The 133,946-nt window shown below is 44.2% G+C and overlaps 2 protein-coding genes and 1 long non-coding RNA gene across 5 annotated transcripts; 2 read left to right on the forward strand and 1 right to left on the reverse strand.

Moving 5' to 3' along the window:
- The first annotated feature begins 8,606 nt into the window (after positions 1-8,606).
- MYL2 (myosin light chain 2) lies at positions 8,607-42,842 on the forward strand. The gene is made up of 7 exons (XM_083151424.1): positions 8,607-8,718; positions 26,110-26,199; positions 27,070-27,145; positions 31,319-31,423; positions 34,838-34,916; positions 34,998-35,046; positions 42,478-42,842. The coding sequence occupies exons 2-7, from the start codon at positions 26,164-26,166 to the stop codon at positions 42,577-42,579; spliced, it is 447 nt and encodes a 148-aa protein (XP_083007550.1). The 5' UTR covers positions 8,607-8,718; positions 26,110-26,163; the 3' UTR covers positions 42,580-42,842.
- LOC146012186 (uncharacterized) lies at positions 40,745-54,227 on the reverse strand. The gene is made up of 3 exons (XR_014445363.1): positions 53,330-54,227; positions 42,969-43,100; positions 40,745-41,080 (listed from the first exon to the last, which is right to left on the reverse strand). It is a non-coding gene; the product is annotated as an uncharacterized LOC146012186 (long non-coding RNA).
- On the forward strand, positions 53,660-112,796 carry MAPKAPK5 (MAPK activated protein kinase 5). Of its 3 annotated transcripts, XR_014445337.1 has the most exons (15): positions 53,660-54,001; positions 58,623-58,696; positions 59,937-60,012; positions 65,439-65,536; positions 66,928-67,036; positions 67,791-67,880; positions 68,465-68,560; positions 74,353-74,433; positions 77,743-77,930; positions 86,260-86,380; positions 87,365-87,495; positions 90,008-90,123; positions 91,500-91,543; positions 92,379-92,483; positions 107,064-112,796. XR_014445337.1 is itself a non-coding variant. In XM_083151423.1 (14 exons), exons 1-14 carry the CDS (start codon positions 53,963-53,965, stop codon positions 107,159-107,161), a joined length of 1,419 nt encoding a protein of 472 aa, XP_083007549.1. In that variant the 5' UTR covers positions 53,668-53,962; the 3' UTR covers positions 107,162-112,796. The 3 variants fall into 3 exon arrangements, 2 of the variants coding, with proteins under 2 accessions (XP_083007549.1, XP_083007547.1); XM_083151423.1 differs by lacking the exon at positions 91,500-91,543 and having other exon boundaries at positions 53,668-54,001; positions 58,626-58,696; XM_083151421.1 differs by lacking the exon at positions 91,500-91,543 and having other exon boundaries at positions 53,670-54,001.
- Positions 112,797-133,946: the final 21,150 nt, after the last annotated feature.

The raw sequence follows: 133,946 nt of genomic DNA on the forward strand, positions 1-133,946 counted from the left end.
GTAATACGCAATACGGGTGTAACAATACACAGGGATGTAATAAGCAATACTAAAAACGTCAATAATGAAATAGCGGGTGAATCCCCAATTTATCTGCGAGATGGAATACAGCAGAGAAATGGCGGGACACCGCAGCACTGACAGGTGGGACACGATCCCAGAATGGGAGTACAGGAGGGCTGGGATGACACCGCTGAGTACAGGAAGAAAGGACTGGCTGGGCAGCAGGAGTAAACACCAGGAACCGGGAACACTCTGGACACGCTGGACACAGAACCATAACAGGCATCTGACCAGCCGGCCCGATTAGTTTAAAAAGGGCAGTTAACCAATCAGTGGGGTGCCTGGCTAATCAGAGAGGCGGCACAGCTGAGCGCTGAACGTCTTCCTGCCCGCGGCAGCCTGGCGTCCCCCTCCGCCTAGGCAAACACTGCGCCAGGGGCGGAAGAGGCAGCACGCTGCATCCTGGGCGCTTAGCAACACCCGCCAGAAGTTCGGGCGTGATGTCGCTGTGACGTCCCGGCTGCTTAGCAACAGCAGGGACACATTGTCTAGAGGCCGCAGGGCGAAGGCGGAAGCCGCTCGTACGGCCTCTAACAGTACCCCCCTTGAGGAGGGGTCACCGAACCCTTGGACCCAGGCATCCCCGAGAACTGTTTGAAGAATGCAGCTTTTAACCTGGGAGCATGTAAAGACTACTCAGGCACCCAGGACCTCTCTTCATCCCCAAAGTCTTTCCAATGAACTAAAAACTTGAGCTGCCCCCGAACAAACTTGGAATCCAGAATACGCTCAACCAGAAATTCCTTGCGGCCCTGGACAATAATTGGTTTAGTGGTCTGGTCGGAAAAAGGCTGGGCAGCTATAGAGATAGGCTTTAAAAGAGAGCAATGGAAGACATTATTGACCCTTAATGACCTGGCTAGATGCAACCTGAAGGCTACAAGGTTGATTTGTTCGGTGATCAGGAATGGTCCAATGAATTTAGGTCCCAGTTTAGCACATCTCTGGCGAATTTTGATATGACGAGTGGATAACCACACCTTTTGGCCAACCCTAAAAAGACATGGGGTGACATTTAATGGAATGAGAGTTTTTCGCACTTTTTAAAATCACACCATATCGCTGCAAATCGCACTTTTTTCGCATTTTTTATGTGTTAATCGCATATTTAATGGGATGCGAATAAGCGGCTAAAAAGTGCGATATGGTGTGATTTGTGGCGAATTTAAGTAATTGAAATTACGCATTTTCAGTCATGAAAATGTGCATATTTCAACACTTGCGATTTCTGGTAAAAAAAAAAAAAAACACGTAAAAAAAAAACGGTGTGGGGTCCCCCCTCCTGAGCATATCCAGCCCCGGGCTCAAAGAGCCGGTCCTGGTTTCATAAAATCACGGGGCAAAACAAATAGAGTTCCCCTGGATTTTATAAAACAAGCACCAGGCTCAAGGGCCGGTCCTGGTTCCCAAAATACGGGGGACAAAATGAGTAGGGGTCCCCCGTATTTCAAGAACCAGCACCGGGCCCAACCAGCCAGCAGGGTAATGCCACAGCCGGGGGGAGACTTTTTATACAAGTCCCCTCCGGCCAAAGCATTCATCCCCCTGACTGGTCAGCATGGGCAGGGGTCCTGGGGGAGTGGGGACCCCCCCAAATAAGGGATCCCCCCCTCCAGAACTTACTTGCCCATGCTGAAGCCCGGGGCTGTCCTCGATGCCACTGGGTGGTGGGCATCGAGCTGATATTTTGTGTAAAAAATAGATGATAAACTATTGTCTTATACCGTGGAACTATGAGTCCCAGCAAGCCTCCCCCGCATGCTGGGACTTGGAGAACCACAAGTCCCAGCATGCAGGGCATTAAAGGGCCCGCTGGCACTTGTAGTTCCACAGTAAAAGAAATAGTTAAATAAACTCACACTGACACCCATTAAAAATAAAACTTTAATACATCCAAAGCCCATACATACTGATACTTACCTATCTTGAGCCCGTCGGTAGGTCCCAGGGTCCGGTTCCGGTGCCTTGGTTCCGGGGCTGGTCCGGGGCTCCAGGGCTGAAGAGTCCGGGGTCCTGGATCCGAAGAAATCCATGGGGGACCTGTGGAAGGAAATCCTACTCACCCAGGTCCTCTGGCGAAGATCCCCTCATCTACTCCGTCTTCTCCATCTCCGCCGTAGTCAGCCGCCGGTACCCATCAGACTTTGAGAGGCGCAGAGATGTTTCATCTTTGGCGCCTCTCATCCGAATGATTCTATTGGCCACATAGCGGGCAATCAGGAGCCGAGAAAGTCGTATAATGGGCAGACTGAGGCAAGTCTACGATGAAATCCATCGAGACATGGGACCATGGCCTCTCGGGGATGGATAAAGGAAGGAGCTGACCCACTGGCAACCGTCTGAAAGATTTATGCCGTACACAAATGATACAGGAGGAAACAAAGCGAGAAACATCTTGCTTCATGGTAGGCCACCATACAGCTCTGGACAAGTGCTCAAGAGTCTTGGTGATCCCTGGGTGTCCCAAGGTCCTACTGGAGTGGAAGTCCTTGAGAACTGATTCCCGCAGCTTCTCTTTGGGAGCTAATGGCTGCGAGGCCAGGACGCCTTGCAGAGACTCTTTGGGAGCTAATGGCTGCGAGGCCAGGACGCGAGTTGCCAAATCCTGAGTCCAACCTGCCATGATGACAGGCACTGGGACAATAGGCGTTTCTTGAACCCTGGTACTCTCTCCCAGCTGAAAACTACAAGAAAGTGCGTCAGCCTTGGTGTTCTTGGGGCCTGGTCGAAATATAATGACAAAATTGAATCGCGCGAAGAATCAGGCCCACCGAGCTTGCCGAGGATTGGTGTCTGGCAGACTCGATGTAGGCCACATTTTTATGGTCCGTAACCACAGTGACTACATGTTTAGCCCCTTCCAGCCAATGCCGTCACTCTTCTAAGGCCCATTTTATGGCCAGGAGTTCACGATTGCCTACATCGTAATTACTCTCAGCCGAGGAAAATTTACGAGAGAAGTAAGCGCATGGGTGAAGTTTCTGATCCTGACAGTCTTTCTGTGAAAGGACTGCCCCAGCTCCAACATCCGAAGCATCAACCTCCACTAAAAAAGGAACTCTGGGATCCGGAGGATGCAAGATAGGAGCCGAACAGAAGGCCTTCTTGAGTTTGTCAAAGGCCTCGATGGCCTGCGGGGACCATTCTTGGGGATCTGCCCCTTTCCGAGTCAATTCCACAATCTGTATTTCGTTCGTCCACCCACCTATTTTTAGTATGTTAACTCTTATGAGTAGGGTCCTCCTTCCTCACGTACTCACCCTACCTCATTACCTCACCTGTGCTCCTGTCCTGTTCTTCCCTTCCTCTACTTCATCTTCAGTCTCCTCGACAATTTTGACACCTACTTCTGAACTGATGCTGATTTTAGTTCTACCAGCTATACCCCTATTTATACTGTATTTTTCAACACACCCTGTACGTTACCTTGTAATTTGTTTTTTTTGTTTGCTATGTATGGCGCTGTGGACACTTTGCGGCGCCTTATAAATAAACGTACTACTACTACTACTAATGGGGGCGACGATATCCGAGAATGAACGGATAAACTTGCGATAATAATTAGAAAATCCCAAGAATCTTTGGACTGCCTTCAGACTAGAGGGACGGACCCATGAAAGAATGGCCTGGGCCTTGCAAGGATCCATAGAAAACCTTTGGGAGAAATGACTTAGCCGAGGATTGAGATCTGATTAACCTCGAACTCGCACTTTTCCAACTTGGCATATAACTGATTCTCACTGAGCTTTTAAAGGACCATCCAGACATGCTGTCGGCGCTCAGGAAAGACTCTTGGAAAAAAATTAAATATCATCCAAACACACCACTGCGAATATCCCAAGGAACGGCCGGAGGACCTCGTTGATTAGATCCTGAAAGACAGCGGGGGCATTGGCCAATCCAAACGGCATCACAAGGTATTCATAGTGACCGGTATGCGTGTTAAACGCCGTCTTCCACTCGTCACCCTGTCGTATTCTGATCAAATTGTATGCCCCCCTCAAGTCGATCTTGGAGAACACCATGGCTTCTCGGATCTGATCAAACAAGACCGAAATAAGGGGTAATGGATAAGAGTTTTTGATGGTGATCTTGTTCAATGCCCAAAAATCGATGCAAGGGCGCAGGGTTCCATCCTTCTTCTCCACAAAGAAAAAACCTGCTCCTACTGGATACTTGGAGTGACAAATAAAACCTCTTCTCAAGGTTTTCTTTAATATACTGGTCCATGGCCTGAGACTCAGGGACAGAAAGAGCGTACAACCGCCCCTTGGGAAGAGTAGCGTTAGGGACCAGATCTATGGTATAGTCAAATGGGTGATGAGGGGCAAAGAATCTGCTTCCCTCTTAGAAAAGACATCTAAAAAATCTCTGTAAGGAAGAGGTAAGGACGCGAGGATGGGTTGAGAGATCCGAAGAGGCAAAGACAAACAATTACTGGAACAGATGGACCCCCAATGAGTGATCTCCCCCGAAGCCCAATTGATACCGGGGTTATGTTTTTTTAACCAGGGCAATCCCAGGACTAGTGGGGCCAAAGGACAATGAAAAAGAAAAAATTAGATTTCTTCAGAATGCAATGCCCCCACGGACAACCTGAGCATAGGAGTGCGTGAGAAAATACTGCCTTTGGAAAGCGGGAGACCATCCAACCCACAAACAGACAAGGGACTGTTGAGTGGTATGGGAAGGATGTTTAACGTGTCAGCCAGGGTAATATCCATGAAGTTGCCGGCAGCGCCGCTATCCAAAAAGGCAGGAACTGCCATACTCCTATTGGCAAAAGAGACAATGGTCAGAGACCAAGGGAGATAAGCTGGATAGACCTAAGTGGATCTCCTTATCATCACTTAGTCCCTGTCTTTTACTGATTTCAGCGGGCAAACCAGGGCACGGTGACCCTGGCCTCCACAATAGAGACACAGGCCTTTTGGCCCTTCTGCGGTTCTTTTCGGAAGTTGACAGGCGTGTGGTCCCTACTTGAATGGGTTCTTCACCTGAATCTTCCAAATTATCCCCAGAAGGATAAGAGGACAGCCCCCCAGCATCTCTCTCTCTGGCGTTCTCGAAAGCACCAATCTACCCTGATGGCTAAGTGTATGAGGTCGTCAAGGGAGTCCAGGGTAGGATACTGGATCAGGGCGTCCTTAACCCGCTCCAACAGACCCAGTCGGAACTGGCTGCGCAACGCCGGGTCATTCCAGCCAGAATCAACGGCCCACCTTCTGAACTGGGTACAGTAAACCTCTGCGGAACCTCGGCCTTGCCGTAGGGAACGGAGGTTGGACTCGGCAGATGTGGCTCGATCTGGGTCATCATACAATAAGCCCATGGCTGAGAAAAAGGAACTGACTGAAGATAGAGCCTCGGCCCCTGCCGCCCAGGTCTGGGGGTCCCCCTGAAGAAGGGAAATAATAATACCCACACGATGAGACTCAACGCCAGAAGAAGCGGGCTAGAGTCGGAAATAGAGCTTACAAGCGACCCAGAAATGAACAAACTGAGACCGGTCTTCAGAAAAACGGTCCGGGAGATTTACCTTAGGCTCCGGGTTTCTAGATGCGGATAAGGTCCCGTGGACCCTGTACCTGTCCCGGCTGTAAGGGCGAGTTAGGCCTGCCCAGACTCTGTTACAGGCAGGTCTTATGGTGGGACAACGTATCCGTGGAGATGGACCAGGAGCAAGAGGACAGACTAACTAAAACAAGGACAATAGCGGGCCACTGATCCCCCAACTGACAGGAGAGCCTAACGTGGCCCCCGGAGGTGATGGTACCTTGGGCAGTACAGATGTTATAATACACAAGGATGAAACGAGCAGTACAGGTGTGACAATACACAAGGATGTAATAAGAAAATGCGGGTGTAACCATACACAGGGATGGAGTAAGCAATACAGGTGTAACAATACACAGGGATGTAATATGCAATACGGGTGTAACAATACACAGGGATTTATTAAGCAATACTGAAAATGCCAATAATGAAATAGCCGGTGAATCCCCAACTTATCTGTGAGATGGAATACAGCAGAGAAATGGCGGGACACCGCAGCACTGACAGGCAGGACACGATCCCAGAATGGGAGTACAGGAGGGCTGGGATGACACCGTTGAGTACAGGAAGCAAGGACTGGCTGGGCAGCAGGAGTAATCACCAGGAACCGGGAACACTCTGGACACGCTGGACATAGAACTATTACCGGCATCTGACCAGCCTGCCCGATTAGTTTAAAGCTAACCAATCAGTGGGGCACCTGGCTAATCAGAGAGACGGCGCAGCTGAGCACTGAACGTCTTCCTGCCCGCGGCCGCCTGGCGTCCCCTGCCGCCTAGGCAACCACTGCGGCAGGGGCGGAAGAGGTAGCACGCTGCGTCCTGGGCACTTAGGAACGCCCGCCGGAAGTTCGGGCGTGATGTCGCTGTGACGTTTCTTCTGCTTAGCAACAGCCGGGACGCATTGTATAGAGGCCGCAGGGTGAAGGCGGAAGCCGCTCATGCGGCCTCTAACAATTGAGCCAAAATTCACATAATGATACATGGATTGAGCCAAAATTCACATAACGCCACACGGATTGAGCCAAAATTCACATAACGCCACACGGATTGAGCCAAAATTCACATAATGCCACACGGATTGAGCCAAAATTCACATAATGCCACACAGATTAAGCCAAAATTCACAATACGCTTCATAAATAGGGACATTGTCCACCAAAGGCGCGCATTAAATATTTACACTATAATGTCCATTACACGTTAAGTTACACACCATTATGTCCATTATGTATTATGCCAAACACCATAATGTCTATTAAAAATTATGCTACATAAGTGCTGCTTATCTACATGCTCTTTTCCAAGGGTTCCATGCTCATTGCCAAGGGTTCCATGCTCATTGCCAGAGATTCCATGCTCGTTGCCATGTGGGATTAGATGCTCGCAACCAGGCAGAAGTGATAGCCACTGACAGTGGCAGAGCCTGGCTGTCTTCAGAGCACTACAGGTCCCGGCTATTTGAAATAATACCCCTTTCACACCAGAAAATGCATTCCCAGCATGGCCCCTTTTACACCAGCCTAGTCCCTGCATTTTCTGGTGTGAGGGGGAGAAAAAAACAACCCCTCCCCCCTTTAACCTGTTATCTCATTTAACCGGCTATATCTTCGTAACCAACTGACCCATTTACATGAGACAAGTATCATATTGAAGAACTTTTGAGTGGGCTTTGAATGATTTTGGTCCAGTGAAACTGGAACGTTTGGTTCCAGAGTAATCTGCCCTCAAAGAACATGAACAGCGATGAAATTACATTTCAAAATTAAAAAAATCGGTTTACATGCAATATCTCTGGAAGCGATTAACCGATATGGACCAGCCTGGTATCATATTGAAGGCCCAGCGATTTGGAATTGAATGAGATCAACCACAAGCTTCTGTGATGCCAGGGGGGGGAACTGGCAGCTACGCGCTTGCTGATGGTATTCAGCGCTGATCCACAGATCAAATTTTAAATAATTAAATAGACATGCGTATATATTACAGGGGGGGGGGGGGGGGCGCAGTAGGCATATTTTTGGCCTAGGGTGTCAAAAACTCTTGCACCAGCCCTGTTGCCAGGCAATATCTCCCGGGGGGATAGAGACATGGTGCTGGGCTCGTTGGAAAGCCCTGGTACTCAGCTACAAAATTAAATGACAGGGGGGGGCACGTGCCCGGGTGCCCCCTCCCTGAATCCGCCACTGCAGACAGTGCATATCTTACATAAAACTTTACGGGCCAAATGTAATAGGGTGAGAGTTTCAGAAAGTGAGAGATTTTGGGAGAGTTTTCCCATGTTTTTGAAAGCAGCAATGAATTACATGGCAAAATCAACCTGGTTTTGCAGTGTAATTGATTGCTGCTTTCAAAAACATGGGAAAACTCTCCCAAAATCTCTCACTTTCTGAAATTCTCACCCTATTACATTTGGCCCCACATATATGTGCTGAATTCACCCTGCAGTCTTTGTGTGGTACTGCAGCTTTCCCCTGGCAATTTGCTATGTTGTGACAGCACTTTATTGCATATTTTTACACTTGCACTTTATTGCACTATTAACACTGTATACTTTTAGTATTACTATAATACTACATTATTATTATTATTATTATTATTATACATTTTTTCCCCACATTTTTAACCCTAAAAAGAAGCGATGCAAGCACAAAGAAAATAAGGGCCAGATGTACCAAGCATCGAAAAGTGATAAAATGGAGAGTGATAAACAGCTGACTGCTGATCATTCTTCACTTTATCACTTTTTGAAGCTTGATACATCTGGCCCTAAGTCCCCTAATAAAAAACAAAGACAGACAAGCTGTTCATTTTTATCATCCTGGTACACATGCATTTTGTTACCCTCCTCCATTGTAAACACTTGAATGTAATTTCTTGAATGCAGCACTAGATGGTGCTGTCTGCTCATCTATGGGCCTGATTCACACTTGTACGTTATGCCAATTTTTTCACAATTGAGCGGATATTGGTAAACTGCACATGTCACTTCCCCAATGCACATCAATTACACCCCAGTGGGCATTCATTAGTACAGTAATTGGGAGTGGCAGCAAAAACATAAGCGTATCAGATCTTTTTTTTTGGACCAAGTATCAAGGTATTTATCAGTCGCCAACTGTGACCCTTTACACAGGAATCGAGTTTATAGACACTCAACTTTTTCTTTCTGAGAGATGTTGTGACAGCCTGTGTCAGTGTCTACCCTAAATAAATAGTAGCCCACTCCTAGAATAATACAGCCCAAGATGGAAGTTCCAGACAAAACTGTAAAGTGCCATCATTAGAAACAATCAGCATTGTAATTGAGCAGGTTTATTATTGTGCAGCCAATGAGTAGTGTGTCACGCTGCAGTGCTACAGGTGGTATGTTTGAGTCCTGGGTTTGTCAGCATCCTGAAATGTTATAAGGGGCAGTGTGACTGGGTGGCAAACAGCACTCAAGTTGGTTTCATGAATGTTAAATATGTACTAGTAAAGGAACAGGATGGGTGAAGAAGACAGGGGAGATCAAGAGATGTCAGGCTGTGCCCAATACTCAAATCTCTTTCTGGCACAGGGCACCAAAAAGTCCACTTACAGCTCTGTTTTACAGAATTTGCTGGAGTTCCATAACACCTTCTAAAGCTCTTCATCAGGAATTATCTTCAATTAGAAGCCAATTACAGAAATTGTTAATGGTCTGATGACGGATTGCACTTAATAGAAGTTACACTGTTAGCATGTAATTTGAGAAATAGAAATAAACTCAAAATAGTATTAAGCATATCATGTAAGATAGTATTGTTCATTGTAGAACCCTGCTCCTAATCAGTAAGGGCAAATTAACCTTTTTAAGGACAACATATTTTATACAATATAGCTTTACAGCCCTTCAAATGTTAAAATATGACTGATCAGGTGCAGGGTGCTAAAATGAACACTAGGTAGGATGTGCAGTATATGTCCATGGGTCGGAGGAAGGGTGGTAATGGTGTGGCGGGTAGTGTATGTCCATGGGTGGCCTGTAGAGTGTGTTTTGGTTACCAGGAAGTAGGATGACTTATGGGTATATTTCAGTGGTAGGGATGGTGATTGGGAGAACTAGTAGTGGAAAATTAGGTGAAAAACAGGAATTAGAAAGAGTGAGATATGTGTAGAGAGATTGACACAGAGAGAAAGAAGCGGGGGAGGCATGGCATGAGACGTAGGAGCAGGGCCGGCTCTACCATTAGGCAGCTGCCTAGGGCGACAGGATCTGGGTGGGGGGGGGGGGGGGGGGCACCAAGTCTGCCTATAAAAAAAATCATAGCTGTCTATGAGGAATGTGTTACTTCTAAGACTTCGCAATACTTCCCTACTTTACTGCCCCCTCCTCCTTGTACTCTGTTGTGGGTGTCAAAGGGAGGCCTCCAGGGAAAGCAGGGGACTTGTCCATCTTCCTGGGAGGGGCTGGGAGGACCAACAGATTTTTGGGAGCCTCCTTGCCATTCCGGAAAATTAGGCAATTATGCCTTAAGAGATATGGGGCCATATGCATTTAGTTTAAAAAGTCAGCTTCTAACTGTTACAGGCTGGTGGGTAGATGTATTAAGCCTGGTGAAGTGATAAAATGGATGCTAAAGCACCAGCCAATAACCTTCTAACTGCCATGTTACAAGCTGGGTTTGTAAAATGACAAATAGGAGCTGATTGGTTGGTTATCTATCACTCACCACATTATCTGAAGCTTGGTTACATCCATCGCACATGATCACAGAAGCAGTACCGTGCAATCGCCAGGTGATGGAACTCCTTTCCCCTAACACCTATACCCCCCCACCACCACCACCACCACCACCACCACCGGCACCACCTCATTAGGCAGAGCCTAGACCAATGCCAGGGAATTTGTGCCTTACCTCCCAATGACATCCATTGCGGTATTGTGCAATTGTCAGCCAAATATGCTGAGATATACATCCATTGCACATGATTACAGAAGTGACACTGTGCAATTGTCAGTAACATATATATCCCCCACCACCACCACCACCGGCACCAACTCATTAGGCAGAGCCTAGACCAGTGCCAGGGAATTTGTGCCCTACCTCCCATAAAGGGATAATGGTCATACAAGGAAGGGGTGTGGTCACACAATAGTAACTCCAATTGAAATGACAACACACAATAGCACAATCATATACACATTACACTGCATGCAGTGCCATTGATTCATATTATATCACACAGTAGTGCCCCTTATACACATAGTGTCCACAGTAGTGCTGCTTATATACATCTGTCTCTGTCACTCCAGCAGCTCACTGTCCATGTCCCTCAGCAGCTCTATGCCCTGTGTCCCTCCAGCAGCTTCCCCACCTCTCTATGTCCCTCCAGCCCCCTCTCACCCTGTCATCAGCAAACAAAAAGCCTGCTCCTCTTAGTGGCTCTTCTTCACTTCAGTGGCAGTGATTGCAAGACATCACATTCGGTGCCAGAAGAAGACAGGTGTTTCTGTTGGAACCACTGTTCAGGGCTGTGGTACAGGTGGAACTCAGTTCCCCCTACCGTTAGAGGTGGTGGAATTCAATTCCACCCCGTTCCCCCTCATTTTAACCCCTGAATGCACATGATTACAGAAGTGGTACTGTGCATTTGTCACTGATATATACTTGGAATTACACCCATTGCACATAAGTATATAAGCAGTACTGTGCAATTGTCACCGACATATACTGAGAATGACAGCCATTGTGGTACTGTGCAATTGTCAGCCAAATATGCTGACAATTACATCCATTTCACATGATTACAGAAGTGGCACTGTGCAATTGTCAGTGACATATATACTGAGAATTACATCCATTGCACTTGATTACAGAAGTTGCACTGTTTGATTACCAGGGAAGATACTCAGAATTACATCCATTGCACATGATTACAGAAGTGGTACTGTACAATTGTCAGTGACAAAAATTTGGGGAACAAAAGAGTATGGGTCCCCCGTATTTTTGCATCCAGCACCGGGGCTTTAATAAACATCAGGGTAATGCCACAGCTGGGGGACACTTTAGGGGAAATTTACTAAAGTACTAATGGCTACGAATGGCCGGATTCGTGGCCATTCATACCCGTATATGGCCGTAAATTCATATTTCAGAATTTACTAAGGCCAGCAAACGGAGATTCATATTCCAGAATACGAATGCCATCTAATTCGAATGGTGATTCCAAATTTACTAAATGGGCACTGGGATGATTTGTGGTGTAAAATAGATTAAACTATTGTGTTGTGTTGTACAACTACAAGTCCCAGCAAGCCTGCCCCGCATGAAGGGACTTGGACAACCACAAGTTCCAGCATGCGGGACATTAAAGGGTGTGTGTATGTTAGGGTTATAAACTACGGGGTGTGTGTGTGTGTGTGCGTGTGGTTAGGGTTATAGGCTGCGGGGTGTGTGTATGGTTAGGGTTATAGGCTACGGGGTGTGTGTATGGTTAGGGTTATAGGCTGCAGGATGTGTGTGCGTGTGGTTAGGGTTATAGGCTGCGGGGTGTGTGTATGGTTAGGGTTATAGGCTGCGGTGTGTGTGTGCGTGTGGTTAGGGTTATAGGCTGCAGGGTGTGTGTATGATTAGGGTTGTAGACTGCGGTGTGTGTGTGTATGGTTAGGGTTATAGGCTGCAGGGTGTGTGTATGGTTAGGGTTATAGGCTGCAGGGTGTGTGTATGGTTAGGGTTATAGACTGCGGGGTGTGTGTGTATGGTTAGGGTTATAGGCAGGGCAGCCGAGAGGTATGCCAGGCCCGGTAAAACATTTGGGGCGTGGGGGGGGGGGGGGCGATGAAAAAAAGCCATGCCCCCTCAGCAGCAACAGCACACACGTACAGTGTTGCTGTGAGAGATCCTCAAAATATCCATAACAAATGTCAGTGCCGCTCACAGCAACTGTTCATTTTTTGGGTGCAATATATAAATTAACTTCAATTCATTGACTTGGTTTTATTTATATTTATTTGTAATAAAAGATCAGTCGCTGTGAGCGATGCTGGCATTTTTAGCAGATATTTTGAGGCATTAATCATGTCGGAAAGACACACATTTGCTCCACTTAACAATTCTCAAATTTAAAAGTATTTTAGGAGTAAGCCATAACAAAAGGGATTGTGTCCACTTGTCAACATAACATGCTAAAGTGTGACTAGAAAGGTTTTTAGCTTTATATAGCCTGTAGGTGTGAGAGGAAGAAACAGGTTCAGCTCTGACAATACCATGATAACTGAGGGGCTCCCGGCAACCACAACAGCTGCTGTCCATGTCCAGCATTCAGCAACAGCTGAGGCTGCAGAGCATTGTTACAGCAAGTGCTGATTACAGGAGGACAATGCTATTGGAAATTGCACTTTGGCGGGGTAGCGGGTGGCGTTTAGCCATTCATTAAGCAGCGAAAGAACACTGCTTAGCAAGCGATCCTGAATCAGGCCCTTACTTATCACGTTTTCCTTTCACTAAAACTACTAAAATGGTAATGTTTTAGCCACTATGGGATAGGATTAGTGAAACCATAGTGGCGCTTCTGGTGGTTTGACTAATCATATACCATAGTGCGTGCCTAAACCTAACCACCTCTCTTGTAGTTTAATTCTAATCCTCCACAGAGTAGATTACCCCAAACTTTATACTTATAGCCTAATGCTACCCCTCCTTATGTTTAATGTCCCCTCCCATAGACTAAAACCAACCATCCCACTAGTACCTAACCCCTAAACCTCCCCATAACCCACTTCATTAAAAAAAATATACATCAAATCCTGAGGTATTTCTTCTTTAATTTATATAATTTCACTTATACTAATGCAGATATCGAAAACTAACATGAATGTTAGTTGAATGTTAGATGTTTGGATAATAAAGACCGATAGATCGATACAGAGGCGGAAATACCATTTGTGCAGCAGGTGCAGTGCACACGGGTGTCACAAATCCACGTGCGCAACCCCCTTTGTGGATGCGCCCCTTACCATCACGCTGGTGCGCACTGCCTGTGTCATCTCTGGCTATGGCGCGTGGCATGATGTCCCTTGTGCCCCCTGCATCCCCCGGGTCCTTGGCGGCATCCCTGGTCAGTTCCCTGCCGGGCCCATGCTGCATGGGCGCCGCCATGACACCTGGGGTCAGCTAACAGTATGGGCCAATCGCGCTGTCTGCTGGCCTGAACCTTGACCTGATTACATGTGTCAGGTCAAGGTTCAGGCCAGCAGACAGCATGTTACAGCCCTCAGAGACTATTACCATCTCAAGTCCTGACGGTCAACAGTACCGTCAACACCTGAGTCGATGGTTCACTACTATAATCTTCAGTGATCATTATCATCAGTATCCTGACTGTCGACACCCTACATCGATTACCAGCTATCGTGTGCACCAGAGACTTTTACCATTCCTGTCCTGGCTGTCGACATCTCCAGGCCATTGGCACTACTACCGGCTCCCAGGCCATCTCCAAGTTTCTCCGGCTCCCAGGCTGTTGACACTACTACCAGCTCCCAGGCCGTCTCCAAGTATCTCCAACTCCCAGGCCGTTGATACTTCTACCGACTCCCAGGTCGTCTCCAAGTATCTCCGGCTCCCAGGCTGTTGACCCTTCTACCGATTCCCAGGTCATCTCCAAGTATTTATGGCTCCCAGGCCATCGACACATCTACCAACTCCTAGGTCATCTCCAAGTATCTCCAGCTTCCAAGCCGTCAACAATCTCTAATGGCTTCAAGGCAACCAACTGTCATCACCAGCTACCTGAGCATATATACTTATCTCCGGCTCCCAGGCCACAAGCTCAGGTCATCTCAAGACTCCAGAAAATGAATTCCTGCTCCCTCTGTACCAGTCAGCTTGTACTAGAGGACAATGGGCAGGGGACTGCGACCTGCTTGTTGGGCGCAGCTAAGCCCAAAGCCCCTAGCGGGGTTCCCTGGAGAAAACCACCGGCGAGTTAGACTCCGCATCCCTGTTCCTGGACTCCGCCAACACTCTGGTCCGGCTGTTCTCTGGTTTTCCACTGTATGATCTCACCATACATCAAACCTTTATACTTCTGGTTCCCAGCGCCCTCCATTGGCCCACCACAGTCAGCGGGGAACACAACAAACCCTGGTGCTGACAAGGGGCCCCTGAGGACTAAAGGCCCCCATACAAAGGTCTGGCTTGTCTGAGAGACAAGTTGGACCTGTTTTCCCTTCAGCGCCCTCAGCAGCTCCCCGGGAGAGCTCCTTCCAACTTGGCACTTGATTTGACATTTTGCATGCAATTTATCAAACTCCTGGGGAGCTGCCAGGGAAGTTCAAGGGAAATCGGATGCGATACATTGCGGGTGCTAAAAAGCACCCTCATTGTGCCAGTGATGGTCCGATTCCAATTGATCTTATGCGCTGCACATAAGATCAATAGGATCCGATCCGATGGGCACGGGAACGCCAATCAGATCCGATCACATGTCAAACACCTCTGATTTGGGCTGATTTCACCTGATATATCGGCCCAAATCAGACCCATGCCAAATTAAAAAAAAACACGGTACTCTTTACCTAGAACGGCGCCCACGATTGAAATCGCGGGCATCGCGGGTAAAATCGCGGTAATCGCGGGCATCGCGGGTAAATCGCGGGTACATCAAAATCGGGTACCCGCGATTACCGCGATTTTCCCATAGGGAACAATGTTAAAAAGGCAGATTGACCGCGATTTTAGCGTTAAATGCCTCAATGCCCGCGATTTTTACATAGGAAACAATGTTAAATGGGCCACAGAGCCCTAATAGTCCCCCTGAAGTCTTAAATGGCCCCCAAAATTTTTAACGCCACCCCACGATCAACGCGAACCCGAAGCGTGGCGAGCGCAGCGAGCCCGCGAGGGGCGGCGGTACGCGTCCTACGACCTTTTCATGCCCTACTATCCACGTCGGCGTGGAGTTGAGAATAGAATAGTGTGGCGAGCGCAGCGAGCCACCGAGCCCGAAGCGTGGCGAGCGCAGCGAGCCCCGCGAGGGGACGCGGATACCTTCACAGTTATACGCGTCCCCTCGCGGGCTTCACAGGTGTCCGCGTGGCCACGGACACCTGTGAAGCCCGCGAGGGGACGCGTTTACCTGTGAAGGTATCCGCGTCCCCTCGCGGGGCTCGCTGCGCTCGCCACGCTTCGGGCTCGGTGGCTCGCTGCGCTCGCCACACTATTCTATTCTCAACTCCACGCCGACGTGGATAGTAGGGCATGAAAAGGTCGGAGGACGCGTACCGCCGCCCCTCGCGGGCTCGCTGCGCTCGCCACGCTTCGGGTTGGCGTGGATGGTGTGGTGGCGTAAAAAATTTTGGGGGACATTTAAGGGTTAATGGGCTCTGTGGCCCATTTAACATTGATTTCTCTGGCCAAATCGGTTGGATTGAGGCATTTAACACTAAAATCGGGTCCATCGCGGCTTTTAACATTGCTTCCTATGGGAAATCGGGAGCATCGCGTCGCGGGCATCGCGGGTACATTTATGGCCGGCCGCGACGCGACCGACGCGATTTTTCAGGTTTAACATGGTTTTCAATGGGAAAATCGCGGGCATCGCGTCGGTCGCGTCGCGGGCAGGCATAAATGTACCCGCGATGCCCGCGACGGGCGCCGTTCTAGGTAAATAGTACCAAAAACACCCTCCAAGATTTTTTTCAACCCGGCACTGAAGGGGTTAAGGCGAGTGAGTTTACTATGGTCAGTGCTGGGTTCTCTGTCTAGGATAGATGTGTGGTCAGGAATCGGGTCAATCTGTGTATTGTCTCCGGGGTTCCCGCTAACGCCTGTAGGATTAATGGTGCTGTTTCCTCCACTCATGTCAGGTGGGGCAGATGAAGTTTGATATCCCAGTGGATTGCTGGTTGGGCAAAAGCATGAGGAGACACTGATGACGCTGCTTACGGAAAAGGAAGAGCCACAACATGGTAATGGGAGACTTTTTTCACCATTGGGGGACCTCTTCCGCCATTACCAATATTATTTTCAAGTACCCGCAACCAGTCTGCAGTCTACCCTCAGGTTGGGAACCACAGCACTATACTGTATCATAAACAAAGCACACTCTCACAGGTCGTTAACTACCCATGTGTCATCTGAACATGCAGTCAAGTTTGAAAATATTGTCAATGACTTAATCTTCAATCGAGGATGGGCGTACCGGCATACTGGGGCTTGCAGTTTCCCGCCAAAAGGCCGGCACTGTCCCGCGGTGGGGGGGGGGGGGTTGGGAGTCCCCCCTGTCAGTTGCTGAGCAGCGCTAAATAGACGCCAGAGGCTAAATGTTCAGCGGCATAGACCCTGCTACTCAGTGAGGACTTTAGTTAGGCCCAATCTACCAAACTCTAAAAAAAGTTTTGTTTTCCAGAGCTGGTCCCCAAAAGCTGACAAGATCTTCAGGTGGCATTAGCAATTCTAACTCTATGGAGGAAGCATTATCATGCCCATGCAGGGTCAAAACCCATTCATAAAGTCATAGTGACTGCTGTTACCTTACCGCCATTCTATAATGTGTCCTTCATCCTGGAGACCCTCATTTTGTAGGACATGGACAAGACCCCCGGAACGCCAGACCGGACATCAAACTCTGCATTCCAGAATTTGTAGTGTCCGGTCCAGGGGGTTCCCCGTGTAGTCCGGACCATTCTGGTTTTATTTACACTCCCAGACCATGCAAGGAGGCTGTATTCTCCCCCTTCTCCCCTCCCTGGTGACAGGTGTCAGAGCAGCCCCACCGGATGGGACACTACAAGCTCCAGAATGACATGTATAGATGAATGTAGCCTATCCGGTCCGGCGTTCCGGGTCCTGTCCAGTCTGTTTTTTACCTATACCCCTATTTTGCTGTATTACACCATGTTGATATTATGAGTATATGAAAATACGGTACTCTTTACCTAGCACGGCGCCCACGATCTTGATCGTGGGCATCGTGAGGTAAAAAATCGTGTCGGTCGCGTCGTATGCGGGCTAAAGATGCCCGCACGCGACGTGATGTCCACGATTTCCCATTGAAAACCATGTTAAACATGGACATCGTGTCGGTCGCGTCGCGGCCGGCCATAAATGTGCACACGATGGCCGCGACGCGATGCCCACGATTTGCCATAGGAATCAATGTTAAAAGTCCCGATGGACACGATTTTCATGTTAAATGGCTGAATGGACCCGATTTGACCATAGGAAACAATGTTAAATGGGCCTTAGAGCCCAAATACTTACCCTGAACTCTGAAATGGCCCCCCCAATTGTTTACGCCACCCCACGATCAACGTGAACCCGAAGCGTGGCGAGCGCAGCGAGCCCGCGAGGGGCGGCGGTACGCGTCCTCCGACCTTTTCATACCCCCACTATCCACGTCGGCGTGGAGTTGAGAATAGAATAGTGTGGCAAGCGTAGCGAGCCACCGAGCCCGAAGCGTGGCGAGCGCAGGGAGCCCCGCGAGGGGACGCGGATACCTTCACAGCTATACGCGTCCCCTCGCGGGCTTCACAGGTGTCCGTGGCGACGCGGACACCTGTGAAGCTCGCGAGGGGACGCGTTTACCTGTGAAGGTATCCGCGTGCGCTCGCCGCGCTTCGGGCTCGGTGGCTCGCTACGCTCGCCACACTATTCTATTCTCAACTCCACGCCGACGTGGATAGTGGGGGTATGAAAAGGTCGGAGGACGCGTACCGCCGCCCCTCGCGGGCTCGCTGCGCTCGCCACGCTTCGGGTTGACGTTGATCGTGGGGTGGCGTAAACAATTGGGGGGGCCATTTCAGAGTTCAGGGTAAGTATTTGGGCTCTAAGGCCCATTTAACATTGTTTGCTATGGTAAAATCGGGTCCATTCAGCCATTTAACATGAAAATCGTGTCCATCGGGCCTTTTAACATAGATTCCTATGGCAAATCGTGGGCATCGCGTCGCGGCCATCGTGTGCACATTTATGGCCGGCCGCGACGCGACCGACGCGATTTCCATGTTTAACATGGGTTTCAATGGGAAACCGCGATGGGCGCCGTGCTAGGTAAAGAGTACCGAAAATACTCCTATATGTTATATGTCAGAAGACACTGAGCAATTATTCCCATTTATCTAATAATAAAAAAAAAAAAACTGAATCCGCAAGTAAAAATAAAAAGAACTGTCCGTTAGTAAAACACTGCTGACACAAAAATAAAAAATTTGGCCTTCTGCCATCAGCGTGACATCAGCAGCGATTGTTATAAGAAGTGCTCTCAGCCATCTGCTGTTGCATTGTTACTTTAAATAAGATCACACATGGGATGTAGCTGCATTGAGTTTCTGTAACCTTCAGATCTTCTTTTGTCTCACATATCATCAACCCGCTCAACTATGTGTCTAGATTGGAGACAAAGTAAAGGCTTGGATGAGGATGGGGCTACCCTACCTCACACTGCCAAAAGTGGTCATGAGTTTATTTATAACTAATTCGGGGGGATATTTATTGTCTGGCTGGACAGAGATCTATGATCTGGTCCTGGAGGTTCACTGGCAGTAACATCCCCCCTAGCAGCACAACAATGGTAAGTAAACGCTGTACCATCAGTACTCACAGGCAAAGAACGGGAGAGGACATCAGGGACCATGGGGTACACAGCTGTGGGTGCATAATAAAATAACAATTATAAAGATTGGATCTATACATAAGCTGCAAGTTTTGACTATTATCTATACTTATATTTTGGGGTAAGTTTAAGGGGTTTTAGTGCCCAAATAGTCTCTACCCGCTTTCTTTTTCATATCAGTTCCACCTGGGGACAGGATCGGACAGAGGTACTCCCTGTATGCCTGTTGCATCATGGGATTCCACCATTTCACTTTTTTTGCATAATAAGATCTCCTGACAGCGATGGCTGTGACAATGTAACAATAAGTATATGTCTAGCCGTTTTAGAGCATCATCAGCCATATTAGGATGGTTACATTTCTAATTAGCGATCGAAAGCAATACTGTATTTACATAATAGGTGGACTCTGATCACTGTGTACCAACCAGCAGTATAGTGTAAGTGGATGTTACTCATCAGCCTATGGTCTTTCAACCATATGCAGCTTTTTCCTACCTTGTGTCCTTCTTAATAAGACATACCCTGTCCTGCAATGGACTTTGTCATTAAATATTGTTGTTTCACCATATTTAATAAACCCATAACTTTCTATATATGACAGCACATCTCCTGTACTTATCTTATATTACTGATACAGCTCTTATGAATAAGGTGTGGGTGGTGTGACAAAGGTTTTTGGACTAATGAGGAACCGTACAATGTTCTCCATTATTTGCCACGGTACATGATGCTGAGTGTTCTGGTTCCCCATATTGTTTTTATACTGTACATACATTCATTACAGATGTAGCACAATTTACAGTACATGGGTTTAGTGGATTTCTGATAAAAAGAGTAATTTACACAACTGTGTGGTTGGTGTTATTATCTGAATACATATTATTTCTATTCGTTCACCCATTTCTTTTTTTTTTTTTATAATTCAATCTTTATTAAGGGCTGTATTAGTATACGTTTGTTTCTTAGTTGCAAGAACCTGTAATTCTTTGTTTAGTTCTTAAATATTGTTTCAAAATTCAAGAAAAACTTACTTTATTATGCCCCTGGATGCCATTTTAAAAAGTGTTTGAGATACTCCACTCATCCACAGACCAAATGAATATTACCACATAAGTTACATACATAGTGTACAGTATGGTCTGATTGTCACCCAATGCAAATTAAGTGTAGAAACTGTTGTATTTCTTATTGATGTTAATGTATTAGAGCAGTAGTAAGCATCCTGTAAATTGGAATCCCAAGTTAGGACCCAGAATCTGGGATAGGGTGCCCTGGTTGTTGTATGACATGTGTGTGTGTGTGTGTGTGTGTGTGGGGGGGGGGGGGGGGGGACGGACGACTTAAGTACGAGGACATTCAAAACCTATTTTGCATGATGCTCATCGTGGGACTAATAATTGATTTTGGAGGTATTCAATCTCCCGCCGCTATTCCCAGAGGGGGGAATAGCGTCAGGGGCCCTATTCAATGCTGTCTTTCCCAACAGCTTTGAACAGTGATCTTGGCAGAACGGACTCGACTTTAATAGCAGTCGGGCACGGTCTGCCGAGAACGGTCGTGGATTGACGAGCTCCCAGCCATAGCTCGCAGCCACGCTGTATCTAGCAGCCATGCCCCCATTTCGGCATCCGGCTGGCAGGACATTCTTCGTCGAGTGCAACGAGAACGGGACAAAGTCATGGCTGTCGGGCCTACTCAACAGTCGTGACCCAGGATTGAATATCCTCCTTGGTCTTAGATATTTAGCCAGGGGAACACAATGTGCAGGGCAGCTTGTAGTGAAGTAATTGAGTCTACTGTACAAAGCAGGCATGTCCGGACCCTTAGCGGGGTGGGCCGCAGCAGCTGCATGATATCATATGCAGCTGCTGCAACCCAAAACATGGTGGCCTGGCACATGCCTCCACAGCTAGGCTGCTCAGGGCAGGGGCTACCCTAATGGTGCCCACACATGGTGTGATGGTTGGATGGGTTTTGAACTTTTGGGTTTAAAACACATTAAATGCAGTCCACATTGCATATCGCAAGTCAAAAATGTATGTGCATGAAGTACTTTTTGTACTCCATCTCATCGCATCTAGTTAAATTGCACAGTTTTAGCATATTGCATGCAGTTTAACTAGATGCGATGTTATCTTGTACAAAATGCATGAAGCACAAAAAGGGACCTGGCATATGGGGCAGCCTTGTTCTGTGCTGGGCACCCCCCCCCCCCAACACACGCGGTAGTGTCAGCAGTTGCAGTTTTGCAAGTCTTCGTGAAACTCATAGATGTGCGCACATTGGGGTAAATTTACTAAGATGTGTATTATACTTTACATGTGATGTTGCTATGGGCAACCAATCAGAATTTACTTCTTAGTTATTTAGCACCCTCTAAAAGATAGTAGACAGGATCTGATTGTTGCCCATGGCAACATCACATGTGATAGTAGAATACACATCTTAGTAAATTTACCCCATTGAGTGTTATGGGTGCACAGGCACACCCTAATGCTGTGCACCCCATCCTGCCGCTAGCAATACTAGCAATACATTTTACCAAACACTTTTCCATTTTAGAACTGTATTCTATTAAAAGAAGCGCCCATCAATCAATTATGTGTGTTTTGCTTTGTTAATTGTGCTAGACCATCGTCATATCACTACATACCTGCGTCATCCATATGTTTTTGAATTTATTTGATTGTACTGTTAAACAGAATTATTAGAAGATTAAAACTGAAATAGGCAGGAGATAATGGCGTGGCTGAGAGATGTTTTATATTGTACTGAGTGCCAATAGACGATGGTAGACACGCCCAATAGGTGGTGTTAGACACACCCCTTCGACGCTGCGCCACCTAATAAAATGTGGTGAAACTACAACTGATACTGAATTAGGCCCACTGTCATCTTTTATATTCAGAAGCATGAAAGACATCTGTGGCTCATTTACTAATTTAGTAGTTAAATATAAAACAATATGGTGTACATTTGGTAATCATCAGTTAAGGTCAAGGGCGTATCTACCATAGGTGCAAGGGGTGCAGCTGCAATGGGGCCCAGAGCTGAAAGGGACCCATCTTTACTGCCTAAGTAATATGTTTTACATACATTTGCTATGAGGCCTACGAATATCTAGTAACGCCCCTGGTTAAGGTTCTAAACCAAAACCAACTAACTGGGTTTAGCTGCCTGAAAAGAACCATCATCATCTATTGGGTTTCAGCTTCAAATAAAACCTGACATCAGTATCATTCCCCTTTCACATTGCCAAAATAACCCAGGTCAGACCAGCAGGGCCGCCGACAGGGGTACTTGAGTCCCGGGCCCTGTCGCTCTGACAGAGGGTAGGGGCCCGGGCAACTAGGGAGAGTTGCCCGGGCTCTGTCTCTGTCTGGCTTGAGCCCCCATGCCTCGCCCGCCCGCTGCCCGGCTCTGAGGTGATTAGCCCGGCGGCACATTGTGACTGCGCACTCACTGCGCAGTCACATCATGCATCCTACAGTCGCCGGGGCTTGGCCGCAAAACGTGACTGGCAACCCAAGAGCAGCGCAGCAGCACATTCACGAGACTGCTGCATGCTGCGTGTCCCAGTGTCGGTAATATTGAGAGAGAGGAGCTGCCAGACCCGGTCCCCAGTCTTAAGGACAGGTACCAAAAGTTAACTAAAAGAGCCCGGGGGGCGCGCGGGGGGGGGGGGGGGGCATATGCGTGCCCAGTGTGTGCATGTGAAAATACTCTATTTATGTATGCGAAATGTGTGTCTGGGGGGCAGCACAGGTGGCAGCGGTAACTGAAGGGGGGGGGGGGGAGCCCGGACTAGAAATCCGTCCCGGGCCCCGTAATTTCTAGTGGCAGCCCTGCAGACCAGGATTGTGCAGGGTTGACCTGGGTCGACATGTGGGGTGAAATGTAGTAAGATGCAATTTTTTTAGCCAACAAAAAAAATTGCACCTTATCGCACATTTCTCAGGCAAAATTTGCAAATGTAATAGGATGTGATTTTTTAGATTTTTTTTTGTTTTCATTATTTACTTGTAAACACTGTTTTGGACAGAACCATGCATATATCTCACTGCTCTGTGCATGGTTCTGTTGTACTCACTGGCCTGGACAAGGTCTATTTTGTTTACAATTTTTTGTAATGTTTACCAAAAATCACATCCTATTAGATTTACGACTTTTGATGTTTTCTCTGGATGCGATTTGTAATATGCGATTTTTAGAAATGTCAAAACGTGACATTTTTACTGCGAAATGTGTGATATTTACAGCAAAACACACCGGTCAGACCCGGGTTTCCTATGCGAAAGGGGTATCAGGTGGTTTCTACAGATGTAAATGCCTTTGGTTTTGTACATTGTACAGATTACTATGACCTGTTTCAGAATTCATTAGGTTAAAGGCTTCATTTTTTTTCTTCTTCTTAAATGTGTGGGGTTCCCCACCCAAATCAATAACTAGCCTTGGACCTACCGACTAGGAGCAGATACAGCATGGGGTCTGCCTGCTGTAACCGCAACCAGACCCAAATTGGTCAGCTCAGCCTTTTAATTCTTGGGATACACCCCAAAATTTACTCTTAAGTACCTTGTCCAAAATCACCTGGCTATTCCCTGGCTATTCCCTGCACCACTGACGGTGATATATGTGAGGTTAATGTGTAAAGAACAGATCATAATATTGGGCCTTATTTTGGTTCATTCTTTCTGACAAAATCCTTCTTAGATGGGCAAAACCATGTGCACTGCAGGTGGGGCAGATGTAACATGTGCAGAGAGAATTAGATTTGGGTGGGGTTTTACAGTACTTCAAAGTGAGATCTATATTGCAGTGTAAAAATAAAGCAGCCAGTATTTTCCCTGCACAGAAACAAAATTACTCACCCAAATCTAATTCTCTCTGCACATGTTACATCTGCCCCCCCTGCAGTGCATATGGTTTTGCCCATCTAAGAAGGATTTTGTCAGAAAGAATGAACCAAAATAAGGCCCATTGTTCTTTACAGGCAGACTACAAGTGCCAGCAGGACTGGACATTAAGGGCCTGCTGACACCTTTAGTCCACTTAAAAAAAAAAGCCATGAAAGGAACCACAACACATGTACACCAAAGGCTTTAACCCACAGCGATTTGCAGGCACCTGCTTAGCAATTTGACTAGATGTTGACTGCATGCACTGACATAGTTATCAGGAGATGCAGGACTGCGCATTGTAATCACTCGGGGTACACACACACAGATATCTGTGCTTACTCTTTTATATTCTTCCTGTATGCCTACTGGTTTCCAATTAGTTGGGCGGCTTGTATACTGTCTGTATTTATGTTTCCCCATGTATGGTTCTACAGAACCCTGTGGCCCCTTATAACTAAATATAATAATAATAATAATAATAATAATAAGAGGAAGAAGTATAATTGTAGATTCATATGTGGAAAGGGTCATCGGGTTGACTGTACGAGGGTCGACATATATTAGGGCAACCACTAAAGAACGACAGGGCTTAGGGTGACACATGAATTAGGTCGACATGGCTAAGGTTGACAGGGTCAGGTCGACACAAACGTTAGGTTGACAAAGGGAAGGTCGATAGTCAAAAGGTCGATATGGGTTTTTCACGCTTTTTTTGTCCTGAATTTCGATGTAAGTCGTCATAGACACCATATCAGGTTACCGCTGCATTCATCATGCTTCGGGCAGGGTGCCTCGCTGCACTCGGCGCACTGTTATATTCTCCCTCCACACCCTAGTGGATGGTAGAGTATGAAATACCGCCTATCGGCTCAAATAAAGTGAAAAACTGATGTCGACCTTTTGACTGGGGGGGGGGGGGGCAAGTGTCCCCCCGTCCTTTCTGACATCTTTTTAAAATTGTAGTGGCCAGCCTGGACACAGTATTGCCCCTGTGCTATGAGTGTCCTCATCTGAGAGTTTACACTCAGCCCGGCACAGAGAGAGAAGCTAGCAGCCACACAGGGCCCTTCACGGGGCGGGACACATACGAACAGTGTGGCTCTGCTCTTCCTGATGCTGAGTCCTGATGCTGATCCCTGCAGCCGGAACTCCAGTAAGCTGTGTCCTCCCATATAGTGACCGTGTATGGGCCTGACAGATTGTGCTGTTTGTGTGTGACTGCTACTGGTATCCTGCTGCTTCCAGCCTGCACCCAGATCTCCATCTTGGATCTCCATTAAATGTCTGCTCCCCTTTCTACCCCTAGATTCCTTCTGCCCACCCATCTGATGGAGGGTACCACTGAATAGTTCCCATGACAGGGCAACCTTATTGCAGGACAGCAGCTGGGAAATAGGCAATCACGAGTGTAGTGTGGGGTTACAGGGGTCATGGGTGGTATATCAGTGGGTAGTAGTAATTTCATGTGTGCCCCACTAGCCTACTGCACCCATTCCATTGTCCCCAACTAGAACCCCCATCCTGCCCAGTGCCCCCCATTCACAGTGTCCCTGACTATCTCACTGACACCCCCTCCCCCCCCCCCCCATCCCAGTGTCTCCCACCCTACCAGCCCAGGTTATCCCCCCTTCCTTACTCCAACCAGCTAACTGCCGTCTCAGCTGTCTAGTCACAGCGTCCACCCTAATTAAGTCCAGTGTACCCCAGTCTCCTGCCTAGTGACTTCCTTCCCATGTTATTGCCTCCTTCCGAGCCAGACCATTACCTACCTATATATCACCCACTGTTTTTCCCGGTCACCCCTTCCCTGGAGACAACATTCCCTTTGAGGCCACGGCCATTGTTACGATGCCACACCCACTTTTGCAGGAGCGCCGCCCAAACTCATGGTGCCCCCCCTGTAATTTTATTTCTGGATCCACCCCTGGTAAGGAGTTTTGTTCCCCCATAGAGTTTCACCTGCCAACTTGCACTGTTTTATAACTATTAACCTTTCTCATTCCAAGTCTCCAAAGAAAGCGAAGAAGCGATCAGAAGGGGCCAACTCCAACGTATTCTCCATGTTTGAGCAAACCCAGATTCAGGAGTTTAAGGAGGTGAGTTACACATTAGTATGTGTTACAAATTATATGAAGACTGCACTATTATTTTGTATTGGAATCCATGTATTGGAATTACATGTGATTCCATGTAACTTCTACAGTATTTGACATAATTTCCAGTATTTATTTAGCTTGTGTTTTATTATTTTGTAATTTCCTGCTTGGCTTGATTCCAAAAATCCTACACAGTAATGTAATCATTGGACTTGATTTATCAAACAATACACACACACACAAATCAGATTATATAATAATGGCTGATTTGGTTGGTTCAGATTTCATTCTTATGATCTTTAGTAACCCAGAAGTGCAACAGCAAATTGGGCCTTATTCTAGTTCACTCGTTCTGACAAAATCCTTCTTAGATGGACAAAACCATGTGCACTGCAGGTGGGGTAGATGTAAAATGTGCAGAGAGAATTAGATTTGGGTGGGGTTTTACTTCAAAGTGAGATCTATATTGCAGTGTAAGAATAAAGCAGCCAGTAATTACCCTGCACAGAAACAATATAACTCACCCAAATCTAATTCTCTCTGCAAATTTTACATCTGCCCCCCTGCAGTGCACATGGTTTTGTCCATCTAAGAAAGATTTTGTCAGAAAGAGTGAACTAGAATAAGGCCCATTGTGTCCTGTTGAAGAAAGAGCGCTTTATAAATACATTTTTATTATTAATAATAATAATAATAATAATAATAATAATAAAATAATTGCATTCCTTGACCAGAGTTGCATGTGGGGTAAAACTAAGTCTTCTGTATATTGGGCACTAGATCCAGCTCAGCAAAGATATATTCAAGACAAAAAAAAAATGATGCCAACTATAAAATGCTAACATAGCTTTTGTATTCTTCTTGATTAAGGCATTTACTATTATGGATCAAAATCGAGATGGTTTCATTGACAAAGAAGACCTCAGAGACACCTTTGCTGCTCTAGGTACTATGACTTTAGTACGCAAGGTTACGAGATAATATAAATCATACTAGAAGCTTATGCTATAACGGCACATCATTTATCACCGGCTTTAGAAATACCAACCTGCTTCCTGATGTGTTTTTAACTGAAATGTATCCCCATGGCTAAATCTAAGCATATATGTTTATTAACCCTTTGCGTGCCAAGTGAATTTGTCAAAACTGGTGTGAAAATTGGCAAGCACACATTTGTATTCGTCATAATGACATGTAATATTTACATTATATAGGAAATATCTTCTTTTTTTACACAATATTTTTTATTTGGATTTATATAACAAATGTGAGCGACGCTGGCATTTTTAGCCAATATTTTGTATATCTCTTACAGAGCTGTTGACACTAATATTTTGCGCATCTCCCACAGAGCACTCAAAGGGTTAAGCAAATAGAAAAAGAAATATGAAAGAAATATGAATGATTTATGTTCTACTGTATAAATGATTTGCTTTATTTTACGGTCATGTTAATGGGTAGGTATATAGTGTAGGAATCAGCAAGGCCACATTTGGATATCCTATAATATGCCAACTATAAGGAGGGAGTAGAACATTTTGGACTATCTGCACTATATACACATACTAGTTAAAAGCCTGTCAAAATGACGGCTAAAGTCTCTATCTGCTCCTACCGCCAACCTCTGTAACCTCTCTCTCTCTATATCCAGATAGTATGAAACAGATCATTTTGCTTTCACTTTCTGTCAAGGAGTAATTTGGTCTATCTAGTGGCCTCTATTGGCATTGGTGACAATTCAACTTAGAGGTGATGAGTATTTAGCCAGATAGATAGATAGATAGATAGATAGATAGATAGATAGATAGATAGATAGATAGATAGAGATCAGCAGAATCTCATACACACGGATCAATTCTATTTTCAATTAGATTGCAATTAGATTTGGCATATTAGACCTGTTCTGAAGTTTTTTCCACTCCTATTCGATTTCAATTCGATCTCAGGCAGGAGATTGAAATCAAATCTGGATGGAATTGAACTGAATGCATTAGTGAACACATTAGATTTGCACTATCTACATTACATTTGCACTATCTACTATTAGATTTCCACTAGGTAGTCTTGTCTGCCTATACTTTTTTCTATTTGATTTCCACTAAACAAGAGCGTGCATTGGAATTGAATCTGCATTGAATGCTAATAAAAGCATTTGATGTGTATTTGATTTCTATTAGATTTTGCGGTACTTGTGGATTATCACGGCTCCCATTGCATGCCATCGCATGCCATATATAGTGGAATGCGATTGGATATGATTTTTGCAGTTTTTAACCATTTTTACAAAATCGCATGCGATCGCATGCGTTTTTTTAAAAGAAAAGCATCCAAATGCATTAAAATTAGTATCAAACATGTTCAATGGCCCCCAAATGTCATTTTTGAGGCTGTATCACCCCCACTATCAACGCGAACCCGAAGCGTGGCGAGCGCAGAGAGCCCGCGATGGGCGGCGGTACACGTCCTACGACCTTTTCATACCCCCACTATCCACGTCGGCGTGGAGTTGAGAATACAAAGTGTGGCGAGCGCAGCGAGCCCTGTGAGGGGACGCGGACACCTGTGAAGCCCGCGAGGGGACGCGAATACCTGTGAAGGTATCCGTGTCCCCTCGCCACGCTTCGGGCTCGGTGGCTCGCTGCGCTTGCCACACTTTCTATTCTCAACTCCACGCCGACGTGGATAGTGGGGGTATGAAAAGGTTGTAGGACGTGTACCGCTGCGCTCGCCACGCTTCGGGTTCGCGTTGATAGTGGTGTGGTGACATTTGGGGGCCATTGAACATATTTGATACTAATTTCACTGCATTTGGATGCTTTTCTGTTAAAAAACGCATGCAATCGCATGCAATGTGATGCGATTTTTTGCTTTACGATGCACATCGTGGGAGCCGTGATTGTCCACAAGTACTGATTTTGCTTCTATAACCAAAATCAAATAGAAATATAGTGCATATCTTATAGTGGGCACACACAGTGCGATTCTGCTTGTGATTTGATCCTCATTTGATTGGGATCGAATGGTACACAAAATGGATTATTTTTCACTATATACTGTAGTACAGATCTATACTATATAGTTTTGCCTGACAAACGTCTATTCGATTTACACTACACGGGAGCGCGCGGGATGGAATCTGCATTGAATGTAGAAAAATCATTCGATGTTCATTCGATTTTCTATTGGATTTTGCTTCTATAAGCAAAATCCAATAGAAAAATAATGCATATCTCACCGTGTGCACACACTATCAGTGTCATGGTCCCAGCTCTCATTCTACTGAATTCTAATAACATTTATAAATGGCTTTTTCCCTTTGCGATATGCATCATGTGCTTACCTGCAGCATCCTGCTACTAATAATACACTTCATTAATTATGCATGCAGCAGATATTTTACATGACTGCACAAATCCATTGATGAGGCTGACAAGTTCAACATCTAACTTGAAAGCATGATAGTTAGGGCCGCTGAATCCCGAAATACCTAAAACGAAATCTAGATGTATTATTAGTTGGCATGTAGAGATGGAAGTAGAATGTAACCCCCTATTATCTCATCATGGTTATTCAGTGCATACATTAGTTACATAGTGCCCATATTATCCTCCCATGTCCATACATGAAACTGTTCTGTTATCCACATAATCACGTTGGATTTATAGGTCATGATTGTCACGGTACAGCTGTCATCTAACTTAAGAAGGAATACAAATAGTCCAAGTTTTATTTTTATATGTAAATTCCTGATTTCTAAGCAGTTCCTTATAAATCTTAAAAATAAGTGAAGTAAAGTGACTGAGTAATAAAGTGCGCACACAAAAACTTAAAAGCAGCTTATATCAATTTAAAGGTGTTATTCTAAAACCACCTAATACAGTGGTTCCCAAACTGTGTGCCGTGGCTCCCTGGGGTGCCTCGGGACACATGCAGGGGTGCCGCGGCTTGGTGGTCCAGGACCAACTCAAATTATTAATGGTTAATTATTTATGAGCAAAACCAGTGCTGGTGGCTGCCAATCATAGAATGTGTACAAACAGAAGCAAAACCTGCCCTTTACCACATAACTGCCACTAAGAATCGCATATAAGCCCAATCAAATTAAATTTTTTTCGGACCTAGGGGTGCCGTGAAAAAAATTCTGATTCTCTAGGGTGCCGTGAATCAAAAAAGATTGGGAACCCCTGACCTAATATATAGACAAGTGAAAAATTTATAAATAGATAAGCAGCGCTAGAAAGGCTCTCCACATAAAATAGCAGCAAAAGGTCACCATGAATTCAATAATCCAGTTTGAGGTGGTATTCAATGGATGCAGCTTTGAATGATGAACCCCCCCCCCAAATATGTAATAAGAAGAAAGTGCATCAGGAGATTCCCAACAGGAGAACTCCATGTGGAATTGTAATGATTCTGTTTAGAATACTTATGGCCCATTGTGCCAGATGTATCAAGCTTCAAAAAGTGATCGAATGGAGAATTATAAACAGCCAGCCATCTGCTCCTACCTGTTATGTTACAGGCTGGGTTTAAAAAAAAAAAAAAAAAAAACAGGCAGGAGCCGATTGGCTGGTTGTTTATCACTCTCCATTTTATCACCTTTGAAGCTTGATACATCTGGCCCATTATTCCATCTGAAAAGCAAGGACACACTACTGAAGAAGGATCTACAGGATCCAAAATGCGTTTGGCGTGCCTTGCCATCTTTGATTGTTTCACCTGTTTGGACCCCAGGACTGTTTGGTCACTTTGGACGGTGCCACCAGTTCCGGAGCTGGATTGCCTACTCCATTGGACTTCTGTCTCCTGCTGTGCCCCGGGTCTATGTCTATATGCTTTTTATATTCTCCAAATTGTAAGTGCACATCTATATTAAAGTGTGATGTTTTAAAAAGTTATGCACTATCTGCACTTTCTTCTTATTACATATTTGGAGGATTTCATCATTCAAAGCTGCATCCATTGAATACCACCTAAAACTTGATTATTGAATTCATGGTGACCTTTTGCTGCTATTTTATGTGGAGAGCCTTTCTAGCGCTGCTTATCTATTTATACATTTTTCACAAATCTTAAAAATTAGCAATGTATACAAATGTACTCTGTCTTCTATTTATAGGTCGTCTGAATGTGAAAAATGAAGAATTAGAAGAAATGTTAAAGGAAGCTCCAGGACCAATAAACTTCACTGTGTTCTTAACAATGTTTGGAGAGAAACTAAAGGGTAGGAATTGCTGTATTTGGTATCACCCCTCACTCTCTGCAAAGGGACCGGTCTTAGCACATAATGGGAATGTTACAGGCAGAGATCATGCATTTAATGATTGCATGATTATGGTAGATCGGGATCACTTGCTAGTGCAAGTGTTGGCAACCACTGCCAAATGTGCTAGAACATTTTAAATGGCATCTGCCACCAATGGTTCTAACCTTCATCACAAAAGCATCAATATTTGAACCACCAATGGCACATGCATAGACATTATCCACAAATGCTCAAACTTGTGCCAAAAAAACACAGCCATCTACAGTATGGGGGTTATTCTGCTTGGTACGGTGGGACCGTACGCAGTCGGTTCCTTTTTTTTTTTTCAACTGCGCATGCGTAGCTTTCGCTATGCGCATGTGTGGCGACCTCATACCACTCACGGACGGGTCTCTCCGTGCGAAAAAACCTGTCCGCAAGAGCACGGTCATTGTGAGCAGCATGGGGGCGTTTTTAGCAGAGCGGCCGGAATAATGAGGAAAACTGGGCGTAAACATGGGCGTACACGGGGGTGTGCACCAAAAATGTACGGTGCTACAACCGCCTCGATCGGCGAACGCACCGTGCATTTTGGCCCAAAAACAGGCGGACGCCAAAGATAGCTCCAGACCACCCCTAGAGATACCGCATGAGAGCGGACGCCTGGGTCTGCTAATTAACGCTGATTACTACACAAACACATACACCTGAATGTAATAAGCAATGCTGCAGACTATTAAGTGAAAACCATGATTTCACTACCTGCAAGTCACACACAGCCCTCAAACACATTGGAAGCATATCTTTCTACACTTCAACATGTAAAGGTTGGTTTAATTTTAGGTAAGATTCATTCAAAGACCTGCTCATATATGTCAAGGTAGTTATTTTTTCACCATCTACACCCATTCAGAAAGTGTTTTTGTATACTTTAAAAAGCAGGACACTCAATTCACAGAAGTCGACATGTGTCAACTTTTTCACTGTAGCACAAACATACCAGGTTTTTTTATATGGAAAAAGACACATAAACCACTTCTAAGAGCAACAATAATGTTTTTGGACTCAATTTCTACTTGCACTGTGATGCAGATATACGGAAGGTGTCGGTGTGAAAACGGACGAGACCCGTCCGTATACGGTGGCGTACGCTCTGTTGTACGCCAGTTAACGGTGGCTAAGAGGAGATCCGTCTGTGCACGGTGGCGTACGCTCAAGTGTACGCCGCTCCCCATTGTCGGACATTCGCTCACCGTCCGCGTACGGGAAACGTACGGTGAAATGGACCGTACGTACGTTTCCCCGACCTAACCAGAATAAGGCCCTATGTCCTTTATCAGACCTCCTCATTCCTTAATAAATCATTGTGTTATGTCAGTGAACCATTGGTACAAGAAAGAAAGAACGTGGGGCGCTCAAAGATGCACAAGAAATTCATAAAAAAATGAAACAAAAAGAAACACACTATAAACAGCACATTAAATAAATTGTATTCATATACAATCAATGTATGTTTATAAACACATAATGGGCCCGATGTTAAAAATATTCTTATGCTGCATAATAACCTTTATAAATGGGTTTAGCTTATTGTAGGACAAGCTTAATTGATCCTTAATTGTAGGTCTGATATGTCTTAAGCCATGGGCCATCCAATTAAGTAATCAGTGTACACACTGTCAAATCCAGACAGTATCGCAATGTCTTTTTGTTGGTGATATTGCACAAGCACCCTTTAGAATAAAGGGAATGAATTCCGACAACTTAAGAGTCATAAACTTTGCAGCATTATCCATATATTGGTGTTGTAAAAGTCTCTTACCGCTTTACAGGGCTCACACCAATTGGGCAGTGTGTATTGAGCCACAGCATCCGCTCCGTCCCGTTCCCTCGACTGACCCTCTATATGATTTCTAGCTGGGTCGGTTGCTCTAGTAAGAGCCGTCTCCTTGCCACAGCTTGTTGTCTTCTGCATGCTCCGTGCGGCGCTCTGCCACATATTGAGGTGTATGATAGCCTATACAGGGTATGTTAAGGCATTTATGGCATTTCATGGCATATGTGGAGGGGTCTCATGGCATATAATGGCCATGTAGAAGATTCTGATGGCAGGTAAAGGATATGTTGACAGGTATGATGGCTTAAATGCAAAATATATGCCATCATACTTTGTGTGTTTAGTCAGTAAGTCCCGGACACTCCATCCGTTCTTCACAACAGTTGACTGAGAGCCTGTCGCCTGGTACAGCTGTTTGCATGTGGGGAAACCACGTATCCACAAACGTGTTTCCACCCCTGTGCCGGGGTCTCTGTTAAGGTGCCAGAAAAGGGAATCTTTATCTGGTAATTATGCTGAGAACTTGCTTTCTTTTTGGAATACTGAATATTGAATTTGGATTGGATTTTTCTGCCACTTAAGACTTAAGGAGCCCACACACGCACCATTGCCGGCGGTGTGATGCTGTACGATGGGGTGCGCGCTCCCACGGCACCTCATCGTACAGTATAAAAAGTATGTGCTGCACATACTTTTTGTACTAGCTTTTTCTAGCATAGCATCGCATCGCATGCACATCGTATGCACAAGGCATACGATGCGATGCTATGTGTGCTAGTTAAGCCCACAACGCACGCCGGGATCGGTGCGTGTGTGGGCTCCATTACAGTACCTGGAGTGTTAATATATTATGCTTTTGTGTATTTATGTAATGTATTAAATGGTACTTCACTATTATTGTGGATTTCTCTCTACTTACATGTAATGACCTTTATGATTGGAAGCGCCTGAGCTTTATGATTGACCCTGAAAACTATATAGGACAGCGTAAGATAGGTTTTGCCTGTTTTTTATGCTGTTTTAATTTGCTATTTAAAAATGATTGATAGTGTACTTCTTTTAAGTGCCCACGCATAAGATGAAATTTTAAACAATATGCCCGATAAAGAGGGGTGGTGCGGGGGTGACAATGGGTGGAGCCCATACAGGTTGTGGGGTGGCAAAAAATGTCACTATAGCCATGCCCCCACCCTATTTATTGCTGAGATTACTGGCATTATACAGACATGGGTGTGGCTAGGATGATGCGATTCTGCAAGTATGATGTTATGTTGTAAAGTAGAGGGTTGGTTCCTTGGGATATAAAAATTAGGATTCTTAACTTCCCTTCCAGGGGGGAAGGGAGGTACCCCCGATTTCCAGGAGAATAAGAAAGTATGTGTCACAGTGCTGCACCATGCCTGTAACTGAGCAGAAGCTGGCATTTTAGTAAGGGGTCCCCACCCCCTGAAGTGCCCGCTGTCACGCTTTGGGCTCATGGCATATAGGGGACATGTGGAAAAGAGAGAAAGAGATTTACAAAAATATATTGTTTGAGTTTTTTATTTAACTCGTAGGAGCTGATCCAGAAGAAACTATTCTAAATGCTTTCAAAGTGTTTGACCCAGAAGGCAGTGGACTTTTAAAATCAAAGTAGTAAGTAGACATGTCTGAGGGGTTGCTGTGCTACTTCCTATTTTGAGCTGTTCTTGACTCATAATTTTGTTTTATTTCTAGCATCAAAGAAATGCTTACGACTCAGGCTGAGAGGTTCTCAGATGAAGAGGTACAATTTGCAACTCATTTACTCTACTTAATAATGACAGAACAAATGTTATCTGTAATATTCTTCAGATCCTTGTGTTATTGATATGCATCTACTTTGGTTTATATAATGAAGGAGAGTTACCAATAAGTGAAAATGATTCAGAAAGTAATACAATCTGCAGTGCTGTTCAGGGCAACTGTTCATATAGTAGCTGGCACACAGAAAACATTACTTATTATGCCAGAGAAGACAAAGACAGAACAAAGTGCATTTTAATAAATCCGAAAAGTTAATAGAATAATGTAATTATATAAAATAGAACTTTTAATTGTTTGATAAAAAAAAAGAGAATAGCAACATTTATATGAAGACCGAATTAGACAATACATACAATTACCATGGGACCTAAGATGGTCTCCAATAGTATCAATAAAGAAATAAACAATGGTGAAAATAGTAGATATATAAATTAGTCAATTATAATTAGCTGTAGAAATAGACAATAGGAAATATGCACTGGTGATGGTTGCAGGTCTATAATATAGTTACTGTACCAAGTGTTCCTTGGTAGTCTCCTATCCAAGTACTGACCGGGCCAATCACTGTTTGGCTTCTAAGATCAGGGCAGAACAAAAATTTGGGTGCCAATGTCAACGCCTGACCATCTAGTGTACCACCTCCTGTCTCATGGCTCGCTTCGAGGAAACAATTACCCTGGTAAACTGCTGCTGTGAAAACACATGGGTCAAATTTTTCAGGGGTAATTGAATATAGCCACCTATATCACAATGTGAGAAAACCAATTCATGTCACTGCACTGGGTATTTCCAAATGTGTCAGTTGTATATTTGTGCGATACTGGATTTGCCATGTTCTACTCTTATCCTGCACCTCCAGCAAAATCGGGTTCTATTATTATGCCCCCAGGTGTATAAGGACACATCTGTAAATAAATGTCATTTTTTTTTTTTTTTTTTAAATGTAAGCTTTTTTTTATAAACTTTTAGGTATGCGGATTTCTGCAGAGACTGGCCAAGCGTAGTGATAAGTTAACCCTTACTGCTCCTGCCTATTATTGCAATGGTAGCTGAATATTGCTCAGCTTTAATAGCAATATATTGGATAAATTGTGCTAATAGTCATTTTTAGTTCAGGACAGGGGTGGATTTGGAAAAAAAAATGGCCCTGGAAAAAGTTCTAGAAGTGGCCTCATCAAATGTAGGCAGAGCCAATACCTAAATTAGGTGGGATTAATGCATCACTCAACCTGTGTGGAAGACGTTAGTTTCAATATGCATGGCAGTCTAGTGGTACCCAGAGCTTCAAGCTTCTGTGACAAACCACAAACCTTGAAATCTCAAATAATACTCCACTTCCTCCCACTGAGACTACCATAATCCCCCCAATATCACACATATCTCCGCCCCTCCCCCAGTGTTGATCTGTAACACCCCATAAAGAACACCTACTCCTGTAGTAGTAGTGGTAGTAGTAGTAAGTTTATTTATAAGGCGCCACAAAGTGTCCACAGCACCGTACATAGCAAACAAAAAAACAAATTACAAGGTAACGTACATGGTGTGTTGATAAAGTACAGCATAAATAGGGGTATAGCTGGTAGAACTAAAATCAGCATCAGTTCTGAAGTAGGTGTGAAAATTGTCGAGGAGACTGAAGATGAAGTAGAGGAAGGGAAGAACCGGGCAGGAGGACTGGTGAGGTAAAGAGGTAGGGTGAGTACGTGAGGAAGGAGGGCCCTACTCATAAGAGTTAACAGACTAAAAGGAGGTGGGTGGATGAACAAAAGACAATAGGATAAGTAGAAACAGATGGAGGGGTAGGGTAGGCAGGAAAGGAGGAGCAAAAGAGGTTAGAAGGAGGAGAGATCTGAAGAAGTGGGTTTTGAGGGAGCACTTGAAGGAGGTAAGGGAATCAGAAAGCCTGATGGGTGGCGGGAGGTTGTTCCAGTGCAGGGGGGCAGCACGAGAGAAGTCTTGGACACGGGAGTGGGAGGAGGTGATTAGGTGAGAGGTCAGTCGGCGGTCGGCGGCGGAGCGAAGAGGACGGGAGGGAGTGTGGATAGAGATCAGTAAAGAAAGGTAAGGAGCGGTGGAGGAGGAGAGAGCCTTGTAGGTGGTTGTGAGGAGTTTAAAGAGAACCCGGAAAGGAATGGGGAGCCAGTGAAGAGATAGACAGAGGGGGGAGGCGGAGGTAGAGTGGCGGGAGAGGAAGATGAGCCTAGCAGCAGCGTTAAGAATGGGGCGAGGCGGGCAAGATGTAGCCCAGAGAGAAGGATGTTGCAGAAGTCAAGGCGAGAGATGACAAGAGAGTGAATGAGAATTTTGGTCGCGTCAGTGGAGAGGAATTGTCTCATGCGCAAGATGTTGCGGAGGTGAAAGTGGCAAGACTGTGAGAGAGCACGAATGTGGGGGGTGAAAGAGAGGGAGGAGTCAATGATGACACCGAGGCAGCGCGTTTGGTCGGTCGAGGTGATCTCGGTTTCACCAATGCTGATGGAGATAGTGGGAGAAGAGGGGATGTTCGGGGGATGGAGTTCAGTTTTAGCCATATTTAGTTTCAGGAAGTGTTGGGTCATCCAGGCTGAGATGGCCGTGAGGCATTCGGAGACCTTGGACAGGAGTGATGGGGATAGGTCAGGGGACTAGAGATAGATTAGGGTATCATCAGCATAAAGGTGGTAATGGAAGCCATAAGAGCTGATGAGGGTGCTCAGAGAGGTGGTGTAGAGGGAGAAGAGGAGAGGGCCAAGGACTGACCCTTGGGAAACACCGACTGGCTGCGGGGTAGTAGGAGAGGAGGAGCTCGGAGTGGAGACGGAGAAGGAGCGATCGGAGAGGTATGAGGTGAACCAGGAGAAGACCGTGCCAGTGATGCCAAAGGAGCGGAGGGTGTTGAGCAGGAGAGGGTGGTCAACAGTGTCAAAGGCAGCCGACAGATCAAGCTGGATGAGGATAGAGAAGAGGCCTTTGGATTTAGCCGATAGTAGATCGTTAGTGACTTTTGTCAGGGCAGTTTCAGTGGAATGTAAAGAGCGGAACCCGGATTGGAGGGGGTCTAGAATGGAGTTATCAGTAAGGTGGCGTAGGAGATGATTATAGGCCAGACGTTCTAGGAGCTTGGAGGCAAAGGGGAGGAGGGAGATGGGCCTGTAGTTGGATGGAGAGTTGGGGTCCAGATTAGATTTTTTGAGAATTGGGGAGACAAGAGCGTGTTTGAAGGAGGAGGGGAAGATCCCAGAGGATAGGGAAAGATTAAAGAGGTGGGCCAGGTGAAAGCAGACCGACTGACTGAGACGACGGATAATATTGGAGGGGATAGTATAGAGCAGGCAGGTGGAGGGAGAAGCGTATTGAAGGATAGAATGGACTTCAGCGGCAGTGGTGGGATAAAATGAGGACAGGGGTGGGAAGGAGGGGAGGGGAGATGTAGGAGGGGAGGAGGGAGAGGGTGAGGTCATGGCAGCAGTGATGGCAGTCCTGAGAGAGGAGATTTTGGTTGAAAAGTAGGTAGCAAAATCAGCGGCTACGATGGAGGATGGAAGAACAGTACATTTAACAGATGTCACAATAGATGGGCACCCGCCATAGAGGAGTTTCTAAAGCATCGGGCACTCTGCTATCTGGCATAGGTTGTTTGTGTCGGAGGCAGGAGGAGGATGGGTCTACAAAAAAAAGGCACTGGCTGACAGGTGGCCCTGCAGGTGGTTCGGCCTCCCAGCTATCTTCCCTGCAAGGTCTTTGGCCAATCTGCCCATGGTTCTGGAGTAAGTTTATTGCTGCGTCCCATATAGAGACATAGACAGAAAAAGAGACACTGTATAGTGCACTTCAGTTCACAAAACAAGTGGCAGGCGTCAAATAATTTAAAAATGAATAGAAAGTACATGGAAGCACTTCAAGGTGAGACTCTACCACAAAATCACCAGAAGGGTAAATTATCTGTGAGCGTGGTTTTAAAAACTCTGGGTTTCACAGAATTACTAAGCTTAAATGTGGCGCAAAATAGCCTTTACAAATAAATTGTGAGAAAAATACAGGGTTGGTGACACTAGAACAGGGAGGCATGCAGCATTGGGTACCCCTGTCATAAGACTAGGTAGACTGGCCAGACCAAGGTTAGAATCCCTAGGGAAGTGAGGACACTCCCCCACTCTAAGTGCCTAGGGTGGTAATAAGTAATAAGTATAAATCCCAGACAGTGGCGTAACAAAAACATTTGCGCCCCCCCCCCCCTCCGCCGGGACAATTTCAGCACCCCCCCCCCAGTTAAAAGACAAGACCCCCCCCTTTCCCAGAAGTTGGCAGGGGGGTCTGTGCGGCGTGGCTCAGGGAGAGGTCCCTGCGGCGATGAGTATGACATTGCTGGGGTCCCTGCAGTGACCTGGAAACAGCGTGCTATCCGCCGCCCGGCGGCACGGGAAGCGCTTCTGACTTTGAAAACACTGGGCGCACGCTGATCAGCCAAAGTCAGAAGCGCTTCCCGCGCCGCCCCACGGGGGATAGCGCGTTGTTTCCAGGTCACTGCAGGGACCCCGGCAACATCATACTCAGCGCTGCAGGGACCTCCAGGCTACCCCCGTGCCACATGGACCCCTCATGCTCGCTCCCCACTGCACACTGCTGGAGGGAGCAACAATAGCACCCGCAGACCCCCGCCGCCTGCCCGCCATCGTGGTGGCTGCGGCGCTATAGTTACGCCACTGATCCCAGAAGGGATGAAAAGGCATGATGCCACTTGGAGAACCACAAGTGACAACTTGCTTGAACATGTCAAAAATAAATGCAAATAAACAGTTTCCACTTTAGGAGAAGTCAGTCTCTATAGCAGGGCTGGGCAACACCGGCCCTCCAGATGTTGATGAACTACACATCCCAGCATGCCTTGCATCAGTTTCAGCATGGCCACATAGCAAAACTAATGCAAAGCATCCTGGGATGTGTAGTTCATCAACATCTGGAGGGCCGGTGTTGCCCAGCCCTGCTCTATAGGAATGCATAGGATGAATGGAGCGATAGTGATAGGTCAGGGTACTGTATTTTTATTTTTTTTAATCTTTTTGGGGGCATAATACAAGATTGCATACAATAGATCCTATTGATCTGTGCAGACTTTTAAAAAAATGGTGGGTTGGCAGCAGTTTTTTGTTGTTTTTGTGTTGGGATAGGGTTTTTTAAAGTGACAGAGATCAACAAATGGTTATTTTTAGAAGCTCAAACTAACATTTATTAAATGCTCTATTTTGAGCTTTAAACCCACCGTCAATGCGTGGTAGGTCCAGACTTTCCAAAATCCCAGATTTTAGTAAATGTTGTCCCGGGTTAGCATCTGCCCAACCCAACCATCATTGAATCAAAGGGGTTATTTATTAAGATAAGAAATGAAAATGGGATGTTGCCCATAGCAACCAATTAGATTCTATCTATTATCTGTACTTGTACCAGTGCTTTTTAATAGATTTATTGCTGACATTGCAAATGGTATTGAAGGGAAATTATACCTTTTTGCAGATGACACAAAGGTATGCAACAGGGTAGACAGGGGTAAAATAAATGGTTGATGATCTAGGTCAGGCCTGGCCAACCTGTGGCTCTCCAGATGTTGTCAAACTACAAATCCCATCTTACCTTGTCACAGTTTTGCTATAATGGAGTGTTAAAACTGTGGCAAGGCATGCTGGGATTTGTAGTTTGACAACATCTGGAGAGCCACAGGTGAGCCTGTCCTGATCTAGGAAGACTAAATGAATGGTCAAGAACATAGCATAGTAATTACATTACATGTCAAAAAAATGCAAAATCATACACCTGGGTCTCAAAAATACAGTTTCCAATATAGCATTAATGGCATTATACGGGAAACTACTACTTAATGGCAGCTAAGCAATGTAACAAAGCAATGAAGAAGGCAAGTCAGATGCTTGTTGCACAGGGAGAGGAACCAGCAGCCGAAAGAAAGAAGTAATAATGCCACTGTATAGGTCATTTGTATAACTTCATCTAGAATACCGTGTCCAGTTCTGGAGGCCATATCTCTAAAAGGATACAAAAAGACATTAGAGACTGTACAAAGAAGGGAAACTAAATGGTACATGGTCTACACACCACAAAACTTTTCCAAAAAAGACAAAAAAAAATAAATCAAAGGTTTTAACAAGGTCCAGGAGGGAAACATTATTTAAATGAAGGGAAGTATTAGAACAAAAGGGTAGTATTAAAACACGAGGACATGGAGGCAGTGGCGTAACTAGATACACGTGGGCCCCATAGCAAAAGTTTGGAAGGGCCCTTATTTATCACCTAATGCTGAAAAATGTATGCAGCACATGATACTTTGACAGGCAAAGTGGGCCCCTCTCAGCTCTGGGCCCCATAGCAGCTGCACCCCCTGCACCTATGGTAGTTACGCCCTTGCATGGAGGGAGGTAGGTCAGGAAATCTGAGGAAAAAGTATTTAGTAGAAAGGAAATATAATAGCCTTCCATCAGAGGTGGTAGAAGCTAAGACAGTAGAACAATTTAAACATGCTTGGGATAGACATTAGGATATCCTTACACAGAAATAAGGATCAAATAGGGTTTAATGGTAACAATATGGTAAAAATAAAATAAAAAAATAAGCGCGAAATAGATGGGCCGAATGGTTCTCATCTGCTGTTAAATTCTGTTTTTATGTTTCTATCTTTTAGACGGTACACCAAAATAAGAAGTAAAATCTGATTGGTTGCTATGGGTAACATCCCATCTTCTACTAAATTTCCCTAAGCGGGTACTAATTACCCGGGTCCAGTCTTGCTGGAGGGGCCCGGCGGGGGCCCTGGTCTGACCCTCCTCCATACCTTCTGTTCCTCTGTTCCTCCCGGGCAGCAGCAGCACACACTTACAGCATGTGCTGTGCTGACAGTGTGAGAGCTCACTACTATTATTGGGATTGAAGGGAATTTACTATAGTATACTTTTAGAGCTAAAAACACATTTAACCAATATAGCACCAAAATAAAATGTGAAGAAATCTAACGGTGTGTACACATGGTGCAATTTTGGCTCTAGTCAAAATTGTATGAAAAGTTAGTTAAAATCTCACGGTGCTTCCAAAGCTTGTGATACCAATGTGCGGCCCTTATGAGGCTGGTATCGCATGGATAAAAAGACTGTGCAGTCAAGGCAATTTTTACTATGTCACATGTAATGCATATAGCCATATGCCAAATAGCACATACTGTAGGAACAATCACAAACTGAAAACAGTCAAAATCTCAAGTGAAGATAGTCAAGATTGTATGGTTCTGGGCTCTGGAGAGTTCAAAAGAAACTGCATAGTCAAAATTGTCCATAGTTAAAATCGCACCATGTGTACACAATTTAAAAAGACAAAACAACTCTATTTTGTGGTAGTGTGACATTATAGTGTATTTTTGCTCTCTCTACTGTAGATTGAACAGATGTTCACAGCGTTCCCACCTGATGTTACAGGAAATTTGAACTACAAAAACCTTGTGCACATAATCACACATGGCGAGGAGAAGGAGGAATAAAATGACCCTGACTTTTGCTGTACATCCTGATTTTTATCAGATCAAAGTTATTTTTGCCTATTTGTATTATTCAGAGTAACCCTTATGAAAAAGGATCACCATAAAATGCCATGTATTTGGTGTTTTACATTGTTCTTCTACACTTCTTTCTTAAGGAACATCCCACGATTCTACCACGACTTCATGACTCAAAAATACAGTCTGTGTACATGTAATGTATGACATTTAATCTATGTAATGTATGATAATAAATGTTATTTCTATACCTGCTAGAAAAAAATTTGAGTAGATCTTGACCCTATCCTTTAGCTAAGATGTTTGAAAGAAAAACAGAAAATCATTATGTAATACTCCAAAAGAACATTTGAAACTTAAGAGAGAAGACCAACCTCCGAGATCCTGATGGAAATGAACTGTAGCCGGCTCTCACAAATGCTGACATTAAGCAGAAGGGCCATAATGGTGAGATTCCCTGTATTATGCCCTGTCACATCCCAACAGGTGCTCCTCTTTCATATCTCCTGGAGGGGAGAAATTAAATATAGGTAGGTATAGCATTAAACTCCGTACACACTAAATAACTAGGAGCACCGCCAATATCGTTACCTATATCAGCAGTACCGCTGGTCAAACAATATTGCAGTGTACACAATGAATGATACCAGTTAATGATTTTGTTGGCTATATAGCTACAATCGACCTGCATGCTCAGCCAATGGGGGGGGGGGGGGGGTCATTAATGGTGCGTGGGAGCAAGCATCATTAACAATATTGAGTATACACACTAAGGGCAAGATTTAATAGGGTGTGATAAAAAAACTCAGCAAAACCCAAAGTTATTGTTATTATCTATTATCACTCCCCCACGGACCCCGTCCAGGGCTGACCAGCCAGGGGGTGATGTTTTGGCTGGGGGAGCTTATTTATAAAGTCTCCCCCAAGGACTTGGTTTTAACTTATCCTTACCCAGAATGTAAAGCAATTTCAAGGCATTATAATTTGTTACGTGATATGGTGGATTACAATTCCTTGAACTCGGGTCTACCCCAATGGAAGCGTCACTTTCCTGATGTCACCGTAGAACCGGAACTTGATGGCCGCAAGTCTTTATTCAACCTTAATAACTATGTAACACTGGGGTAGATTTATTAAGCTTGTTGAAGTGATGAAGGTTATTCTGATTCACTCGGAAAGGCATAATCACTCTCTAATGGACAAAACCATGTGCACTGCAGGTTTGGCTGATGTAACATGTGCAGAGAGTTAGATTTGGGTGGGGGGTGTACTTCAAACTGATATCTAGGTACTTGTGTATTTGCAGGGTGCCCAATTTACATAAGTAGGAAAATCGCATCGCATGCAAATCTGTTTTTTTTTTTTTTATCACCGGCCAATGAACTCCTACATGTAATTTTTCAAACCAAGCCTGTAACAGTTAAGAGCGGATTGTCCGGTGATAAAAACTAGACAATTTATCACTTCACCGAGCTTAATAAATCTTCCCCTATGTAACACAGCTTCATGATGAGTTCTTCCCAAAGTCAAATTTGCCCTAAATGTCACTAAACTTATTTAATTGCTTATGGTTATGCCCAAGGGTTAGACATTTTTGGCTGAAGATGTATAAATTCGCTATGGATAATTTAATAAATGATTTACCCTTCATGGCTGAATGGGCTATTTTCAGGATGTTACCTCAAGGCCAGAGAATCTTATGAGGTTGTAGCAAACTTTTACTAATACTCAGCTCAGCTGCCAAAAAAACTATTCTCCAGGTATGGACAAATCCTGAAACTCCCCCTTTTTCACTGTTCAGGGAGAAGTTACAGTATTCCATCTATTCCAGATGGATTGGATGGAGGCTTCTCTTTGTAAGGAGTCAAGGTTTGCTTTTTTTTTTTAACCCTTCCTGACTCGACTAAACTACTAATTACTAAATGCTTCTCAGCAACATCCTGGTACCTAACACGAATGATTGCTAATGGCTAGAGACAGGATTATATGCATTTGCATATGCATATTTTGCCCATTCTCACTGATTATTGCATATTTTACCTAAAATCTAGTGATGGTGCATATTTTAGGCCCTGCCCCCTTTCCACCCACGAGTCACAGCACTGCTTTGCCCTGCTGCTGGCCAGGTAGTGGTAGAGTGTGCAGGCTGGGGCAATATGTGCGCAGTGTGGGGAACCTTGGATGTACGATGTGTCTGACACTGCTCTAGGCTGCCAATCCATGTTGATAAGTCAGTCGGGGCGGATGCCATTATGAAGCTCCTGAACCTTTGCCTGCCCCTGGCCTGGGACTTTACACCAAGAGACAGACTTCTGCAGCAGAGGATGGATGGAAGGGTTGTGACATCACGCGGCGCGGAGGAAATGCTGTGTCACAGTGAGTATTTGGTGCAGGGAGGAAGCCTTCCACTGCGCCGCCCTCACAAGCTATGCTGACATTTGATCCATCGGCGCTGGAGATGAGGGTCCATGTAGTTGATGTAACAAGAACTCTGGACGCTGGAGTCTGCTGTATCAGGCAGGAAGAAAAAAAACCTGTGTAAAGCACTAGACATCTGCAGATGCTGTGGGCCTATTTTTGAGGTTTATTTGCAACTCATTTTATGCGAATTTTTAACTAAGTTAAAAAATACTTTTTCTACTTTCTACTTTAATGTAGCATATTTTAACACTTTTCATGCATATTTTAAGTATTTTTCATGCATATTTCAAGCTTTTTATGTTGCATATAATCTTGACCCACCACTTTAGTTGACACACTATTTTGGGCTTAGAGAGACTTGCACCTAACAACATTGTATTGTTCATATCAGTGTTTACCACATTGTTGCCTCCTATATCCTGATATCTGGAATTTTTTTGATTACCTACTTTTGGAACTATGTACCCTGTACTAATACTTCAGAGTTTAAAAAAAAAAAAAAGTCTCCCCTGGCTGTAGCAACCTGGTGCTGGTTCCAAAATATGGGGGACCCCATATTGTTGGAACCAGGAACAGTCCAAAATCCCAGTGCTGATTTCTTACATAGGGGGGGACCCCATCACTTTGTTCCCCCATATTTGGGAAACCAGGACCAGCTCAAAGAGCCCAGGGCTGGTTATGCTGACAGGAGACCCCACAATGTTCTTTTGTTTTTATTTTTCCTTACTGACACTTTGACAGTCAGAACCATGCACAGATCTCATTGATCTTTCAAATTCACTTGCCAGAACCTGGTCTATTTTTGTGTCAATTTTTGGTAACGTGTAATGAAAAATCACACCCTATTTAATTTGTATTTTTCTATGAGAAAACACCTGGATGCAATTTTGAATGTGCTATGTTTGGGTCACGGTAAAATGTAAAATTTTTACAGCAAATTGCACACTATTACATATGCGAGTTGCGGTAAACCTGCGATTTTGACAGGTTTTTTTTTTTTCAGTATAAATTTTTATTAAAGGTTTTGTTCCGTCCTATTAAATCTCATCCTAGATTTTTTTTTGCGGGTCATATGTTTTTCGGTGTACATTTGATATTGTTTGACCTGTGGCACCGCCGATATAGTATGGGGTGTACTGGATTTATTACAACTCACATTGCAGCAATATGCAGCGGAGGTGAATTGTTATACTTGCTCTAGGTTATGAAATCTCCCCCAGTTGAAGGCTGGTCTACCTGCAGTAAGTGATTTGAACTGAAGTCTCTGAAGATCAGTCAGTGTCTAAGGGTGTGGTATGACCCCCGGATAGTCGGAGTTATAATGGTCATTAAACCGAAGTCAGATTCCCAACTGCTGGGACTCCGACAGAGGTGCGAGCGCTACTAAGCAGGATTGGTGGCTCGCTACAGGTTCTATTTTCCCTCTATGGGGTTGTGGACCCCCACAAGGGAGAATAGACCCTGTAAGTCGGGTTCCTGACTGTCAGGCGTTTAACAGTTGGGATTCCGACGTAGGTCTACAGACCAGCGCAATCCCAACTGCCGGGAGGCCATCCGGCACCGCGTCTAAGTAGTAAAAAAAAGGGCATGGTACACATTTTCCTACCTTTTCTCATCCTTTTAATTTAAAAATAACAAAGGCAGTGACAATGCATCATATTATTTTCTGCTTTTTTCATTATTATTTAGGTTTTGTTTTATTATTTTGTCTTTTTTTTGTTTGGTTAAAAATCATGCTTGGTGCAATTTTAGTCCATTTGTTTTTAACTTTAATCTCTAGGGAAGGATGTAATATTCATATTTAATTTTTGCATGTGGTTGGACTGACTATTACATGCAAAAACACCACAAAAAGTGTTGTTGTTATCATTTTTATAAATTATTTATTTTATTTTTAAAGATAATAGTTATAGTAGATGTGAAGATACTATATGGACAATCTGCATGTACAAAGTAAAAAAGAAAGTACATTTGGTAAAACAATAGAAAAAAGGCTGTACTCTAGATAAACTCATCTAGCAAACAACCATAAACACAAATCCAGCATGGTCTCATTTAAAACACAAAAGAACAATGGGCCTTATTTTGGTTCACTCTTTCTGACAAATTTCTTCTTAGATGGACAAAACCATGTGCACTGCAGGTGAGGCAGATGTAACTTGTGCAGAGAGAATTAGATTTGGGTGTGGTTTTACTTCAAAGTGAGATCTATATTGCAGTGTAAAAATAAAGCAGCCAGTATTTACCCTGCACAGAAACAAAATAACTCACCCAAATCTAATTCTCTCTGCACATTTTACATCTGCCCCCCTGCAGTGCACATGGTTTTGTCCATCTAAGAAGGATTTTGTCAGAAAGAGTAAACTAGAATAAGGCCCAATGTGTCACACACTCAAAAAGATAAATAAAAAAAAGTGGTGAAGAGAGAATAGGAAAGAAAGAGAAGGCAAGGAGGGGGGAGCTAGATGAAAGAAAGGGATAAGTAGACAATAAACCTGGCACAAAAAGGACGGAAGGATTCATATGTGAATATATAGAGCAGAGATTACACATATAACACGCAGTATTGGGAAATTAAATTTGGGGAATGAGGTTTGCCTTGGAAGCAGAGGTTTTGAAGTCAACCAAACTGAACCAAATTGCCACAAAGGCAGGTATTCAATGCTGTCACCACTCACCCTGTCAGTATTCAACGCACCCCCACTCATACGCCAATTCCCCCTCGGTCCATTTTTTGAGCGAGGGGGAATTGGCGTATGCGGCTCCAGAAGCAGCGAGACTTGCGGCTAAATACAGCGATTTTTTATGCATTAGCCGTGGGTTTCGCTGTTTTGGGGAATTCTCGCCGTCCTGTGACGGCGAGGATTTCCCCAGAGCGTTGAATAGAGCGAGCTGCCGGCGCGGGGGTTAAACAGCGCTGGTTTTCTGCAACCCTCGCTGTTTAACCCTCTCGCCGGCCGCATTGAATACCTGCCAAACTCAGAAGGCCGAATATTTTGCTGTGCAACTACGGTGGCTGTGTGGGATACCGGACTAACTTTTTTTTTTAAAGGTGCAGCACCGGTAAAAAAAACCTTCTGAGTTTGGCTGGCAAGCCACAGGGCCACTGCAATACATCCAGCACAGAGTATTTTTCAAGGGCTGAGAAAAAAATGTTGCCTATAGTCATGCAAAAGTCAAGGCATTGGCACCATTGTGGGAATGGTGCCAATGCCTTGACTTTTGCATGACTATGGGCAACATTGTAGAGAATGTCGTAGAATGCCAATACACTGGAATCATCATCAAGTGGCTCAGTCTAGTAATTCTAACTAAACCAAAATAAATCAGCCACAGATCCCTGTGTGATTAGTGAGTTACAAATAATACCATTTTAGTACCACTGTTAGGTGTGTTGTAGTGTTACCGTTGACTTCTCTGCACGGGACAAAGCCCACCTGATCAAAAAGAATTATAGTCGGGAGAAGTAGTTTTAGTCGATTGGATATTAGTTTAGCATATATCTTGTTTAGAAACCTATCTTGTCTAGGTTGCATAAAAAGTCAGATCTTTGTAATCTTTCGGGATGCGTCCTGAGAATTGTTCAGAGGAGGAGAGAAGGGGACAATCAAAATCAGATTACATGCCCACAACAGCATTGAAATATGGTGCCCCGTAACATTTTGTAGTAGGACACCATGAAGCCACCTGGGCCAGGGCTTTCACCAGAAGGAGAGGTCTTAAGAACAGTAGACATTTTTAGGTTCTATGAATGGTGAATCGAGAGCCTGGGTCATCTCATTGGGAAAACAGAAAAAGCTACCTTTTCTAGATATTTCTGGATCCTACAGTAGTTTCTCTGTCCATAAAATCTGAACCTGAATAGGTCAGGCTCAAATTATACAACTCAGAACAAACTGCATAAAATACCACAGTAATATCGCTATTGGTGTAACAGAGATTGCTTGCAATGTCCTTGACACAATAAAGACAGGTCAATGATCTTTGAGCTTTAAGCACCTGTGTCAGCATTGTACAAGGTTTATTTCCACAATGATAATATTTATGGGCACTAACACCTCTTCTAACCCCATTGTTTAAGAAGTCATTAAGAGCAACGCTAGTCTTTTGAAGTTTCACCAAAGTATCAGAAGCACTGCTACTTTTGTGAGGGAGTTTAAGCTTTTAGATCTGACATAAAAGTGCATCTCTACATTCAGTTCTCTTCTTTGTAAGGTACAGTATGACCACAGTATGCTCCTAAGCACATATTTGGTGACTTCCCAAATTCAAACTGTAGAAAGATCATCTGTAATGTTATAGGTGACAAATTTCTCTAGTGTGTCCTTAAGTTGTGCTCTACAAGAGGAGTCCTGGAGTTTTAAATACAGGTAACTTACCCAAGATTCTCTGCGGTGTGTACATTCCAGCTGAGATGTACCAAGAAATCACATACACTGGATAAGATGAAGTCTTGGTCTTATTTTGTAGTAGGTAAACAGCGTACCAGGTAAACAGCATAGCCAAGGATAGTTACAGCATACAGATGTCACAGCATAGTACAAATTCCTCACTTCCAGGTTCCAGTGGTCCCTACCATTGCCCTATCACCTAAGTAGCGCTTTCACTATCAGGAGCCCTGACCCTCTGCCCTGGAAACACATATCAGGAAAGCACAGGTGCTGTTAATCAGCCCAACCTTGATAACATCAGTGTTCCTGCTGCTGCTCTAAAACCTGGACCAGATACATCACGTGAAAGTATGCTGTCCCTTCCACATATATATATATATAGTAGAAGCAGCACTCAGTAATAAAGTAGCATAAACTTGATAGCAACTTTTCAATGTTTCACGTCATCATCACTCATCATGACGATGTGAATAAAACATATAAACGTTGCCATCACGTTCGTGTTTATGCTAATTTATTACGAATGCCACTTTTACTATATTTCTATATTTGGACCCCCCCCCGCTGTGGTTTTTCCATTGAAGGCACCATCCCTCTTCTGCCGGAAGCGGTACATCTGTCAGAATGAACTTAGGTCTACAGTCATTAGGTCGACCCCACTAGGTCGACTGGCAGGAAGGTCGACCTGACTTAAAGTCGACATGGGCCAAGGTCGACATGACTTAAGGTCGAATTTGCATAAAGGTCGACATGAGGAAGGTCGACTGGTCATAAAGTCGACATGGGTTTTTCAGTTTTTTTATCCGAATGTCGACACAGTCGACATGGACACAGTTGGCAATGAGAATCGGACGCTCGCTATGCTTCGGGCACACTATTTTATTCTCCCACCACGCCCTAGTGGATGGTAGGGCATGAAATACCGCCTGTCGGCACAAAAAACAGTGAAAAACCCATGTCGACCTTATGACCAGTCGACCTTCCTCATGTCGACCTTTATGCAAATTCGACCTTAAGTCATGCCGACCTTGGCCCATGTCGACCTTAAGTCAGGTCGACCTTCCTGCCAGTCGACCTAGTGGGGTCGACCTAATGACTGTAGACCTAAGTTCATTCTAATAGATGACCGCTTCCCCTTCTGCCATATATATACACATACATATATATATACCCTGGTGTTCTACCAGAAAATGTGAACGGCCTGGTTTCTGCCATCAGCAAGAGCATCTCCAACTCTGGAGACCTTGATCCACCACTTACCTTCTCCCATTGCCGGCTGAGGTTCTGGGCCCAATAAGTGATAGCTACTGTAGTATATGCTTTAGCAGTGCCCACCGGAACACTGGACCTTGTCACCAGTATCGCGGCACTGGTGGGAGTGATGACGCTGCAGCCCTGTTGTCTTTGCCACTGGTGCATTCAGCTCTGAAACAATTAAAACCTTGAAGCTGCAACAGCAGTCTCCCGTAAACAAGGTGCGTCTGGCTGCTGCCGGCACCGGAAAAAAAACTGTATGGCCTGGGGCTAGGGTTACCACCTAGTCCCTTTAATTCCGGACACATGTTAATTACACAGGTTCTGTGGCAGTTTAAAATCAGGTGAAGTGGAGTCAGCCAGCCACAGAACCTGTGTAATTAATATGTGTCCGGAATTAAAGGGACTAGGTGGTAACCCTACCTGGGGCTGGGTTACAGGTGAGGGGTCCCAGTGCAATCTGGGACTGAAAGCTTTAACTGTTTTGGTGCCTAGTCCATTCCAAACCACCCAAAATCCCAAAGTAATCTTTGGAGCCTATGGATCCTGAAGAAGATTTTTTTTTTCCAGTGATAATATAACACAGGGGTCCTCAAACTATTTTGCTCTGGGACCCCATCAGACAATAAAAATGATTAAAGAACTCCAGCAAGTCACCGCAGAATGGTCCTGAAATAAGTGGTCTTAAATCACACATGCATGGCAGCATTGTGGAGGTACAAAATTATGCAAGCATGTGAGGTAACAGCAGGGTTGCCTACCTGACCCTCTCCTTCAGGGAGAAAATGCTGTTCCTGGACTTCCCTGGTAATGTATGATTGCCATCAACTGTGGTGAAACACCTTTCTTATCAATTACCTAGCTCCCCAGGTAAGCTCTGAATGAGAGGAGCCGGTAGAGTGAGGCTCTCCCAGTGCACAATACAGATTACAGCCTGCACCTACAGGTACCCAGGACCGGACCCCGCCCCCAGCCTGCTCCTGTCACTCCCCCGGACGGCTGCACATGATTAATCTTATGTGCAGACCGTCCGACATCCGGATCTGATCCGATGTACACGGGACCGCGCATTGGATCAGATTGGATGTCATACACTACGCAATTTGCCCAGTTTCACCCGATTTCTCGGCCCAATCCTCCAGAATCGGGGCCAAATCGCGTAGTGTATGGGGGCCTTAAGTGTCACATGATCTGTCAGTATAAACACACCTGTTCTGAAAGGCCCCAGAGTCTGCAACACAACTAAGCAACAGGCATCCCATCATGAAGACCAAGAAACTCTCCAAACAGGTCAGGGACAAAATTGTTGAAAAGTACCAGTCAGGGTTGGGTTACAAAAAAATATCCAAATCTTTGATGATCCCCCAGAGCACCATCAAATCCATCATCTTCAGATGGAAAGAACATGGTATCACAACAAACCTGCCAAGAGAGTGCTTGCCCACCAAACTTCACAGACCGGGCATTAATCAGAGAGGCAGCACGGAGACCAAAGGTAACCTGTAGGAGCTGCAGAGTTCCACAGCAGAGACTGGTGTATCTGCACATGGGGCCACAATAAGCCATACATTCCACAGAGCTGGACTTTATGGAAGAGTGGCCAGAAAAAGCCAATACTTAGTGTTAAAAATAAGAAGGCACATTTTGAGTTTGCCAAAAGGCATGTGGTCGATTTCTCAAATGTATGGAGGAAGGTGCTCTGGTCAGATGAGACTAAAATGTAACTTTTTGGTCACCAAGGAAAAAGCTATGTCTGGCACAAACCCAACATATCCCATCACCCCAAGAACACCATCCCCACAGTGAAACATGGTGCTAGCAGCATCATGTTGTAGGGATGTTTTTCAGCAGTAGGTACTGGGAAACTGATTCAACTTGAGGGAAAGATGGATGGTGCTAAATACAGGGATACTCTTGAGCAAAACCTGTTTCAGTCTGCCTGTGATTTGAGACTGGGACTGAGGTTCACCTTCCAGCAGGACAATGACCGGAAGCATACCGCTAAAGCAAGCAACACTCGAGTGGTTTAAGGTGAAACATTTAAATGTGTTGGAATGACCTAGTCCAAGCGCAGATCTCAATCCAATTGAGAATCTGTGGTCAGACTCGAAGATTGCTGTTCACAAGCAGTAACCATAAAACATTAAGGAGCTGGAGCAATTTTGCCTTGAGGAATGGGCAAGATGTGACAAGCTCATAGAGACTTATCCAAAGTGACTTGCAGCAGTAATTGCCGCAAATGATGGATTTACTAAGTACTGACTTTAGGGGGGTAAATATTCATGCTTACTGAAGTTTTCTGTTATTTTGTCCTATTTTTTGTTTGCTTCACAATAAAAAAAAAAAGGGTACTTCCTCATCTTTGCGGCCACCGCTTATGCTACGGTACTTACGTAGCCGTATTGTACAAGCAAGGCTCACTGAAAATAAGCAACGCCACCAGCCTGGGTCCACACCACCATCTATTACCTTTAGTGAAGGTGTGGCGAGTAAAGCGAGGGGACAATGGTGAATAGCGGCTAACGTAACTGGCGAAGCGGTGGCCGCAAAGATGAGGAAGTACCAAAAAAATAACTGTATTACTTTTGCAATATAATACATAAATGAATGCAAACAAAACTAAAAAAAAAAGTAAATTATTAGTTAGCAATGAAACCCAGGGTCCTTACAGGCATTTCCCAACTTTTTCCTGTGTAATATTAGTATTAGTCCCTCTGCAGCAAGGCATAAATTCCCGGACCGCGCATTCAAGCAGTTAAACTTAAAACTGCCAAAAAAAAACCACCCAGTTTTTCACAACATAGAACATAAATGATGCAGAACGCCTTCTTTCATCACCAAGCGACGTTAGTGTAGAAGGACCTAAGGGAGGAACACACACCGTGGAACAGGCAAACACAGAAGGGGCCCTTTCTCATTACTGACGCGCCGCTTAGCTGTCCATAGATATTGCCCGCTTAGTGTTCCGCACAGCTGCGCTCAGACACACCGCAGCAGCAACCACACCATTGTGTATATGTCACTGTGCGAGCCCAGGAACAATGAGATTTCCTGGCTGGGAGGAGCTTTGGGATTAGAAGCGTTGAACGAAACCGGCATTGCTGAGGTCACACTGCGAGGGCGGTAGTGTCGGTGAGGGAGGCCTCCTCCTCACAGCCCGGCTTGTACTCCGGTCCCCTCGTCCCCAGTCCCTCATCTTCCTCCCCACCGTGACACTGAATGGGGAGCCAGCCCGGTTGTTTCATGGTGTGGCGCAGGCTCTGACCCACTGTGGCGTCGCCGGTCACAGCTGTCCCTGAGGGATGTCGCAGAGCGGCGGCGACATGGACAGAACAATAAAGGTGAGAGACTGAGGTGACAGGTCGCCCCGTCAACACCTGGATCCTCCCAGTGTAGCGTAACGTACGGGTGTGTTCTGCAGTATCAGCCTGGTCTCTCTGTAATACGGCTACCCGACACTGCAGACACTGCCGTCATACTCCCGTACTGCGCTGTCCGCACTAGGCTGAACAGGTGGAGGCACTGCCCGGTGGCTGCAGTGTACGGCACAGGACAATGTGGCTGACACCTGACTGGAGTGAAAGCACGTAGGCGTGTGAATGAACATCTGGCAGCCTGTGGCTGGAATAAGCATCTGGATGCTGTTGTACAATGAGTGGGATAAATACATGCGCATCTAGGTGAATGAACATCTGTAAGGTTGTGCGTAGGAAAATGTGTGTGTGTGTGTGTATGTATATATATATATATATATATATATATATATATATATATATATATTTTTTTTTCTGATTGTGTGGGTATTGTGAATGAATGTTTGCCACATTTTGAGATATAAATAAACATCTGGTAGTGTGTGTGTGTGTAGGGGGTCTTGAATGAACATCTGGCAGCTTTCTCAAGGGTACATTTACTAAAGCTTCTAAAATTGCTTATCCAATAGCAACTTATCTGGTTTTGTCCATCTTTTTCTAGGATGCAGTTGCTATAGGCAACTTCACCTCTTAGTTTTTAGAAGCATTAGTAAATTGTTTGAATGAATATATAGCAGGCTGCTTAGATTGGATTTAAACAGTTGTATACCATTATGAAAATGTTATGTTGTACCTCCTAGTAGTTTAAGAAATAGACTAATTGCTATCCCTATGACTAAATGCAATAGCAATGTTATTAAATATATTTTTTTTTAATCCTCTAATGTAATGGTGCCTACACACAGGGCGATTTCAGTGCATTTTCTAAGCCATCTCACTAGATTGCTTATAAAATTGCCCTACATCGCTCCGTGTGTAGGGGCCATAGTGATGTGCACCGGATGTCTCACCGGAGAGCCCTGGCCCTGACAGCACAGTATGCTAAGGGATCTTCATTGCTCAGGTCGCTCAGCAACATTACCCCATGTGTAGGCCCCTTAAGTCTGAATGTTTTACAGACTTCCTGTGTTAATGTTGCCATATTTTGGAATTTCTGTACATTGCAGTTTAACAATATTTGATTATATTCCATGATTGGTGATCTATTGTGACAAATGTTCTCAGATGGCTCTCTGCTTTCCAACTGGATATTTGTTATTGATACTTTGCTTGTTCTGGTAAGAAAGGATAAAAAAAAAAATTCTATCAGTAGTATTTATTTTTTCTCTGTTCTTGTTGTCTGGTGTTTTTTTGTTTTTCGTGTTTGTTGGGGGGGGGGGGGGGGGGGATCGATCCTATAAGTTGTGGATGATTCGCACTTGCACCGGGTGCACTTTACAGTGGACTGACTTAAAAGTGCTCCGCACCTCCATGGGGGTGCCAGCAATTTTAAGTGAATTCTGCCCAGCGTAAGGTGCTGTTTTCAGCGTTTAAATGGCACCCAAACAGCACCTCGCACCCTTTGGTGCTAATAGGTAAACATTTCGGCTCACAGACCCCTGAGGTGGGAGCTGAAGTGTCCACAACTCTGTGGTTTGAGTACTAAACCCGGTACTAATGGGCACGCACGGGATGCAGTTAAAATCCCGGCGTTCAGAATCCCGACGCCGGAATCCCGACCGCCGAAATCCCGACACTTTCTCCCTCCTGGGGTGTCCACGACACCCCTGGAGGGAGAATAAATTAGTGTGCCGAGCGTAGCGAGGCACCGGGCCCGCTGCGTGGCGAGCGCAGCGAGCCCGCAAGGGGGGGCGATCCACATCAACCCCTTGTCGGGATTTCGGCGGTCGGGATTCCGGCGTTGGGATTTTGAACACCGGCATCCCGACCGCCGGGATTTCATACTGCTTCCGCATGCACACGATGTGGCATGCGCACCCTAGGGGCAAACAGTTGCTTTGTTGGGTGCCCACAGATCATTTGAATTCCCTCCTGCATGTTTAACATGTACAATATAACATAAAGTGAAGTAAGATTTTAGGGTTACCGTCATCAGAATCCCGTCTGAGCTTCGATGCGCTCACCGGAGTACCGGCAGTTGGGATTCTAATGTTGGTATACTGACCGTTTGAATCCCGTCGGTCGGGCCACTATACCACACCCGGTTATTCATGTTTGAAAATAGTTAAATAAAAATAAATAAAACCCCAGGTAGTTTCCTTGTTTACCTAGGTTGTGGCTCGGTGGAAAAGCACCTGGTAATTTGACCCATTTAAGGCTGCAGTGTAACTTTATGTACCCACCACCAGTGAAGGCCAAAATTCAAATAGGGGACTCTCACCAACTGCCATTTTAAATGCTGCCATATAACACTGTATGGGACTCGCTGTCAGATGGTGTTGCTCCCCTATTTGAATTTTAAGCTGTGCCGCAGCCCCAATGTCCAGCCTGCCTTGTAAATGGGGTTCTAAGTTCCTGCGACATGGCTTGAAACCATGTTCAGTTAGGTGGGTCAGATTTAGGTGTTTTTTTTTTATTATTATTATTATAATTTTTGTTTTTTTTTTGTGTGTGGAAATTGGGTATAGTTAAGAATATCTGGGCTGTAATGGATACATTTACTTAAGTGCATATTTTTAGTTATGGAGATTTTGCTCAGCCCTTAAAATGGAATAGTCTTCATGAACAAATCTGTGCATATATCTCTTAATGCCCACCACCATCATTGCAAGTCTCTTGCTTTTGTATTTAAGGGATATCCAAATCGGCATAAATGATCTGATATTAAGAGGTCACTAGTGTAAAAACCTATTTAATTATCAGCAACTTCAGTTACAGTACCTGAAAGATAAATGTATTTTGCTTAACTGATAACTACTGTGTATTCTCCAAGGCCTGGCTTGGTGCAGTGTGACATCTACTGCTGCTTCCTTGTTAATTGCCTCCTATTTACCTGATAATTCCTTAGAGAATATATGTATCTTATAGCCAAATACATTCATCTGTCTAGTTCAAGTCTAGTTGTTTTTTAATTGAAGCTGCTGATTTGAATGAAATTTTTGCACACTATGGCGGTCCCGTTCCATGAGAGATTATTTGGTTCCTTGTGGCAGAATTTATGCCTGCTTTAAACACAAAGATAGAGATTAGAAGTGCTAGAAAATATAGGCCTTGAAAGCCTATGTGAAATTATTTGTTTGGAACGTGAGACTGGAGATTGGTAAGAAGAAAATTGATTATAAAAATTATATTGAACCAAATTCCAATTTCAGAGTAGCCTCGTGTGGAATTTAGGGCTTGTCGAAATTAATGTTTTTTTTAATGTATATTTAATCTTTTTAATGTGTCATTTCGCACCTTAACATTTGTACATGAACTTTAAGTGTGGAATTCAATTGAAAGAAATGGTACTCTTTACCTAGCACGGCGCCCACGATCTTGATCGTGGGCATCGTGAGGTAAAAAATCGCGTCGGTCGCGTCGTATGCGGGCTAAAGATGCCCGGACGCGACGTCCACGATTTCCCCATTGAAAACCATGTTAAACATGGACATCGCGTCGGTCGCGTCGCGGCTGGCCATAAATGTGCACACGATGGCCGCGACGCGATGCCCACGATTTGCCATAGGAATCAATGTTAAAAGGCCCGATGGACACGATTTTCATGTTAAATGGCTGAATGGACCCGATTTTACCATAGGAAACAATGTTAAATGGGCCTTAGAGCCCAAATAGTTACGCTGAACTCTGAAATGGCCCCCCCAATTGTTTACGCCACCCCACGATCAACGTCAACCCGAAGCGTGGCGAGCGCAGCGGTACGCGTCCTCCGACCTTTTCATACCCCCACTATCCACGTCGGCGTGGAGTTGAGAATAGAATAGTGTGGCGAGCGCAGCGTGGCGACGCGGATACCTTCACAGGTAAACGCGTCCCTTCGCGGGCTTCACAGGTGTCCGCGTCGCCATGGACACCTGTGAAGCCCGCGAGGGGACGCGTATAGCTGTGAAGGTATCCGCGTCCCCTCGCGGGGCTCGCTGCGCTCGCCACGCTTCGGGCTCGGTGGCTCGCTGCGCTCGCCACACTATTCTATTCTCAACTCCACGCCAACGTGGATAGTGGGGGTATGAAAAGGTCGGAGGACGCGTACCGCCGCCCCTCGCGGGCTCGCTGCGCTCGCCACGCTTCGGGTTGACGTTGATCGTGGGGTGGCGTAAACAATTGGGGGGGCCATTTCAGAGTTCAGGGTAACTATTTGGGCTCTAAGGCCCATTTACCATTGTTTCCTATGGTAAAATCGGGTCCATTGAGGCATTTAACAGTAAAATCGTGTCCATCGGGCCTTTTAACATTGATTCCTATGGCAAATCGGGAGCATCGCGTCGCGGGCATCGCGGGTACATTTATGGCCGGCCGCGACGCGACCGACGCGATTTCCATGTTTAACATGGGTTTCAATGGGAAATCGCGGGCATCGCGTCGGTCGCGTCGCGGCCAGACATAAATGTACCCGCGATGGGCGCCGTGCTAGGTAAAGAGTACCAAAGAAATATTACAAAAATAAAGTTATGTAGTTTAACCATCTACAGTTACATGTGTTTGCCCATAGGAGACCTCCATCCTAGAAGAATTCAACATCAACTGGACCCAAAAGCTAGGTGCTGGAATCAGTGGCCCAGTGAGGTACAAAGGTCACTTTTATGTAAAGGGTAATAATGTGGGTTGTGTGTTTTTAAGCTGGATATTCATTTTTCTGATTTAGGGGACTATTTCTCAGTTGCTTAAAGTAAATATTCTAACCATGCTGCCTGTATATGTTTGCCTAGTACTATTTCTTTAGAAAACAAAAACCCCATGGACTTTTATCCTCCTCTGGCTCACCCTAATATTCTGATGTGAAATCATGTTAGGAGATACAGTATGTGTATATATGCCCTGTGTTATAGCACTTTTTGTAATCTTTATCTGTTGCGTGTGTCTTCACTATCTTTAATTCAATCCCCCCTCACCCTCCCTGGCTGCCACCAGGTGCCGCCCAACAGAAAAATGTAAATTGTTTCTCCGTTCGCACACATGAAGCGTGCAGCCTCCTGAGGTGAATGCTGCATTGTGTGAAACCCTAAATAGGACTGACCAGGCACTAATGAGCGTGCACACACGGCATGTGCGCTCAACAGGGGGGGGGGGGGCGGGCAGGGGGGCGGGGCAATGGCCATTGAATTGCACCTATGGGCTCCTATTCTGTTTGGGCATCCAAAAAACAATTGAATTCTTCCCAGTGTATCAAGTATTTGTTTTACCTTTTTGTGTTTCCATTATATAAAAATTAGTTTGTAAGTTGGTTTGAGCCTCATTGTGTATAAATATTTACTTTGTCCTGTCATCATAGTCTACAATTACACAGCCTTTGACACTGTAACGTAGCCTTCATCTATTTATACTGGGGGAGAGAATTGCTTCCTTTTCAGGGCCTGTCCGGTTGTCTAATACAAGTGTTGATTCTGGCCAGCCAATAATAACCTTTCTGACACATAACAGTCATACCATCCCTGCATACCAGTCCAGCCATTGTTTAACATCTTTCATTGCCCAGATACAGTCTTCTGCCCTCCTATTAACATTAGGTTATGCTTCATGTACAGAGTCTCGTTGGAATCCACATCTAAGGAGTATTTCACTGGAAAATGTCGGTAATGGTTGTGTATTTCACTCCATATTTGTGATTATGGCATGCACCATAAATGGCTACCTGTGAGTCTCCTATTACTGTACTGTAGTTTAAACACCAAATGAAGAGAAAATCGGGCAGTACTTACTCATTGGCACTGACTGTCTTTGCCAATTCATATTGTTGTAAAATTGGAATGCAGTGTTAACATTTTTGACTAAATAAGTGTGAAATTGTTTGTTTTTCTCTTTTCAGAGTATGTGTGAAAAAATCAACGCAAGAGCGGTTTGCATTAAAAATTCTTATAGATCGCCCTAAAGCCAGGAATGAGGTGAGTTGTATTCATTATTTTTTTTCAGACTCTACAAGTAATGTTCATCACTACAGTTTTTTCTTCTGGATGTTATTTATTTAAAAAAAAAAAAGCCATTCTTTTCATTAGATATTCTAGAGAATTTCATGGAGATGTTGTTTATGTGCTGAACACAGTAGTGGCCAAAAGTGTGCCCTTTATATGGCCATCAAAGCTGGTGTAGCACTGCAAGAAAATAATAAAACTGTTAAAAGAAGTAACACAAGCTTAGTTACATATGTTATATGCCTATCTTAAACCAGTAATTTTAATAAAGCAATTATACCCCCTTTCACACCAGCCAAAATTCTCAGGTTGGCCCCGGGACCAGCCCGCGACTAGCACTGGTATGAAAGGGATTTCAACCTTGCTAGCTAGCATGGTGCTCCCGCGACCATCCCGGGTTACTGGCTGGTGTGAAAGGTGCTGACTCTTAGTGGTGGGCAGCGGGGTCCAGGTAGCAGCAGCTGGGAGCTTGTAGTGCTATTTGTCGGGCGGCGGGGGTGGGAGGCGCTGCTGAAGTTATTGAAAATACTGGCCAGATGCTCTCAGCCAATCGCTTCCGGACAGTCTTTTTCAAAATGTTTTCAAATTCAGCAGCACTTCCTGCCCCGGCGCCCGGCAAATAGCGCTACATGCTCCCAGCCACCTCTGCCCGGACCCACTTCTGCACATAGGTGCCCTCCCAGTGCTGTCTCTTCCCCCCTCACACCATGCAGGGACTAGGCTGGTGTAATAGGTGCCAACCTGGGAATCTCCCTGCTTGATCCTTGGACTGTTTTCCCAGGTAAGTCCCTGCATTTTCTGGTATTAAAGGGATATAAGTGGAATTGAGGAGCAGTGAGAGGCCACAAAACGGACCAGTATATTTTGATATAACTCTTATCTTTTCCCCTAATAAAGACCTGTGAATAGAGGGACACTTACATTTATTGTATAATGGAGGAATCTGTTTTTGAATGAAGGTGTGTCTCTTTATTCAGTAAGCTGACATATTTTGTCTTTGTGTCTTAATAGCCTTTTCTCTTAGAACCATCCTTTCAGTCTTCTCATATATTTTCACACACTTCATCGTCTTAAGATGCAGCCTCATGTCTTAGGGGTTTGTTATGGTTTGGGCTAGTAGTCTCTGCCATTAGTGGGAATGTGTGAATGCTGAATAATTCAACTAATTGTATTCTTTGTACAGTACAGATCACATATAAAGTACAATCCTTTATGTTGTTAAATATAATAGAATAGCATGTTTAACCCTTTGATGCCAACATATGAGAGATGTGCAAAATATCCACTAAAAATGCCAGCGTCGCACACTTCAATTTTTACAAATATTTGCATGCTCCCCTAGGCTATTGCATGTTCCCTGCTAGCTGGAATTTATTGGGGATTATGCTTTGCATGTCTGCACAAAATACCCAGTACCCAGCCCCTAGAGATCCGTTTTATCCCAGATCCTATGGGGGTACTGGCCACATGCGGGTAATTTACAGCATGGTGCAATGGGCTGTTATTGGATAGTACATTAATACCATCAGGCACAAAAGTCTTTTGCAGTAAATTAGTGCCAGCAATAGATTATTGTCCTTAGTCTCTTGTCAATTTACAGTCTATTTGCAATACTGTTTTTTGTTAATCTACATAATATATTGATACTACTTCATTGTCTAATTTTAAACTGTAGGAAAAGTGTGAAACCATGTCAGTGTTGCAGTATATATTTTTTTTTTTTGCGTTCTAAATCTATAGGATTATAATAATTCACCTCCAGTCTAGTCTGTGCATTGTTCCAAATGTGTTATAATTTCATTGTATTCTTTGGGCAGTATTCAATGAGAACAATTTTCTGTGTTTTATGGCGAGTTTGTGCTTTTCTCGCGTTGGACGGAGACTTTTGCTCTCAAAAAGCGAGCAACCCTATTCAATGTGCACTTCTCACCGTCTTTCTAAGTGATTTTCGCCGTGTCTCTCCGTGTAGCAATTCTCCATCTTTTCATGGAGAAGTGGAAAATGAACTTTTACAATAAAAGGTTTATTGTTTTATTTTGGTGTAAAAAAATCAGGAATTTTATTCTGTGAAGGGGCATGCTATTTTTATTCATGTGCTTATAGCACATGAATATATATTTAATTTAAAAAAAATATATATATTTTTTTACACAGAGCAGCCAGCAGGGGGCCGGGAGCCGAGCCGCTCATTAGATATTCATATATTCTCTGCACCCGATCATTACATATGCACGATCCATCTCCCTGCCTGCCGCCGTCCTCAGGCTCCCTGCGGCGTCACCTCATACGCCGGATTGGCTGATACTCGCCGCGAGGGGCGGCGAGTATTAGTCACATTGAATACTATCTAAAGTGCCGTGGCGGAGAATCTCCGCAAAAACACGGCGAGTGCATGGCGAGCGAAAAAAACCGATCGCCATGCACGGAGAATATTTTCATTGAATACTGCCCTATGTTGTAAACCTCACTAGTGGCTGTGTGGTTCACCCATGTCCGGATCCTGGCACCGGCATAGTCAGGTCAACATATGGACATTGGGCCCAATACAGACCTGCACGCTCTGCTGCGAATTCGCAGCACAAGTGATTATTGGCTGACCGCGCATGGTACACTGTGTGCATGCACATGGGTGGTATTTCAATCGTGCAAGGGGGCATTTACCTGCTCACTGAGCTATGAACGCTCACAGCCCAGCTGGTCTGAATCGGGCCCATTGTCATTGTCAACCTCTTGTGCCCAGCCCTTTACACAATATCTGTCTAATGTAGAATTATAAGTATTAATCCGTTTATTAATCTTGTGTGATAGTTGATGATTTGATGGGACTTTTGGCATTCATCGGAGCTTCTTGTGTGTCGGTTACATGCACATCTCATTTCCTTTAATTCCAAAATGCTCAAAGTAGAACGCAAGCCATTACCTTGCTGCTGTGTCTTGAGGAGTGCTCAGTACGCTACCACATAGGGGGTTATTCTAATCCACTCTTTCTGACAAAATCCTTCTTAGACGGACAAAACCATGTGCACTGCAGGGGGGCAGATGTAACATGTGCAGAGAGAATTAGATTTGGGTGAGTTATTTTGTTTCTGTGCAGGGTAAATACTGACTGCTTTATTTTTACACTGCAATATAGATCTCACTTTGAAGTAAAACCCCACCCAAATCTAATTATCTCTGCACAAGTAACATCTGCCCCACCTGCAGTGCACATGGTTTTGCCCATCTAAGAAGGATTTTGTCAGAAAGAGTGGATTAGAATAAGGCCCATAGTCTTATGCTGCTACCACATTCACAATCACTGCTGAGTGAACTGATGTGATGGTAACAAATGGTCAGCATGCCATTGAGTACTCTCCACGTGCCTCTTTAATGCCCATCAGACATAGACACGCCACTTTCAAGCCTGTGTGGCCACTTCACATGCTGATTAGACCTCTTCACATGTCTCTTAAATTCTCTTTACCAACCCATGTGCCTGTCAAGCTTATTTATATGGTATCATACTATATCAAAGTCTTTCCATATGCCCTTCAGCCCTCTCTGTTCCCTTTAGACCTCTTCACATTGCCCCTTTTATGCCATCTGTACACTCTGTTTGCCATTAGACCTCCCAAAGTATCATAGTAATTAAGGCTGAAAAAAGATGTTAGTCAAGTCAGTCGTTACAAGTGAAATAGGTTGAACTCGATGGACCAAGTCATACAGTATCTATAGAATCCCCATAGGATTACTTTGCCATCAGACCCCTCAACATGCAACTTGCATACTGTCAGTTTAATATACTGTCATACTACCCTGCATGTCACTTACATGCCTTTCACACATCCCATATATTCCTGCTCACATCTTCCTCCTACCCACCTTTACTGACGGTGGGCACACATTGAGCAGAAAGGCCGGAGAGCACACTACAGGTTCCACTTCCCCTATTGGATTTTGTTTTGTGACGTCGCTATGAAAGGAAGTCAAGTGATGTGGACACAAGTTAGAATTTGCGCCTGTCAGCATCTTCCCTGTGGCCATGGAGCACCACACTTGGAAACTGGAGTGATATTTAATTGTTCAGTGTATGCCTTAATTGGGCAAATATATTAAAGCTTGGTGAGAGATAAAATGCCAGATGTACTATGCTTGAAAAGTAATAAAATGAAGATAAGCCACCCGCCACAGCTGATAACTGTCATGTCACATTCTGTTTAAAAAATGGCAGATAGGAGCTGATTTGGTTTATCACTCTCCATTTCATCAGCTTAGTGCATCTTATCCAAAGTAACCAGTCAGCCCCTAGATAGCAGGGTTGAAATGCCTAGAAAATGTCCTGGCATTTTTGGCCCAGGACCCATTCACCCTAGCCCTGAAGCTATGCTGGTGTATGGGGCCAAACAGGGAATGCCCCAGCATGATCCCAGGACCGAAATCCCTGGTAAGGCCTTGCATTTTCTGGTGTAAAGGGGGTATTAATTGGCTCTGTCCGAGGAGCCCTAGTAACCCCTGCAATAGGGGACTGGACAGTTCCCACATGGTACCACTCAGCATGTTTACAGCAAGGGACAGTGCATCTGGCGTCGCTGTTGGACAGTGAGATGGGACCTGCCAGTGAATCATGATTCTGTATGCTGTAGAGATGGATGAGTCCTGTGTGTCTGACCCACCAGCCATTGGTACAGTGTAGCCGTTGTCCCTGTAGACCAGGCTATCTAAAGATGGATGCGCACCATGTTTGTTTTTACTTAATTTTTTTAAGTGTGGGGGTTTCCACTAAACTCCAACTTACCTGCAGACATGTGGGATGAACTTATGCCTCTGCTCCCCATGCTATACACTGAAGCCAACCTGAAATGACTGACCACCTTATTCAACTTGCTGCAATTCAAGCTCTAATTACGTGTCTTCATTATCTCAAGTTCTCTGAGGGTATATAAATGTTTAATTACAGTACATATATATCTATGGATATTATGTTTATATGTATAGTCTATTTTTGGTCCTTTATATTTATTAAAGTCCCACATCCACTGTAGTTGAATGCACAAATTCACAAAATTAGATGTGCCTAAGTAAAAACAAAAAGCACCCACTTTTCCCACGTTTACAGCTTTCTACTGTAGTATCCTGGATGTAATAAGCTCTTGAAAACCCTATAACACTTATGAATTTTTTACATATAGCAAATTGTATTTGAAGGTTAGTGGTCTTTAATACCTTGCACTGTAAAATTGCATGATCTCTTATAGGCTAATAATTGCATGGTTCTCTTTACCACATCATTGTTGCACTCCATAAAAGCCTGGTTCTCCATCCTCCCATCCTGTGTTTCTCTGTCTGTTCCATGTAATCAGCCTTCCTTTTCATCTGTGCCACTTACCAAGTAGATTAACACCTGTGTTCTTTCCTTCAAGGTACGGCTACATATGCTGTGTGCATCACATCAAAACATTGTGCAAATTATTGACGTTTATGCAAACAGTGTGCAGTTCCCCCACGAAACTAGCCCCAGGTAAGAGCAGACCATTCTACATTAGGCACTTCTTCTGCTTGGCTACAGTGACCTTTGTTTGCTGCATCTTGATTACATGTACTTTATTCTTTTGCAGAAGTGTGACCACCAATAGTTTTGTCCTGTAACAAAAATGTAAGACAACTTTAATAGAGTGACCTAGTTCTGAAGGGTTTATACTCTGTTTGTCTAATTCTTTATTCCTTATGTTACTTGCTATAGGTTATCATACAATTATTTTTTTTCCTCAGACTTATTTACAAATAGAGTTTTCTGTAGGGTGCAGTAAAGCACAGCTATCCCAAAAGCTGGGTCTACTCAATGCGTATATATAATGCTGGAGACTTTATATGCTCCCACTGTTAGGGAATGTATGCTTCTCTGCAGAACGTGTATTGCCTGGATTTTGTTACTTTGATACTCCTGTGCCAGCTATATTTAGCTACCCTGTTTATAGTGCCTGCCGGACAGCAGCTGGTTATGTTGCGGTGTTATGACGGGTGGGGGTGCATCTGATCTGTCAGTGTTAGGCTTGCTGTATTGTTCTACGCTATAGCTGCTCTGATTGGTATTAACCATTTCTATAGGGACCATGATTATAAAGATAGATTAGGTTCTCTCCCAGCCAACATCTCTATATATTGTAGACACAGGCATGAATATTTAGGAAAGGTGATAAGATTGCCATAAATTTATGACCATTAGAAGCAATCACTAAAGCTACCATGTAGTGTACATTTGTTAAATGTTTCAGTTCTGTGGGATCCTATAAGCAAACTAGTATAGTCATTGTCTTTAGAGTTTCATATAAAGCAAATCCTTAAGTTACGAATCAGAGGAACACTGAAGACCTAGTAGACACTTGGCATAATCTAATTGGTGACCAGTGATCTAGTGAGTGCCCACTTCATAGGAGAGCCTCTGAAAGCTCACTTAGTATTATTTGAGGTACCCTTGTAACCTGCACTCAGTGGATGTAGAAGAACTATAAATGATCATGCATCCTGTTATTTCATTCAGGACCAGTGACATGACACAAGTGATGTCATTCGTTCTTTTCAAAATGACAAGTTGCGTTCCGAAGTGACTACCGCCACTGTTTGTAGATATCCACAGTATATAGCAGGCAGCGTTAGTAGAGTACTGGTGTCACCCACACATATTGGACTGAACAGAATTAGAACACAATATAACAGCAGGAAAGTTGATTCTGCTGGAAGAGAAGTGCCAGTGCTGTCAATCTGGGGCGTGACCTTCACCACAACCAAACCAAAATCTATCCAGACAACAAATGGGGGAGAGCAAGGTTGCGCCTACCGTTGACCAGCATCAGCATTAACTGCATACTCACTGATATTTGACCCACTCTTTAAATTAACGCTTTTGAACAGGGCACGGCTCCTAATTGTTATGGAGATGATGGAGGGGGGAGAGCTGTTTCACAGAATCAGCCAGCACCGGCACTTCACTGAGAAGCAAGCCAGCCAAGTAACAAAGCAGGCAAGTTCCAGAAGCTTCCACCAGCAGTCTTGCAATGAACAACTAGGGGTTGAAGGCATTAAAGATACTTAGGTTCTCACTTGACCTTATTGCCTGCTTTGTTATAATCAAAATATATGATGCACGCTACCACTGGCATAACGATTTTGTTTCAGCCACACTATGTAATTCATTTTTCTGGGGTTACCATAAGCTTGTACTCTGCTTCTAGGGCCTGCAATGGACTTTAAGCTTGTCTTGGTTTAAATCATTTGATTAAAAAAAAAAAAAAATGGCCGTCAGATCTGACCATATAACCTTTTGATTTGTGGTTGCTGATTTGCACCTTTGTGATTTATAGGTTGATAATGGAAATATGAAAATGTATTTATTGCGAAGTTCAGCCTTTTCCACTTCTTTCAGTGCAGATGTACAAGATTATTGCAAATTAGCTTCTATATGTTTCCGTATCCGCTTCTCCATGAAGCCTGACTATATGTCATTAGTTCCTTATCTGCTATAACTATGGGATACTCACCCACTGCTGATTGCTGCTCTGGTGTTGCAAATCCCTGTGGAGCTGAAAGGTTGAGTATAATTGGGACATTGAAATCTCAATAGTGTGTCTTTATAACTGAAGAGCAGAGAGGTCCATGCGTTTAACTACTTTGTTGCAAGAAAGGTCTGTTTGTTTTTGCAGTTCCTCTCGCAATAAAGCAGTTAGCATGTAAGGGAGACAAAAAAATGTGTATTGACTTGCATTTTCTTTTTACAGATTGCTTTGGCCCTAGAGCATTGTCACTCACTAAATATTGCACATAGAGATCTGAAACCGGAGAACCTGCTCTTTAAGGATAATTCTTTGGTAAGAAGACTTATATGTTGTGTGCAGTTTTCAGACTTACTAGAGATGTAACAATATACAGAAGTGCATGTTTGCAAATGCAGGTTCGAGCTGTACCCATGAACTCTAGCTTCGATTTCGAAGCAAGACTTTCTGTCAGTCTACAAATTTATAATTCCTAAAGGTGCCCATGCAATGAGCTGATTTGGGCCGATTACGACGAATCGGACTGTGAAATCGGCCCAATTCGGCTCAGTTTGATGTCCCCTCAGGTCCAGCGCACATCGGACTCGATCAGGTGGTCGGACCTACTGGCCATCCAACAACCCGACCTGGGACCTCCTTCCCTGGGAGGCGGATAGCATGTTGGGGGGCGGGCAGCTCATAGTAGTGGTTGATTGGTGAGAGAATTCTCTCAGCCAATCAACGCCCGGCCAATCATTTCAAAATATTCAGCAGCCATATCCCGCCGCCTGGAAAAATGCCACTACAAGCTCCAGCCGCCACTCGTACGGACCCTTCTGCCTGGTACTACTAGCCTTAAGTATAGGGATATAACTGATGTTATTTTTATTTATTTTTTTTCAAATCTGTTTTTGTTTCAGGAAGCTCCAGTCAAATTGTGTGACTTTGGATTTGCAAAAATAGACCAGGGGGACCTTATGACACCACAGTTCACCCCTTATTATGTAGCACCTCAGGTAACGTGATTAACTACATCTCTAACTCTTGTTTATTTAGTGTTTTCCATAAGTATTCTGAACGATTAATCTAAACATGAAATTTTAATTAATTTACTCACTACATTACTCTGCAGCCAATTCGGTTTCAGTGAATTGAATATATTCCATATTTGTAAGCAGGTTCTCAGTATACCATAATAAACTAAAAGAAAATATCAAGCACCGTTTTTAAGGGAGTTGTTGAGGAAAACTGGATTTTTCTAAACCATTTCTCTAAGTCCACTAGAGACCGTTTAATCGGTACATTGGAGATTAGTGTGAAGTGGAGAGTCGGGCATTTTCAGAAACCTGTAAACGTCATGTTCCTCTACCGCTATATACCCCAGTGGCTGATTAGGAGTCTCAGTTTTGTCTAATAAACCCCCATAGGACAGATCAGAAGTACAGATGAAAGGAGTAAAAGCAATGTTGTTAAGCAACAACAAAGGGCATAAAGGGAATGTGTGCCCTCACTGATTTAGAAACTGGCAAACCTGGCAGTAGTCTGTAAGGATGCTGGTCAGCATTTATTTTAGACCTCACTAAAGGAAAACCTGTCTTTTGTCTTGTGCAAGATCTGGGTCCTACAGGCTGGTGGAGATCATTGGTTCACCAGAAATAGGTAATTGTGAAAATGGTTGATGCCACAAAAGGAGGACGAGGAAACTGTCGACACAGGGAGGGGGGGTGTATGTAATTTTGAATGTTTAATCACATGTAAGCAAAAATTTTGAAAGTAATTCAAATGAAAATGTTGTCGTAATGCAATCCGAGCATATTGGAACCCACCCTTCAGCCATAGAGACCCAGCATCCTGAGAATGTTGAGAGCCCTCTTTGTCTGGAGAGTTATCCCTATCCATGTAAGAATCACGTAGCCTGATGTAAATGGAATGGACAAATATCATTCACTTGGCAATATTGCTTTTATACATGCACAGCTTAGTAGGAATTAAAAAAAAAAAAAGAAGAAAAGTTGTACTGGAATACAAAAATCCATTGAAATATGTAAAACTTCACCAAATCATTGTATCATTTTCGACCAAGATGACATTGTTATTTCGAATCTGCCCCCATATGGTGGTGGTGGAATTAAGGGATAAGTGGGAGGGGACTGTTGGGGTTAGACTTGTCGGTAGTGTTTAAATACTTACCAGGCTCTGTTGGAATTTTGGGGATGTTGCTGTTGGCAGCGTGGTCATAATGATACTGAATGCTGGAATTTCATGCTCAACATCTAGACAGAACTGTGATGTTTGGAGATCAGAATGTTGAAAAGAGCTCTAGCACATTGATCAAGAGCTAGGACAGCTCTGGAGCTCATTGGCCCTGTGACCATAACTGATGAGCAAAGGCTCCCTGCTGCAAAGGCATGTGATAACATTACTTTTGCTTTTTCCTAGACGGCTAATTAGTTGCCCCTCCTCAGATCATTGCCAATTAGCCACCAACATATCAAGAGACCAGGCTAAAGGTGAAGGCTCGAATTGATTTGAAATAGATTTTTAGGTACTAAATTACTGTGCTAAAGATCTGTGCTTCTGTATGCCTCTTTACACAGGAATACCCAGGTGAATCTACAGCCTACAGTAGCATGTTAATGATAATAATAATGCAAGTCTGAGGGCTTGAAGGCGCTAACCACTTCACGGCCCAAGTCTGTGTATGTACTGCAGTCCTTAATGGAAGTGGAGAACTCCTCCCTCCGTTTTCCTCAGTCCATAGGCTAGGTGCACTGGCAATGAGGAACACAAGCTTGCGTAATAGCTGTCAACTATGTACCAACAAGCCATGAGTATGGAATGGACTCCAGAAGTTTGTTAGACTCTGTGTCCAAGACCAAATCCAGCTCAGTGCTTACTTAGCTGTTGCAAATCCAGTCCCAAGAAAACGGTTTAATGGATAGGGTAAATTTTCCTATCCATGTTGTCAATTTGGGCATCCGTACTTGGTCTAGGAAAACTGCGTTATTCTAGTATGCACACCTGGTGGTGACTGACATTTCTGTAACTATTCTAATATGTAATTATTAGAATATGGAAATACAGGGGGAGTTTTCTTGGGAAAATGTAAAGGATCCTAAAATCATTTCTTGTAGAAAATATATATGCACAACTAACTCAATCTTTCTAAACAATTTTGTACCTGCACTCCATTTCATACTCTTTGCTGCTGATTTGAATACTTGCACAAGAGTCCAAAGCAGAAAAGATGACCGGGTAATAGACTTAGGCATAACATTTTTTTCAAGCTGGTCTGACAAAGGGCTCCTTGCTGTGGAAGTTACTGTCCCCGAATCATCCCCAGATTGGCAGAGAATGAACGGATGTCATTAGACTTCTTGGTAAAAAAACTCATAAGCTGAAAAAAGATACAGGGCCAAACCCTTGGAATGCCCAGCCTGTAAGATATTTAGACTCCCATATGCTGTACAAAAAACAGCATGATTAAAAGATAATTTTAGGTTTCCCTTGGGACAGGTAAAATCGGTTCCTACTTTGATAATACTGCCCTAATTGGACCTTTAGCATCAATAAAGGATGATGGTGACTACAGCTGCGGTTTGCCTAGTATAGTAGGTGTGCCATGTGAGAGACACAAAGTTCCGAAGCATGTACAATGCAAACTTCCACCTGACTTACAGACCCTACATCCAGAGACACATGTAGTTTCTAAACTGCAATATCTCTATAATGCAATCAGATCTTGCCTTTATCACCCACTGCAGTGCAAATACCAGTGGCCATGGACCCATATACAGAGGGAATCGGTACATCTATCAGAATGAACTTAGGTCTACAGTCATTAGGTCGACCCCACTAGGTCGACTGGCAGAAAGGTCGACATGGGCTAAGGTCGACATGACTTAAGGTCACATTTGCATAAAGGTCGACATGATGAAGGTCGACTGGTCATAAGGTCGACATGGGTTTTTCACAGTTTTTTGATAAGAATGTCTATACAGTCGACATGGACACAGTTGGCAATGAGAATCGGACCCTCGCATCGCTCGCTTCGCTCGCCATGCTTCGGGCACGGTGGCTCGCTTTGCTCGCCACAGCTTTAATAACCTCCTCCACGCCCTAGTGGATGGTAGGGCATGAAATACCGCCTGTCGGCACATGTCGGCTCAAAAAACAGTGAAAAACCCCATGTCGACCGTATGACCAGTCAACCTTCCTCATGTCGACCTTTATGCAAATTCGACCTTAAGTCATGTCGACCTTGGCCCATGTCGACCTTAAGTCAGGTCGACCTTCCTGCCAGTCGACCTAGTGGGGTCGACCTAATGACTGTAGACCTAAGTTCATTCTAATAGATGACCGCTTCCCATACAGAGCTTGGTCTTCTCCTCCAGTGGATAACATTTGACAGGCTTACCCTTTTTAAGAGAAGCCATCCATGAGGAAGGCATCCCAGAACCATAAACAGGGATGCAGACACCGTGGAAATTGTGAATTGTACTGACAATTCACTCGCCTCACTGCAGTGTCTCCGTGCTTTTCTGAAGCTGATGGGTGGAGACATGGGACAGTGATTTTGTCCCCGCCTGAGGCAATCCTTCAGCATGAAGATGGGGGTGATGATCACGTCAATTCCCCCAGCACATACTAAGCATACCCAGTAGTGGATGACCGATGCGTGCACCTAACTAAACTGTGGTTCCCAGGAAGTCACAGGGAAATATTGGGAGAGGTTTCTTAAAGTGTGTTTTTTTTCAGAGCAACTAGTTTGAGAAATTAGAACAACAAGTTACAAGCCCTAAATAAACTTTGATCTCTAGTTCTGCTCAGAATGATTAACATAACATATAGTGGAGATCTAGGGGGGTAATTATCAAAGCTTGGCAAGAGATAAAATTTAGATAAATTACTAAACCACCAGCTTCTATTTTACATTTTACAGGCTGTTTGTTAAAAAAAAAAGGGAAATGAAAGAAAGTAAAAAAAGTACAGGTATTTTGGTACTCTTTACCTAGAAGGGCGCCCATCGCGGGCATCGCATGTACATCGCATGCCATTATAATGGCATGCGATGTGACCGATGCGATGCCCGCGATTTTCATAGAAATACATGTTAAAATGTAAATCGCGTCGTTCGCATCGCATGCGACCAAAAAAATCGCATGCGATGCGACCGACGCGATTACCGCGATTTCCCATAGGGAACAATGTTAAATGTCCCAATTGACCCGATTTTCCATAGGAAACAATGTTAAATGGCCCACAGAGGCTAAATAGGCACCCTGAAGTGTGAAATGGCCCCCCCAATTGTTAACGCCACCCCACGATCAACGTGAACACCCGAAGCGTGGCGAGCGCGGCGGTACGCGTCCTACGACCTTTTCATACCCCCACTATCCACGTCGGCATGGAGTTGAGAAAAGAAAGTGTGGCGAGCGCATCGAGCCACCGAGCCCGAAGCGTGGCGAGCAGACACGGATACCTTCACAGGTATACGCGTCCCCTCGCGGGCTTCACAGGTGTCCGCGGGGCTCGCCACGCTTTTTATTCTCAACTCCACGCCGACGTGGATAGTGGGGGTATGAAAAGGACGTAGGACGCGTACCGCCACCCCTCGCGGGCTCGCTGCGCTCGCCACGCTTCGGGTTCACGTTGATTGTGGGGTGGCGTTAACAATTGGGGGGGCCATTTCACACTATTTGGCCTCTGTGGGCCATTTAACATTGTTCCCTATGGAAAATCGGGTCAATTGGGACATTTAACATTGTTCCCTATGGGAAATCGCGGTAATCGCGTCGGTCGCATTGCATGCGATTTTTTTTGGTCGCATGCGATGCGACCGACACGATTTTTTACCTTGCGATGCCCAAGATCAAAATCGTGGGCGCCCTTTTAGGTAAAGAGTACCGGTATTTTTTTTTCCACCTTATTTCCATCTATGAAACCTTTTACTTTTTTGCCATATACCATATTACACAGCAATTCTCTTACAAACTATCAAATTTAATTGAATTCTGTCCAGTAATTAAATATAAGCATTTTTGCTCTTACTTATTTATGTTGTACCACAACATATACCCCTTTTACACCAGAGGTTGGACCCGGGTTATTGCCGCTCCGGGGCGGGGCGCGGTGTAAATTGGCTGAAAAAATAATAATGCGGGTACTGTTCCCTGGGAATCTGACCCGGCAAACGTTCAGGGTCAGACACTGGGCTTATCCGGGGCTTAGGGTGGTGTAAATGGTCATTATCCGGGTTATTTGGCGGGGAGAAGGCCGCGAAGAGCTGATTGGTGCTTCTGCGGCTCTGGAAGATGATGTCATCTGCCGGAGACCCGCACATGGAGCATCGCTGAAGCAGCGTTACCATGCTGTTTGTCCCACAGCATCACCCTCAGCCTGACTATTTGGCAGACTCCAAACCTGACCTGCACCATCATGTCCTTGTCCACTGCATGTTTCATGTTCCATTTCTTGTGACCTCATCATCAACAGGCCAAAAAGCCATTTTTTAATGACAGCCGCAAGGAAAGGTCAGGGCTAATCCATTTTCAGTGTAAAAGGGCATTACCCGGTAATAATCTGGATTCAAGTGCAGTGTAAATGGGGTCCGAGGCAGAGCATGCCCTGGCAATTTCCCGTGTTCAGTTTCCCGGGTCCTACCCGGCATTCTGGTGTAAAAGTGGAAATACATAAATTCTAGACCTTCCAGTAGGTTTCCTGTGCTTAATAGGAGAGTAATATCTGCCCCACCTGGCATTACAATCCTACAGTGCTCATTTAAGCTGCTTTATACTGCATTTGTTAGGTCCTGGAGGCACAAAGAAGACACCAGAAAGAGAAGTCTGGGATTATTCCTACCTCACCGACACCATACACCTACAACAAGGTAAGTCTTTATATTTTGTAGTCTATACAGGCTCAGAAAAAGTTAACTTTTTCCTGAATTAGTGAGGTTTAATTTTGTGTTTTGTTAAGATCTAATAGAGCAGTGGTTCTCAACCTTGGTCCTCAAGTACCCTCAACAGTGCATGTTTTCCAGGTCACCTGGCAGGTGCACTCATTATTCATTTGACACATTTTAAATGATCCACAGGTGGAGCTAATTATTTCACCTGTGATTCTGTGTGAAGACCTGGAAAATGTGCACTGTTGGGGGTCTTTGAGGACTGAGGTTGAGAACCACTGTACTTGGGAATTACGTATTATTAGAACAAAGCATGGCTAGCATAATTTATATGTATAATATGTTTATTTTACAGAAATTCATATGTATAATATGTTATTTTACAAAATTATATGTAGAAACAAATGTAAAAATAAAATCTGCCTCCATGCCTGGTCATAAGAAGGCACAGTTCCCCTTGATATCTAAAAGTATATGGGAGTATATAGCATCCCAATACCAGTACAACAGGATACAGTATGTAGTTGTTCTCACCATGAGATACTGTACCTAGAGCCACATCTGCTCTTACATTTTGTTATTATTCTATAGGGGGACATAGGCTTTACACAGTACTCCCTGCTTAAAAACATCACTGTCAGCACCGAATACCCGGAGCATAAATTAAACATCATTAACCCCGTTGAGAGTCATTTGCAATTTACCTGACACAGCACGCTAAAAAGTCTACCCATTACGGCTTCACAGTGACTGTTTGAACCAAGTACCATTCCTGCTTAAACAGCCCTGAAATATGGGTAATTAGAAAGCATATTATAACAAGAGACTAAGCTGAAAGTGGTACATCTACTTCTAGTCCTTGGTTACTACCCATCTCACTGTTTTCAAACAAATACTGAGTGGAGAGACTTGTCAATTAAATTCAAATATATATATATTTGTTTTAAAGTCAGGCTGGCCAGCCTAAGAATCTATTGGATGTCCATGTCCTTTATTTAAAATGTATTTTATTTCATTTCATTATTATATGTACTATGTGTGTTTTAAATTAGTATAACAATTTATCTACCCACCATTTAGGTGTGTGATCACTATAAATCATTGATAAATAAAAAATAATTTTTATCAGAATTCCAGTGTCACATTTGCGCTCTTTAAAAATATTTTCGTGATGTTTCATTGACATCTTTACACAGTGGCCATAGGCTGTGAGTAGGAGTCTAGGCACCAAACGGTTAACTTTTTTTTATCCCAACAGCACAGGCTTCCTCTCCCCTATTCACTGCCTCCTAGGTTAGTGCTTGCAAAACCGGGCACTGTTTCAGGGCACCGGTGAGTAGGTCGGTGTCTTTGGTAAACCAGACGCTACAGCTATAGATCCCCAATTGAGCACTTTATGTACTGGTTTCCTCACAGTAACTTCATACACACAGTAAGTCAATACACAAATCCCCCTAATACTGTACATACACCTACGCCTCCGTTACAATTACATATATATCGGTCAGACGAAAATATACACTGGTCATCTTACAGGGTCATTAGATATCGATCTGGGCAAGAGATATATCCTTTAATTGATATTTCTGTAATCTTTGTTGATCCTGAGAGACCATATCTACTAAGGCATGCAAACTGTATGACAAATGTATTCTATACCTGGAAATGACGTATGTTATTTTCTACTTATGAAACGAATAAAAAGAATACTCAATAAAAAAAAAAAAAAACAGACGCTACAGCTGCTGTCAATGCTGGTGAGGGAGACAAGTGGCAGTGCTGACAGTGGGCATCCAGGGTGCTTGCACCAATCTAAACCACCAGGGCAGCATGCAATGGGTTACTTCTCCATGGGCAGCCATTTGTTTTTGGGTTTTTACGACTCCTCATATCTACATGAAAGTCATACTGGTCACAGCAGCTCATCTGTGGTATATGGGTATCAGAAGAATTCTACCATATTTGGATGACCTGCTTATCCTAGCCCAGTCACTGGATGTCCTTTATGGAATACCTTCATTTCCCAATAAATCTTCTCCAGTCCCATGGGTGTATTATCAATTGAAAGAAATCTTCCTGGATTTTGTCAGGAGATGCTACATTCAGGGTCCTTGTTGGATTCCAAGGTTAACTCTGTGTTCCTTCCTATGGGCAAACTTCGGACCTATAAACTTCAGGACCTTTGCAAATCCTGGGCTCTCTTGTCTCCACCACTCTTGGTGTGGTATGCCTAGTTTCACTCTCAGCCTCTTCAGATAGTTCTAGTCCTGTTCACAAATCTGTAACCCAAGATGTGGACACATATCAGTCCCTTTTGGATTCAGAACTGGGTCCTCAGTACCACCCACAAACACTTGTGTCAGTGGTGCAAACCTTTCAGGGTCTCTGGACAGCACAGAAGAACCTGCTACTAATCCACATTTTGAAACCGAGCGGTCTGCAGAGCTCTCTATCTAGCTCTGCCACTTTTCTAGCATCATTAGATCCAAGTACGATCCGACAATGCCGCAGCCATCGCCTACATAAACCATCAGGATGACACTCTCGTTTGTGGCACCATGAATGTGGTGACTTACATTCTTAACTGGGCAGAGCATCATCCTCTGGCTCTTGTCAGAGTTCTTCATCCCCAGAGTCAAAATTTGGGAAGCTGCCAGGATGTTCACTTTTCAGATCCTAGTTCTTAGCTTGGCGGACATGGACGTGATGGAGAAATATGGTGGTGTGTCTGCGCACTGGGTTTATTTGTTCGGCGCTAGCAGCCGCACTTGTCGGGAGACCGGCCCAAATGTTTGTATAGTGTAGAATAGATTGGTAGTTCTGTGCTCCACTCCTTAATGCGTGTAGTAATAACGACTGACAATAGGGTATTGTGTCGAGGGCAAAATTTACTCTGTAGGTGAGAATATATCAACATGCAGTTACAACGATTGAAACATTAGTCCACATACACAATGGCGCAAGAAATACATTTAAGATGCAGTGTGCTGAATACCACTGCATGCCCACATCTCACCTGGACACATACTGTAAGTCAGAATAACACAAAGAGGAGCAAAACATCAGTTTCCAGTCTATATAGGCCTTTTCCAGTAGTCTGATGCGTCAGTTTTTAGCCTATGTTTGGGTGGGCACATTCTTGCAGAGAATGTGGCTAAAGCAAGGAGATTCTATGAAGTAGCCTTCTGTTTAGATCCATTTATCTGTTTTTGAAACTTGCCGTGTATAAAAAAAAAAAAAAAAAGATTTATTGCAATCCTTTTTATGTATTTCTCTCTCTCCCTCTCCCAGAGCTGTGACTTATGGTCCTTAGGTGTTATTATCTATGTGATGCTGTGTGGCTATCCTCCCTTCTACTCCAAACATCACAGTCGGACAATCCCAAAAGACATGAGGAAGAAGATAATGACAGGAAGCTTTGAGTTCCCGGAGGAAGAATGGAGTCAGATCTCAGAAATGGCAAAAGACATTGTCAGAAAGTAAGTTTACTGGGATAAATGTTGTTTTTTTTTTTTTTTTTTTTTTGCTTTCTTATGATTATAGAAAAGTTTGGATCCTTCCTTCCTTTTTTTTTTTTTTTTTTTTTTTTTTTCAACCTAGACCAAAATTAGCTTTTTGGACATGTCAAGTTTCTAACTTCCTAAGTAAAGGATAATGCATTGCTTGACAGCTTTGTATTACTGGGCTGAATCCTATACTCCTCCTTACTGGATTCCCTCACAAATCTGGCTCCTTTACCATCCCCACACACTCCTCCTTTTACCTGCTCCAAATGTAACACGCTCTATCTCCTTCATCCACTCTTTCCACCATTCGCTTCTTCCACACAGTTCATGTTTGTGTAGTTGTCTTCAACAATCATTCTGTTCTTCTATCCCAATTTCTTGATAAATTCACCATCTGAGTCCCTTACTTTCTCTCCATTGGACTTCCCACTATAGTCTTAATGGTACTCTGGCCCAAGTTGAAGTAATCCTACTTTCTATTCACGCTCTAAGGGCCTAATTCATGTTTGAATGACATTCCTAGGCAGTCATAATTTTTTCTTAAGTTATGAAATTGCTAATCTTCACAAGTACCGCCCAAAAGTAAAGACAGATGCCCAGTGGAAGTATCATAAACTCATTCAGACTTGAGTACAGATACACAGCCTTTACGCAATAATGAAGACCTTCAACCGCTATGGTAGCACTTTGGCTCTACAGACTGACCACAGTAACAGTGGTGCTTGCTCCATATCTGGCTATATACATGACACAACTGAGGGCAGATACAAGCCCATGCATACCACTCCACCATCAAAATTGCACTCTTATGCACTCCCTATTTCAAATTCATGCTCTCATTTCACTCTTTCAGGAGACCCAAAGTGACCATATCAAGGTCCCAAACCATCTTCTCACTGCCAAATGTCATTTCTCTTTCAATGGTCCTGGTGACACAGCTTCACATTGGGATGTAGGAGGGTCCGCAGGAGCCAGGCACCTATCCTAAAGCTTTTGGAGGGTAGGCTCCTCCCCTACTGCATCCCAGACTCCTCAGTTCGTGTTAGGTGCCCACTGGAGTGGGTGCTATTCTAAAGGGCTGCCGGAGCAGCCGAAGGAGTAGAGTTAGTTAGGGTTTTTATTTTATTAACTTTTACACTAGCTAGGTAAGCACAGTGTGAGGATTCTCATTAGTGAATCCTCACACTGCTAGCGCAGCAGGAGCTGACAGAAGCGTGTCCTGTCAGCTCACTGTGCACAGGGGAGACGCTGTCTGGCCTCCCTGTGCAGCGCTTACAGCTTCTTTTAAGAAGCTGCCTGGGCTCCGGAGCGCTCTGAAACCGGCTTCACGCTAGGTGGGGATCATGGGGGACAGGCGCTCCGTGATGGCGGCGGCCATTTTCTGCGGAGCTTACACACTGAGCTCCTATATGAGAGGACAGCAGTGTGTTACAGGCATGTTCCGAGTGGTCCCCAGCTGAGGGGGAGATACTGGAACTAGGAGATCCTACAATGGGAGCGGCTGTCTGGGGGTAGTTGGCGCCAAAAGTCACAGACCCCGCAGCAGCAGGGACTTGGTCCCTTCCCTCACTCTGTTTTGGCGCCATTCAGAACGCTTGCAGCGGAGCTGAGCTGGCTTACAGATCCTGACAGAGTGATTGGATTTCCTGGGCATCGCTTTCCCCATTCGGAAGACTACAGAAAGCTAAGTGAACTGAATATATTGGTTCTGTATATAATGTATGTACATTTAATGCTGTGACTGTGTTATTTGAGAACATCAGGTCTGAGCAACAGTCTGTGGTTTTGGGGGAGGGAGCCTTTAATGCATTGAGCGCTTGCAGTGGTTGTACACTGAGATTTGTCCCTGAGCAGATAAGGGGGGCTTATGTATTTCTTGCGCTGCTGTGAAACCCATGGGGAGTCAACCCCAGAGGGTAGGCTATCGGAGCTTGCGTGGGCTAAGTCCCTGGGCAGGTCTGAAAATGCTTTGGTGCATTACTGGACAGGCAGAGTGATGGCTGGTAACTTCCCCTAGACCATTGCCATTCTCTCAGCAGTCCTCTAGCTCTTTGCCTCGGACCCAGACAGATCCTGACTTATTACAGGTCATGCAGGATACTGCTATGGGAATCAGCAGGTTTAAATTACTTGTTGGACAAGTTTATGGTTATTTTGTGGGGACCCCTAAAAGGTCTTATTCAGTACCAGTGTTAGCTGCTGATGAGGAAGGAGAGTACACAGACCTCAGCCTCAGGGGTGGAGGTTTTGTTTACGGCTGTTAAACAGGCATTGAATTTGTCTGTGAGGAAAAAACTCCTGCAAAGGTTGTTTTTAAGAGACAGCGTAAGGAAAATGATATCTCCCTGCAGACGAGGGTTTACAAGATTTATTGGAAAACCCCATATAAAAGGTTTTAGATGCCTAAAAGATGTTTAAGCCTGTATCCCATGCCTGAGGATCATGCAGACCTCTGGGAGAAAGTTCCAGTGGTAGATGTTTCTGTGGCATGCTTGTCAAAAGTCACTGTGCTACCAGTGCAGGGGGAACAGCCTTCAAGCAAGGCAGTGGTTGAAAGGGTGGGCTACACTCCGCCCTCTGATTGCTTCAGCCTTGGTCTCTAAGGCCATGATTGGTGGGTCATTGACCTGTACACTTTTGGACATACTGTTCTTTGTGTGTTGTTACTTGCGGAGAAGCCTAAAGCTGCTGCAGAGTAAATGTGATTGAGGCTGAGCAGGAAGCTCTCAAAATGACTGCCAGAGTTTCCTCAGTGTTCTGTCAATGCCAGGAGAGTGCTCGGGCTTATAGCTTGGAAGGCAGATAACGAGTCTAAGAAGGCTTAAGGTGTGTACACACGGTCGACATGCTGCCGTGCGATGCGAGTCCCGATGCGATCTGATGGCATCGGGGCTCGCATCGCACAGCAGCATGTCGACCATGAAGGAGAGCAGCGGACAGTACCTGTCACCAGGGTGCCGGGATGTCAGCGTGCTGCGACACCCGGGGCCGCGGCACATCAAACAGCTTCCCCCCCCCCGCCGTGCAGACATCAGGCCACACCCCCCGCCCTCCTCTATATGCAGACTTCTTCCGGGTCATCAGCCCTGCAGCGCAGCCCCAGGAGAAGCCCCTCTCCCTCTGGCCGCCGGAGCTATAGTGAGTATTCAGGCACAAAGACTATATAGTGCAGATCTGCACTATATAGTCTTGGCTGCCCTCACTATGTCGCTGCCGATTTGCGCTCACTCGGGAGCGCGCATCGGCAGCGCATCGGGCTCGTAAGCCCTGAAAAGTACACAATCGGTATACGATATGGCTTCCGATGTGCACTATATCGTCAACATCGGAAGCCATATCGCACCCGTGTGTACACGCCATTAGAGGCATTAGCTTTTAAAGGAAAGCTGTTATTTGGTTCAGAACTGGAAGAGATTATTAAGCAGGCCACAGGTGGAAGAAAGCACTTTCCTGCCTACCCCTGCAGCCAAGCAGACATCAAGGTTTTCTGCTTGCAGGCCGTCCTTTCGGCCCTCCCCTAGAGGAGGTGCGTCCTTTCGAGGACAGTCTTTTAAGGGATAGTCTCAGTCCTCCAGGGGCAAGGCCCCAAAGTCAAAATTTGGTTCCTTTCATAAGAAACCAAAGGAGAGGACAAACCCTCCGCATGACTGCCAGGGGTTTTGCCCGGCGGTAATTAAGGAGGGGGGACGTCTGTCACTCGTCAAAGACGCATGGGCACTGTTAGACCGGGACTCTTGGGTGTTAGTAATTATAACCCAGGGTTAAAAGATTCCCTTCAAAGGTCTTCCACCGAGAAGGTTCATTCCTACACCACTACCAAAGGAGGCTCGGCTCCGTACAGCTCTCTTGGGAGCGGCTCATTCTCTTTTAGAGAAGGGTGTGGTAGTCCCGGTCCCCAGAGCGGAGTGGGAAAAAAGGCTTTTATTCCACTCTGTTTTTGGTGCCCAAACCAGACGGGTCTTTCAGCTGATCCTAAACTTAAAGTCATTAATATCCATTTGTGGGTAGACCATTTCAAAATAGTCTCTACGGTCTGTGCTGCTAGGCCTGGACCAGGGAGAATTTTTAGCGTCCATGGATGTCCAGGACGCATACTTGCATGTTCCTATCCACCCAGAACATCAGGCTCTATTGAGGTGTGCAATAGGAGACCTACTCTTGCAATTCCAGGTGTTGCCCTTCGGTCTGGCCACAGCGTCAAGGGTATTCACCAAAATAATGTCAGTAATGGCGGCTGGGCTCCGACTGAGGGAAATCATGGTGATTCCATTTTTGGACGACCTGCGGTTTAAAGCGGAGTCAGCAGACAAGTTGAAGAGTCACTTGGCAGAAACCATCAGGTTTTGCAGATTCACGGCTGGCTTTTAAATTTACAAAAGTCTCAATTGGTGCCGTCACAGAGACTCCAATTCTTGGGGATTGTTTTGGATACCCAGTTGCATCGGGTGTTTCTACCAGAGGCAAAGGCCAGGGATCTGGCTGCCTTGGTACAGGAGATCCTCGGGTCTCAGAGCACATCAGTATGGAGGTGCCTCAAAACTGCTGGGGAAGATGGTGGCGTCTTTCGAGACGTTACAGTTCGCCAGGTTCCACTCTAGAGTGTTCCAGTGGAACATTCTGACAGACTGGTCAGGGAATACTCAGACCATGATGTCAGAACAAATAGTGTTGTTTTCAGAAACTCGATCCTTCCTGAAATGGTGGATGGAGGTGGATTCCCTTCGGGGGGGGTCGGTCCCTGCAGTCCTGGAGCTGGCTGGTAGTCACTACCGACGCCAGTCTCAGAGGCTGGGGGGGCAGTAGTCGTGGACCTGCGTCTGCAAGGCTTGTGGACTTCAGAGGAGTCTGCCTTACCGAGCAACATCGTGGAACTGAGGGCTGTGTGGAAGATGTTTTCTCTGGCGGGAGGAAAGGTTACAAGGGCTCCCTTTAGGCATTCAGACCGACAACGCCACAGCTGTGGCGTATCTGAATCACCAGGGAGGCACACGCAGCAAGCTGGCTATGTGGGAGGTGTCCCGAATCTTCTTGTGGGCGGAACAGAATGTTCCAGCATTATCAGCGATATTCATACCAGGAGTGGAGAATATAGAGGCCGACTTCCTGAGCAGGGAGGAGCTGATGGAAGGGAAATGGAGCCTGAACCCACAAGTATTCCACCAGATTACACTGAGGTGGGGAACCCCGGATAGGGACCTGATGGCATCCAGGTTCAACCTTCAGGTACCCAGGTTTTATGACAGGACGTGGGATCCACTGGCAGAAGCAGTGGATGCCATGACTATCCCCTGGGAGGGGAATCTTCTTTATGTTTTTCCGCCAGTTCCAATGCTGGCAAGAGTGTTGAAAAAGATACAGGCCCAGACGATTCCAGTAATTTTAGTGGCCCCAGATTGGCCAAGGAGGTCCTGGTACTCGAGGCTTCAGAGATTCTCTGTGGACTCGTGGCGTCTACCTCTGAGGTCAGACCTTATAAAAAACAAGGACCGTCCAACCATCTGGATTCAGCTCGATTAATTTTGATGGCCTGGCTGTTGAAAACGCCATTTTGAGGAATATAGGATTCTCAGAGACGGTGGTTAACACAATGAGTAAAGCCAGAAAGTCAGTGTCTTCTGTAAATTATTATAGGGTCTGGAAGACCTATATTTGATGGTGTGAAAGACAGAAGTCACACACATCACGATTTAAAATGGCTAAATTGTTGGAGTTTTTACAGGATGGCCTTTCCTCTGGGTTAGGCCTTCAGTCACTCCAAGTACATATCTCGGCCTTGTCAATTTCTTTCCGAAGAAGGATTGCGTTAATACCGGAAGTACAGATCTTCCTGCAGGGGGTTTCTCGATTGAAACCTCCCTACAAGCAACCAGTAGCGCCATGGGAATTATCTCTGGTTTTGGAGTACCTTTAAAAGGCGCCTTTTGAGCCGTTAAGGTCGGCTGACCTTAAATTCCTTACAGGGAAACTGGTATTTTTGTTGGCGGGGGCGTCAGCAAAAAGAGTATCGGAGTTGGGAGCTCTATCCTGCAAGTCTCCCTCCCTTATATATCATGATGATAGGGCTGTCTTTTGGACAGTACCCCAAAATTTTTGCCAAAAGTAGTCTCTGCTTTTCATCTAAATCAGGAGATAGTTCTGCCTGTGTTTCAATCCCCAGAGGGTTCAATTAAAAGGGACAAATTGAGGAATTTGGATGTTGTGCGCTCCTTGCGCATTTATGTGGACAGAGGAAAGAGTGTCAGGAAGACTGATACTCTGCTAGTTTTGTAGGAGGTACATAATAAAGATTGGTCTGCTTCTAAGCAGACCGTTGCTAGGTGGTTGCGCTCTGTTATAGCGTTTGCATATACTAAAGTTGGTAGGCATGTGCCAGCCAGGATTAATGCGCATACCACCAGATCAGTCGCCACCTCTTGGGCGGTTCGACATGGGGCAACAGCTGAGCAGGTTTGCAGGGCTGCCACTTGGTCATCTGTTCATACTTTTGCCAAATTCGATAGGTTCCATGAGTTCGCGTCGGTGGACGCATCATTCGGACGAGCAGTGATGAGAACTGCAGACCTGAGCGTACCCACCCAAAAGGACCGGCTCTGGAACGTCCCAATGTGAAGCTGTGTCACCAGGACCATTGAAAGAGAAAAAGGGATTTTTGTAAGAACTTACCGTTCGAATCCCTTTCTCTGATATGGTCCTGGTGACACAGTGATCCCTCCCTTACGCTCAGTAAGTATGCCAGTGTTCATGATGTTTCATGTTATAATTGGTTGAAAATTGTACATATAATATGTGCAGGCGTTGTACTGAGTTAATGTATTCCAGTGGCTTTGAAAGATTGAACTGAGGAGTCTGGGATGCAGTAGGGGAGGAGCCTACCCTCCAAAAGCTTTAGGATAGGTGCCTGGCTCCTGCGGACCCTCCTACATCCCAATGTGAAGCTGTGTCACCAGGACCATATCAGAGAAAGGGATTCGAACGGTAAGTTCTTACAAAAATCCCTTTTTCTCCACACCAACACTCCTGCACAACTGACACAAGAACTTGTCCTCTCTTATCCTTGTATGTTTCCAGCTGCTTCTGATTTTTCCCCTCCCCTCCTATCTCCACCTTTCCATGGTACTCAAGGGTCTGTTCTCCGCCCCCCCCCCCTCATTTCCTTGTATAGATCTTCCCACACTGACTTCATCAACTTTCACTATCGCCTCTATGCTGAAGTCCCCCTAGTTTCATCTCCTCCTCCCTATTCCTGCACATCTCTGTTTCTCTATCTGCTGTCTCAACTTGGAGGTCCCAGCCACAAAGCTTAATATGTCTAACACTGATATTGGGTGCAGAATTCCCTTACCTACCATCCTGTCTCTATTTCTTGAATTTTCTTTTAACCCACAAGGGCCTTTTGAGAAACTTGCAGAAATACACTGTGTGGATAGACAGAGTACTGGCTATTATTGTCTGATCATTGCATGCTCTGCTGCATCAGAACTGATCATTATACTGTACCAAATGGAAGGAACCTCAGCTATAAGGGAGTGCAGAGGAAATACTGTTATAGCTGAGCTGTAGTGACCATGTGCCTTTTACCTTTCATGATCTTTGTCTGATAATGAAATAAGTGAGTGCAACAATCCCGGGGAAAGGATTATAATTGTCCTATATCATATATTTTTGTAGGTATTATGTCTTCTTCCTCTTGTAGCTCTGAAGAAGATGGAATCGACACCCTGCTAGGACAACCCATATATTGATCCAAGTTTATTAAGTCTTAACAACAAATGATAAAGTGGAAGGGTGATCAAGGACTAGCCAATCAGCTCCTGTCATTTTTCAAACCCAGCCTATACATGGCAGTTAGAAGCTGATTGGCTGCTTCTTTATCACCCTCCACTTTATCACTTAAATACATTTAGCCCAATATGCTTTAGTCATTTGACAGCAGTGGGCGGGGCTTTCTTCTCAGAGTGACAGAATCTGGCAGTGCAAAACGATATTCTGGATTTGTCACAGCACTTTAAAAATTGGAATTCTGTGTATTCCCTTCAAACATTCCTGTCCTTTTTTCAGTCCAATTTTTTTCTTGCTCCTGGCATTGATTTTCTTGTGGAAACAGATAAGCGTTTGCTTGTGAGGATGAACCAAGGACAGGAGTTTGGAAACTTAGATTATATTTATATTAAGCAGCTGTTTTTAAGCTTTCTATCTCTTGTTGGTTGGTTGGTTCTTCCTTGCTGTTATAAGTACCTTGTTGATAAATTAATATTGCCTTTCACATGACCGATGATAATCTCTAGACATGTCTTCTCTTCAGGTTGCTGAAGGTTAAGCCTGAGGAGCGTCTTACCATTGAAGGCGTTCTGGACCACCCTTGGCTGAACTCTACAGAAGCCCTGGATAACATATTGCCATCTGCACAGATGATGATGGATAAGGTTGTAATTATGTTCTGTGCTCTATATTAGTCTCAAAGTTTTCAGATTTGTATCTATCTTTATTTAGTATACGTGACCGAGGTCTGAGTGTTTTGTTGTTGTCGTCATGCATACTAATGTCCCCTCATCTGGAAAGTGCCCAAAACATAATGCATAGTAAAGTAGCAACACTTTGTTTTGGGAATCTAAAATGATCACTTTGTGGGGAAATTCAATTGTCTTACACTGTGGCTGTCACAAGATGGCACCAAGTAGAGCAGGTAAATAGTTGCTGCATTTGGGTGTGAATGGCTGCAGGATGGGGGAGGTGTGGGCCCTTGCATCCGGGTCATAGGTTAACTCTGTGCTTTTGTCAAGCATCCGATGCAATGAGGGCCCAGAACAAACATTGTATCTGAATTTGCCTCCTTCATGTCACATTTTTATCCGTTGTAAGAAAGAGTGAAATATTATTACATTGCTCTATTTGGAACACCATCCTAAAACAGACACAAAGTGGAGTTCTAATGAGGATATTTTAAATTTGATCATGTTTGTTTGACAATGGTGTTCTAAAGTAGGTGTCAAGTGGGAGCACTCTATGTATATGTACTACCTATAAATAATAGGCTTAAGGTTATGCCTCTAACAGGGAAGAGTAACTTGCCAAAAATGCCATGGGTTGGTTCAAGATGTATATAATAGACTTGTTTAGGTATGTGCTCTTTATTGGGGCAGAGTGGCCTGTTGTCCGTACCATGTAACACTAAAGCAGGGATGGGGAACCTTTGGCCCTCCAGCTTTTGTTGAACTGCACCAGTTTTAACATGGCCAAATAGCAAAACTGTAGCAGGGCATGCTGGGATGTCTAGTTCAACAGATGGAGGGCCAAAGGTTCCCCATCCCTGCATTAAAGACTCTTCTGCTATCCTCGCTTTAGAGGCTGTGCTGTCTTTGGAGAGTTTGAGAGGAACTAATTAAAATGTGTGGCATTTTCCATTGCAGGCTATGGTTGCTGGGATACAACAAGCCCATGCAGAACAGCTTGCCAACATGAGAATACAAGATCTCAATGTCAATTTGAAACCGTTAAATATCGTCAACAATCCTATTCTACGTAAGAGAAAGTTGCTTGGGTGAGTATTCTAGAAAAACATTGCCATCCCAGCAAAAATACACTGGCAGAGAGGGGATGGGGGATTTGTATTAGTTGCTATGTTCACATTCTATTTATCACTGTATCCTAGTGTTTACTTAGCCCTGACACTTTATATCCAAGCTTCTGCTCTCTGCTGTTTCCTTTTCACTTCCATGAATTATTTATTGCCCTCTTATATTAGAAAGAACAGATGTGATTGTGGCATTGTTTTACATTCCGAACGTGCTACAAATGATTGAATGTCCTAATTATTTTTTTTCTCGGTTTTATTGCTTGCTTTGTAAAAATAAAAGTATTGTCATTTGTGCACTTTTTTTTAAAACTGTATTAAGGTTTCTTGCTTATTATCCTGATTTTTGTGTTGGTGCTTATTTATTGCCTGGTTATTAAATCCCATTGAGTAGTTCTCGCATATCTGATTGTTCAGTCATGGGTGCCAAGAGCACCCTTTTGGTTGGTTACTTTCTGCGAGTGATTGCCTAGCAGTCCAGTACTAGAACCAGAAACTATTTAGATCAGTTCCTGGTTCCTCCTTCTTAACACTTCATTCAAAATGAACTTGGTTTACTACCGGCACTAAACACAGTGGATAAAACACAGTAGCTGCAAATTATTTAGGATTTGGGTAAAATCTACAAGTCAAAACACAAGTAAACAAGTGATTATTGCCAGTGGTGGTTTTTCTTTAAGGTAGTACAATTATTGTGTGCTCTCTAGTAAAGACCTAGGAATACTGTGCTTTACACAAACTAATAAGTATATATTCTGTTAAGGTTTCTTATATTAAGAAAATATGCGATCCCTATAAACTCAAACCATATATTCTCCCTATATAATGTTCATACAGTAGTCTATATATTATTACTCACTGATCTTTGTTTGAACCCTGTAGAGCATGTACCTGTATAAATAATAAGATAGGACACCTGTGCTTCTAAAACTACAAGAGTTTTTTTTTTTTTTATGTACCCATATGTTTTTATTTAATTAGTGAATACATGTGGAAAGTCTCTTTGTTCAACAGGACAAACCACTTTGACACCACTCCATGCCGCTTCTCCCATAGGCTCCATTCTCTCTGCCACTACTCAAGCAGCACAGATTAGACCACCGTTCAGGAGATTTGCTGCATCATGCTAAAGTTTCTTGGCGGGGACCTGTTCCCTGATGGGACTCGTGTCAGTACTCCTCTGGAAAGCTGCATTCATATGAAGTAGTGCAGCTACACTGCCAATCACTAAACTGGCACAGTCATGAGTGAATGAGAGACGGTGTATCACTAAAGTCAGGATGCTGGTTAATGTGGCGTTTTCAGTGAATTACCCACATTACTTGAATAGCACTCACAAATACCACTACTAATGCTGCCTGCTTGTATGTGACAGATTGTTGGCTAAAAGAAATAGCTTCATATTACTGGCTACATTTCACAGAGATGTGTGATTTAATTGCAGCCTGTTAAAGTGCATAGGGGTAACCCCCACTTCCAAACATTAGCTTTTTGAGGCTTTTTTATCTGTTTTCGGGTTTCTTATTAACTAGTTATGTTGTGTGATTTGTATGTCTGTATTGGGGCCTAATTCAGATTTTTTATTGCAAAGCGCATTTTTTTCTCTATGGACAAAACCATATGCACTGCAGGTGGGGCAGATGTAACATGTGCAGAGAGAGAGTTTGATTTGGGTGAGGTGTGTTCAAACTGAAATTGCAGTGCAAAAATAACATGTACAGTATTTACCCTGCACAGAAACAAAATAAATTGCACAAATCTAACTCTGCACATGTTACATCTGCCTCTCCTGCAGTACATTGTTTTGTCTGTTTGAGAAAAAATGTGGTTTATGATCTAGTGTGAATTAAGCCCTAAATTCTTCTAGCCTGTTCTACCAGGATCTAGTAATATCATACTTGGGGGATTTTGGCATATGCATGATGAGATCTTGGAGGAGGGACCAATTCTAAACCCAAAATACATTGATGTTTCACATCCACCGTATACATATAGCCTAAATGTAATTTTATACAATTTTACATTTTTTTTTTCTTTTTTAATATTTTTGTGATTAAACCGTTTTTTGGGTAGGTTAAAATATCAGGAAGCGAAGGTGATGCCATCTCAGACATCGCTCAAAATATTTTTCGGCGTAGGGATACTCACTCTACTACTACCAGGTTATTCTGGCAATAGTTGAATTTGAGTGATTCCCACCATTTCTCTATACTTTAATAATAAAACCATCTCTAAATATTTGTATATTTAATGTAATAATTATATTTGGTATAATTGTTAGTTTGGCTAAATGAATAGGGCTTGACTGTATATTAAACACACCTTTACTGCCAGCACTCCCATAATTAATGAAGAACTATTGCATATGTATTTGGCAATGTTACCAGGCTTCTTCCATATCAAATAACATTGACTTCATGTTGAGTAACTGTCATTCTCTTTATAAAGACTTTGGTTTGTTTCCCTTTTTGAAATATAGGACAAAGCCAAAGGATAGTGTTTACATCCAGGATCCTGAAAATGGCGGGGAAGATTCCAATGTTGCTTTGGAAAAGCTGCGGGATGTTATTGCACAGTGTATATTACCGCAGGCTGGTAAATTCATCAACCGCTTTTATTTATATGGCTTGTGTTCCCGCTGGCACTTGTTAGTTGCTGTGTAGTAACATGCAGAGTTGTTGCTTTTTTTTTTCAAAACTAAACTCCTACTCATTAGAGTAAAATCAATATTGTAAGAGTAAAAACAATTTCTCATATACACTAACAATATTAACTTTATTTGGACACTTTGCCTTCCATAGTTCACATGGCAGTACATTTTGTGTATTTGTGCCCTGCATTATACTTGGTTAATGAGCACCCATAGGAATGCAGGGTAAGATGTGTTTTGTATATATCTACAGATGGAAAGGGTGTTCTTACATAGGCAATGTACCGAATCTGTAGAAGACAGGTGATGTAATGTGGAAGCTGCAGTAACTATTCTTTTCCATCTGGTGTGAATGTTTCATTCACACCACAGTTGGCCAGGGCTAATAACTTCTGTATGGCTCTGTAGAGCAACTTGGCATTTATATTGGAAAAAAATAAAATAACTTTGGCACCACGTACCTATGGGTTATTAAGAACTGTAAATACTGTGCAGCCATGACCAAAAGTTTTGAGAGTGACTGAAATATACATTTTCAGTCTGCTGGTTTATAAGGAACAGATGGTAACCTCATCCGGGTTATTTACACCATAGAAGATCAGTTATATTTTACATTTGATGGACTAATGTCTTTTTACAGCCTCACAAACTGTTACTATGCTGCCTCCCTTTTTTATGATGGCAATTTGCAATATGTGTTAGTGATCAGCTCAATTGCAATTAATTTCAAAGTCCCGCTTTGAAATGACAATGAAGTTAATCCCAAAAACAACATTTCCACTGCGCTTGAGCCCTGCTACAAAAGGACCAGCCGAGGACATGTCGGTGATTCTCTCATTAACACAGGTGAGAGTGATGTGGGCAAGGCTGGAGATCACTGTCATACTTATTGAGTGGGAATAACAGACTGGAAGCTTTTAAAAGGAGGATGGTACTTGAAATCCTTTATCTTCCTCTGTTAACCATAGATACCTGTAAGGAAACGCATGCAGTCATTATGGCTTTGCACAAAAAGGGTTTCACAGGCAAGAATATTGCACCTCAGTCAATCATTTATCAGATCATCAAGAACTTCAAGAAGATAGGTTCCATAGTTGTCAAGAAGGCTTTAGGGCACCCAAGAACATCCAGCAAGTGCCAGGATAGTCTCCTAAAGTTGATTCAGCTGTAGGATCTGGTCACCACCAGCTCAGAGTTTACTCAGGAATGGCAGCAGACAAGTGTGAGTGCATCTGCATGTAGACTGATTCTGGAAAAGGTACAGGGATTGGATTGCATAAGATTAGGCTAAAGCGGTTTTCTCTGATGAATCCCTTTTCAGATTGTTTGGTGCATCTGGAAAAACACTTGTCTGGAGAAAGAAAGGTAAGGGGCTACCATCAGTGTTGTGTCATGCCAACAATAAAGCATACTGAGACCATTTATGTGTTGTTTCTCAGCCAAAGGAAGGGGCTCACTCACAATTAAGTGAATACAAAATTGTACAATAAAGAATTTTACCAAACAATCCTCTAAGAGCAACTTCTCCCAACATCCAAGAATACAATGCCTTTTACAGTAGGATGAAGCACTTTTTTATAAAGCAAAAGTGATAACAAAGTGTCTCCGGGAACAAAACATTTACATTTTGGGTTCATGGCCATGAAACTCCCCAGAGCTTAATCCCATTGAGAACTTGTGGTCAATCCTCAAGAGTCAGGTGGACAAACAAAAACTCACAAATTCTGATAAACTCCAAGCATTGATTAGTCATGAATGGGCAGCCATCAGTCAGTTTGCGGCCCAGAGGTTGATTGACAGCATGCCATGGCGAATTGCAGAGGTCTTGAAAAGAATGACCAACACTGCAAATACTGACACTTTTTTGTAAACTTAACATAATTGTCAATAAAAACCTTTGACAATTAGGAAATGCTTGTTATTTTACTTCCATTTACCATAGTAACAACTGACAAAAAGGTCTAAATACATTGTAGTAGCAAACTTTGAAAATAAATACTTGTTTCATTCTCAAAACTTTTGGCCATAGGTGTACATATCCGACCCACGTGACCAGAACATTATAGAACCCTACTTCCAATATTTAAAAATTTCTTGTGCATCACTCTTAATACTCATTATAATAAAATGCTCAGTAATAGATCGGGTTGGCAGGATGCACATGTTGACTTTTTGTATCTTTTCACTTTTGTTTTTGCAGGAGAAAATGAGGATGAGAAATTGAATGAAGTTGTGCTGGAAGCCTGGGAATGCAACAGAGACTGTAAATTATTGAGAGATACACTGCAAAGCTTCAGCTGGAATGGTAAGTTAGGAGCTAAGACATTCATGCAACTCTTAAGCCACACACAGTTTACTTGAAGATATTAGTGGTTCCAGGTCATAAGTGAGCAAGATGGGCAGAACAGAGATCCAATTATATAATTTATATAGTGCAAATTATTTTAGACAGTTTTGTACAGAGAATATGTAATTGTTCACAACAGACACTGCTTAGGGAATAACCTATACAGTACATCCGGAAAGTATTCAATGCTTCACTTTTTCCACATTTCGTTATGTTGCAGCCTTATTGTAAAATGGAATAAATTCATTATTTCATTCAAAATTCTACATACAATACCCCATAATAACATGAACTTTTGATGAGAGATTTTTGCAAATGTATTAAAAATAAAAAAAAACACTAAGAAATCAGTTGTAAATATTCATAGCCTTTACCATGAAGCTCAAAATTGAGCTCAGATGCATCCGGTTTCCACTGATCATCCTTGATGTTCCTACAGCTTAATTGGAGTCCACCTGCGGTAAATTCAGTTGATTGGACATAATTTGGTAAGGCACACATCTGTATGTATAAATAAGGCCCCACACTTGACAGTGCACATCAGATCACAAACCAAGTATGGAGTCAAAGGAATTGTCTGTAGACCTCTGAGACAGGTTTGTCTCGAGGCATAAATATGGAAATGGATACAGAAAAATATCTGCTGCTTTGAAGGTCCCAATGAGTACAGTGGCCTCCATCCATGAATGGAAGATGCTCAGAACCATCAAGGCTGGCAGGCTGTCTAAACTGAGCTTATCAGGTAGAAGAGCCCTAGTCAAGGAGGTGACAAAGAACCTGATGGTCACTTTGTCAGAGCTATAGCATTCCTCTGTGGAGAGAGGAGAACCTTCCAGAAGGACCGCCATCCCTGCAGCAATCCACCAAATAGGCCTGTATGGTAGAGTAGCCAGATGGAAGCCACTCCTTAGTAAAAAAGCATATGGTCAGCTCGCCTAGAGTTTGCCAAAATGCACCTGAAGGACTCTCAGAGCATGAGAATCAAAAGTCTCTAGTCTGATGAGACAAACATTGAACTCTTTGGTGTGCATGCCAGGCCACATGTTTAGAGGAAACCAGGCACTGTTCATCACCAGGCCAATACTATCTCTACAACGAAGTATGGTGGTGGCATTTTTCAGTGGCAGGAACTGTGAGACTAGTCAGGATAGAGGAAAGATGAATGCAGCAATGTATGGAGACCTCCTGTTAAAAAACCTGCTCTTGACCTCAGACTGGGGCGACTGTTCATCTTTCAGCAGGACAACAACCCTACGCACACAACTAAGATATCAAAGTAGTGGCCTCAGGACAACTCTGTGAATGTCCTTGATTGGCCCAGCCAGAGCCCAGTGTGAATGTCCTTGATTGGCCCAGCCAGAGCCCAGTGTCACGATCCGAGCTGTCAGACAGACTTTCTTACCGGCTAAGTGCCTCCGCAGGTTCAGCTTGCGGTCCAAGTGTCATCCCTGCCGGCGTCCTGTCTGCCGTGCGCCATCACCGCTGCCATCCTCCAGTCCTCACAGCGCTGCTGAGTCCGCGGCTGCGCGGCGCACCGCTCTCCTGTCTCCCAGTGACAGTGCTCAGTGCACGGCAATCCGTTTGTCCGCCGCCATTGCTCCCAGCCACAAGCATGGCGTCCACAAACACTGTTTCCCGCCATAGCAGACATGGGGGCTGCCATGTTACTTTCAGTCACATGTTTGCATTGTCCAATCCTGATGGTTCTGATCTCCCAGTTATACCTGCCCGGCCAATCCTGGCCACTCAGTGGGTATAAGTATGCTGGGAGCTCTCAGAACCATTGCTATTGCTTCAGTTGTCTCCAGTGTATGGTCAGCTGTCCTTGTCTCCGTGCACGTGTATTTCCTGCTGGTGTTGTCTTCTCTGCTGCAGTGTATTCCAGGCATTCCATCTCCTGTGAAGTCCAGGTTATTCCATCACCTGTGTTCATGCTTCGACATCCCAGCGATCAAGCCTAGCTCCGGGACTCTGGTCCTTCCGATGTTCCAACATCGCCCACCATCGATGCTCCGACATCATCTGTAAATCCGATACTCCGGATCTCCTGCTTCCAAGCTTCCGTCCGTCATTCCGGACCCACAGTCTCCTATCCGATGTTCCATCATCGTTCACCATCGATGTTCCATCATCGTCCATAAGTCCGATACTCCGGATCTCCATCCTCCAGTTCCCGTCCGTCATCCCGGACCCACAGTCTACCATTCCGTATCCGATGTTCCACCATCGATTCCACATCATCCATCTGTAAAGTATTGCTATCTGTACAGACTGTATAACATCTCCTGCATACTTTACTGCCTGTTTATATATACAACCATCTGCTAAATAAAATCCGGTTGTATTTTACCACTGACTGTTTATTGGCTTCGGGTGCACTGTCGCGCATTCCATGCGCAAGGGTCCTCTCCAACCTCCCCGGTTTAGGTACCGGTCCAGGTCCCCACCAGAGGTCTCAGTCTTGTCGACTCAGACCCCTGGTGTGACAGTAAGCACTAGCCAAATGGATCCAGCCGCAAGCCAAGCATCACCATCCAGCCCTGTACAGCAACTGGCTGTTCGCTTGGATCAGCAAGAGGCTGCGCAGAGCCAAGTGATTTATTGTCTGCAAGATCTGTCTTCCCGGCTGGATAAACTACAGACCACTCTCAGTGGCCCTGAGCCTGTCAGTGAACTTCCAAGTCCAGTTCATCCTCTTGTAATGGCTGCTGCACCTCGCCTTCATCTGTCTGTCCCCACTAAGTATGATGGGAACCCCAAGACCTGCCGAGGTTTTCTCAATCAGTGTGCGATCCACTTTGAGCTGCAACCCAGCAACTTCCCTACTGAAAGGGTCAAGATCGCCTACATAATCTCCCTCCTGTGTGGAGCAGCGTTAGAATGGGCGTCCCCATTATGGGAAATATCCGATGCCATCTTGTCTAACTACAAGGACTTTGTGTCAACATTCCGGCGCATCTTTGATGAGCCTGGGCGATCAGCATCTGCCTCCACTGAACTCCTCCATCTCAGACAGGGATCCCGCTCCGTCGGGCAATATCTGGTCCAATTCCAGATTCTGGCGTCTGAACTCTCCTGGTGTGATGGGGCCTTATACGCAGCTTTCTGGCATGGTCTATCCGACCATATTAAGGATGAACTCGCTACCAGAGACTTACCCTCAGGTCTAGATGACCTTATATCATTATGTATCAAAGTAGACCTACGCTTCCGAGAAAGGGCTGTAGAACGTCACAAGAGCGCTCCAGTTAAAGTGCCAACTCCTCCGCCTTCTTTACCTGCTGCCTCCGGGGTTCATTCCAAAGAAGAACCAATGGAGATAAACTGCTTCCGTTTGTCCCCAGAAGAACGTCGACGTCGTCGGTTGGCACAGCTCTGTCTGTATTGTGCCGATCCTGCACATCAAATTTCTGCATGCCCAAAGCGTCAGGAAAACTCCTCCTCCTAGCCCGTCAAGGAGAGGGTAGGCTAGGAGTAATTAAGTCCTCTCCATCAGCAACTGATTGTGTACTTCCAGTTTCCTTACAAGTTGGTCAGCGTTTCAAGACTGTCTCCGCACTTCTTGATTCCGGTGCCGCTGGCAACTTCGTCACTGCAGAACTGGTCCGCAAGTGGGGGTTGCCCACTGAAAGTCTTTCTAAGACTGTCTTCCTTACTGCTGTGGATGGCAGTAGGATTCCTGATGCGACAGTCTCCCGCAGAACGTTGCCACTTACAGTGAAAGTGGGAGTCCTGCACACTGAACTTTTGTCCTTCCTGGTTTTTACCCCGAGCCACTCATGCTCTGGTTCTGGGTTTACCCTGGCTCCGTCTTCACAATCCTCGCCTTGATTGGAAGACATCCGAAATCCTTTCCTGGGATCCTTCCTGCTCCGGTACCTGTCTCCAAAAGGTACTCCCAGCTCGTCATTCTTCAGCCGATGCAGCAGACCTTCCGCCTCTTCCCTACCAAGAGTACTCAGATGTATTCAGCAAGTCTGGCGCTGATATTCTACCTCCTCACAGACCGTGGGATTGCCCTATCGACCTTATCCCAGGCAAAGAACCACCAAGAGGTAGAACCTATCCTCTCTCTCTTCCAGAGACTCAGGCCATGACCGACTACATCAAGGAAAATCTGGCAAAGGGATTCATCCGTCCTTCGACTTCTCCTGCTGGCGCAGGATTCTTCTTCGTAAAGAAGGAGGATGGAGGCCTACGTCCCTGCATTGATTATCGCGGCCTCAATGACATCACAGTAAAGAACCGATATCCGTTGCCCCTCATCACCGAGCTGTTTGACCGTGTCAGCGGTGCAACCATCTTCACGAAACTCGACCTGAGGGGCGCATATAATCTCATCCGCATACGAGAGGGCGACGAGTGGAAGACGGCGTTTAATACCAGAGACGGCCACTAGGAGTACCTCGTCATGCCCTTCGGGCTCAGCAATGCCCCAGCCGTGTTCCAGCACTATGTCAATGAGATTTTTCGGGACATTCTGTATCGACATGTAGTCTTATATCTCGATGACATTTTAATCTACGCCAATAACATCACAGAACATCGTTATTGGGTGAAAGAGGTCCTGTCCCGGCTGCGAGCTAATCATCTCTACTGCAAACTGGAGAAGTGTGTCTTCGAGGTGAAGTCTATACCCTTCCTAGGGTACATTGTCTCCGGTTCTGGTCTACAAATGGACCCAGGAAAACTGCAGGCCATCCAAGATTGGCCAATTCCCTCTTCGCTGAAAGGTCTTCAACGTTTCCTGGGTTTTGCCAATTATTACAGAAAATTCATTCGTAACTTCTCTTCTATTGTGGCACCCATCACTGCCCTAACGAAAAAAGGATCTAATCCAGCGAAGTGGCCGGCAGAAGCCATCGAAGCCTTCCATCTGCTGAAGCAGAGGTTCACTTCAGCTCCTGTCTTAAGACAGCCTGACACCACCTTGCCCTTTATTCTCGAGGTTGACGCCTCCTCCGTGGGTGTTGGGCAGTCCTCTCGCAGAAAGCGCCCGATGGACGTCTTCATCCCTGTGGGTTTTACTCTCGTAAGTTCCTGCCTGCAGAGCGTAACTATGCCATCGGCGATCAAGAGCTCCTCGCCATCAAGTTGGCATTAGAAGAATGGAGATATCTTCTAGAGGGCGCTGTCCATGAGATCACAATTATCACAGACCACAAGAATCTTCTGTATCTCAAGTCTGCTCAATGTTTAAACCCCCGTCAAGCCAGATGGACACTTTTCTTTTCCAAGTTCCGTTTCAAGCTGTCATTCTGTCCAGGGACACAAAATCAAAAAGCTGATGCCCTTTCCCGCTCATGGGAGCAAGATAGTGAGTCAAAGTCCACACATCAACATTTTATTATTGATCCAGTGGCCTTCTCCGCAACGGGAGTTTCAAATCTCACGCCCCCTACAGGGAAAAGATATGTAAAGCCAGCCCTAAGGAAGAAGTTGCTTTGTTGGGCGCATTCTTCAAAATTTGCTGGCCATGCAGGCATTCAGAAAACTTACGAGTTTATCACCAGGTCCTACTGGTGGCCGTCCCTCAAACAGGATGTACAGGACTTTGTCTCCTCTTGTGCTAAATGTGCTCAGCACAAGACCAGTCGTCAGTCTCCTCCTGGGCAATTGATGCCACTGTCAGTGCCACTGACGCATATATCTATGGACTTTGTAACTGATCTTCCAGAGTCTGACAAGTTCACCACCATCTGGGTGATTGTTGACCGGTTCACCAAGATGGCTCACTTCGTTCCCCTCACCGGTCTTCCGTCAGCTTCCAAGCTGTCCCAGCTCTTCATCAAAGAGATATTCAAGCTTCATGGGCTGCCTCTTGAAATCATCTCCGATAGAGGAGTCCAATTCGTAGCCAAATTCTGGCGAAGCCTGTGCTCCCTGCTTCAAATCAAGCTAAAGTTCTCCACAGCCTATCACCCTCAAACAAATGGCCAAACCGAGAGGGTGAATCAGGACCTTGAAGCATTTCTCCGCACATATGTCTCTTCCTCCCAAGATGACTGGGCTCAACTTCTTCCATGGGCAGAATTCTGCCATAATAACCAATATCATTCTTCATCAAATGTCACTCCATTTCTTGCCAACTATGGGTTTCACCCTCGAGTTCCTGACTTCACTCTGCAACCTGTGTCCTCTGTTCCAGCGGTCGACACGACCATCCGGCAATTCGTCAAATCCTGGAAGCTCATTCGTTCCTCACTCCTGAAAGCTTCAAGCAGGTACAAAAAATTTGCCGACAGGAAACGCAGAGCTGTGCCAGCCCTCCGTCCAGGAGATCGTGTCTGGTTGTCAACCAAGAATCTTCGATTGAGAGTGCCATCTATGAAGTTCGCTCCCCGATATATATTGGTCCATTCCCAGTTGAGCGAGTCGTCAATCCTGTGGCTTACAAGCTCAAGTTGCCGCCTTATTTGAAAGTGCCAGCTACATTCCATATTTCGCTGCTCAAGCCGCTGGTTCTAAATCGCTTTCATTCCAAGCTCCCCAAGGCTCCTAAGGTTTGCACCCAGCGTGGAACAGAATATGAGGTCAGTAAAATCTTGGACTCTTGCATCCGTTATGGTCGTCTGCAGTATTTGATCGATTGGAAGGGCTACGGCCCCGAAGAACGATCATGGACCAATGCCATCGATGTCCATGCTCCCAGACTCATCCGGGCGTTCCACTCCAAGTTTCCCCGCAAGCCTAAAAGGTGTCCTGGGGCCACCCTTAAAGGGGGGGGTGCTGTCACGATCCGAGCTGTCAGACAGACTTTCTTACCGGCTAAGTGCCTCCGCAGGTTCAGCTTGCGGTCCAAGTGTCATCCCTGCCGGCGTCCTGTCTGCCGTGCGCCATCACCGCTGCCATCCTCCAGTCCTCTCAGCGCTGCTGAGTCCGCGGCTGCGCGGCGCACCGCTCTCCTGTCTCCCAGTGACAGTGCTGAGTGCACGGCAATCCGTTTGTCCGCCGCCATTGCTCCCAGCCACAAGCATGGCGTCCACAAACACTGTTTCCCGCCATAGCAGACATGGGGGCTGCCATGTTACTTTCAGTCACATGTTTGCATTGTCCAATCCTGATGGTTCTGATCTCCCAGTCATACCTGCCCGGCCAATCCTGGCCACTCAGTGGGTATAAGTATGCTGGGAGCTCTCAGAACCATTGCTAGTGCTTCAGTTGTCTCCAGTGTATGGTCAGCTGTCCTTGTCTCCGTGCAAGTGTATTTCCTGCTGGTGTTGTCTTCTCTGCTGCAGTGTATTCCAGGCATTCCATCTCCTGTGAAGTCCAGGTTATTCCATCACCTGTGTTCCTGCTTCGACATCCCAGCGATCAAGCCTAGCTCCGGGACTCTGGTCCTTCCGATGTTCCAACATCGCCCACCATCGATGCTCCGACATCATCTGTAAATCCGATACTCCGGATCTCCTGCTTCCAAGCTTCCCTCTGTCATTCCGGACCCACAGTCTCCTATCTCCTATCCGATGTTCCATCATCGTTCACCATCGATGTTCCAACATCACCCATAAGTCCGATACTCCGGATCTCCATCCTCCAGTTCCCGTCCGTCATCCCGGACCCACAGTCTACCATTCCGTATCCGATGTTCCACCATCGATTCCACATCATCCATCTGTAAAGTATTGCTATCTGTACAGACTGTATAACATCTCCTGCATACTTTACTGCCTGTTTATATATACAACCATCTGCTAAATAAAATCCGGTTGTATTTTACCACTGACTGTTTATTGGCTTCGGGTGCACTGTCGCGCATTCCATGCGCAAGGGTCCTCTCCAACCTCCCCGGTTCAGGTACCGGTCCAGGTCCCCACCAGAGGTCTCAGTCTCGTCGACTCAGACCCCTGGTGTGACACCCAGACTTGAATCCGATTGAACATCTCCAGAGAAATCAGAAAATGGCTGTGCACCGACGCTTCCCAGCCAACCTGATGGAGCATGAGAGGTGTTGCAAAGAGGAATGGGCGAAACTGCCAAGCTTGTGGCATCATATCCAAAAAGACTTGAGGATGGAATTGCTACCAAAGGTGCATTATCAAAGGCTGTGAATACGTATATACATTTCTTCTACGATCCACATGGCAGCCATTATTCTGGGTTAACCCCTCCTCTTCTCATATTAGACATGACTTTTTTTCAACCAGGGCCGACCACTTTGGCTATAATAGTCCCCTCCTCCTTTACCACTCTGTCTTTTTCTCCTGTCTGTTCTTCAGTATAGCAGGAGTAAGGATTTTTTTTTCTTACCTGGTCAGCCGGTGGGGTTGCGCCACGGGCCGGAAGGTTGAGGTGGTGAGTAGTATCCCTCATTAATTTAAGGGTCCGGTGGAATACCCTGTGTGTGTCCGGTCAGAGGGCACGGTAGCCCTAAGTCCCAGTGTCTGTGGGCAAGAGGCATGGTGCCATTGAGCATGGTAGTGCTGGGAGACACCTGCTGGAAGCTCCAGCTAGCTGGTAGAATGCTGAAAGCTGGCGGAGAGCAGGAAGTGTGCGGGAGTGCACTTCCGGATGCAGAGTCTTTTGCTGTACGCCTGAAACAGAGTTCAGTACTTTGGTTCCACCTTATGCGTCCAGAAGTTGGACCCTGTTTGATTGCTCTGAAGTGTTTAAAAGCAGCAGCAGTGATATGTCTCGGGAAGGATTTGCTGAGATGTCTTCTTGTTTTAGTGTGTCTGGATCTGCAATAAGCAAGAAAAAGATGGCTAAGAAAAAAGCATCTGGCGTATACATAGTTACATATTAGGTGAGGCTGAATAAAGACTTGCGTCCATTTAGTTCAACCTATGTTTATAATAGTTTATCTCTTGTATAGTATGTTCCGATATTTTAGAGACAGATTGTTACTTATTCGTACCCGTGGATGTTTTAACCAATAAATGTTTATCCAACCTTTTTTAAATGTATTTATAGTGTCTGCCGACACCACTTCTCCAGGAAGAGAAAGTTTGACTGTTCTGACTGTAAAGAAATTTTTTCTTCTAGATGAACAAAAATGTTTTTCTTTTAATCTAAACTCGTGCCCTCGCGTCCTAGATTCCTGGGACTTAGGACAGATACTTAGGACAGATGGGTCCTAAGTATTATAAAGGAATGCTCCAAAAAATAGTTTTTGAAATGTCCCAGGAGGCGAAAAGTCATCAGATCAAGTGTTCCGAGAGAAGAAGAACAGGAAAAAGCCCTTCTTCTGAAAGTCCAGCAGTTACTGCAGACTAGGGTGATAGAGCAAGTACCTCTCTGTCAACGAACAAAAGGGTTCTATTCAAACCTCTTTCTTGTTCCAAAAAGTTCAGGTGGTTACAGAACCATTCTGGATTTAAGGTCCCTAAATGTACATGTACAGACATTAAAATTCCGGATGGAGACCCTAAGATCTATCATGACTGGGATAGGAGACTTCTTAGCGTTGATAGTTTTAAAAGACACCTATTACCATATGCCGATCAATCCCTACCACAGAAAGTTTCTGAGGTTTTTTTTCTAAAGAATTTCCATTACCAATTCACCTGTTTGCCCAAAATTTCACAGAGCGTATTCACAAAAGTTCTCGTGACACTTTTATGGCGGAGTTGAGGAAGCAGGGCGTTCAAATATGGGCTTATCTGGACGACCTTCTTATTTCAGGAGGGTCAATGGACAACGTAAAGAACAGTGTGACTACTGTCAGAAGTGTGACTCTTCTGACAGTAGAATTTCTAAGAAGACATGGTTGGGAGATAAACGAAGAGAAATGCCAACCTCGGCCATCTCAGAACATTTTTGTTTCTGGGTACAGTGATAGATTTTTGTCAGTTCAATATCGCCCTTTCAGGAGAGAGATGCACCAAAGTACAGTCCCTGGCGTAGGAGTTGGCCTTTTCAATGAAAATCTCTGTTCAGAAGGCTTTGACGCTCCTGGGCATGATGGCATTGACCATTCACATTGTACCATGAGCTCAGTGGCAGCTTCTTCCTTACATGAGAAACAAGATATCCAGAGACACCGTAAGATGCAATCCAGAAGTGAAGGAATCTCTGCTATGGTGGTCAACAGGGCTGCAGTCGAGAGTTACAAGACTGATGTCTCAGACATTTACCATGTTAACGACAGATGCAAGCAATTTCGGCAAGTCAGTTCAAGGGACTTGGTCGGTGAAGGAGAGCCAGATGTCTTCCAATTACAGATAACTTTTAGCAGTGTGGAGAGCAATGTGTTGTTTCAAGTCAAAGATCTGTGGGGTTCACCTCCAGAGTGTTGTCGATCAATGTCACAACAGTGGCTCAGATAAATCATCAAGGAGGCACCAAAAGTAGAACTCTGATTTTGTTAACTAAATAAATTTTGTCTTGGGCAGAGAGAAACCTACAGTCCATTTCAGCTATCCATGTACCAGGTTCAGAGAATTCAGTAGTGGATATTCTGAGTCGAAATGTAATTCTACCAGGGGAGTGGATGTTGAACACAAGAATCTTCAAATTGATAGTGCAAAGATTCGGTTGCCCAGAGGTGTTGCCCAGAGGTGTATCTGATGGCGACTTTTTCCTACAAGATTTCGGAAATATTTTGTTCAAGATTCTATGATCTTCAAGACTCTGCATTAAATGCATTGTCGATCCCATGGAAATTCAAGCTGGGGAACCTCTTTCCTCCCTTTCCAATGATCGAAAAGGTCCTCAAAGTCAGAGAAGACCAGGTGGAGGTATTGGCAATTCTACCATTTTGGCCGAGAAGGGCATGGTTTGCAACAGCAATGAGGATGTCGGTGCAGGAACCTTGGGCACTACTGGTCATATCAGATCTGTTGTTGCATGGTCCAATTCTTCATCCCGATCCGGCAACACTGTCTCAGGGTTTGGAGATTGAACATCAGATTCTGAAACCGCATGGATTGTCGGACCAAGTGGCAGAAATTATGTTCAAGACCAGGAAAAGAAGTCTCATCCCTGGCATATTACAGAACTTAGAGAAGATTTATCTCATGGGGTAACTTAACCATGACCAATACGGAAGCATCTACAGCTACAGTAATCCAATTCCTAGATGAAGGATTCCAGCTGGGGTTGGCAGTAGCAACCATCAAAGCGCAAAGTGCAGCACTTAAGGTGCCCATACACGTTACGATATTGTATACAATATTGCATCTCATCGCATCTCTGTTTTATGATGAGATCTAGTACAAAAAGTATGTGCAGCACATACTTTTTGTACTAGATCTCATCTAATCGCAAAACCAAAATGCGATATTGTATACAATATTGTATACAATAATTGTAACATGTATGGGCACCTTAAGCATTCTGTTGAACAGAAAACTTGCAGATGAAGCCCTAGTTAAAAGGTTATTTTGGGCTATTAAAAGATTGAGACCCCAAGAAAATCATTGGTGGCCCCTTGGGACCTAAATCTTGTCTTGACCACGTTGGTGGACCAGCCCTTTGAACCGTTGGAAGAGGTCTCCTTGAAATTCCCGACCTGGAAAGTAATCTTCTTGGTGGCAATCACTTCAGCTTCAGTCAGTGAGATTCAAGCATTCTGGATGGAAGAGCCGTTCCTGAATCTATTCTCCACTGTTCATCTTAATCAAGAAGTTATTTTGCCTAGCTTTTACCCGGATCCTCAAAATGAGGATCAAAAGGCCTGGCACAAACTGGATCTGGTGAGAGCCATATCTACATACCTTTCGAGAGTGGAACCATTCAGAAAAACAAAGCAGTTATTTTTGATTCCTGAAGGTCCAAGTAAGGGTTTGGCTCCCATGAAACAGACTATTTTAAGGTGGGTCAGAAAAGTCATTATATTCTCATACAAGCATGAAGACAAGCTGATTCCTCCGATTATAAAGGCACATTCTACCAGGGCAATATCCGCTTCTTGGGCTAAGAAGGCTTGTGCTTCGGTATCCGAGAGATGTCGTGCAGCTACCTGGTCATCGGTTCATACTTTTTCCAGGCATTAAATGTTTCAACTGCCCACTTTGGTGACCATGTACTTTGTGTAATGACACAAAAAGATTGAATAGGGATTCAATAAATTATCTTGAAATTATATGTTGCCCATCCCTTTTATTATTAGCTTGGGTATGGCCCAGAGTGATGGCTGTCATGGGGATCGTAGAAGAAACCTGCAAATTATTATACTCACCGATTAATTCCATTTCTTCCTAGAGATCTCATGGCAGCCATTAGTTGCCCTGCCTTTCTGCATTATGTTGACAGTTGAAAGACAAAGTGCTAAAGGAGGGGACTATTAAAGTCAAAGTGGGCGGTCCTGTCTAATATGAGAAGAGGAGGGGTTAACCCAGAGGGATCTCTAGGAAGAAATGGAAGTACTTGTGTAGTTTCACGGTGGCACTTCCCAGCAGATCACATGCAAATTGCATACAATATTTGCATACGATTTGCATAATATTTGCATACGATTCGATCTGCAATGCGATTTAGCACACCCCCACTATCCACGTCAGCCCAAAGCATGACGAGTGCACGTGTTACACGTCCCCCCCGACCTGTTCATACCCTCACTACCCACGTCGGCGTGGACTGAAGCGTGGCGAGCGCAGTGAAAAATTAGTCTGAAGCGTGGCGAGCGAAGGGGACGCGGAATACACGTCAAGTGATCCGTGTCCACTCACTGCGTTTGCCACGCTTCGGGCTCGTTTTCACATCCCCTCATGGGGCGAGCTAGGCTCGCCACGCTTCGGCTCCGCCACGCTTCAGGCTCAGTGGCTCGCAACACTTTATATAGTCAACTCCTCGCCGACGTGGATAGTGAGGATATGAACAGATAGCGAGGCCGCGTACCGCGTCCCCTCGCGGGGCTCGCCATGCTTCGGGCTGACGTGGATAGTGGTGGAGTGCTAAATCGTATCATATGCAAATCACATGTGATATTTGCATACGATGCAATATGCAGGGAAGTGCCGCAGTAAAACTACACAAGTACCGAAATGGAATTATCGGTGAGTATAATTCGAATGTTTGGGGTTTTTTTTTTTTTGGTTTTTTTTTGTTGTTGTTTTTTCGTTTTAATAAATTTGCTAAAATCTCCCAAAAACTTTTTTCACGTGGTCATTGTGGGGTATTGTGTATGTAAAATTAATGTATTCCATTTTGGAATAAGGTTGTAACATAACACAATTTTGGAAAAGTGAAGCATCATCAATACTTTCTGGATGCACTGTAAACTGTGCACTAGTAATGTGCTACTCTAAATCAAACACATGACCCCTGCACACAAATTTGGGGTTGTTTATTTTACGTTTCAGGCATAAACCCGATCAGAAGGTGAAAAATCTGCAGACTTTTGTCTGTTTTTAGGTCAAATTTTTATTCAACCTATTCAGTTTTAAAATTCATCACATTGAAGAACACGTGGATGGGAATGACTTGCTGATCCACATGTTTTTGGCAAAATTGCGAAAAGTTTTTGGTGATGCGGTTTTAACAACAAAAAACCTGCAACGGTGAAAAAGGACTTTAACGGGCAAAAACACATGCAATTGAATGAATTGAAAACATCCCATTTTTTTTTTAATACCCCCTTCTGTAATCAAATCCCTTTGCGTGGTTCATTGTACCCCATTACAATCACAGCTAGATCTGGTGTCTGCTGTCTGGAATGCTTGAGACATTGAATTGTTTCTACTGTGTTGAATGAATAAAGTATTATACTGCAAATAATGGCATCACTCACAATGACTTCTGAGTACAGATGGGTGAAAGGGCTTTGACCCATTTAGGCCCAGTTGGGTAGTTTTCTATTAGACACTTTAAATTTTATGGAATTTTAATATAATAAACAAAATTATTCTCAATTGGTGTGTGTGTGTGTGGGTGGGTGGGTGGGTGGGTGGGGGGGGGGGGGGTTGGTTTGGTTAATTAGCCATCACTCAAATCTAGAAGAAAAATTCAACAGTTTCAGATACTGGGCCATAACAGGTTAACTTAAGCTCCAACTCCCAGGGAGTCTCTTAAGGTCTTTAGTCTCCACAATGGCATCCATGTCTGGTTTCTGGACTCTGAACAGGAAACCTGGGGGCAGGGAAGTAGGTTTGACCACTACTTTTAATTTTTAATTCATAAAGTCTAATATAGATAGCTGGAGATCTACATATTTAGAAATTAACAAATACTAATAAAGGTTTTTTTTGTTGTAGTTCTAGATACAGGGGTATATTCAATTAAAGTCTGATCCATTCTGACATGCATTTGTCAAAATGGATCCAACAAGCCCTAGTGACATCTCCTCAATCTGACTTTTTTTTCAAGTCTGATTGAGATTCCTAGAAACGGGGCCTAAACCTGTTGGATTTGGGCGCATTTCCGAAAAAAACTAAAAAGTTATTCCGCCAATCCACGTGGTTTCCGACAGGTCGAAGCATTCCGACCTGTCAGAAAAAAACAGACCTTATTGAATATGTTGGAGCCCCTACCGACCTTAATCAGTCGGAACTGCCGTCTTTCTGAGAAGACGACAGTTTCCACTGTACTTGAATATACCCCACAGATGTTTGTCTTCAGATTCTGATAAAGCAACTGAAAATTGTATTTTTATTTTAGGTCAAGGATTTACAGACAAAGTTGATCGTCTCAAACTTGCAGAAATCGTAAAGCAAATTATCGAAGAACAAACAAATTCTCAAGAAGATTCTCAGTAGCAAATTATTTTTTATGGCTTTTTTTATTTTATTTTATTTTTTAAGAAAAGAAATCTTGCATCTTAAAGAACTCTAAAATAGTTTTATGTAAATTACATCACTGAATTTCCACAGTGCTTGAACATACAGCATAAATGTAGATAGAGGTTTTAAAGAAAAATCATTGGTACTGTAATTTATTTAGAAAAATATGAACTGATTTTTTTTTTCTTCACACTACTGTACTGTTATTAGGTACAAATCTAGCAGGGATTACACAGCCGTTCATGGAGATGCAGTGCTTTTACAAAGATATGAGCCCTCTCCATTTTGTGTCCCTTGATAGTCAGCAGGCTACTGTATACACAAGCTGCTTAATATTACCAGAGAAGCCTAAACCATGGCAAGTCAGTACATTAACATACTTGAAGATAGCTTTTGTGGAATGTAACTGACTTAGTTACACTGGCTAGCAGTTTCCTCAGGAATAATTGGATAGAGCACATGCCTTTGACTTGTTCACCAGCTGCTCTGTATACAGGCCAGTATAATTTAAAAAGATAGAACTTTATAATATTCCACATGCTCAAGCTTTTCTTTTTAAGTGAACCGAATGTTTGAGAGAACTTTATTAACCCTGGAATTAAGGAAGTGTTCTTTGCTGTCTACTTGTTGTCCAGTAGGTGGCAATGTTGTACAATTATGATGACAGCTTCCGTATGTGTATCAGAATTTTTTTCCCCCCATTGTTTCAGTTGTGTGCTTATTCCCCCCCTCCCCCTCCCCCTTTTTTCTACTGCACAATTCTGAGCTTTAATAGATTTCGTTTTAGATAATCTAGTTTTCTAATTTAACATTTTTCTTTCGTATGAAATATGCATATGTGGTAAAAACTTAGTGTGCCTGAACATGCAGTGAATAACTGCAGCTGAAAGTGCCAATTCGGGGTTCTCTGTATACAGTATGCTTAGGTGTCTCATGGTATAGGTCATGTTCCACCTGGCTTTCGCTACAAAATTGATCTTGCATAGCAGAGGTTTCAGTTATATGTATGTCTAACTTGGCATTCTCTTCCAGAATGTATAAATGTTAAGCCGTTGCTGGAGGTCTGGTGATCTTGACTAAGCCGAGTCAAAATTAAGATGTAGTTAGCTGTGTGACATATAGACAGCTAACTACATCTTGCAACCCCAGCCACTGCCAAATACACTGTGTGAGGTGTTAGTTCAAAGCCCTTGCCTGTACAGTCTATTTGGCTGGGCGATTAGTGACCGTTTGTCAACCTTACCATTTGTCAACATCTAATATGAAATGCTTTCAGCTAAAACTTCGGGTGTTGTCCTATAAATTCTACTACTGTAGCAGCTAGATACAAATCCACATTCGTGATCTGCTCCTTTTGATACCACATTGGAATGTTGGGGCTGCAGTTTCTGAGAATAGCAGCTCTGGTTGCGATAGGGCTGGATCATTCCCCCTTCACAAAGTGTCACCCTGGAAGTGATTGTGCCTTTATCAACAGTAACTGCTTTCTAACTTGAAACCAAAACTCTCATGCATCAAGTGAAATTGTCCTGCATAAGTGGCAAAATTTCAAGCGAATGGGTAGTTGTGCATTTTGCATGTTGTGACACCACGGACTGCATAGAGGGATCACAACATATCTGTTTTTTTCATGCATGATGGGCCAAAATACATTTATGCTAAGTTTTTGTGTTTTTAATGGATTACCAGGACATCTATCATTTCATCTATCTTATATTGTGTAGACCTTATCAGTCCTACAAATCTGTCCTCTAAGTCACAAAGCTATCTGCAGATTAGGCTGGTGTAGATATTAATGTAATATTTACAAACTTTTGACTCTTGCTCTTGTCACTTGAGAAGACGGTAAATTCTTGAAATCTAATCTATGTTCATTGAAATAGCAAGTGGAATGGTATTTGCAAAATGGTGTTGATATAGGTAATATTATCAATTGTTTCATGCTGCTGAAAATGCTTGGAAACTGTATTTGTAACTTGTCTATTTAAAGGTGAGCTCCACTTATATTGGCTTTTTAAGGGTTAAATTGGACCGTTATCAAAATCTGTAACAGTTAATGGCATAATGTTGGTTTTTTTTAATGCTGTTCTTGAGAACTCGACAAATTTTTTTTACTCGATTTGAGAATTTCATTTTTTAGCTAGGCTGCACATTTTGGTGGCTGATCGTCAACGTAAATAAACTAAGTTACTATCTGCTGTTAATGTTGGAAGCTCTGAGAATAAGCAGATCACTTCCTCCAAATAGAAGCTAAACTACAACATCTTTAACATTATTATCACATTATTATTTTTAATCATTGGCCTTATGAAGTGCAGTACAGAACCATTTTCCTTTTCACTTTTGTTTGCATGTAACATATTGCTCTGCGGCTGGATTCTAAAGTTTTAAGTTGTGTTCTGAGGATGTCTGCAGAGGTGACACTTTGTGTACAGTGGCCTCGTTTGACTGAGAGTTGTAGACTAAATGTTTTTTCTTTCCGTGGTAAAAGTCAATGTAGTTTGGAATACAAATTGTATTTGGATATTTTTGGGGGTATTTAAAGTTATTGTTGTAAGTAAATTTTTGGGGGTTTTTACACATACACTTTGTTCTAAATCCAATTGAAATATGGAATACCCTTATTGATACACAGACGTTGGATTAGAATGCTCGATCAGATTTCTGTATATTCAGTAAAGTGAAATGCAGGAAGGTCAAGAACACTAATGTCAAATGTAATTTTTTTTATTTTATAAATATATATACACATTATTTAATATCTCCTTTTTTAACTTTTATCTGCAACCAAAGAATTGTGAACACTTCTGTCAGCTACATAATCGTTAGGATTCATATAACGCGATACTTGGCAAATAAGCTGAATGCACTTGACCCCCTTTCCAGAAGTGAGCTGTGAACCGGCCAAGTTGGTGCTCTGTGCAAGGGGTTCACTTGTGTTCTGTGCTGTGTATATGCTTCTCTCCTACTATGGCATTTATGTACTAATGCTGGCCATACACTAGACCAACTTTAATCAAACTAGCTGTTTGGCGGGACTGTAAATCTGGTACTGTATGCAAGCAATTTGCACACAAACCCAGGAAAATGGCCCAAAAAACCATTCAATTAAATTGAGCGACAGTATTTGTCAGTTTCCAGATTTTGGAAGCAAATGACTGAATTAGAAATTACATTTGCTCTCGTCCAGTACCAGATTTTTATTCCAGCCAACCAACTAATTGGATGGTTGGAGGAAAGTTGGTCTGATGTATGGCCAGCATAAGCTTTTGTGAGTGATAAAGTATCAGCTAATTGGCTCCAACTGTCATGTTACAGGTTAGCAGTTTGGGGCAGATTGGTTGTTTTATTTTCTCCACTGTATTTCTTTCTGTTGCTTACTACATCTTCCCTGTAGAGTGATAACCTGTTGTTATGGTCATTCATTTGATGGTGCTTTGTGTAAAGTTTCAACTGACATTCTACTGCACGTCAGCAGTGTTTTCTTTGCACAAACTGCGGCATGTACAGTATATCGGCCACATGCACTGAAGTAACCATATATTTCACTCCTACTCAGTAGTGAGACTACAGTAAGGGTGGCCTTTTGGGGCATAATTAATTTTAGGTGCCCCCTGATCCAAGGCACCCCACACACTTTTCCACAGTACCCTCATCTGGATGACTCATGTTGCTATCTGATGCACAATTCCGCCTCGCTTTTTCCAGTTATGCAATCCCATGTATAAATTTCCTTATCTTGGCTGGTCTACAACAGAGATGCAAAACTCTGAAATCTGCTATATAATGTAAAAGCATCCGCATGTTGACTGAAGATCGGTAACGTCATATTCATATTTGCTGTGTAGTTGAGTGCTACAATATCAGCCATTTGAGTGCCCTTAAAAGGGATGACTCGACCCGAAAGTCTGGTGTGTGTGTGTGTGTGTGTGTGTGTGTGTGTGTATGGCGTTATACCCATTCCTCGGCCACACCAATTTGCAAAAAAAATCTTCCTTATTTTTTATACACTCCTGAAGCTTTTGCGTATGTTTTGTTACAGAAAGAAGTACAGGATGCGCTTATAAATGAACATACAATTAAAAATGACTGTATTTAATAAAACCGTGCCTCAAGGGCTACACTACATACACGGTACAATAGTCAGTATACAATATATTAATTTCACAGAAGATTTTGGTCTTTCCAATGAAGTTGCTGTCCCAACGCGTTTTGTCAATGGATTGACTTCATCAGGGGCAATGGAAGTATTGATTTAAGAACAACAACTTTGCACTTCTTCGAAGGGAGAATCTCATACAGACTGGAATAACAAGAACTGAGTTCCCAGAAAGTGCATAGTGTAAAAAATAGATATATCTCTGGAAATCAAATCATTAGAAACAAAGACCAATGATTGTCCGTAAAATTTTAGCCCTTTTAGGATTTGATGAGGGTGTTAACAACCCTAAGACCGGTGTCCAATCAATAATAAGATTAGGAAACCGGATGTGTACTCACAGAGATCCAAACTCTGAATATATATATATATATATATATATATATATTATACACACACGTACTTACATTTTTTTTTTTATTTAGGTCATCCACTCATAGCTGTATACCAGAAGGTGAGCATTGTGGGGTGATAGTAGAAACATTTACATTTCTCTAGGAAAATGCATTTAAGATGCATTTTAGTTATGGAGTTGTGCATCTCTTGTATGTATGTATGTATGTATGTATGGCTGGCTTATTTTCAGATTAATTTGACATTCTTTACTAAAAATGTAGCAACCTCATTAGAAGAAAAGTGAGTTGTAAAGGTTCTGTGAATTCTAAAAAAAAAAATCCTGGTTTACATACAATGCTTTTGAAATGTTCTCAGATAAAATCCCAATGACGTTACAACTAAGCCAGTGTGCCAGATACAGGGGGTATTCAATCTGTGCTGCTATTTATAGTGGCACTCACCTATTCAATGCTGCTCTTTCCAACAGCATTGAAGGCTTTTTCAGATTCTGCTTTTTTTAAAAGTTTAATCTGAATTGTTGAAAACGGACACTAATTGAGGAATTTGCGGCTGATTCCGGCAATTTAGCGTGCATTTCCGACAAACTTCGGCTGTTCCGACACTTGAAACATCAAATACTGTTTGTCGAGTTACCGTCAAATCGGGTCAAAAACGGCTGTGAATCCGAATGTTGGGAACGTCCCGACAGTCGGTTTCTGGATTGAATATTCCTCCCATAGTCCTAACTCGCTTAGAAGTACTTTTTTTAGTAGGGTCCATGTAAATGGTAATCTCAATTATTGGAGAAAATGTTTTACCATCTTTTTTTATATTGTTTTCTGAGACCGATATTCCACCTTTCAGTTGTTTTTTCACGCAACATGATGGAAGATTTGCATTTTCATGTCTCTGGAAGGAATACATTGTGGAATAATATCTTTGTCTAATGTATTGCATTGTGGTTCATCATTCTTAATCCATCTCATTTCTTCAGTGTATTAAACAACGTTAATTTATCTTGCAATGTTAATTGTATGATGTCATGACCTTCTTTTCAGACCAGTATTATAATGTAAATATGCATTAATGTATATAAAATGATTTTACTTAAAAGCATGATTGTCTCTTGGCTTTATTTATCATCACATTGGAACATGTGTATAGTAACTTTTTTGTAGAGACCTAAAAGGAATAACTGCCATCGTTTCTATATCTTACAGTATATTTTAGCTGTAGGCTTGCTTGGTCATACACTGCACAGGTAAGGTGTAAATGTTGGGAACAGAGAGGGTCTATATGTTAGATGTGCTTGAGGCATAAAAAAGCTAAGAGTCAGCAACTGTCAGAACAATTTGTGCACCTGTCAAAAAAACGTAGGGGGTTAATGCATACTGAAAGGTAACACAATCATGCTGTGGATATAGAATACTGGACCCTACATACAGGTTGAGTCTCCATATCCAAATGTTTGGGACAAGTATTTTGGGATATTTACTAAGCATAAGATATTTTGGGATGGGACCCAAGTCTAAACGCAGAATGCATTTTTTTTTTTTATATGTATATACCCCTTTTATACACACATTCCGAAGGTCATTTTATACAATATTTTGTGCATGAATTAAAGTTTGTGATCAGAAAGCAAAGCTATCACTTTACTCCAGGCATGTATTACAACATTGCAATGCCTCTTTATTAAGCACTTTCTTCAGGTTATAAATAGCACTCCCATTGGATACGCATGAAATAGGATTGTATTGCATACTGTAGGTAAAATTAAAAGGGCTGTTTCGTTGTTACGTCAGTAGTAGTCTGCCATTCTGGTATACAGTATAATGCTTGTTTGTGTAAGCTAATTTTATTGCCTGGGCTGTTAATGGCAATGTATTGGTGGAGTTTGTGATCATTACATTCACAGGGCACATTTCACTAGTTAAGTTTAGCCTTATTTGTTCTTTCTGACAGACAAGTGAGGACACAGTGGTATTATTATATTAGCATTAAACTCAAAGGTAAACTGAAGGGAAACCTACTGTAGTACACAACAAACTACTACAGATGGACTACATTCATGCCACGGAATTATGTAATTTCGTACGGCATAAATCAAATTTATATTTGGAGATGTCATAGTTCATAGTACATCTCAAACCCATTGATATTACCTAATTATTTGCCTATTTGTGGTCCGGTGTAGCCTGTTGAAGACTTACTATATGTTTTAGATTTAGTGAGTTGTACCCTTGCTGTAAAGGAGCAAAGTGTTTTCTGAACAATAAAATAAAATGACCAATCATTGAACATCACCAACTTTAGACTTGACATTTTGTTATATACTGTTTTGCCTACCTCTATGATGCACTGCTGTCAGTGGGGTTTCTCTGCTGGGGTGTTCCCTACACCTAAAAGAGCATATGAGAAAAGTAGGTCTAGCAAAGTAACTCCACGGGCACTGTGACTATAAAAACAGATGTTCTTATTGATTGTCTTTATATAGTATGATCTAAGACTCCTACAGCTAAAGCAGTATGACAAATATAACCTGGAATAAAATATACTGTATATTGACACCTGAAGAATTTACATCTGATTCAGTTGCAGCTCACAATTCTCTTCGTGCTGCCGTCCTTCGTCAAGCAGTTGCCTTTCAACAATGCCAAGACCACCTAGAGCAGAAACATATTGCGGAAAAGAGGAGTCTCGGAAGACATCCCGTCACAGGGACTCCTTGAATTTTTCACAAGAGTTTTAACAAGCTCTTGGGACCAGACCACAGCTCTCCTATTGAATTTGACAGGGCCCACCATGCTTTGAGACCTAGGAGTATTTCTTCAGATATGCTGCAAGACATATATCAGTTCCATTATTATTCCCAGAAAGATCTTCTCCACAAGGTTTTTTTTTTATGCAATCATTTTTATTGAAACATTTAACCAAGGAAAGAAAAGCAAAACAGAAAAGAACAGAAATCTAAATAAAACACACATTTAGATCATACAGAGGTTCTCGTGGTGTCTTTGTTGTATACAGTTCGTAGTGAAAACAGATTAGAATAAGCTTATACAATATATGAATACCGAACATAATAACAAGGTATACAGTAAAAGCATTCAGGACTGAAATCGGAGCAAAATTATAGGGTCGTTGGTCGGAAATGGGCCATAGGTTGGCCATATAAGCAGCTATACACCGGTGATCATGTATGGGGAATCTAGCCATCTAGACCAGCGGTCCTGACCACCTCAGCATGGGGTCACGACTCCATGTTGCTGGCCATCATACTAATGTGTTTGTTTGAGGGGAGACAGGGGATAACTCATTAAGTAAACACCCTCTGCTTCCCTCTTTTATCCCCCTACCCCCTTTTCCATCCCCTCATTACCCACTGTTTCCCTGTCACAATAGCGGTCACTTAATTTCACTGACCACACATGTGGCGGTCATTCTGTGGTAACTTGCTGGGGTCCTGTAATAATATTTATTGTCTGACGGGGTCCCAGAGCAAATAGTTTGAGAACGCCTGATCTAGACCATACCGCTAGAAATTTGTGACCTGCTTTCCTGGCCAGGTACGTACATTTCTCATGAAAAATACTTTCGTGACCAATGACAACCAATATTGAGTGGTCAGGAAATTTTTGCCTGCCAAGTTTTGGTGATACAGACCTTGGCCAGGGTGCAGAGATCAATTACATATCGCCTAGTTGGTGCATCCTAAGTCTCCTCATCCAAGGCAGCTAATAGACACACTGCTGGGGAGATAACATCTCTCAGGATGCTGGTATTTGTTATAATGGCAGTAACATCCAACCAAAAATTAGCTACAGTATGTGGGGACATGACCATAGTAAATGCCAAAAGGAGCCATCTTGCGCACCACATTTGGGACAATGCGAGGCAGAAATACTTCCCATACGGTACAGTTTGTCAGGCGTATAGTATATTCTGTGGATAATAAAGAACTGGATCTGCTGAAATCTAATGGTCAGAGTAGAAATACATGGACTAGCAAGGGCTAACTCCCACACAGAATCAGATAGGGGGCCCAGGTTCAATTCCCATTCAACCCGAAGCTAGGGTAAATTATCGGAGTGTACTGATAACTGAATATTGGAATACAAATTGGAGATCAAGTGAGTACAGGAAGTACCTACAAGCAGGCCCTTCACTGAGGAGTCTAAGAATGTCGGAGGGGCATTTCGGAATTGGGCGTTAAGGGCATGTCACAACTGAAGAAACCTAAAGAAATAGGAGTTGGCAGCGGTGGCTTGGGCATCCCCGACTTTAAAATATATTATTTAGCTGTCCAATGGTGTAATCCAGAGGCAAAGAGAGTCTGGACCTCTATCCAGGCTGATGAATTAGGCCTTTCTACTATCTCATCTCTTCTTTGGCTACCTAGATCCCGCCACCCCAAAACTGCAAATTCCCACCAGGTTGTTTCCCGTTCCCTGGTTATTTGGGACTATTCCAACAAAAAATTTCACCTGGCCTCTAACCCTTCACCGATCATCCCTCTCTTCCACAATCCAGACTCCCCCCCCCCGCGCAAAATCTGTCATTTCCTTCATGGAAACGAAAAAATATCCTAGATTTAAACGACATTTCAAAAGACCAGTCTTTTCCTCAATTTAATCAGATCCAAGCTGACAAGAATATCCCCAACAGAGATTTTTTAACAATATTTGCAAATCGGACACTTCCACTTCAAAATGAGGCATGTCCTCTTCTAGCAGACCTCTCGAAGCTCTATGTCTTCGGCGCACATCTACTAGAGGCTTAATTTCCCTCTTATATACGCTAACAGAAGAGGGCTCCACTCCCCAACGCACCTCAGGTGAAAGGGCATGGGAAACCAACCTGAACTCCCCCCTATCTGACGAGGAGTGGATTGAGATTTGGGACAACGCTGCCTCCAGCTCTATCTGTGTTAAAATAAAAGAGAACATGTATAAAATACTTTATAGGTGGTATTACGTCCCCACTAGATTAAGCAAGATGTATGTTGTGACCATTATGAGTGTATCACATAAATATTTATTATTATTATTCATTTATTAACAGTTTCTTATATAGCGCACACATATTCCGCAGCGCTTTACAGAGAATATTTGAACATTCACATGAGTCCCTGCCCCAGTGGAGCTTGTAATCCATACTACATGTGTACACACACATTCATTGTAGGGTTAATTTTGTTGGGAAACAAATAACCTACCAGAATATTTTTGGAATGTGGGAGTAAACCGGAGTACCCGGAGGAAACCCACGCAAGTACAGGGCAGAATATACAAACTCTGCACAGTTAGAGCCATGGTGGGAATCTAACCCATGACCTCAGTGCTGTGAGGCAGTAATGCTAACCATTACACCATCCGTACTGCCCACAAATATTTAACACACTGCAGGAGCCCCTTCTGCCAGCTCATGTATCACTGAATTAGCTTTTTAAACCTGATTTGCTTCCTCTGATGGCCTTATAGTCTTTGTTCTAGCCACTCATGTACTTGATGTAAAATCATGTGGCTATCTAGACCAATAATCAAGCGCTCCATGTTATGTTTGTATTAAAACATTTATTGTCCTGTTTTTATCTTAATATTTCTTTTCCAGGGAGACTATAAATACCAGTGGGCTTTTAGTGGATGCAGTGTAATGGCGGTGAGGGGAAGTAGTGGTATATCTGTTCTGGCTGGAATGAAGTAGAGAACATTACACACAAGAGTTTATTTTTACCTTATCATGACTATTGTAGCATTTTGAATTTTGAAATCCTACTGTAACTTGTTACTTATTGCTAATTGATTTGATTACTTACCCCATCAACATACATAACATATGTTAGTGAAAGTAAATACACACCATCCTCCTGTCCTTGTTTCCTGATATAATCCCCTCTCCCCTAGGAATTTATACCCGGCCCCTGTGGGTGGAATTGTTGCTGTCACTGTAATATACAGTAGGTTCATTCTGTCTCAATTATTCATGACATGATAGCAATGAGTGCTAGAAGCTAAAACGTTACTTTTGTTGTCCGATATGACATTGAGTACACCTGAAGCACAATCCTTCTATGTAGCCATAGAGTTGACTGACAGTTGTTTTGAGATAAAATTGATGTGGAAGCAGGATTTGGCTCCAGTTCCTTATTCATCTTCTTTGCTTTGAAACCTGAGAATATCATAAATCTCTCAAATCTACCTTTAGACCCCTGTGAGCAGAACAAACCTGTGCTATCGCTGCGAGGAAGATACATTAGGCTGCACATCAAACCTTGCGACATTGCTAGTGACCTAATGCATACTAAAGAACCATAGAACCGTGATCGTCCGTCCTTCATTAACATCGTACTAGTGTGTGCTGGCGATCCCTGCTGATGGGGATATGCTTTACCAATCGTCAACCCAATGTGTCGTACCTGATGTTACAGCTGGGCTGGTATTTACATGTGCCTGCCTAGTGGTGATGTCAGCCACCACCAGCCTCAGCAGCAAGTGACCAAGTGCCTGTAGTCACAGCACGATGCACCGATATATCTGCAGATGCTACATGTCTGTGAACTACTGCTCATTGCGGTCTGATTCCTACAGGTCTGAATTTGGGCCTGTTTTCGATGTTGGGGGGGGGGGGGGCTGCACATGCCGAGGCGTTCGCATAGTAAGGGGGGGCGGGGTTGGCAGCAGGGGAACGTTAAATGTTTTATAGGTGTCCCCATAAAAACGCTGGACGTTCCGGCGTGTCGATACCTGCGTGGGGCGGGCAGCTGACATCTCATGCTGCATTAACTTCAGCTGGTACACCGCAAACAGCAGTTTTTCTCCTTACCCTTTGCTTCTAATCTCGGGATCTATACCCTACTACTATTTCTCCATCTACCTACTCACGCAAATAGGAGGCAGGTGCCGCTCATCTGCTACCAATGCTCTAATCGCACAGCACATAGCAGAAAGCAGCACACCTACCCCCAATAGTAAGACGCATACTTTTACTGTATCCCTCTTGCACATCCCTTTCTTTAGGGGTACTCTCATCTCCAGAAAGTATTTATTAGCACCTAACCCTGCACTGTTAACATAACAACAGGGTACTTGCACTACTAAAAAGGAGAAAGCAGACACCCCACTTTTCTAACTCTGACACTCTGTACATACAGCTAAAAAATTGCCAAACGCTCACTGACTCTGAGAACCAGGACGGTTGAGATAGTCAGCAGCAGCTTCCGCAATCTTTACAACTGTGTCACTTATCTCTGATATACATCTCCACATTTATACCCCCTCTCTTGTAACGGTTACCTACGCAATTAAATACCTAGATTGGCTCTGCATCTCTAACTTTGTCACACTAAGCAGCTCGGTATAACTAATTGATTGATAAATAGACTCATCCGAGACTGCCTAGGCTAAAAGGGATAATATCCGGACTGCACCAGAGGAGAACCATTTCTCTCTGGCCAAATAATCTGATATTTATAATTCGCTTATTACTTCCTTACCACAGGTGATAGGAACAAGAAAATTTGAATCCGAAACCCGGCTGATATATAACAATAGCCCTGATTGTCTGATCATTATTTGTTTCCTATTAGATTATCCTGGTGTGTATACCAACAGTTGAATACAAATTTATTCTATAATATCTAAATACCATTCAACTGTCCATCGTTAATGTTTGATGTTGTGTGTCTGTATGTCGAATAACAATTTTTATGGAACCATTAAAAGTTAAATTTTATTAAAAACCTTTTTTGACATTTAAAGGAGTGCCCCCAAACAGAAGACAGTACTTTTGTTCTTTACCTTTAATACCTCTTGTAATCTGTCTGTCTCCCCTTCCTACTAAATTGTAAACTCCTCCGAGCAGGGCCCTCTTCCCTCCTGTTGTCAAAGCCCACTTATCTTCAAATTTCACTCACAGCTCTCCTATACTCAAACACTCAGTGACCATCTTCGTCTGCATACTCATCTCCATCGTTGGCCTCAAGCCTCTAGTTGTATGTTTATTGAGTCCTCACTCCTTTTATTTAAGCTGTAATGTGTATTGAACTGTGGTGCTCTTTATTTGTACTCTATTTTTGTTATGTATTCAATGCAATACTGTTTTGTCTCCCTATACTGTTCCTTTGTACGGCGCTGCGAAACACTTGTGGCACCTTATAAATAAAATTATAATAATAATAATAATTAAAGCATTTAGGGATGATACATTTTGCCAAGGATACATAACCACTATAAGCAAAGCAAAAATCCCTACTAGAATTTGATGGCAGCTAAGAGCCACTTGGCCCATCTAGTCTGCCCCTTTTTTAAACATGTTACCTTAAACCATATTTGATCCTTATTGCTTTGTAAGGATATCAATATGCCTATCTCAAGGGATTCAGTATGAAATCCCGGCGTTCAAAATCCCGACGCCGAAATCCCGACAAGGGGGGGACGTGGATCGCCCCCCCTTGCGGGCCCGGTGCCTCGCTACGCTCGGCACACTAATTTATTCTCCCTCTGAGGGTGTCGTGGACACCCACGGAGGGAGAAAGTGCCGGGATTTCGGCTGTCGGGATTCTGAATGCCGGGATCCCGACCGCCGGGATTTTAACTGCATCCCATCTCAAGCATGTTTAAATTGTTCTACTGTATTTGCCTCTACCACCTCTGATGGGTGCTATTCTACTTATCCATTACTCTTTCTACTACTACTAGCTGGCCAGCACACACTTTCAATACTTCCCTGGTCTCCCATATGGGCCGTGTGCCTTCCTAGCAATATTACTACTATAATACTGATATGGGCAGTATGGATGGTGTAATGGTTAGCATTACTGCCTCACAGTGCTGAGGTCATAGGTTTGATTCCCACCATGGCCCTAACTGTGCGGAGTTGGTATATTCTCCAAGTACTTGCATGGGTTACCTCCGGGTACTCCTGTATTATTATTTTGTAATGGACCTATCATATTAGAGTCCCAACTGGACTGCCTAGTATTTAGTGAACTCTCGAAAACCGAAAATAATCAGATATCACTTATAGGAACTAACACCATTTTCATATGGCATTGATTCCTGGAGCCCAGTTCCTTCCTTTCCTATAGGAAGAAGGTCAAGGGTTGTGTAGAGAGAACCAGTGTGATTGGCCTGCCACAAATGCACTGCACATCCTGTGGCCTTGTGCATGCATGAAGAGCAGGGCCGGCGCCACCACTAGGCAGCCGAATCGGAGTACCCCCCCCTCCCCAGCACTGATGAAGATAGATCATGCATGCACATTTGGCCAAGTTGGCTCCGGCAAGTATTGCTGATGATGTTGAATAGGCCCTATAGTCAGAGGAGTAGCCAGAAGTTTGTGGGCCTCTTACCAAGATTGTGAAGCCCTAATGCTTCTTGATAGACACAGCTCCACATATTATATGCCACAAAATAGTGCCCTAGTTAATATTTTGAACCATAGGTTAATTTTATGCGCAATAGTAGTGCTCTAGTTTATTTTGTTAACCAGTAGAGGGGTACCGATTCATATTATGCCACACTATGGTGCCTCTATTTTATATTGTGCCACATTGCAGTGCCCCAGTTCTTATTATGTAAATAATATAATGCCCTCCAATTCAATTTATACAAAAGGTACTTATGTAGTATCTGGGCTGCCGATTTTTTGATTGTATGCCTTAAGTTAAGGCATACAATCAGATGCGATGCGATGCGATATCGCATCGCATACGATGCGATGCGATGCGATGCGATGACCCGATTTTTCCATAGGATTCAATGTTAAAATGGACTGAGTCCATTTTAACATGGAATTCAATGGGAAAAAGGGGTCCTTTTCATACCCCTACTATCCAAGTGGGCATGGAGTTGGATATAAACCTGTGGCGAGCGTAGCGAGCCACCGAGCCCGAAGCGTGGCGAGCGAGCCCCGCGAGGGGACGGTATTCTGTGTCCCCTCGCGGGGCTCGCTACGCTCGCCACGCTTCGGGCTCGGTGGCTCGCTACGCTCGCCACAGGTTTATATCCAACTCCATGCCCACTTGGATAGTAGGGGTATGAAAAGGACCCCTTTTTCCCATTGAATTCCATGTTAAAATGGACTCAGTCCATTTTAACATTGAATCCTATGGAAAAATCGGGTCCATCGCATCGCATCGCATCGCATGCGATTTGGTCGGGTGCGATGCGATGCGATGGACCCGATTTCAAAATCGGCAGCCCAGTTACTACATAAGTACCATACAAAATGACCAGGTCCATAGACATCCTCAGATATATTGTATGGCAAAAGTTTGGAAGGGCCCCTATGTAACACCCATTAGTGAAAAATGTATAGTGTTTAACATGTTGCGTTTGCAGGAAAACTGCCCCCCTCCCCTCAGCTGTCAACCCCATAGCAGCTACATTCCATACTACTATTGTATCTACTCCCTTGCATTTAGTATTTTTCTCTGCTTTCTGCATTTTAGAACACAAACACCCCTTTCACACCAAGAAGCAAATTACCGTGTTAAAGCTTTTCAACCCGGTATTTTGCTGAAAAACCTGGATTTTTCGGTGGTGTTAAAGGGTTGACGTCTTAAATCCGAGCACTCCAACCCTACTCTTGACCAGGGTTTGTGTTGGGATTTAAGACCAGTGTTGATCCTTTCACACCACCGAAAAACCCGGGTTTTTCAGCAAATTACCGGGTTGAAAAGCTTTAACCTGGTAATTTGTGGGTGGTGTGAATGGGGTCAGGCTGCACACGTCAAAATGACCCCGTCAGAGTTGAATTTTAACAAAAGTCAGGTGTCTGTGGACTTCCTTGACATAACAATTAATAAGGGAGATAAGAAATGGGAAACAAAAACTTTCTCAAAACCCACAGATACCCACTCATATATCCACCGAACCAGTTGTCACCATCATAATTGGTTGGATGCAATTCCTAGTGGACAATTAAAACGAGTGAGGAGAAATTGTTCTAACACAGACGTGTACAATGAACAGGTAGACAAAATGGGATGCGGTCATTCGTCAGACTGCATTTAGGTCTACAGTCATTAGGTCGACCCCACTAGGTCGACTGGCAGGAAGGTCGACCTGACTTAAGGTCGACATGGGCCAAGGTCGACATGACTTAAGGTCGAATTTGCATAAAGGTCGACATGAGGAAGGTCGACTGGTCATAAGGTCGACATGGGTTTTTCACTGTTTTTTGAGCCGACATGTGCCGACAGGCGGTATTTCATGCCCTACCATCCACTAGGGCGTGGTGGGAGAATAAAATAGTGTGCCCGAAGCATTGCGAGCGAAGCGAGCGATGCGAGGGTCCGATTCTCATTGCCAACTGTGTCCATGTCGACTTTGTCGACATTCGGATCAAAAAAACAGTGAAAAACCCATGTCGACCTTCCTCATGTCGACCTTTATGCAAATTCGACCTTAAGTCATGTCGACCTTGGCCCATGTCGACCTTAAGTCAGGTCGACCTTCCTGCCAGTCGACCTAGTGGGGTCGACCTAATGACTGTAGACCTAAATGCAGTCTGACGAATGATCCCATTCCGACAAAATGGCACAGAAATTAATCTCAAGTGGATATGATCCAGATCAGATCCATTCATTGGTGGTAGGGGTGGGAGCCCTCGAGAGAGATTATCTATTGGACACCAATATATCGAATGAAACTCAAAAGAAAGATTTTAGGTACATGTGTAGTATCACGGCTCTCACGATGGGCATCGTACAGGGAAAAATCTGGGTACTTGTGAGTTATCCGGGCGCCCGATGTGGTCATCGCATGCCATTATAATAAGCATACGATACGACGCGATGCGACGCGATTTTCCATCGCGTCGTATCTCGTCGCATCGTATGCTTATTGTATGGTATACAATGGGATGCGATGCGACGCGACGCGATGTTTACACTTCCCGCCCATTTTCAAACCCGCCCTCTGGCACATCTGGCAGAAAATCATTGTGAGGTAGTTTCCAGAGGAGAGAGCAAGTGTTTGAGTGAGAGAAATTGATTTTCAGCATTGTTGCATATTACTGAGGTGAATTATTGGACATTTACCCCAATATTGCCCCATTTGGCCCTTTACACCTGCCCCATTTCACCCCTTACACTATTATTGCCAAAATGGCTGTGGTTGATGGCATCTTCAGCCTCCCAAAAACAGAGGAAGAGACAGTCACATTCCTGCAGGAGAAAGGGCTGCTCCCATTGACTGCCACATGCCCAAATGGCCACCCTATGCGCCTGTCCCTGAAAGAGCGCAAATGGCGCTGCTATATTAAAAGCTGCAGCAAAAAGCAGAGTCTGCGGGCCTCCCTATTCTATCCTGGGTGCAGGCTCCCCTTCATGACGATCCTGCGCTTTATCTGGTGCTGGTGTGATGAACTGACATCAATTGAATTCTGTGCCAAAAATTTGAAACTCTGCAATAAAAGCACCATTTTCTACAATGCCCTGATGCGGGAGGCATGCCAATGTGATTTAATGGCACAGCCACAGCAGCAGATTGGAGGCCCAGGAAAAATGGTGGAGGTTGATGAAACCCTCTTTGTGAAACGCAAGGCCAATGTTGGCAGAGTACTCCCACAGCAGTGGGTGTTCGGAGGAGTGTGCCGGGAGACAGGGGACTGTTTTATGGTTGCAGTTCCGAAAAGAGATGCACCCACTCTCATTGGTGCAATTGTGCAGCACGTGGCACCTGGCAGCACCATTGTAAGTGATTGCTGGCGTGCCTACCAAACCAGTGAACTGGAGCGGGCTGGTTACAGCCACTTGCGGGTAAATCACCGCTTCAACTTCGTTGACCCAGAGACTGGTGCACACACACAGAACATTGAGCGACTTTGGGGGTGTGCAAAATGGCGCAACAAACGCCAGCGGGGAACAGCACGCCATCATCTAGATTCCTATATGCAGGAGTTCGTGTGGCGAAAATGCCTGGCGAGAGACAATGCATTTGAGCGTATTCTGCATGCGCTCACGTTAGTTGATAAATCATGATGTTGATTGAGATTATTGTGTGCTTTATGATTATTTGTTATTCTAATTTATTTCATTCTTATGTTAATTACACAGTTATTACCTTTAATTCAGTTGTCCTTAATGTGTCAGATATGCATGATATGGATGAATGATATTGGATGCTCACAGCCACTCCACTATCAACGTGAACCCGAAGCGTGGCGAGCGCAGCGAGCCCGCGAGGGGCAGCGGTACGCGTCCTACGACCTTTTCATGCCCTACTATCCACTAGGGCGTGGAGTGAGAATATAATAGTGTGGCGAGCGCAGCGAGCCACCGAGCCCGAAGCGTGGCGAGCGCAGCGAGCCCCGCGAGGGGACACGGATACCTTCACAGGTAAGCGCGTCCCTTCGCGGGCTTCACAGGTGTCCACGTCGCCGTGGACACCTGTGAAGCCCGCGAAGGGACGCGCTTACCTGTGAAGGTATCCGTGTCCCCTCGCGGGGCTCGCTGCGCTCGCCACGCTTCGGGCTCGGTGGCTCGCTGCGCTCGCCACACTATTATATTCTCACTCCACGCCCTAGTGGATAGTAGGGCATGAAAAGGTCGTAGGACGCGTACCGCTGCCCCTCGCGGGCTCGCTGCGCTCGCCACGCTTCGGGTTCACGTTGATAGTGGAGTGGTGTTAACAATGGGGATGGGACTGACATTGTGTCACTTTTTGGGACACTTTCTTGGGGGTTTTACACTGCAAAAATCGGGTGGTATCGCATCGCATCGCATGCCATGTGGTTAACATGCGATGCGACGTGATCACTTTACATAGTACCCGATGTAAAATCGGGTTCGGCTGGTCATCTCGTCGCGTCGCATCGCATGCCATTTGGTTAACATACGATGCCATGCGATGTAAAATCGGGTTCGGGTGGTCATCTCGTCGCGTCGCATCGCATGCCATTTGGTTAACATACGATGCCATGCGATGCGACGCGATGCGCATACGACCAAAAATCGGGCGCCCGGATAACTCACAAGTACCAAAATCTGAATAGAAAGTGTGGTGAGCGCAGCGAGCCACCGAGCCCGAAGCGTGGCGAGCGGACACGGATGCCTGTGAAGCCCGCGAGGGGACACGGATACCTCACGGGGCTCGCTGCGCTCGCCACGCTTCGGGCTCGCTGCGCTCACCACACTTTCTATTCTCAACTCCACGCCGACGTGGATAGTGTGGGTATGAAAAGGTCGTAGGACGCGTACTGCCGCCGCTCGCCACGCTTCGGGTTGGCTTTGATAGAGGGGGTGGTACAGTGTGAAAAATGACATTTGGGGTGCATTTTACATGATTTCAACTCATGTCCATAATTTCAGTGAAAAATGACATCGCATTGCATGCGATTTTTATCAAAAAAGCATAAAAACACGGTAAAATCGCATCGCATACCATCGCATGCCACTACATATGGCATGAGATGGCATGCGATGGGAGCCGTGATACTACACAAGTACCAGATTTTAAGTTGTCATTTATAACTGGGTACAATGCTCAATATAAGAATATTGAGCATTCGTTTAAAATTGGGACATTCTGAAACATGATCCCGTTCTGGGTAAACATTTACCTACTCGCCACAGTTTCATCTACAGAAGGGCTCCAAACATCAAAACCAAGGTGGTTAGCAGTGCTCTTCCCATCACAAAACGTCCTGGAAGAATACTCACGAAGGGATTCCACAGATGTGGATTGTGTAAAGCTTGTAGAGAGGTGGATAGTAAAGGGAATAGCAAAACCTCTGAGATTACTATTAACGGCACGAAACATGTTTTAAATGATTTTATTACTTGTAATACCAGAAACATTGTATACGGTATTGAGTGCTCTTGTCATAAATTTTATATCGGCCGCACATTACGACCTTTTAAAATACGACTAAGTGAACACCTGAATAATATCAGGAAGGGATTAGAGTCTCATTCCCTATCCCAACAATTTAAGATGGTTCACAAGTCTTCTGTATCCGATATTATCAGATTTTTGGGTATAAAAATTTCACATACTGGTCTCAGAAACAAAAACCTAGGGACCTGTCGAGCAAGAGAGGAAATTAAACTTATTTATAAATTTGACACTCTTAAACCAAAGGGCCTCAATGCCGATTTTAAGGTAAAATGGTTTTTATAGGTGTTTTATGGACTTTTATCTGTATTTTATCTATTTTTAAAGTCAATGTTTTTTATTATATTTGATTCATTAAGCACTTTATTGATGAACATTGTCCTAATTTTCTCCTATTTTGTATATTTGTAGTGATGTTCACATAGGGATATCTGTAATATATATCTCTTTTGAATATGGACTCCATGAGAAAAGATGTCTGCTTCCGGGAGTAGGGTTACCTATAACATACCATATTGGATAATGAACAATATATGGACTGGTATTAGATTCCCGAAGCCGGTACCGGAAGTGGAGCACGTTCGGTAACAACACCAGATCTGGTTACACAGACGGATCTTGCTGTCCTGACCGGAAGTGGGGCATGTTGCGGCAGAAAGCGGAAGTGGGACGTGATGTGTCTCCACGTGTAGCCGCGACTGGAAGTCCAAGCGGATGACGGAGCGAGACCCGGTGATCGGCATTCTGTTAATGATTTCCCCTATAAATACAGGGGTTGAGTAACCACAGCTATACTCCTTGAAAAAGAACACATTGGTGTCCGAAACGCGTTGGAGCTGCTGTGTTTTGGGGCCAGGAGAGAAAGAGAGGGGGACACCTCGTTTGGACATTTTGCTGTGGTTTGCCCGGGTTAAGATCTACCACCACTCATGCCCATTTGAGAGCCAATCATCCGGTTCTCCATCTGTTCCGGTAAACTCTACCCCTCTCCTATCGTCTGGACTCTGTGTCTATTGAATTGTTTTTACTACATGTGTTGAAAATAAAAAGTGGTTTTGCGCTATATTTTCTCATCTCTTCCTATGAGGGAAACCTTCTATGGGATGGAATTCGTGTCCGTGTGACGTATGAAAGAAATCCAGGGTCTATATAGAACCATTGAGATTCATTTTTGGAGAAGACGAGACGTAATTTACCCCTAAGGGAGGTGTGGTACATAAGATCTGTCTGAGCGCTGGTGTTGAGGACCGACCCCCAATTTGTTTCTTTGGATACTCACCTCTATGCTGACCCGGCACTAAAAATGCTGGGTAATTGCCAGGTGGCCGATGTGAAAGGGGTGTTACAGAACAGAACCATAAAATAATCAGAATTCCTAGAAGTTCACAATAGATCATTGCTCATCAGGGATCTTAGAGAAAGACTAAAACTTGTTTAGTATTGAAGGTTTTCTATTGACTGTTGATGGGTCAACAGACAATAGGTTCACCACTATTGGTCGACATGCCATAGGTCAATATTGACAAAAGATTGACACAAGCAAAGGTTGACATGCTAATAGATTTTTTTTTTTTTTTAAATCGACTTATTCTTACCTCTCCATCCATGTCCGCATAGAGGGAGAATATAATAGTGTACGGAGCATAGCGAGGTGCCGGGCCCAAAGCATGGGGACTGAAGCGTACTATGCGAGGGGACAAGTTACACTAATTGCGGCTTTGTGTGGACATATTCTGACACAGACCCGAAAAACCGTAAAAAGCACATGTTGACCTTTTCCTGTGTCAACCATTTCCATGTTGACCTTTTGTTCAAGTTGACCATTATCCATGTCGTACTTTTTCATGTTGACCTTTTGTCTGTCAACCAATAGTGGTCGACCTTTTGACCTAATATAAAACGTCTAAGCTAACCTATTTTGCCCACGATCAGTTATTGAATGCATGAAATCGAGGCAGTTGTGACGCAGGCCCAACTACTTACTTTGGGGGAATAAAGACGCACAACTAACACTACAGCATGGAAGTCAAACAACATTGATGTCATCAGATACTCCTGACAGGAAAACTTGTTTGACACTTAAATTGAAAGTAGTTTCAAAGTTGTTCAGTTGCAGAAGATGAAGCAAGAGTGTGAGAGAACCATTGTACATAGTATGCTGGAAAAGTGTGTTGTTGTGGAATATACAGTGATTCATAGCTTAAACATTCCTGACAGATATTAATGCCGTCCTACAGTATCTGCATAACCAGCGTCACAACCTACTCCTTTTATGTTTGTGCTTACTATTTTAATTCAAGCACCACTAGTAATGATTGCCAAGCACTAATATTAAGATGTTACTATTGTTTCATTTTACACATACATAAAGTATTCTAGAGGTGGACATATTGAGTATCAGGACAGCTCTTATTAACTGAGAAACCATTATGGTATTGCACTTTGAATGCTTTGAACATGAATGTTACATTTTTCCTCTGTTCTTGGAACTGGAGTCCTTGGGTTTGGATTTGCAGCTTAGGCCCAAATTATCTAAACTCGGACCTCAAGAATGGATGGATCCAGGTAGGGAGGGGGGGGAGGGGGTGATTGAGGTGATCACCCACCCATTGTATGGTTGTGATCACTATCCCCTGCTGTGTGTATTCTCTGTACGGCAGCTTTATCAAGCTCAAGGATCTTACATTGATTGCACCACTACACTACAGTGTAGTGGCGATCTGCTGATGAGCCTGGGCACTCTGAGACTCCTGTGCAGTGGCTACTGTGCTGTAACTCAGTAATAATTGTTAAACCACCCTCGCTCCCCCTTAACAAAAATTCTAAATCCACCCCTGTCCAGGTTTTAAGGATATGTATACTTGAGCACAGATGCTTAATCAAACTGATTAAATTACTAATTGAGAAGCCTGTGTTTTAAGCATGGAGTTCCATAAAAGCTTGGGGATTGGATTTGGGAAATGTTGGCTTATAGCAATTTGTCCATTTATTTTGGGCTGGGCACACTTGGCTCCAGTAGGCAATGTCTCTGCAGAACAGTTCTGCTCTTTTATCCCCTCTACATTCTGCCTAGTGACCTCACACCCTCAGTCCTCCCCACACGTCACAACTCTGGTCTGCTATCAGTCATGTTCAAGGATATCTCAATAGGCTTAACTCATAAATTTTCAAACCTCAGGTATGGATGGAGATTTAGAGCTGCATTTATTAATCAATATTTGCGGCTAAATCCCTGAAAATACCAGTTTTTGGGGGTCAGCCGCAAATATTAATATCCCCCAAATGTATCAGGAGGGGCCGCAGCAGGAATCTCCAATCCCTGCTGCAATCCCTCTCGCACAGCCGCTGTCCGCATCCCCCATGGGTTTCTAGGGGGATGCAAAGCTGCCCGATGTATCAACATCTGGCAGCAGCACATCACATCCCAAGCAGCCGAATGGCACTTCGCACCCTTGGGACCTAAATAGGATAGATTCCAAAGGGTTAATGTATGATTGCCATTACCTGTGCTCAAAAACCTCTCTCTCATTTTACTAGTTCAAAAATTGTGATGTCCATGAACAGAGCATTGGACAGGAAATGTCTCTTCTGAAATGGATCAAGTTGGGACGCACAGTATGAGATGTTCTTCTGACTGTCCACATTTTATGATTAGCAGCCAGTAGTACTGATTTTGCCTATCCTTTTGACCATAAATAATTTGATTAAGTCCTAGATCCTAGATCCAGTGGAGACACGCCGAGGTTCTTTGACATGCAGGGCCGGCCAACCAACACAGGTCCGTCTGACCAACTGGTGCGGAGAGTGCGCCTAGGCACAAAAAACCCAGAAGTGCACAAGGAGAAGGGAAGTGGCTAAGCCAGCACACATGCTGCACCACCAACGGGAAGGGGACAGTGGGGGTGTGGCCTGTCCGCTGGAGGGAGAAGATGCGTATGGAGCTAGCTCGCTTTTGCTTTTCTATAACCGTAATGAGCTTCTAACGGTGACCCCCAAATGGACACTCGCCACGAACGACAGCTATACTCTCCACCCCTGCTTCTGTAGACTGGCCTGTGGAAGCACCGGCTGTGGACTACAGATGCGCTTGCCACTGAGACACTTACAGAGTCGCACCTGACCCTGAAGATCGTCTCAAGACACAGAGGCTACCAGAGGAGCTTTGGGCGAGGTGAGGACTGGGCTCCGGCGTCCTGCTGCTGCAACAGCCCTTTTGAAATGTGAGACCCTGCTCTTTCTGTCCAGGAGACCCGCACATTACCCTCCCTGGCAGTGCTGTCTTTCCCATTGGCCTTAATGGGCAGTTGCCCAGGGGTCAAAGGATTCTAGGGGCCCACCCCAATGGGGAAGATGGCACTGACTGCCCTGTGGAGCTGCTGAGGCTGGCAGCAGGGTCCGGGCAGCAGTGGCTGCTAGCTTGTATCGCTATTTGGCGAGGCAGGAAGAAAGCGCTGCTGAATTTGAAAAGACCGGTTGGATGCTGATTGGCTAAGAATTCAGCCGATCCACGTCCGGCCAGTCTTTTCAAATTAAGCAGCACTTCCCGCCTGCTGTTGGGCAAATAGCGGTTCAAGCTACCAGGCAGCGGTGGCTAGGAGCTTGTAGCGCTATTCGCTGGGCGGAGTGTGGGAAGCGCTGCTGAATTTGAAAAGACCTATCTGGCTAATGTTAAGGCGGCCCTGCTCCCTGGGACACCTTTCCCACACATGGGCTCTCTTTAAAACTCTTCATGCTCTGGACGCCACACTATTCAGTGCTTCTATTGGCACAACCTGAAAGAGAGCTGGTAGCTGTCTCTTATTATTATTATTATTATTATATATTGCCCTTTCACATAAGACTTTCATATTTATAATGGGCACCACAATGTGTGGCATGTGTATAATGGACATCACGGTGTGTGGCATATGTTTAATGGGCATCACATTGTGTGGCATATGTGTGATGAGAATCACAGTGTGGCGTCATGTGTATCGGGACATTTTGGACATCATCTTTTATCTCTCCCTGAAAAATCTAGGAATGGCTTTACTCACAATTTTTCCCATTAAAATACTTTTGTGAGACCTTAATCTCAGCATTAAATAATGTTAAAACAGATAAAAGAAACAGACTAACAGATGAAGTTAGTAGCGCTTGCTTGGCCCTGAAGTGCACAAAATACAACCCTGCAATTGAAGATTTATCAAATGCAAATCAGCAACAGAACAGTCAATAATGTAAATCAGTATTTTTTTTTCTTTTTGAACTAATAAATATAATAAATATATTGAAAATATAACTCTTTATTATGGCTGCAAATATCACCAAATTATTGGTGATACAAGGAAGGCTACACTTTTTTTTTTTTACAATTTTCGACACACACCAAATCAGAATCTGAATCAGTTTATTGGCAGGTGTATCAAATCAGGTTGAGTATCCCGTATCCGTATATCTCTTATCCGAATTATTCCAAAAAACGTGGTTTTTGGAATCATTCGAATTTTTTTTTTTTTTTTTTTTACCCCCCCTAACCCTCTTTTCATACTTACCAAGTCCCAGGGCGTCCACAGCAGGCCTCCGGCATCTTCTCCAGGGTCTCCAGCGGTCCCAGGAATGCATTGCGCGAGTGTGTGCGCGCGCCGGTGACGTCACCGGTGCGCGCGCATACACGCACACTCGCGCAATGCATTCCTGGGACCGCTGGAGACCCGGAGAAGATGCCGGAGGCCTGCTGTGGACGCCCGGGGACTGCGTGGACGCCGAGGGACCACCGGACACCATCAGGGGACAGGTAAGTATGGCTAAAACAATTTATTCCAAAAACCAGAATATTCCCCTATCCGGAATGCTCGTGGTCCCGAGCATTTCGGATAGGGGATACTCAACCTGTACAAGATACATAATACAAAGGAATTTGTTTTACCAAGCTGAGGTTAGCCGTCACTGTACTAGATCTTCAACTAGAGTCCCCCCCTGCAAGAGCTTCAATGTATCCTATGGTGTATAGGCACACAGTTTGGGAACCACTGGCCTAATCACCCCATGATACCCATGGGGAATGGACAGGGCTGGCAACAGAAATCTTGGGGCCCTGTACAATGAAATTTCTGGGGCCCCCCACCTAACCCCAAATCCACACAACCCTCTTCTGCATGAGCCTCATAACCTTTCGCTGCTCCAGATCCTGTTTTCAGGTGCGGACTTTTTCTTGTTCTCAGTCCTGCTGGCCTGGCTCCTGGCTGCTGCTTCCTGCTGGCTCCTGGCTGCTGCTTCCTGCTGGCTCCTGGCTGCTGTTTCCTGCTGGCTCCTGGCTACTGCTGGCCTGTCACTTTTACAAAATAATGCCAAGTACAGGAGCCAGAGACTGCGGCCACAGTGCCAGCAGCGGGTACGTCTGTGCGACTGCGGCCCCAGGCCGTATGAACACACAGAGTAGATGGCTGAGTGCCGAGCAGCAGGGCGCACACACAGTAGACAGCAGTGTCACACTGTGAGTCAGTCAGATTCAGCCACACACAGATGGTGCACAGTAGACGGCCAGGCCGTGAGGGTCACTGACAGGCCAGCTAGTACAGGCTGTGGCCATGTTTGGATCACTGGGACCCGTCACACTTGTTCCCCCCTGTTGCCTGCCCTGGGAATGGATCCAGGGAACTGGCCTTCTCCCTTAGTAGTGCAGCAGAACGCCATGAGATTTGGGAGCCTCCCGGACATACCAGGACAGTAGGTAAGTATTCAGTATATAAGCTTCTCTTAATATATAAAATGCCTTTCTATACACTCTACCAAACTATGGAATTAACTGGTCTCTACTTTAATCTCTCATTTACACTAGTAATACGTGACTCCTTTCCCAAGCGTGCATTCCTGGTTATCTTACAGGAAGTGCATCCTCCTAAAGGTACTTGGCCTAAGTAACTTGACAATAAAGGGGTATGCTGATCGCAGAGTCCCTTTAAGATGAAAACTTTTTTTTTTTTAATCCAAAGGAAAAAAATGATAAATATAGTAAGTAAAGGTGAATGCCGAGGGGGGTTTGTAGTGGATCCGAGGAATGGGATAGATATATGCAGAGCTATTTTTCAGCAGGCTCCAGCAGGAACTGAGGCCCTTATTCTAGTTCACTCTTTCTGACAAAATATTTCTTAGATGGACAAAACCATGTGCACTGCAGGTGGGGCAGTGCTTCTCTCTCTAAGCATTGACCAATCTCTCTCAAAATTTGCTAATGCTTTGGTGATGTCACAAGGTCATAGTTATTGACAAGCTGCATTTTTACGGACACAGTATAGCCCATAAAATTGGATAAGGTCATTGGGTTGACTCAATTTAGAAATACATTATGTTGACCACTGAAGGTAGACAGATCTTAGGTCGACACCTTAAATAGGTCAACATGGCTAAGGTCAACAGTACTGCAAGGTCTACACAAGCATTA

The sequence above is a fragment of the Crinia signifera genome, chromosome 1, assembly GCF_055691185.1.
Source record: "Crinia signifera chromosome 1, ASM5569118v1, whole genome shotgun sequence".
Taxonomy (NCBI): domain Eukaryota; kingdom Metazoa; phylum Chordata; class Amphibia; order Anura; family Myobatrachidae; genus Crinia; species Crinia signifera.

What these genes read in the sequence shown, in the direction of transcription:
- MAPKAPK5 (XM_083151421.1), top strand. Translation starts at nt 53,963, where the DNA reads ATGTCGCAGAGCGGCGGCGACATGGACAGAACAATAAAG. An exon ending in ACATGGACAGAACAATAAAG is followed by an intron (nt 54,002 to 58,622) that starts GTGAGAGACTGA and finishes GTTTGCCCATAG; the next exon opens with GAGACCTCCATCCTAGAAGA. An exon ending in GCAAAAGACATTGTCAGAAA is followed by an intron (nt 77,931 to 86,259) that starts GTAAGTTTACTG and finishes TCTTCTCTTCAG; the next exon opens with GTTGCTGAAGGTTAAGCCTG.
- MYL2 (XM_083151424.1), top strand. Translation starts at nt 26,164, where the DNA reads ATGTTTGAGCAAACCCAGATTCAGGAGTTTAAGGAG. An exon ending in AGACACCTTTGCTGCTCTAG is followed by an intron (nt 27,146 to 31,318) that starts GTACTATGACTT and finishes TTCTATTTATAG; the next exon opens with GTCGTCTGAATGTGAAAAAT. An exon ending in GTTTGGAGAGAAACTAAAGG is followed by an intron (nt 31,424 to 34,837) that starts GTAGGAATTGCT and finishes TTTAACTCGTAG; the next exon opens with GAGCTGATCCAGAAGAAACT.